This window comes from Amblyomma maculatum, chromosome 10 (genome assembly GCF_055883805.1).
Source record: "Amblyomma maculatum isolate TAMU_Amacu chromosome 10, ASM5588380v1, whole genome shotgun sequence".
Lineage (NCBI taxonomy): Eukaryota > Metazoa > Arthropoda > Arachnida > Ixodida > Ixodidae > Amblyomma > Amblyomma maculatum.
Window position 1 is genome coordinate 48,209,041 of NC_139353.1, and position 144,179 is coordinate 48,353,219.

Below are 144,179 nucleotides of genomic sequence, written 5' to 3' on the forward strand. Positions count from 1 at the left end.
CAGTTTCGTCTACAGCACAACACCTTGACTACATGCCAAGTTCACGCGTAGAAGGACTCGGCTTTTGCTATTCGTACCACGCATGGGGTGCTATTAGAGAGATTTAGCTTACCGTGATCAGCGATCCGCCACCGTGACCCTCTACCGCGCGTGGACAAGACGCACAAGCTGATTGGTCCCGACGGTCTATGTGCCGACATCGAGTATGTGGCGCCATCTATCGGCGTCAAGGAGGTCTGGGCATGCGCAGTGAAACGCGCGGTGGCGGATCACGGTAGCGGATCGCGGATCACGGTAAGCTAAAACTCTCTATTGCCATCTATCCGATTACGGTTGACCTTAAAAGTAGAATAAACCGCATTAATTAACACATCATTCACGCAAAACATCGTTCGCAGTATTACGCTTTGTTTCCCATCGCTTCGCAGTAGTTACAGAAGTTCCAGGTCTGAAACGATGTGGCGCCATCTATCGGCGTCAAGGAGGTCTGGGCATGCGCAGTGAAACGCGCGGTGGCGGATCACGGTAGCGGATCGCGGATCACGGTAAGCTAAAACTCTCTATTGCCATCTATCCGATTACGGTTGACCTTAAAAGTAGAATAAACCGCATTAATTAACACATCATTCACGCAAAACATCGTTCGCAGTATTACGCTTTGTTTCCCATCGCTTCGCAGTAGTTACAGAAGTTCCAGGTCTGAAACGATGTGGCGCCATCTATCGGCGTCAAGGAGGTCTGGGCATGCGCAGTGAAACGCGCGGTGGCGGATCACGGTAGCGGATCGCGGATCACGGTAAGCTAAAACTCTCTATTGCCATCTATCCGATTACGGTTGACCTTAAAAGTAGAATAAACCGCATTAATTAACACATCATTCACGCAAAACATCGTTCGCAGTATTACGCTTTGTTTCCCATCGCTCCGCAGTAGTTACAGAAGTTCCAGGTCTGAAACGACCCTAGGCATGAGGCAGAGTGTGAAGAATAACTTAATCTCAGATACACATTGCGAGGAGTGGCGGACTCGCAGAGGCAGGTAGTGCAACAAACGGTGAAGGTTGAATTGGGCACATCGATAAGTCGAGAGAAGGCAGGCAGAAAAAAACATGCGACCGATTAATAAGGAGTAAAAAAAAGTGATCCCTGATTATCTCTCAGCGCATAAAGCAGTGACCACCTGCTCTAAGTGGCACACGAAGCTTCCAGTAGCCTTCATTACCAGGCAGGATTTAAAAGCAGCCTGCAAGAACAAATGACCAAGGATTGTGCAGAATAAATATTGTTTACCTTCATCTATAGTTTCCTGCCGAGTAATAATTACTCGGCTTATTTGTATTTATTATTAGGTTAAAAATAGGTATATTAGTTAGCGCTTGTTAATAAGTAATGCGTACCATAATGCGTTAACAGCGTGCCCCTATAACATGCTTGGTACCGTTAGTGGCCAACGGCGGTGCGTTTCCGCTTGGCATGAAAAGATCCTGGATTTGAACACGAATGACCCCGAATGTATTCTAATTTATTACTTTGGTTTTTCGAAAAACCTCCACAAGGGGAACCTACACCAGAACTTATACTTAATTGGGGCTTTTCGATATTCGCTAGCTTTATTTGAATGAGGGACGTTTGAAATTCCCACAGACGTCATCACTCTGCTCATCGATCAGGGTGTTTCTCGTCCGCTGTTACTGTGACTTCGATGGCTTTTCAGCGGTATGAGCTACAGATACTCTCCCGCAAAACAAAACAAAACAAAAAAGGCGTAGGCATTGCTATGTAGTGTTTTTGTTTCCAAGAGACCTATGGGTGATGAGGGGCGCTGTACTGGAGCACTGCGGATTAATTTAAACTTGTGCTGACCAGGGGGGGGGGGGGGCAGAGCAGTCGGCCCCATTGTGCTTTCGCCTGCATTGAAACGCGAATAAGGAGCAAGTGAAATTGTACGAACACCAATGCAAAGCTCGCGAAGGCTTGGTGAACATCAAAATTGCAGGTTCATTCCAGGAGAACTACACCTACTGTGCACTACTTCAGAAAGGTTTTATTTTTATGCTATAGAAATAGCACTGTAAGCATACAGAGGTTATTAAGCGCCACTTGTATTGAATAATAAGAACACCAAGAACACACTTTTGGCAAAGGCATTAATAAAAATATATTAGCAAAATTTATCTACGTATTCTAAGCACCAAACGAATGAGTTACCAGTATAGTTTCCTAAGTGTTCTATTTAATGTGCCTTGAAAAAGTCATTGGAGATGTAGTCGCAACAAATTCAAGTCTATCCTCAAGTATTACAAAGCTCGAGGGACCAAAGTCGCTCGTAAAACAAGAAAGAACCAGCATTAAGGCATTCCTGGTCCCTTATCAGTGACTTAAGTGGCAATTGAAGCATCACTTCATCAGAACAAAGCATCCCTGAGGTGAGCGTAAATATTCCTTCGCAATGAATAAAACAGCAACCTGACGCCACTAAATGCAAAGAACGCCCCATTTATTGCGGTGTGGAAGAGGCATGAATGCATAATAAAGATGTTTGAATCCTCATTTATACATAATGTGTACATCGCGCTGTGATATACTGAGGTCGGTCAGCAGTTATTGTGATTAAGAGGCCTCATTAATCACGACGGAGAGAAAAAAAAGAATCAAGCCTCGACGAGTGCCGCTTCATTAACCACACTCTGACTTGATTTCCTTGTGTTCCGAGCTGATAAATCCTCATTCCCGTTTTTTGAACAATGTTTGGAGCGCGCGGTAGTGAAAGACATCTCAAACATCATGGTCTGATGACCCTTAACATGCAACTTGGAGGCAATATACAAAAAGAAGTCACTTGAACACTTACATACGTCGCGTGGAGCATAAAACATGTTGATGCTTTCACATTGAACTTCGTGCCACCTTGTTATGGTTGTAATTGTGGTACCTAAACGTCTACATGCATATAACCGGACATCTGTTGGGTCATCACGCAGGTAGTTAGGTATTTTTCCCCAAGTGTCTTGAGGTGCCAACACTAACGTACTGAGCACACATAAACACACATAGTTGTCACTTCCGCTCTCTGGCCTTGCGAATATTTAACGATGCCGCATTTCCCCTCCTCAGGCTCGTACTACCAACGCATTAATAATTTTCACGAGAAGGTGCAATAATATACATAAAACTCCGCCCTATGTGTTCTGCTAAGAAAACAAAATTTCGGAAACTTCCAATTAGTTGTCTTTGTTCCACAGCAGTGGACTGAGGTGTTAACTACAGGTCCAATCTGCTTGTTTCCTCTCATTAATATGACATGATGCCCACCGGCAGTGGGAGCCTCCTTTTACTGACAACTGCCTAAGTATGCTAATCGAGTATGCCACAAACAGTGGTTTTCGGAACTGCAGAACAATAAAGTAGTGCTAGAGCTATTTCTATATCTTCTAACAGTGGTATTACTTCAATTCCAAATAAATATTAGCTTCATATGTTCGCTTTACATACGCGGCACTACAAGGAACATTCGATTCAGAACTGCACAATTGTTGCTGTGCTCAGAGTTCAAGTGGGAAATTGGAACAGATTTGAAAATCCGAATTTTTTTGCATGCTATTTGTCAAGAATGCCTCGATTAATTACTAGCCGTCTGGAGCTCCAGCGGAACATAATATGAACTTCCTTCACGAGACGCCGGAGTACAATATTAAAATTTAATATTCTTGGAACAAAAAATGAAACGAGGGAAGATAGATAAATTTCCGCAGCCTTAATTCGATGCAAACGCCTCAAACCCCCTTGTTTAGGGCCATATGATTTCTTCTACTCCCATAGTGAATTCAAGCTTCCAGCACCAAACAATTTACTGCCAGCATCCTTAAAATATCGGATAACTTGCATTCGAGGGAATGGAAGCCGACACTTTCTTTACCTGAGTTTATTCGTAAGGACGGCTTGAGGTTCTTGGTGGCAGCTGAAGCATGCTTTAGTGTGAAAGCAATCTCGCGTTAATTCCAGCGACGCGCACTGTCACAAGCTGTGGTGGCGATTATCCCTTCTTTGAAAATAAAGACATTACACAGAGCCCGCTGATGACAAACTACCATTTCAGAATCACTCCTTGCAAAGCACAGCGTCGGGTTTACGCGTTCGCGTACGAATAAAAGGCCTTTGTTTAGTTCTTAGGGGCATGACAAGACACAAAGTAAAGCTAAGTGTTAGTTCTATACAAAACAGTCCAAGTTAGTTTCGCTAGTAATGGTTAAAACTGGGAATTTTTTCCATAAAATTATCTTTTTCAGGCATCCTAATAAAAGAGTTGGCCGACATCAGAAAGCCTGGGTGTCTTGTTACATCAAAACTTGTAATGAAATTTTTCGATAGGTCACATTTCACTATAAAAAAAGGGCACCTGGTCACACTTTTTGGCTTATAGCGTGACTGTAGCATCATCTATAAGTGTTTTAGTAATCATAGAATCTTGATTATACAAGCTCCTTCGCCTCAACACGTTTTGGTCGTATCACGCACGACTCCTAAATAACGCGCTCGTGGCTCACAATGAATCTACCTTATGCTTATCGATGCTTGTCACTGCTTGCTGCACAACCGGAGGAGGGGGGGGGGGGGGGAGAAACCGAGCAGGTTTCTTGGCGTGCAGACACCAAGTAACGCAGCTTGACAGCCGTGTTATCGAACCCTCATTACACAATTTCGGAAACGTGAATAACAACGCGTTATTGAGCAAATAATGATGCAGCTGTTAGTATAGTTTTCTGCTATATCCATCTCTAATTCACATACATCTGTATTGTACAGAATTCACACGTACAGTCTTTGTCAAAAGTATACGGCCCATGGGTTTCCTTCTAAGCCCCGTAACGAGGCTCGTATCCCAACACTGGCGTTCAAAATCTTATAGATGACAAAGCTCGTCCTCATTCTGCTCTTGCTTACATTCATATTCCAGTATTGCTACCAGGCGCTGCGTTACAGGGCTTGGAAGCGAATCCCGTGGGCCGTATATTTTTGACAAAGACTGTACATCTGCATTGTAGCTGCCGCAAGCATTTGTACTGCTACGGCCAAGAAGCAGGCTCCTTTGTTAAAAACACTATTTTAGAAAGAAACAATGGTGGCTTCCCTGAAACGCTTCGTATGCATGATCGTACGAAGAAAGATGCGCTGTCCTGATGTCTTCCTCTATGATGACCAGCACCATTGAAAATATCTTTCTGTATTGCCACTTGTTCCGCTTTATAGAACGATATTGTAACATCCCTTAATTCGCCACAATGACAGCAGGGAAGTGGAAAGTAAGCAAGGCAATGCGAAATAATTATGCGCTGAGCCCCATCGGGGCCCAAGAGAGTTATTAAGCTACACGGCTTCTTTTTGAATTTCAAGTTAATTCCCAGTTCGTTTCGCCTCATGAATCCAAGCGTAGGCAAAACATTAACCTTGTAGGGTAGGGCGTGACAAATTTATTGACGCAAAAAACTGTTCCCATTCAAGCGAATGTACGTTGTAAGTTGTCGCAAGGGGACCACCATGGTCGATAAGCACATAGACGCCGAAAACTGCAAACATTTATTGTCTATGGACCGCCCTGTGTCTAGGACATGTAGAGTTTTTTTCAAGCCTGTGTTTTCGAGTACCCTTTTACATCCAACGTTGCAGTTATGCCATTTAGAAGCATCGCGATTCCGCTTACCTATTGCATAGCTTGTACGTCAAGAGGCTAGGTATAAGGAAGACATAACCTTAGCTCCAAATGTCATCCTGACGCGGGTAAATGTTTTTTTGCATATTACACGCTGGGTTCAGCGGACCTCCTAATATAGAGACGGCGTCACTGTACCCAGTACAGGAAGGCCGAGCAATTGCGAAGTGTGCTGTGCATGCATGCGGGGGCTCTTGGATAGATCTCCTTCTGCATAAAGGAAGAGAACGAGAAGGCTGCATTGGTGGACGGTCGGTCTGTGCCGTAATGCAGAGAAATTGGCGCGCTTCTCGGAAGCGCGGCAATAATTCGCCTCGCCTGGAGCCTTATCGCGACGCCCGCACCTTGTTTGGCCTTTGGCACGCGCGCCTTAAAGGAAACAAAAAGTTTCCGGGCTCACGCTTTCTCGGGCGCACCGTCCGTAATAACCCCGCACACGCCTCCCTTACTTCCATTGCCGCCAGACAGCGCGGAGTACGGGCACGCGCCGTTGCATCCAAAGAGAACGGCGAAGGAGGCTACCCGCATGCGATGCATGTAAGCTTTCCGCAGCTCTGCGGCACAGTTCTTAGAATCCGCTGCTTCTACTGAATGTTGGAGATACAGGGTGCACGGTCAAATCTCGAGGAAACTGCGAGTTAGCCTGTAAGACTACGGTACGGTCTCATACCTTTTCTGCAGGATGTACAGAAAGAGCTAATGGCTCGGACCGGCATGCGCAAAGCACAAGGCGGCTGAAGACATAAAGCTTTCGAAACGTATTTTTCAAAGCACGATAGGAGACGCTCGTGCCGCCCTTTCTAGACGTACTTGTAAGGTGAAAGTACCCGAGCACGTTCACCGATATCTATCGCACACACGTGGCTGTCTTACGATCGTCTTGAGGGGAATCTGAACAGGCTAGGCAGAGACGGATAAGAAATAAACTTTATTGCAATAAAGCGGAAACTAACTGGTTGTTCCTAGGAAGGCCTTGCTCCCAATCCAGAGGTCACGTGACTGCTGCCTCCTTGACCCTTGTCCACTGCACTGAATGGCCATTCGCGCGGGTAGCCCGCAGAGTGGTCTCCTGGGGAGTGCGGCAAGGAAGGGTTGCAATGTGGTGTGAGCATGACCAAAGTAATGCGACAGGTCGGCATTGGACGATTGTCATGTATAGGATAGGTGGTTAGTGGATTGAGTTTTATGCGCAGTATATAAGGATGGAAATGAATGGTTTCGGTGTTATCCTCGGATAATGGTTTAGGTTTGTTAAGTGGGTGGTGTCTAGACGGGTATGTGAATCGACCGGCGCGGTATCATAATAAGTGGAGGCAGCCCACCTCGCGTGTCAAACAAAGAATAGTGCGCGGTCTAAAGGACACTTATACGACCCCCCTGTATGACAAAAGGGCTTTTCTTTCCTTTTCATGCCTCAATACAATATATGTATGACAAAGGGGGGGGGGGGGGGGGGGCTCAATCGCTGTTTGTAGAAATGAGGCGACAGATGGACAGTCAAGATATGGGCTCACATAGGGGATCAATCGCTTGATTAACGATGCTTTTCTTGTAATATTTGTCGAGATAAATGATGAAAAAAAAAAAAACAAAGCACAGTGTTGATTAAAATTATAAAACTTTACGCTACCTCGATGTAAGTGAATGCACGGAAAATAGAAAGTGGGATGGTTAAATATCTGGAGTCACAGTAGACTGTTGATAGTATTAGAATTGATGAAAACTGGTTGCTGCTCCTGAATCAACTTTTTGCCTGAATGTTTGTGAAGGAAGACTGGTCTTGTCGGCCGCTGTTTATTGCCGCATTGTACGCCGTGCGTCTAACTTCAACACAGCGCGGCACTATTTGCAAACGGGCCAGCTTCTACGGTATGATAGTGTTTGCATTGCGACGTGAATTTTCGCTTGAGATGCAACCAACGTTCGTAATAGAAACGAGTGCAAAGATAAGCGACTTTTTTTTTCCCTATTCGGGAATAATTAGGCCCATTGAACAAAGAGTTTCAGTGTTCTCGTAGCTGCAGCATTGTGAACATTTCCTGTAATGTTACATTTACGCACATGGGGTATCTAGATAAAAACAAATTTGCCCGAATAGCACTGCTCAAGTTTTTTGATCGTGGCGTAGAAAGCGGTTATTGTCCAACTCGAATCTAGGCAAGCCTAAATTCCAAGCCGACACGCAAAATTTGAAAGCCAGAAAAAAAAAAAAAGCTTTTCATGAATGAAAGCCCATTGAAAAATATTACAGGATTAAGAGCTCAATGGCGAAAGGTTTCATTCTGCATTTACCTTTTTCATGTTTTTAATTTTTAATTTTTCTATCTCTTTGTTTTACTTTTATTTCTTTAATTTTTAACTTCTTTCCCTATTTTTTCTTCTTTATTTTCTGCATTTCACTTGTAATTTTTTATTTATGTTTTTTCTTCATTTTTAACTTGTTTTATTTTTATTTAGTTTATTTTTTACCTTATTAATTTCTAAAAATTCCTTTCTTATCTTATTTTAGTTCTTTTTAAATGGCGCAATCTCACGAAATCTCACCAACAAATCTGGCTTTTGGCTATTGATTACGCAATGTTGCGATACTGTATCTAATTTAGCCGAGGTGGTCTTGTTATGTCGCTACTGCAGTAGATTATGGAATTCTGGATTGATTTACAACCTTTCTCTATCGGCTTATGGCTTTAGACGATTCATTACCCAATGTTTAGATATTTGAGATAAATATTAGACAATTTTGTCTTGTTATGTGGCTACTGTTCTATTGGCTGTCGATTTGTATCGTTTCAAACGTTGCGAATGCTACTCATGATACACGAAAGGCTTCCATCTTTTGGAAAGAAATTAAAAAAAAATTAATAAGGAAATTACAAAAGGCAAATGGTGCGAAATATAGAAGAAATTTGTTTGCCGCTAACTTGCCCCTTTTACTCGTCATTATCATTGTTGCTGGTCTGCTTGTCGCTCTCCATCTTCATACAGTGCAAGTCATCTGTTCTATCAAGTACTTTCAATATGCAACCATTGCTAAATGTGTGCGATAAAGTTTCAAGGCATCACAGCTGCTTTAATTCCAGTTCCGTCCTACGCCTAAGAACAAAAAAGCTACAATTATGTTTTCAGATGGAGTGTTCTAGGGACTTCACCTGAGTGTCATTTTCTCACTCTCAAGGAATTATTATAGGGTATTAAGGGTGTCACTATAGGGTATTAATATAGCCAAGTGTTCCAGCCAACTGTAAACAAAGCTTTAAAAAGTCGCTCCGTCCAGCGCAATGACCAGCAGAAAGCTGTTGGGAATCACCTCACCTGGTCAACAATATTCTTTTAATTCCCCAAGGTTAGTAATTAGTAAAGTCCAACTTTACGTTTTAATTTTTGAATTGAGAAATAAAGTACAACTGGAAACGTTTCAGATTATCTAGATGCAGGATTTTCTTTTGAGCAAGAAATCCGGCATTAAAACAAACGCAAGTTGTGTTCGTATGATCTGCGCTCTTCGCGGTTGCAAAAAGATTGTGGCGCCGCGTCTTGAGCAAACCCTAGTAAACCGGTATGAGCAGGGCAGATTCATATAGCTATTCGCCCACAATTCCTAGCACTCACACACCAAAAAAAAGCGTGAGTCCTTATATTCGTACTGCGTTTTTTGTACTTTTTTGTTACAGGCGAACGGCACATCACTACAAAAAGAAGTAAATTACGAAAACCCTAAAATCTGTACGAATTGGCAACTTTATTTGCCGGGCCTTCTTTAACTATGTGAGGTAACACCCGCCGTGCAGTCACGCGTATATGTGACCTCCATTAATTCTTCTTCCATCCCTTTGTGTATTGCAGGGCAGTAAGCCGCTCATCTCGCGTTCACAGTGAAACTTTAACAGCGCTACTACAGAATGAATCAGTTTCTTAAGAAAACAGCAGAAATAAAGACACGCGTGGCACTCTGGAAGCGTTCTTAATGTCTTTAAAGCATATGAAGCTAGCAGTCCTCGGGTACAAGGCAAGCAGAGGGAAGTTTTGTTTCTAATTTGTAGTGCTCATGGAAAATAATGTGTATTGTAGCGTCACACCAACGCTCGGTGACTGTCGACGGTGACAAAGATGACAAGCGTATGTCGAAAAGGCACGTGCTACGAAGAAGACGGCAGACAAAGAAGAAGACGCAACAGACTGACGCGCTAGTTTAACGTTCGACCAGAACACAGACTGAACGTACTGTTACATTATAATATTCACTAGTCGAAAAGTAATTTATTGGGCAGCATAAGCACAAAAATCACCCCAGGTGCTCTCCTTGATTCCAATTGCTCTTCGCTTCATTTCTGTCAAGAAGCCGTTCATTTTTTTTATTTCCGTGAGCTCAACGTTGAAAAGCAAGACTTTGCTTGCATATTGCATTTTTGTATATTTGTGTGTCTTTTACTTTCATTTTACTGCACTGAGTTGCTTATAGGTTATTGTTTTTGTAGCCGTTTTTTCTTCCTGGCTGCTTTATCCTTCTGCCTTCGTTTCCGCGTCGTTCGTAACAAACACATTAATTTCCTTAACATTGCTTTGCAAAGTGAGTGTAAAAGTCAAAAGGGAAAATGGAGTGCTAAATTAATATTTTCCTATCGGCACGCCTTAAACTAATCGCATTTGAAAACTACTTCAGACATTAGGAGGGCACGTACAGTGCTTCCAGTTAAAGCTAGAAATTTTTCGAGTGGCGTCATTCGCGCAGATATCACTACGTTCTGCGAAACTTTGAACATTGAGAGTTGGTGATGTAATTTTCAATGTCGGCGTAAACCATTCACACGTTTGAATGAAAATCGCTGGGAACGCAATAACCATATTGTAAACACAATTTCCAAACTTGCATCAATAATAGGCTTTCACTCGATCGCTAGGCCCCTAACCTCACTCGGTAGTTTTTTTTTTTTTGTCATAATTTTACAATAAGAAGTGAACGCGGCCCAGTGAACTGCTCATTTCTTTGATGCTGAAGTGGAAAGGTAGTGTGGCATGCGCTCAGAAGTTTGTACGCAAATACAATGTTCCATTGGTAGCAGCCTTATTAACGTTACAGAAAATCAATAAAAAATTACAATTATAATTACTTCATTCAAAATGTAACTGATTTAAAGCGCTAAATTACAGCTCCGGAAACGTAACTGATAATTATAGAACAGCTTACGATTACAATTGCGTTACTTTTCTTCGAACCCTATTTACTTAACACAAATTTTTTCAAGCTGTAATAATGTAGGGCGGTTTGATATAACTATACTTACACGCAGTTATTTCCAGCAGTAGTTGTATTTAAAAGCTATCGTCACTAATTTGGCAACCTTTCCTCGTGAAGACAACAGCCGCTACACTCTAAACATGTAAGCGCTAGAGGGTAAGCCAGTGTTTTACGTAAGAAATCATTTGCTCCTGTTACTACTTGCGAAAAGCTTCAATGCTAGTTTCTGTCTATAACTCGCCATGGTGGCTCAGTGTTTAGGGCACTCGACTGGTAAACCCAAGGATCAATCCCGAATCCCGGCCTTGATGGCCACTTTTCAATCAAGGTGAAAAGCGACCCACCAGTATACTGTGTGACATCAGTGCAAGTTAAATATTCCCACGGATCAATGTTTTCTGGAGTGCTCTACTACGGCATCTCTAGTAGCCTCAGTTGCTTTGGAACGTCAAACCTTACACAGCATGCCAATCATCCTCTGTGAAGCGCGGTGCTGCGTTGTTGGACATCGTCACAGACGTTTCACCTCTTTAGGCTTTTCTTACAAATGTAATTGATAAATGGTGATCAATTATCGACGACTCTGATAGGAAGCATGCTATAAACTTCGTCATTTTGTCGCACAGGCTAAGTTAATGACACAAAACAATTGCCCACGATTACGTTACTTCCTAATGCGAAATTTGAGCGCAGCTTATCAGATGTTTCACTTTTTCGGTAGATTGAGGCGAAGAGTTCGAGCAAGACACATGTGCACAATTACAGACTACTTGTTTAATTTTTCACAAGTATTCCTTCAAGAAACACTCCACTAATAGTTCTTGGATGCCATAAAAGAAGCTTTGTGGTCGGAGAAATGAAAAGAACGATTGAGTTATCGGGAGGTTGCGGGAGGCAGTGCGGGGGCCCATAAAAACGTTGCGCGACGAACAGATAGCAGCAACTGACTGATGCCGCTGACACCGCTAGCGAGTGAAGCGAGTGAGAACGGGATGCACGCACCGTGATCCGCTGATAGCGAGCCGGCGTTTCGGCAACCGGAGAGCACCCTCGCCGCCACGCAGGAAGAGAGGGGACCCCCTCCTCCTCTGTCTGCATGACGGCGACGGTGTTAGTGAAAGTGGAAAGAGAGAAAGAGGAACCACAGTGGAGGGCCAAGGTAGTCGAAATTACTGCGTAGCCCTCCACTATGGCTCCTATTTTTCTCTTTCCACTTTCACTCCCACCTTCCTCCCTTCCTTTACGGCGCGGTTAAGGTGTCCACAAAAAAACAAGTGAGACAGTTACCGCGCCTTTTCCTTCCCATAAATCAATCTACGCAGCCACGTTGTCTTGACTCGCTAGCGGCGTCAGCGGCATCAGTCAGTCGCTGCTAGTGCTGCCTCCGGTGACCCCCCCCCCTCCTTTCTTCGTGTTCTCCGGTTGCTGCGCGCGCTCCTGTCCCTATCATTCACCGCTGAGTGTACTCCCCCCCCCCCCCTCTTCCCGCGAGTCTCCAGTTGCCGAAGCGCCGGCTTGAGTTGGGCTGAAAGGGAGGCGGAACTGGTTACGAGGCCGACGCGGCGGACGCCGACGCGAAACCCAGGAACGGGAGCCAAAGATCTACGCTCTAAAACATATTTGTGAAAACCAGCAACCTCTGGTATTTTAAGTAAATGACCGTCCAGACCTTTTTTAGACACTGAAGCACTGTTGAAAAAAGAGGTAAGGAGCAAACACTATCTAAGGGACCGAAATAATTTCTGTGATAAAAATGGTGTCTTCTTTCAGTAGCGTGTCGCCGCTTTACTAAAGGATAGATGTTTCAAGGCATCCTTATTATTGGCCAAGCTGTGGTCGTATTTAGTAGGCGCTCTTTTTCTTTTCTTTCTTCCTATAATAGTAGGCAGCGGCCTTTTGTGCCGTGAAAATCAGTATCCCTCAAGCAATGTTGGTGGCTTGCTTCGTTAATAAAGCTGAACGCCCGCAAAAGCCCCCCAAAATACAAAAGAAATTGTAAATGTTTATACAAAGCAGTCAATAGAATTATATGATGATCTCTTTTGAGTCCCTGTGTTAGGAGTGGACAGATTTCCACGAGTCGCACCACAATAGAGCCCCAATTCCCAAAGCGGGCTGCTTTGCTTCCTGTAAAGCGTGCCGCCCGCAACACAGCCAAGCGCAGGGAGAGGCCGACACCAAAATAAGGTCGATAAAACAATTGGAAGCACCTGCGTAACATGAGACCACATGACATGACCGAGTTGGAATGTGTGCTGGCCACGTGATCTGGGTGTGATCGGTGTGAGTTGGTTACTGCATTTTGTTCTGTGCCAAACTGTCAACGCTGTTTCCTTTATCAGGTAGAAATGAAGGAAGAATCTACGCCGCGTCTGCCGTAGGTGAAAATCTCCGAAAGGGGAGACGGCGACTAGGAAAGCATGTTTCAGCACCGGGGTGGAGTACCAGTAGGAAGCAACTGTTATACACTTTTCTAAACAAAGCTAGAACAACAAAAAGGAAAAATGAGTGCTGTAGATAAGCACAATAGGAAAACAAACATGCCCCCTTGGGTGATACCGCTAAGCTGCTATTGATAATGTTTGAGTACCTTCTATTGTACGGGTATGTACATAAAAATGTTCTGCTAATCTGGACATGCTACCGCCAAGACCGAGCCAACCATTGGCAATTTTTGTACTGGTTTATTTGTTCAAATAAAAATTCTTTCCGCCACGAATTTGAACAGCTTCGTCCTCTTCAAGCACATTGCACTCACTAATACAGGTAATTTTTAACGCACACAATTGTGCAAGACGCGCCTTCTTCGAAAAAGGGAAGAAATACAGCTCCTTTTGCATCCTCAAGCGTAAGCATTTGTAGAGGACAGTCGCGGAACTAGCGAAGCGTAGTGGCAGCTGAAATAGCCATGTATGTGTATAAACTCTCACCGCCGCTAGGAGAGCAAGACATTCGTCGTTCTAGTGGGAAACCGGCCCAGACGGAAATCAAGAAGCAGGGCGTGGTCACCATGCAGCACAAGGTCATGAGCAAACACGAGTTACCTTGCACGACACCCTAGCAAGCTAAACGGTTAACAAGACTGATGAAGATTTTGCGCACATAAAACTAGGGAGGATATGACCAGCTGCAATAGAACGTGTATCACTAATCGTAGATAGCGGAGCTTGTTGGTTGTTATGCTCCTGAAACAAGAACAAATATACTGCAGATACCACGAAAACGGAAACTCAAATGAAAGAAATCCAACAAGGTGACTAAACCTTATACGGAATAAAAATCAGTCGATATATCACATCAAAGCCAGACTCAACTTGTAGCAAAATCCCTGTAAGAAGACAAAATCCGCAGCCAACAAGTTCCAACAGCAGCAAAACACACACACACACACACACACACACACACACACACACACACACACACACACACACACACACACACACACACACACACACACACACACACACACACACACACACACACACACACACACACACACACACACACACACACACACACACACACACACACACACACACACACACACACACACACACACACACACACACACACACACACACACACACACACACACACACACACACACACACACACACACACACACACACACACACACACACACACACACACACACACACACACACACACACACACACACACACACACACACACACACACACACACACACACACACACACACACACACACACACACACACACACACACACACACACACACACACACACACACACACACACACACACACACACACACACACACACACACACACACACACACACACACACACACACACACACACACACACACACACACACACACACACACACACACACACACACACACACACACACACACACACACACACACACACACACACACACACACACACACACACACACACACACACACACACACACACACACACACACACACACACACACACACACACACACACACACACACACACACACACACACACACACACACACACACACACACACACACACACACACACACACACACACACACACACACACACACACACACACACACACACACACACACACACACACACACACACACACACACACACACACACACACACACACACACACACACACACACACACACACACACACACACACACACACACACACACACACACACACACACACACACACACACACACACACACACACACACACACACACACACACACACACACACACACACACACACACACACACACACACACACACACACACACACACACACACACACACACACACACACACACACACACACACACACACACACACACACACACACACACACACACACACACACACACACACACACACACACACACACACACACACACACACACACACACACACACACACACACACACACACACACACACACACACACACACACACACACACACACACACACACACACACACACACACACACACACACACACACACACACACACACACACACACACACACACACACACACACACACACACACACACACACACACACACACACACACACACACACACACACACACACACACACACACACCGTTTCAGCGATAATGCTGGTGGCCATCTTACGTACCACTTGATGAAGTTCAAGAATTGTTACTGGGGCACGACTGTGAACCTGATTGCAGTTTCCAGTGTGAGCTTTTAGTCCATGAACTAGGAATTATGACCACAACTAAGGATTGCAGTTTCAAGTGTGAGCTTTTAGTCCATGAACTAGGAATTATGACCACAACTAAGGACAGTCGTCACGGAAAGCGATTGAAACATGGCTCATTTTCAGTGGCGATGACTGGAACGGTAGCAGCTCATCCAAGTTATATTATAAAAAAAACCTTTCCGGATGGAGGCATCAGCTATTCTCACCTCGATACTTGAGAACAAGCAATTACCTTGCGCAGATTTCCGCGGTTGTTTTGAATTCCTAAATTTCCCTGTTGTTTCGGACTTCCTAATTTTTGGGGGGTTTAATTGGGTTGTTCATTGTTTTGTTTTTCCCAACAATCATTTTGCTTCAACAAGCTGACTCTGTTATTCAGACGGCCTTATGACGAGAGTAAATTTTACTTCTTGGTATGTCGTTTCGTCCACATTTTGAAATGTCGTACTTGTCTACACTGCTGGACTTTTTTTTTTCTGGCAGAAAATTCAAACTGGTACTCATTAAATACTCAGTGATGCGTTGGTGTTAAGTCAGCAATCAGGTGTTATTCCTTTCACCTAGCTACGGGATGGCTTAGCGTGTAAAAATGTGCCCGTTATGAATAAAACATTGAGTTGATAGTTCAGCACCTGTTTTGTGGTTGTTGATGTTGGACTTTGGAGCCCTCATCTGTGTTTCTTCCTTGCCTTTCCCGTTCTTCTCGCGCTATATTTAAAAAAAAACATTATTTAACATTATCTCCCCTTCTAAACCGAATACTGAATCGCAGAGCTCCGGTTCCGCTCTGCCCAGCCTGCTAAATGAAATGTGCGGCGCGTCGAGATTTGTTCAGTCCACGTTTGTTCGAATCATAGCCGTGGCGGTCGCTTTTCGATGGAGTCAAAAAGATAGGCGCCCGTGTTCAGTGCGATGTCCGTGCACGCTTAAGAACCTCAGGTAGTCGAAACTTCCGGAGCCTTAACTACGGCGTCTCTCATAGCCAGAATCAGTTAGAGGCAATAAACCTCACAAACTATTTCAAACCAAAATGGGTCTATCAGCGCAATGAAAAGAACCCTAGACGGTCGCCATTAGAGAATTTTACTGCGGTTTCTCTCGAAATACACGTGCTCCTATGAGAGGCTCAACCCGAAATAAATTGTCCTCTACTCCAAATTACTGGTAATTACAGTGGGGGATGAAGAAAAGGAAGCAAAAGCACACAAAGAGTAGAGGGATGAAGGCGTACCAAAATCCAAACAGGGGAAATATTGATGACGCTGCTTTACATCAGCGCTATTTGTATTCATAATTCTTTTGACTTTTTTAACGCTCTGTACATTATTGCAGTGAAGCATCAATATGCCCCATTTTCTGTTAACCCAAATAAGATCGAATGCAAAACTACAGCTCTGAATAAAGGAGGGAAACTTACAGTGTAAGGCTTGTTCGGACGGAAAATAAAGTAGGCAATAACAATGTTAGCTAAAATAACCACTAAAATTACTACTTCCTCTAAACTACGCTTACAAGAGTAATTCCAATATTTCTCAATGTTTTCCTTTACTTCGAAAGCGTGTGTACGAATGCCTCATGATTTTAAGGAGGACGCTATTCTTTTTGTGTTTCCGGAATGCCCAGAACAAGTTTTCTAAATTCAGAGCGCGTGTCATACGCTGCGCTAATTTGCCATGCAGTCTGGGCAGCCTGACTGACGAAGGGTGGCATCATTTGTTCTCGTTCACTGCACCTGTTTTCTGTTTATTTTTTTTTGTTCCATTCCCTGTGATGTAAGAGGACCGTACATCGAATCCAGCGCATGTTTGGGAAACCACTGGACGCGTAGGGATGGGAAGTCAAGGGCGGAAGAGACTTCTCCGTGTGACGTTCCACATGCGAGATTATGATCGAGATCGTCCAGCTTCAGACAGAACGCATCACCGGAGCACCCCTGTCTTGTTAGCAGCCATTCATTGTCGAGGCAAAGATAATAAGCTGCCTTTATGCAAATGAGGCATTCATTTGGTATCCTTTTGCTTGGATGACGAATACCCCTTTAAGTGTCTAACAAATAATGATTATCTCTGTTCTCTCACGATTTCGTAGGCTACTAAATTATGTGAAAGAATATTCAGTATGCGGGGCTTAAAGTTCGGGGGTCTCGAGGGGTCTGAGACCTAAGAACGGTCTCAGACACACTCCACGCTCGAATATTGTATAGGGACTGCCCGAAAGCGATGCACTTGTCATCTTTTTTTCTTGTGTGTGGTATTTAGAGAATTCTTTCCCTGTTGTTCCGGCAATTTTTCAGTAACATTTATTAGGAAGCCAATAAGGCATTTTCTAAAACAGGATAAGGAGAAAAAGGGTATCTCCCCTAAATTTTTACAAATTTACTGCGAGGCAGGCCAACAGCCGCTCTCTCTTTCCCTCTTTATTTTCCTTTCCACTGCGAAATGGCGAGACTGTGGCTAATGTAGCTCTCGCTACAAAATAATATAAAAAATAAGAGAGAAGAAAAGATGGTGTTAAAGGCGCTATCGCATCTACTCTCACGGCCAACCGTAAGCGTACCGGTAATTTTGAATTGTTTTCTTGGGTCGCCAAGTTGATTTTTGCGAGGCAGGGCAGGGATGCTCTTTATATTCAACCCCTGCATAGCTGGAGCTTTTCCAGAACAGCGCTAGAGTTTTTCCAGCTTTTTCAGCCTACAGCAGCACTCCAGTCGCAATCTTAAATTGTAAAATTTCTATTTGACAGATTGTTTTCAAGCCATTATATGCCCATATTTCACCGCTTTCTTAAATAAAATCGAAACTCGATAGCAATCGTTCATGTTGTACGTCTTTTTCCTTCCCTCTTTAGCGCTGTTTAAATTTGAATTGACCTAAGGCTTGCTGTTTTCTCAGCCACAGCTTATGAATTCAGTGTCATTAAGATAAGAATATCAGTGGCAAGTATTTCGAAACTGAGATTAACTTGGACCAGTCTTTTTGTTCCAGGGAACTGTGCGGAGAGTAGCGAAAAGGCAATTCATCTGTGTAACCAGCGAGAGCCACGTGAAAATACAAGAAGCGTGTCGTGATGATTTTACAAGGTTCGTCCCGCGGCAGACGGACAGTGCTGTGGCTTTCATTCCAGTTAGCCGGTGCTACCTACTACGTACAGCGATCAGAAAGCAGTGAGCGCTAGGTGAAAGCAGTGAGATACGTTAAGTTTATGACTATTTCCCTACATAATAGCCCCTGGTGATTTCGTGAGTGGAAATATTAATACCGAATGTTTCTTGCTCGGTACTAATTGCATAATTGCAGCAGCTGCCCGTGTGAAGCAGGGATTCGCGAGAAAACATCGTCTCGAATGTAAACCTCTCAGAATATTTTTTTCAGCGCGATCAATTAAACAAGAGAAAACTAAGAGCAGAAAAACAAATAGTATGGATGTATGAGTGTCCTTAATTCATCGATGAGTACAGGATGATCAAGAGAACATACCCGCTTGTTGATTTGATCGACCATAGCGATTACCGAGGTGGCTTGTCACGCATTCATCAAAAAGATAAGAAATAAAATCGATCAGTGCTCTTAGCCTAGCGCTGAAGCCGGAATACGGCACCAAGAAAAAAAAAGACGAGGCATCTAAGTCCTAACTCTAAACAGGATAAGTTGTGTGATATAAAGTGCGCTGCAATACGTCTGAGCAAATTTAGGCTTCTCTAAAGCATGCCAAGAAGGTTTCTCGACTTTGTTTATTTGCTTTCAGTAAGAAGGAAATGAAATGTCCCATGCGGAAGCATGCTGCACAGCTCGTGGAGAACTCAGAAAAAAAAAATAAAGGCAATAACAGCTGAAGGGATATCAGATGGAATGCAATACACGAAAAGCTTAAGCACTGTAGAGAAAAGATGACCCGCAGTGGTGCAGCTCTTTGCCAGTTTCTTAAAACATCCAGGAAGGCAGCGAAGTACGTAAAAAAACAAAAAAAGGACATATCGACTAAAACTGCAGTGGAAGCCGAAGGCTTGCCAAACGAGTCGCTCTGCTCTTTGATGGGGCCATCCCTTGATGGGTCGACAGCGAAAACGTTAAATCCCGCTGGAGAGGCACGGCTCTTACGTCCCCGGGGCTTCGGTATTCCACGGGGACCTTGTTCCGGGATTCCAAGCAACACGACGTATTAGGTTTTTGGTTTTATATTTCGTCATCCATGTCTGACTCTACGTTGTCGCGTTCCTTTCCGTTCAGCCTATATATCTCTGTGTGTTTAACCTGCCCAGGTCAGAACGGGGCAAATAGGTACCTCACAGATCGAACTACTCATCCGGAAACTGCGGCTAAAATTGTTTTCTGGTGCGCATTTCTTTTCCCACCACAGCAATGGTCGCTGTTCTGCGACATTTCGCTGCGAGCACCGAACACTTGTTTTCCAGCAAGGCAGAGTTGGGGATGAAGAGAAGAATGGAGGTCGGATGTGCAGTGGGCCTCTCGGCGAGTTCAATCCTTCCTTATTGAACACAAAGCATTCCGCAATGGCTAACGGTCACGAGGGAGCGCAGACAAGGGAAGATGAAAAGGCCATCCGCCGTGAGTGGCGTTTCTTGCTTTGGGGCCGCGCTTTGTGTCGGCGCATACGCATGCACTGAGGGTACTGGATAAAATGAGTTTTTTCTGCTGGACCGAACATAAACGTTGCAACAACGGGAAGACAAGAAAATGCGCAAGAAATAAGGGAGGAGCCGAAAGGGAAAACCTCTGTCCGTTGCACTTGCGCGGCTACTGTGTACAGTAGACGAGGTAGCCGGAATAATAAATATCAGAGCAAGTCAGGGACGGGAGTTTATTTGTGTACTCCTTGTTTTGGCAGATATGGAGGCCATGGATTTTTTTTTTCAGGGGTGGAGGGGGGGCCGGCATAGGAGAGAGGGTTAATTATTAGTTTTTTTTTTGCAAGGAGGGCAGAGTTATCAATCTACGGTTCCTCAAAATTTTGGTCGAGGACTTGAAGGTGACTATTAGAATTCTGCACTCAAGGCGGCTTATCTCCAAGCTATAAGGCTTGGCAACAAAACTTGGAGATCTCTGCAAACCTGCATTGTGAGAAAGCAAAAGCGTTAGCATGCCTTCATTGAATGACTCAGATCTGTTTTTCTCATGGCCTGTGATTCGCATGACCAACCATATCGCGACCCATTATTTACGTCCTTCAACGCTTTCATGTCTCTTGACTATATAATGACGCATGACTCATTAATGATACAGCATTTCTTATACGTACCATGACTTGCAACTCTCATCCAGTCATTGAATAATGACGTCATTTTCTGATGACGTCACAAAAAGACAACCTTGCGGCGAGAAATTTGCTTACACTCTCTCCCAAATAAGCGCGCGATAGCCAAGAGGATTCTATATAACTGCCTCAGAGAACACCTTTCATCGTTGCCGTCTAGCTTTACTTCATGCAAAAAAGTAAAATAGCCTCGTTATGGAGAAGTAGAATGGGAGTTCATAGTCGCTTTGGGACGTTAAACCCCACAAAACAAACAACAACAATCTGAGTTAAGTGCTCACGATAAAGGCTTACAATCTAAAGTAAAATAAATAGTTATGACTAATGTACCAGTAAGGCAGTTTAATTTCGGTACAAAGAAAGTGATGATTGTATGGTCAGTGTGTTAGGTAGTAAAGAGAGGCGAGGACTTCTTCGAAACTGCCGCCAAGGAGCGTTTACAGATGTAATGGTTCATAAGGCATTTAATGTACGTAAGGCTTTAAGCGCCACGCTGTGAGCATCCTGCTATTTGAGACTGGTGAGATCGCGCGCCTGGTGTTTGTATTGGGCGAGCTAGAGAAGGCCCTATTAACCGTACAAGACAACCAGTTGTACGGTTAGCCGGACTGAAGACGATGGAGATAAACTGCCAGAATTAATAAATATGCTACAAACCATGCGCTAGAAAAAAAGAACAGAGATTTAGGAAGGCATAGCCACGAATGAAAAGTAACAGAACACGTACGGATATGTTCAGACCTGTATGCAATAACCACGAGAAAAGGTAAGAATGGGAAGGTTGCCAAAAGCAATGAAGTAGCGAGAAGAAGTCCTGGGATGGTAAATCGACTTGGCTAAGGTCGACAATATTTAAAAGTGCAGAACCTTCTGTTTTTCTTTTTTTCCACTGTTTTCCGATAAATGGAAAAGTTAGAGGGCTGGATGTAGGTACTTTCGTTCCGGTTACAAAGATTGCGGAGAAAATGTTTTTTCTCGACCGTGCCGAGACGATTACGGCTATAGAACGGCAGTACACAGCTAAGTCTCAAACAATCCGTTACGCTCGTCAAGGCCGGAACAACTAAGTTCTGAATGAAAAGAAACGGAAGGAAATAAAAGCAGATCGCACGTTAGCAAGGGAGAATATAGAATGCCGATGTGCCTTAAGACGTCCGGTCAAGAAGACTTAACTCATAAAGGAAAGCTTTCGAATTTGTTTGTAAATGAAGAACAATTCAAGGTTACAGAGTCTTCATCGATTGCCCTCCTCTCTTTCATGTACACCTTGAACGGCTTCGTTTGGTAGATACGGAGTTTCTCAAGCAAGATTCAAGTAGCTTTAAAACGGTCTCCTTACAAAGCAGTGTTTATATGCATGACTAATCTTCAAGTCTCGTTTTATAAAAATATATATATATATATATATATATATATATATATATATATATATATATATATATATATATAACTCATCTTGAGCTGAGGAAGAGCAACATAAACTAGAATCATAAGAATAGGATAAACATAGTAGCGAGTTTGAGACTTCAGAAAAAAAAAGAAGGATTATTAAGTTATCCAGGCTTGAACATCATTGAAAGCATAGTTTTGAATCATCAAAGTCGACAGTTGTTCGTATCTGCAAAAAAAAAAAATGATAAACATAGAGCGCAAAACTTAACTATTCAGTCGGGTAAATGGTGGCAGCTTAACTGGAGGGAGACATTGGGACGCAACAATTCGTGACATGTATTCCTAGGAGGGAAGAATGCGGAGAGTACATCAAAGAGAAGATGCAATCACTCTTTTCGTCAGTCATGAATAAACTTTACCAACAAAGCTGGAAATGTTCACAGTTGCGCTGCTTCATACGAAAGTATGCAGACGACAGACGTGCATAGAGGTGAGAGGGATGAAGACTTTTTGTTTTGGTTTGATTTCATTGACACAGTTTGGGATACTAACGCGAAATTGGGCATAGAGGACGCCGCAGTTGGGGGTCTTCAGAAATTTCAACCACTTGGGATTCTTCATCGGGCACAGACGCCACAAGATACAAAGGCACCGTGAGTTTTACGCGAAGTGTATACATCTCGTTCTGTAAAAAAATTAACCGCCGCCGTAAGCTAGAATTAAGGTAAACATTTTCGGGTAAATATGCACATAGTTTGGCATCAAAATTGGTACGCAAATATTATTGATGCAGCGCTTAGGGTAATGGCACACCATTTCACTTTCAATTTACCACCTATTGTTTAGTCACATCGGAGTTCAGTTAACAACTGATAGTTGAACCGACGGCTTACGTACCGCTGATAAGTGTAGTAACTAATTTAACCAGAAATGTATAATTTTATCCGCGGAACGAAAATTAGGTGTTAAAGCAGCAGTCGCATCTACTACTAAGGAGAAGCCTGAAAGTGCCTCTAATTAATTTACTCTATCGAAACGCGACTGCCACGGCTGGGATCGAAAGCCCATTCCTGTGGTATGCAGTTGAGTGGCCCATCCCCTAAGTCAATGCGGTGGAAAGAGAGGGGAGAGGAGCATGTTGAGTCGGAGATGAAAACAAACTCATATACGTGACACTATTAGACATGATGGCCGGAGAATTCAATCACATAATCGGCACGCCTAAAAAAGAGAAATTCACGAATGCTGAACTAAATCCCAAGGTTAGTCAGGGCAGCATCTAGCCGCCACTTCTGTCTGTTCATCTGAATATTGAAGATCAAGCGTTCATTGCTTCTTAGAAAATTTAACAGTGAACATTAAGGATAGAAGCATTCAGAGAAACAGAAGATGCACAAGAGAGTGCAATATGGAGGTACAAAATCTCGACTCATCAAATGCGATAAAAATAGGGAGTTGATGGATGCGTAATGGCAAAAACAGTTTCCTTCCCTCAGCTTATTCATATTCCTAAGTTGTTTTGCTTACTTCTTACTGTCCTGAGCTTCAACCGCTGACAAGTTCTCTTTCGAAGATTTACGTATCGCCATCAGTCCGCCCCATTTTTCTGGTCATTCCCACACCTTCTCCCTTTACAAACATTGTTGTAACGTCCATTACTCGATGTATTACTTAACCCTCCTTATCAGGTGACTAATCCAAGATTCCGGAACCCCTACGGCTTAAATCTATTTTGCGATCTTGACTCATAGAGGCTAAAGGAGCGTGCCTAGGAAGCAAAACGACTCGGTAACAACTCGTATATGTATTACTTAACCCTCCTTATCAGGCGACTAATCACATCACATCACATCACTTTATTTTCCTTAAAGACCCCTTGCGGGGTGTTACATAAGGGGTGGGTTTTTATGAAGTACAGGTGTTCAATGCAGTCATGAATGTTCCTGGGCAGGTGATGGCAGTGATATCGTGGGGAAGGCCGTTCCGGTCAGCTTCTACTCGGCAAAAAAATGAATTACAGAAAACAGCGGTACGGGCACGTGGGCGCAAAACTTGAAGAGGGTGACTGATGCGATGGGATCTGCGCGGCGGGTGTGCGCAGATGTAGGGTTCTTGCTTGAGTGGGAATAAAAAAACTTGTGAAATAAGAGGAGACTGGCAGTGCGACGGCGAGCAGAAAGATTAGATAGACCTGATTGTAATTTTAGAGATGATATGCTAACGCCGTATGAATACGACGTTAGCATTCCCAACCAAGATTCCGGAACCACTACGGCTTAAATTTCTTTTGCGATCTTGACTCATAGAGGTTAAAGGAGCGCGCCTAGGAAGCAAAACGACTCGGTAACAACTTGTATATGTATTACTTAACCATCCTTATCAGGTGACTAATCCAAGATTCCGGAACCCCTACCGCTTAAATTTCCTTTGCGATCTTGACTCATAGAGGCTAAAGGAGCGCGCCTAGGAAGCAAAACGACTCGGTAACAACTCGTATATGTATTACTTAACCATCCTTACCAGGTGACTAATCCAACATTCCGGAACCCCTACGGCTTGAATTTCTTTTGCGATCTTGACTCATAGAGGTTAAAGGAGCGCGCCTAGGAAGCAAAACGACTCGGTAACAACTCGTATATGTATTACTTAACCATCCTTATCAGGTGACTAATCCAACATTCCGGAACCCCTACGGCTTGAATTTCTTTTGCGATCTTGACTCATAGAGGTTAAAGGAGCGCGCCTAGGAAGCAAAACGACTCGGTAACAACTCGTATATGTATTACTTAACCATCCTTATCAGGTGACTAATCCAAGATTCCGGAAACCCTATGGCTTAAATTTCTTTTGCGATCTTGACTCATAGAGGCTAAAGAAGCGTGCCTAGGAAGCAAAACGACTCGGTAACAACTCGTATATGTATTATTTAACCCTCCTTATCAGGTGACTAATCCAAGATTCCGGAACCCCTACGGCTTAAATTTCTTTTGCGATCTTGACTCATAGAGGCTAAAGGAGCGCGCCTAGGAAGCAAAACGACTCGGTAACAACTCGTATATGTATTACTTAACCATCCTTATCAGGTGACTAATCCAAGATTCCGGAACCCCTACGGCTTAAATTTCTTTTGCGATGACTCATAGAGGGTAAAGAAGCGCGCCTAGGAAGCAAAACGACTCGGTAACAACTCGTATATGTATTACTTAACCCTCCTTATCAGGTGACTAATCCAAGATTCCGGAACCCCTACGGCTTAAATCTATTTTGCGATCTTGACTCATAGAGGCTAAAGGAGCGTGCCTAGGAAGCAAAACGACTCGGTAACAACTCGTATATGTATTACTTAACCCTCCTTATCAGGCGACTAATCACATCACATCACATCACTTTATTTTCCTTAAAGACCCCTTGCGGGGTGTTACATAAGGGGTGGGTTTTTATGAAGTACAGGTGTTCAATGCAGTCATGAATGTTCCTGGGCAGGTGATGGCAGTGATATCGTGGGGAAGGCCGTTCCGGTCAGCTTCTACTCGGCAAAAAAATGAATTACAGAAAACAGCGGTACGGGCACGTGGGCGCAAAACTTGAAGAGGGTGACTGATGCGATGGGATCTGCGCGGCGGGTGTGCGCAGATGTAGGGTTCTTGCTTGAGTGGGAATAAAAAAACTTGTGAAATAAGAGGAGACTGGCAGTGCGACGGCGAGCAGAAAGATTAGATAGACCTGATTGTAATTTTAGAGATGATATGCTAACGCCGTATGAATACGACGTTAGCATTCCCAACCAAGATTCTGGAACCACTACGGCTTAAATTTCTTTTGCGATCTTGACTCATAGAGGTTAAAGGAGCGCGCCTAGGAAGCAAAACGACTCGGTAACAACTTGTATATGTATTACTTAACCATCCTTATCAGGTGACTAATCCAAGATTCCGGAACCCCTACCGCTTAAATTTCCTTTGCGATCTTGACTCATAGAGGCTAAAGGAGCGCGCCTAGGAAGCAAAACGACTCGGTAACAACTCGTATATGTATTACTTAACCATCCTTACCAGGTGACTAATCCAACATTCCGGAACCCCTACGGCTTGAATTTCTTTTGCGATCTTGACTCATAGAGGTTAAAGGAGCGCGCCTAGGAAGCAAAACGACTCGGTAACAACTCGTATATGTATTACTTAACCATCCTTATCAGGTGACTAATCCAACATTCCGGAACCCCTACGGCTTGAATTTCTTTTGCGATCTTGACTCATAGAGGTTAAAGGAGCGCGCCTAGGAAGCAAAACGACTCGGTAACAACTCGTATATGTATTACTTAACCATCCTTATCAGGTGACTAATCCAAGATTCCGGAACCCCTATGGCTTAAATTTCTTTTGCGATCTTGACTCATAGAGGCTAAAGAAGCGTGCCTAGGAAGCAAAACGACTCGGTAACAACTCGTATATGTATTATTTAACCCTCCTTATCAGGTGACTAATCCAAGATTCCGGAACCCCTACGGCTTAAATTTCTTTTGCGATCTTGACTCATAGAGGCTAAAGGAGCGCGCCTAGGAAGCAAAACGACTCGGTAACAACTCGTATATGTATTACTTAACCATCCTTATCAGGTGACTAATCCAAGATTCCGGAACCCCTACGGCTTAAATTTCTTTTGCGATGACTCATAGAGGGTAAAGAAGCGCGCCTAGGAAGCAAAACGACTCGGTAACAACTCGTATATGTATTACTTAACCATCCTTATCAGGTGACTAATCCAAGATTCCGGAACCCCTACGGCTTAAATTTCTTTTGCGATCTTGACTCATAGAGGCTAAAGGAGCGCGCCTAGGAAGCAAAACGACTCGGTAACAACTCGTATATGTATTACTTAACCATCCTTATCAGGTGACTAATCCAAGATTCCGGAACCCCTAAGGCTTAAATTTCTTTTGCGATCTTGACTCATAGAGGCTAAAGGAGCGCGCCTAGGAAGCAAAACGACTCGGTAACAACTCGTATATGTATTACTTAACCATCCTTATCAGGTGACTAATCCAAGATTCCGGAACCCCTACGGCTTAAATTTCTTTTGCGATCTTGACTCATAGAGGCTAAAGGAGCGCGCCTAGGAAGCAAAACGACTCGGTAACAAATCGTATATGTATTACTTAACCCTCCTTATCAGGTGACTAATCCAAGATTCCGGAACCCCTACGGCTTAAATTTCTTTTGCGATCTTGACTCATAGAGGCTAAAGGAGCGCGCCTAGGAAGCAAAACGACTCGGTAACAACTCGTATATGTATTACTTAACCATCCTTATCAGGTGACTAATCCAAGATTCCGGAACCCCTAAGGCTTAAATTTCTTTTGCGATCTTGACTCATAGAGGCTAAAGGAGCGCGCCTAGGAAGCAAAACGACTCGGTAACAACTCGTATATGTATTACTTAACCATCTTTATCAGGTGACTAATCCAAGATTCCGGAACCCCTACGGCTTAAATTTCTTTTGCGATCTTGACTCATAGAGGCTAAAGAAGCGCGCCTAGGAAGCAAAACGACTCGGTAACAACTCGTATATGTATTTAAATCTATAAACACTATAAAACAGCCTCTCACTTGCCGCATCTATGAACTAGTGTGCTCGTTCAGACACTAATCGGTTGTGTTGTTCTTCCACTCTGCCTTCCTGAGGCGCGGAATATTTTGTTTCCATATCCCCACAGCATCACAGCTTCTTGCATGCTACATTAGGTAAGTATGCGTGAGCGGGGCTTCACAACAAACGGTCAAGAAAAAAGGGCGAATGGGCCTTTTTGCATGAGTTGAAAGCAAGTCTCCTGTGACGTCGCAAAATCCATCGATTAAGGAACAACAAACGCGCATGGTGTTCGCCCTTGGGGTCATAATAGAAGCACGGACTATAGCGGTGTACACATTATATGGGGACTGCGTTCGATTTTAGCCGTTCAGCCCTTTTTAGCGGGATAAACACGCAACCGCGTCAGAGCAGAACCGGCACTTCATTCATTATACTGATCGTCATTACAGTGAGACTACACTGAACCGTTTACAAAAGGCCTCTATTCACTTCATGTTCATGTCTGAAACAAAACGAAAATGCTTACTTGGACTTTCCTGCTTTGTAATTAGTTGATATTTCACGCAAAAACTTGTCTTCGAGTAGATCTCTAACGGACGTTGTCTGTAGGTCCTGGTCTAATTTACGAATGTTTTGTAAACACTAAAGGTGCCCTAAAGCATATATTGTTATGTCCGAAGTTTGCCCACGCCTCCCGACAATCTATTTACCTTTACAAATTAAGGGAGTTAGTTGCAGCATATATTGAGTTGAAAGACAGAGGAGGAAAGCTATTTATCAGCACTTATTATTAAGCAACAGCATCGCTTTGAACCTTCATGTCAAGTTTGGTGGTGCCAATTGCTGCCAAGTCGCGTAACTACACTGCTTATGTCTCATTCTTTCTTCTCGCCCTTCTCCTTCGTAATAAAATGGATTAACAAAGCGTGATGTGCCAACCAGTGGAAAGACGACGCGTGTCTCTTTTGTTGAATCCTGCTTCTCACACTTCTAATGAACTTTTACTTTCACCAGGAAGGGCTGGGGGATCAGCCGAAACCAGTTGTTGGGCCCGTGCACTTTCTTTTTTCCTTTTTCCTTCAGTCGCAATAAAAACAGGCACTGGTCGGCTTTTTTTACGGTTCCAGATATCACTGAGTAAAACGTTTCTGCTATCTTTGAGTCACGCTGAAAGCATTGCTGCAAGCATGACATAGAAAACATTGGCGCTTAAAAGTGCAGTTCAGAGAAGGAACTTTAGTTTTCAAAAAGAAAAAAGAGAGAGAACAAATCATGATGCGTATTAGGCAGCATAACGGAATCGGATATATGAAGTTGCATTCAGTTTAACGTATTAAAAGAACATTGGTTGAGTCTTGTATGGCTGTTGGTTTATTGTAAGTTATTCTGTGCACCTCTTTAATGACGACTGCTAATCCCCTAATAAAAATTCTATTGTTGCTGAATACCTATTTCAAGCGTATCAAAACTCTTCAAATGTGTTGTGCAGCGAGACTAATGATTAAGAAACTAGGATTCATCTGAAGAACAATCCACAGAGCGAACAACAATTACTCGGGAAAAGTTGTTTTTCGCCGCCGTGTAACATTGTACTTGAACAATAATGTGCAGGCGTCTATGAGAGCATGAACTCTGACACAGAGGTCAAAAACCATGTCCGCACCTTGTGCAACTGACTAATCTATAAGAGCGCACCAGAATAAGTGTAGGAAATATATCAAGTTATGTTTATTGGAAGCACGAGCTTTCTCCCACCGGGATTTTGACATCAACACACCGCCTAGAGGGAAAGCTGTGCTGCCATCTATGGGAGTTTACATGGAGTTTCCAGACGACCAGTTCAGCCACTATGGGCACTCAAAGCACCATGGGCCGGAGAGCTACCGAGTGCAGACCTACAACTTTTGGACAAAATTAATTCAAAGATAAACGTTGTTCAATCGTAAATAACATCCTAACATTCAATATTGTGACTATAAATTGCAAAAAGAGAGAGAAACAGCCTGTCAATGTGACATGTTTCCAATATAGGCGATGGCTCTGTCTCCTATTGGCTTAGTTTTGAGCAGAACAAATACCAATATTTTGCACTTAATAGACACACTTTGAAATGAAAGAAAAAAACGGTTTGGAAATATTTATGGTTGCGCAATTACTTAAGGAAGTTTTTAGCGGCATTTCGGGAAACAGAAACGTTTTATTGGCGACGTCTGCTTTTGCGCCTTCGCTACTATGGCTTTTGCGGTCTATGTACGAACCTCGAGATGATGATGATGATGATGATGATGATGATGATTAAAATGAAACCTCGTAGTAACGCCACTCCATGCACCCGAGAAAAGCCGACTGTCCCGCACCAAGTAGCACGCCGACCCATGATTCTTAGCGCGCCCATGGTGGCTGAAGTGCAGCGCCCTCAGCTTTCCCTCTAGTTAGTGTAAGAAACTCTATGTACCGAAGATAGCATTGTTCTGCTATTGTTCGTTCACTTGTTTTCTCTGTCATAAATGTGCTTCTTTCTTTCATTGTGCGCTATTCAATCCCTTGTGTTTTCACATTTGTATCTTTGTCTCAGCATGGACAACCGGGCATTCGAGCGCACGACTTCCGGGAATTGGGAAACACTTAAACTGCGATTAGCCTCTTCAAAAATGACTCATGCTCGGTCTTGGAAGCGGAGATGTCAACCGTCGCGTCCCATCTCCCTTGCCTGACGTACTGTGTCCAAAAAGAACCGCTTATTATAGTTCCATGGAAGCTGTATCAACCGACGATAACTTTTTTTAGGCAGGGAGGGGGCTTTATTTTTACTGATATTGATATTTCACTGTCTTATAGAAGTTCCAGATCTGCGTGGAGTGTGCGAAGTACAATTTATACGAAGCACATCTCAATTCCGGATTCGCTCTAGGGTGTATGCTTCACTTGAAACTTATGCCATTGCTTCTGTAGTCCCTCGCTCACTTTCTGAAAGGGAAGGGGGACGTGGTAGAAAAATGGAACAAGTTTTATATCGGTAGTGACTCAAATTTGAGGCAGTGATTTTGTTCAGTGTTTTTACCACAACGCTTTCGATAACAAGGAAGTCTGCAAAGCACTTTTATCTGCAACAAAAATTCCAAGGCGGCAGCGAGGCTTAACCTGGGAACCTCATTATGTACGCATTGTTGCGTTAGACCACTTGACTAGGACGCGAAACAGTTTTTCAACACCCGTCATGGTTAATCGTCTAATGTGACAAAGGTTGGGAAACCAATGGGACACCACTGCGTTTGTCGTGTGCAGCAGATAACCTAGAGCCTCATCTTATATATTTTGTGTCCTTGTAATAGGCAAAACAAATATTAATAAAAAACGTGAGGGTATTTCTTCGGGCCTAATTTAAAGGTAATAAACGAGCAGCGCTTTAAGATTGGTAATAAAAAATAAGAATTCGGATCAGATGTCAGTCCGAAGACAAAATATGCTAGATATGTCTTGAATAAGACCCACATAAAGCTTGTATCAATTCACTTTGCCCTCAGTTGCAGCTGTGCTTTCTGGAGTTCTGTTTTTATTGTCCTTCGTGAGGTGGCCAGTGACGAGTGAATACCATGTATATAGTGAACATTCCTTGAACAAAGCTTTTTAGTGCTTTATTACTAGAGTTAGTTACAAATTACAAGCCTTGTGAAATGAACGACCTCGAGCTTCTTGAAAAAACAAAATCACCCTTTCTTTGCGTTTGACATTTATATTACGCATGGACCGTACTGGTTTTTACGCGAGTAAACGCACTTGTATAAAAGTCCGAGCTTTGGGTCTGAGGGGCTTGGGCTCCCGAGTACTAAACAAGTGGACTCAGTTTCGGTGTCCGATGCTTAGGCAGTGTTGCCATAAAGGTAGGTGGTCCGTGTACTGTGCACTTTAAAATACACCATCCAGTCGAACTTGCCGGAACCCTTCACTACGGCTAATCATTTCTCATTTATATACCAATCCCCTTTTATTGCGAAATCAACACTACGCAAGCTCTAACCGCTCGTCGCTGTGTGCCGTGTCTGTGGTCCCCGAGCTTGCGGTGCAACGGTCAGGAGCTGCCAACTCGGGTCGCTGCTTCCATGCGAAAGGGTGATATAAGAATCAGCCTGCCAGAGCCAAATGCAATCCCGTTATCCTGGCAGGTCCATACTACAGAGCATGTGGAATATGCTGCTAGCCATGAACAAAAAACTGGAAGTGTTAATGCCACTGAAAGAAACTGTTGATGATGTGGAGAAAGCTGTGCAATTCATGTCTGATCAGTTGACTGGTTTGCTGGAACGAGTAGAAAAAAATGAGCAAGAAATAACAGAAATCAGGAAAAGAATTAGAAGGCTAGAGGAAAGTGAATGCACTGAATCACTCCTAACTCAGCTTAATGACTTGGAATGGCGGAATAGGCGCGCCAACCTGCAATTTCATGGGATTCCCCAAACTGAAAAAGAGGACCTTCTAGGAAAAATTAATGCCATTGCTGCTAAGATTCAGCTCCCGCCACTCTCCTGTGACGATGTGGATGCCATACATCGTATGCCTTCAAAAGCAGATACGATCCCTGCTATTATCTGCCGATTCGCAAAGCACAAAACCAGGGATTTGTGGTGGGCAAACAGGAAAAAACTAGAAGATGGTACAGTGCACGTGCTTGAAAACCTGACAAAAGGAACCGCGAACTGGTGAAACACGCAAAGGAATGGGCAAAGCAACATGATTTCAAATATGTCTGGCACCGAAATGGCAAAATATTGGTGAGGAAATCTGACGGCTTGTCAGCGATAGTCATCTCAAAGGAAAGTAAACTTGATGAACTACTTAGAGGCCAGAGCCAGGGGGAGTAAAGCACTTTGCGCACCCTAAATGGACCCGCCTCTTTCCCTTTTCAGCCAAACAAAGCCTCAGTTCTTCATGCCATCTATTCTAAACCCTCCGTGTACTCAGAAAAAGAAAAGCATGTCCTTCTTTGACGTTAATGCACAATCATTGCGCAACAAAGGTGACGAGTTTGAATCATTCCTTTCTGCACTTAATTTTCGTTTCAACATAGTGATGGTGACTGAAACATGGTATCAAAGCAGTGATGAAGCCTTAGAATTGCCAAACTATAACACGTATGTGCAAAATCGCGTTGATAGACGAGGTGGGGGCGTTATGATAGCGATAGACAGAAATATAAAATGCAGCGTTCTTACCGATTTCACTGCAACTAATGATGACTATGAAATACTCTCTTTGCAAAGTGGTAAAAACATCTTTTCTGTATTGTACCGCCCTCCAAAAAGCAACTTCTTGAATTTTGCCTGCTTCCTTGACGAATATCTCCAATGGATCACAGAGAGCAATCTTAACGCTTTCTTGGGGGGCGATATAAACATAGATTTTCTTTCACATTCAGCTAATAAAGTAGAGTTAGAGTCAATACTGCAGTGCAACGGCTTTAATAACGTCATAAATGTCCCTACGCGATTACAAGCAGCGACAGCAATCGATGTGTTTTTTGCTAACTCCTCAGCTGATGGTCTGACTTCTGGAGTAATAAATGGCCACATAAGTGACCATCTTCCAATATACATGCTTATTGAGAGTGTCTCCTGTCCTAAAAATCGTAAGTTCCCATTTACTACCTTTCGACGAATTAATCATGACACAATGGATCATTTTAGGGCAGTATTATTAAATGTTAACTGGAATATTGTGCGAAACAAAGAGGACCCAGAAGAGGCTTACAATACTTTTATTGCCATATTTAAATCTATTTACGAACAATGTTTTCCTCTTGCAACATCCAAAAAATCGCGCAGAGCTCGCAAACCATGGATAACCGCTGAATGCCTCAAGATGATAAAAACAAAAACAGACCTGTACAATCGCTTTATCCTAACCAGGTCATCGGATGATCTTGTACAATTCAAAGCATACCGGAACAAAGTTACGTCTTTTCTTCGTCAGGCGAAAAAAGAATACATGGAAAAACTATTCAACCAAGATTTATTAAAAAGGAGCGACCTCGTGTGGCAAAATATAAATCGAGTTTTAAATCGAGTTACAACTGCTACTAGTGCACTTGAAATGTTGGTGAACAATGAAAGAGTGAGTGGGAAACAACTAGCCGATGAGTTCAATAATTACTTTGTGTCTCAGGCAGTTTCCGGGAATAACAGTTCTAGTAACGTGAAGTGCATTGACTCGCGGGTTGTTTCCAGTGCATTCTTGTCTCCAACCAGTGCTAACGAAATCGAAAATTGTATCCTGGCTTTACGAAACAGTAAGTCTCCTGATATCGACGACCTCAAAACTTGCCCTGTCAAACATGTAGCTGATGTAATCAGTTCAGTGTTGGAATATATTTTTAACTGCTGTATTGAACATGCAGTATTCCCTAAGAGAATGCAGTTTGCCAGAGTCACAGTCATTCACAAAGGTGGAGACCGGAATAATCTTTCAAATTATCGTCCCATATGTATTTTACCTGTTTTCTCAAAGTGCTTTGAAAAGATCTTGTTCACACAAATATTACGTTTTTGTGACAAATACAACATAATAACGCCGAGTCAGCATGGTTTCAGAAAGAATTTTTCAACAGAAACTGCATTGCTAACACAAAAAGAGCTAATTTTAGAGTCTTTTGAGCACAAACTTCTAACTCTTGGCATATTCGTTGATTTTTCAAAAGCATTCGATCGCATCAATCACAAAATAATGTTGGCTAAACTCGAACACTACGGTTTCCGCGGACAGTTTTTTCATATATTACAGTCCTATTTAAGTTCTAGATCACAACAAGTAAAAATAAACAATCACTTATCAGATGTCAAGCACGTGGTTTCTGGTGTTCCGCAAGGTAGTATCTTGGGACCGTTGCTGTTTCTTCTTTACGTCAATGACGTTGTCCGTATCAGTAATCTACCAACTTTTGTGATTTATGCTGACGACACCAGTTTATTTTTCAAAGCTGCCCAATTGGTAGACCTTGAGAAACAAGCCTCAAAATGCCTACAGTCGCTTCTAGAATGGTCTCAAAATAATCTTTTAAACATAAACACTGAAAAAACCAAAGCTGTGCTGTTCAGGCCTCGAAACAAGTTGACAAATATGCCACCACTCTGTTTAAAGATCGGTGCTTCATGCATCCAAACGGTCTCGGCTGTAAAAAGCTTGGGCGTTATTTTCAACGAGAATTTGAGTTGGAATGATCATGTTGATATGGTGATGAACAAACTGTCAAAAGTTGTCGGTATCTTGTGTCGATTGAAATATTTTATGCCAAAGCGTATTAAGGAAATATTGTATAATGCTTTGTTTTCTTCTGTTGTTAAGTATTGCTTTTTGGTGTGGGGTACCACGACGTTTACTAATATTAACCGCTTATACCTCCTTCAAAAGAAAGCCGTTCGAAATGTTATGAATGTTCCCCGACTTGGACACACTGAACCAATTTTCAATGAACTTCAAATTATCCGCTTGCCACAATTATACGAAACATTACTCTTGCGGCGGTATGAAATCGGTGTTCACAATAACAATTGCCTGGTAATAAAACTGTCAGGATTGCAACGCAAAGAGTCCATATACACTACACGAACGACACCCAAATGGCTTGTACCTAAGATCCGAACAAATTATGGTTACCAAATGCTGAGCTACACTCTCCCGCATGAATTAAATAAACAGTATGAACGAATGTATAAATAATGAAAAATCGATTGTTTTATGTTTGTTCTTGTTTATAAAAATGATATTATGCTATGTACCACTGCAATGCCTCTGTAGGGTGCGTCGGCCTCGTCAAGCCTTTCTACTGGCTTTTTGTCGGCGCACCCAACATCCTCAAGATGTTAAATAAACATTATTCTTATTCTTATTCTTTCTTGGTTGAAGCTTGTCTTTATACGTGGGCTGGTAGCTTACGCTATCGCGTCATAGGCTTAAAGGATGAGCTTAAGTCTCCAGAATAATATAGCACCTTTCACTGATAGGGCTTGACAGGGGAATAATGTAGCAGGCAAAAGAAGCTTCCGCCGTTGCTTTCGCAATTCGACTAGGGTTAATAAGAGCTCAGCAATAACTAATATTTCTTCTCTTTTTTTTCTTAACGCCATTCACTTCTAGCGGCCATAAGAACGTTATACAAAACGAGTAATTAATTTTGGGGTGTTATACTCTGTAAATAAACCAACCCATTCTTAAGCATGGAAGTTAAAGCGCCATTGTATGATGCTGGCGTGAGCATGAAATTTTTCGATTATTTTTCCCGTTTTTTTTTTTTGGTTGCAGTGTATGAAAGGGCGTGTCGGCCGCACATCATTAGACATTTGCCTGTAGCACCGTACATAACTCAATCAATTAAAAACTGGGAGCCACTTCAAGTCGGCAACTGAAGCACTTCAATGCTAACACATCAAACGGTGACTGGTAATATTTTTTACGAGCAAAGCGCAGTATTTAATATTTTACATATTTGAAGCATTTTGCATAAAAATTGCAATTATATGGAGATCCTTGGCAGAACGAAGTAATCTACAGACTGAGAGACGCACAGCGAACAAGAAAAATCTCGTTGATTTTTCGTACTTATCTGTTATGAATGGCAGGCATCTGATCCTTCCAGTGTTTATGCCCACGTTCATGACAGAGTAAAAAGACTCATGGCAGGCAAATAACACTAATGGTTCGTGGGATAGAATGCAAAACAGCGATTCTGACAGAGACGGGTCTGTTTATGATAAAGAAGGTGCTTCAAGAAACTCGGCCAGTTCCGGGAAAAGCTGTTTGGTCTGCCGAGAATCGCATATGCCTAAACGACAGTGGCTACATATCACGCCCAACTCTGCCAAAATTAGAATAGCCTATGACGCACGATGAGACAGAGCCACCGACCTCCTTAACAACCGGAATATAATAATGAACGAGAGGGGACAGTGTGTTGGGAGACGGGGTGGCGCGTGCTGCGAAGCTTATTTCAGCTCAGGCTTTAGTTGTTGAACAATATGTGAGGAGCCTGAATGAAGCCAGACGTCTGTTCAAAAATGCCTGTAGCGATATTCCAGACAATTTGAAGTAAGTAAGTTCATTTTACCGCAATCGCTTTCGTGGTAACGATACGATTGTTGCAAAGTAGACTGAATGGTAATATTTAGACGGCAACGTGCATATCTTATCAGGAAAAAGGAGTAACTGTGTTCTGTGGATGCTCGCATCTCGTCGGGAAAATTCATAATTCTAATTGCTAACCAGCCGGTACCAGGAGAATAACGAGAAAACTGCAAGAATAATAAAATATAAACCTTTACCGTCTCAATAAAACTGCTATTGCTAGTAACCAAGTTACTTCAAGCTACCAATGTGATTACCAAGTATGTTATTACGGCTGCAAAAAAATAAAAGCTTTTGGAGGAACTTGACTTAACGGTAGTTTCGAATACACCAAAGGCTGATACCCATAAATCCTGTACGTAGAACGATAAAATAAGCATGAGATTGGAAATTCACTCCAGTATGTTCGATGATCAAAAATTTTATAAAGGTTAACAGGGATATTATTAATCCTTTAAATGAACAGTAAAGCAATGCTGAGTAAATTTTCTCACAATTATATGAGTCTAACAACGAAGAGTTCAATTTGATCTCGGTATCGAATTTGATCACCAGAGCAGGAAGCTTTTTCTTCAATGAAAGGTGTCTAAATTTGTTTTAAGGTCGCGCTTGGCGCCTCGTTAATGGCCGGGCAACTGCCTCCCAATGCTCACATTTGCAGTTATGAGTCTCCTCAACTGACGAGAAAAGTTTCATTCTAAGCTTTTAAATAGCAGATCAGGCTCCATACTCAGCCATATTTTTCTGCGTTTAACCAGTCGGTTCTGTCTTAGCAGACAGTAGCAATGTGCGTTCTATCGCAGCACAAAGCGGAACATTTGTTTCCTAACATATGTAACACTGTAGTACTGCCGTTATCTTTACACCCATTCATCAAAAAAGTCCAAAAGCACGTTTTGTTTTTTTTTCACATCAGGTTGTGTTCCAGAAATGTATGGTAGTGTACAATATGAAGGGCAAATAAGGTTTTGTTGCAGTGCCTGTACCATTGCACATTTTACGATTGTAGCCAAACTTATAGAAAGCGCTACATATTAAGCGGAGTTAGTTTTCGGTGCATGCTTCTGTGAGGGACATAGTTGCGTGGCCGTCTTACGCGTGCAGCCCTCCCAACGTTCCAATTTGATATGGTAGAGCTGACTTCATGAATACAGCGCTTCTGCAACGCATACGCAAATCTCTCTGAGGCTTCTCGTGATTTTATTTCGTACAGTACCCAAGCGCCATCTTCCCGTGACCTCTGATGCTGGTGCTGCCACTGCCGGTGGTCGTTGCGGGGTTGTGGTGGCCTCCGAAGGTATACGGTGAAGTGGCATTCCTCTGCGACGAAATTGCGTCCCTCGGCGACCATTGGTTCGGCCGCCACGGCCTTCCGATGGTAGCACTCATTAAGATCTCGATGAATAAAGGTCGTCGGTGCGAATCTCTCACACACGCTGGATCTTAATTCAACTAGTGATTCGGTTTTCTATATTGCATATGAGGAGTCTCCCGACTGAAACACTCAATATTTGCCCCATTTCCGCACGCCTTGAAATCGTGTAACGTCAAATCGCCAAGTTATCGGCCAACACAACCATCCACATGTGTCTACGACCAGTGGTTCCCAAGATACGTACCCCCCTCCCAACGCGAATCGTGACCACTTTAGACCCCCCAAGATCAAAGGTGCGACTACTATATCATAGCGAGAATAGATTTAGTTTAGTAATTTTAGGTGTACAAGCACAACTAATCATCAGACATAAGACGCATATGGCGGGATATTATGACATTATACCGGGTGTCTCCGAATGACATTAAAAACAGTGCCAGATGGGTTGTTTGTCGGAAGGGAGTATCCCCGCCATGGTGATGAAGTTGTTAGGGAGCTCGGCTACCTTGCCCAAAAATGCGGGATTGAATCCCGGCCATGGCGGCCGCTTTTTGATGGAGGCGGAAAGCAAGGCGCCCGTGTACTGTGCGATGTCAGAGTTCAGTTCAGTCGTTTAGTCGTGTCCGACTCTTCGTGACCCTATTGACCATGTCACGCCACGCTTTCCGGTCTCTCACCATGCTGTGCGATGTCACTGTGCACGTAAAAGAACCCCAGGTGGTCGAAATTTTCGGAGCTCTACTTTACGGCGTCGCTCATAGCCTGAGTCGCTTTGGGACGTTAAACCCCCAAAACGACAACGATAATAAGTATATTGCCATAGTAACGTACTATATTACGTCCCCCTTTTTTGGGGGGTATGGGTCTAGTGTGGGGTGGCATCACATGGCATAGGGTGTGCCTTAGGGTGGCCGCCATCTTGGGTGGCACCACGTGACCTAGGGTGGGCGTTATGTTGGCAGCCATCTTGGGTGGCATGACGTGACCTAGGGTGGACCTTAGGGCGGCCGTCATCATGGGTGGCTAGGGTGGCAGCCCAACAGGGTAAACACTGCTTCGGACTTGAAGAAATTCTTACTCAAGTCCTTGGTAGTCATGTGACAGACGTGGACAAAACGATAAAATTGCGTGCCTGCTCTTCTGGAATATGTGTTCGAGCTATTTTTTGTGCTTTCGAAAATTTACCTAAAGGGCTTAATCTAATTTATAACTAGACAAAAACATTAAGCAAATTGAGGTAAAAGATGGCGACCTCGCTGATGACATTGTGATTACCTGTCAACTGAAATAAGCTTCATCTCGTCACAACATTGCTGTCCGTACTAACTGCGACACAAATTTTGGAACACAATGAAAACGCTAATTGGCACAGTGTAGCAACACTCAAGTCTCTGCTCGCTTACAACAAAACCTCCGTATTGGAAGTGATCCCGTTTGAGAGTAAGTTGAATTCTAATCTGACAGAAACGTTCCACGAAGAAATTTAAAGCAGCGGATGAAACTGAGCTACAGTTTTTGTGGTTAGTATTAGAGGCAACAAATATTGCGGAGTTAACCCTTTAAACCTAGTTAGGCAAACAGAAAGCGTTATTTCGTTTAGACGAGGACAGACATGATCGCGAAGCGAATAAACGTCTGAGACTGCGGGGTAATAGACGCCGTACACTAGTAGGGGGAACACGTGATGTATCTTCAGTCAAAAGTCACATCTTCACTGGTGGTACGCAAAGGTTGCGCTATACTGTTGAAGGTCAATTGAGTAATAAATGGCCTAATGAAGTTTTCACTTCGAAAATCTAAGCTGAATTCGCCAAGCTAGAGAAAGAAAGAGAATACAGCCAATTCAACTTAGTTCGCCAAATACAGGGCATGTGTGTTAGCCCTTGACACGTTAATAAAGCACTTGTTTTCAAGCGCATAGCTCGTTGCACGGGAAGCTTGCAAACCCAATGAACTCTCGAGGCAGAGACCTCGGCTCAAACACGTCATTCCCCATACATTTACATAATCTGGGAACGCGCACCGCCTCTAGTGGCCACGCCTGTAATACGCGCCGCCCTTTGACCAGTTGCAATTGTACAGAACGTGAGAGAAGCCGTTCTACACTTGATGTTTTTATTTGCAGCGATGTCACACTTATTTCTTTCTTGCCTACTTTGACAGAAATAGTAAGCGAACCAAACAATAAGGCGGACGTGCGAGGCTTGAGTTCAAAAATGAAGCAAAACCTTTTTCAATATGACAAAATGTCGAATATAGGACAACATAATCAAGTGGGATCCCATAAAATGAATGTAGTTTGATTCCACTCGGTATTTTTGAAATGGCTTATTTTGGCGTAGAGAGGGCTCGAAGAAATGTCGTGATGTTAACAACTGTAAACATTAAAAAAATTAAACAAGGCCTTCCACCTAAAGAAGCAGGCTAGGAGTGTTCGTCCGTTGTGGTCGTAAAAATAAAAACAACAACCGCAATTATAATTGATTGTACAAAGAGCAGCCGAGATCCAACAAATATTTTTCGATTCCGTTTTGCGTTTGTACCTCCTGTGTTTACAGAAAATTTTGGCCCTGCTATGGTGACGCAATGGCTTTGGCGCTCGACAGCTGTTCCCAAGTACGCGGGATTGAATCACGGTCGCAGCAGCCGCTTTTCGATGGAGGCGGAAAGCAAGGCGCCCGTGTGCTGTGCGATGTCAGTGGACGTTAAAGAACCCCAGGTGGTGGAAATTTTCGAAGCCCTCTACTAAGGCGTCTTTCATTGCATGAGTCGATTTCAGACGTTTGAAACCAAACCAGACGTTTAAAGAATTTGCATAGTTATGTTAAGCGTAACCAAATAATCTTCTGTATGAAGAAAAGTTTGAGCATGACGCTATGTACTGAATACATGACATCGGGAACAAAATGCTAGTTCAATGCTACTGACTTCTATTAATAAAAACTATTATTCTGAACTTTCCTTCATTCCACTTGATTACCTCTGTTGGCAAACCGCCATGTTACGATAGAAAATGAATTATTATTACTTTTGGTCTGAATAATTAAAATGTAACAAGAACTAAAGGCTGCCTGTTTTCACCACGGCGGCTGTCACTTTTTTGCGGGCATATTTAAAAAAATTTTCAGAGTAGCCGTCTGTCGTGTTGAAACAAGTGCGATCCATTCACCCAGAAGGTGATGGTGACGCGTAACAAATCGTGCTCGGCTTGAGGGAAGCACTTTAGTCGGCCTCACCCAAGCTTCGGCAAATTTTACCAAACAAACATTCCGGCAATGCAGCATGATACGATTCGAAGCATTCCGTTATACTAATACAGACTGATACCGTCAGCCTCATTAATATAGGAAGACGAAGAAAACTGAAGTAAACAATTACTCTCACGTAAAACCTTCGCTCACGAGAACTCCGATGCTTTAAATAATAGAGACGAGGAAAAGGAGAAAGAAAGGCCGAAACGGTTAACGCTGAGCACAAGAAACTTTGCACTAAAAAAAAAAGACAGCGAGCTCTGGAAAGTATATATCCAATCAAGAAGCTACATAAGGAAGAAACCATTGCTCTGTCAAATCCGAACCGATTAAATAAAATGTCAGTGGCTGAACACAGCTGAGTTAAGGCAGTAGTCGTGGATCAACCCGAATCGTTTATGTGTGGTTCTTGTCAGCCCGTCCCCGCCGCCTTGCATCGTAACTTTCTTAGTCTCTCTTGTCTCTCTTTGGGAGTTTCCATCGCTCATTCATATCTCTCAGCTTCATTTTTCCTACGTGCCACTTTTTCACAGCGACCGACGTCGACAGGAATAATAGATCAGGCTTTTAAGCGAGCGTAGCGAACATTCGCACTGAGCGATGCTGCCTCATGCATGACAGAGCGCTACCGATTTGCCGCAATTATCAGCATATACATACGTCTTCGCAAGCTAGCGGCAGTTCATTGGCTTATATTCCCCGCTACGGGACAGAAGCTGAAGAGCACCGCGCGTGAGCACTGAGGAGCATAGCTAAGCGATTACGTCACGCGTGGCGCTCCATGGATAAATGCGATATCTAGCAGTACGAATGAAGTTTGCCAGGTGTACAATGAAGAAGAAGCAGGTGTACGTGCGATGCAGAAGAAGCGGAGCAGCAGCAGAAGAATGGAGTGCAGCCCGCTCTCTACACGAAAGTTTTAAGAAGTAGGTGGCGAGCATGCCGCGCGCCACTAGGCACTTGGCTGAAGGTCGGGTGTCGGTCAAACTGCTGTGTATGCGACACGCGCCGCAGCTAGCCCAGTGAAGCTTTCGCTTCAAATTTTATGAAATCACCCAACTCTTGGAAAGCGTCAACAAGGCTGCATTACAAAATCTTGCATTTCAAGCTTTCAGAAGACATGTAGCTTTCCTAAAATTCACCTTAATGTTGTTACTAGTTACAAAACAATTTCAGTAACCATATCATGAGCCCACGGGCTCCTGAACTGCGCTGAGAGAAGAAGTCAAAGTCGGGAGCCTGCCGCGTAATGAGTGCTCTTCTGCGTCTCGTTTTTGCACTTTATCCGATGTTGCAAATGTAGCTTCCTATGTAGCTGTCATTCGTAATTTCGTTTACAGACGAAGCTAGGACACTGAGCAGCCATGACGTAAACGCGTGTTTCTTCTTATCCTTCTCTGAGAGCAGACTCTTAGGTACTGCACTTCTAAGTTTGAAATAGAGTAGCAGAAATAGACAGAAAGAGAGAGAGAGAAATGGTAGAATAGAAAGGCAGGGAGTTTAACTAGGTGATGCCCAGTAGGCTACTCTACACGGGGGATTGGGAACAAAGGAAGAAAAAAGAAAGAAAGAGCGCCAGGGCACGGAGTCTCTCACATGTCCAGAGAGCTTTGGTAAAGCGGAGTGGAAAGCGTGCACTTAAACCTTAGGCTTAACCCTGAGTCCTTTAAAAACTTTAGGAACGCCTTCACTGCTTTCCGTTCTGATGAAAGTGTCGTCCAGAGGCCCCGAACCTTAGCTTCAGTAAGAACGCGATAGTCTAAGCAGCGGAGTGTAGCAGCCAATAACGCACCATCAGGCTCAATGAGGGCTGTAACAAAGTATATGCTCAAGCGTTTCAACACAGCCGCACTGCTCACATGTTGAAGAGTCTGCCATTCTGATGCGATGGGCATAGTCCCTTGTAAACGCTACTCCTAGCTCCAGGGGCCACAACATTGTAGCATCACAGCGGGGGAGGCCGAATGATATCTGCAATTGAAGTAATTAGCCAAAGTGTTGCGAGTGGGATGCCCAGCCTTCAGGCGTAGACCATGATCATCTAGTCGCGTTTCGGGCGAGCAGTCAAAGGTGCCTTGGTGCGTTGGCTCTTGTCAATGGTACAATAAGGGTAATAAAAACCAAGCATCTGACTCAGTACTTGACAAAGAAAAATGTCGCTCCTCTGAGCTCGTTCTAAACGTACTTATTTTGGGCAGACTAGGGGCTTCGCGCTTTTTTTTTTGTTCCTCATCGTCAGTAAAACTACTACAAGATATTTCTTTCTGGCGACAATTTTTTTCTTTAGCTGTTTTTCTTTATTTTACTTTCATTTTGGTGCAACAAATTTCTGGAAACTTTAAGGAAACGTTTTTTCAAAACATTGAAAACCAGAAATTAAAGAAATAATATATAATTACTCGTGAGCACTCGCAAAAGCTGCTATTTATTTCTGTCAGCACGACGTGGAAACAATAGCTGCATCTGGAAAAATAAACCCATCATATTACGATGCCAGCATGTCTTGAGACAATGTCCGCAGCGCCTGATATCATGCGCTCAGACACCAACGTAGAAGGAAGGTATCTGCTATGAATTATTCCTCCCGACATGGGAGGAATAATTGAGTATCCGTTGATTACGTTGAACTTGCTTAGTCCATTTTTGTTTTCGATGCTGTCTCAGCAGATTAAAAATTGGTTATATTTATATCTCCGGCCCTAATTATTCCACCAAGCAACTTCATAGGCGTCTCCATTTTATGACAAAATCTTTGGCAATTATCTCTTTGAAACTCAAAACTCGCTTCCTATCTTTATTCCAAACTCCTATAGTTTAGAATTGACCTACTGCTTCGCAATGTCATATTGTATATAACTATGCTTTTAAATTTTAGACGCTGCTGCACTAAATGTTTCCATTGCCATAATACACAAAGTACAAGAAAAGAACCACAAACGCATTATGCGCGCAGACTGGCAGCACATTTTCTGACTTGTCTGGCCCTGGTTCCCTAGGGTAATATTCCTCAAATGACACAGGGAAAAAGAGCAAAAAAAAAAGAGATTATCAATAACACTCGCATCCAGAGGTGACGCCATTTCTCTCAGCATAACTTCTATGGTTTCCGTGGACTGGAGCTCTTAATAGGCGCCAGTGGGCGTGTGAATAAAAGCAGCCTTGATTAGAGAAAATGTCGCGTGGTACTTTCATGCTTCTGCCTTCGAGATAATTATCGCTATTAAATGACCGTAAGTTCTCTATTAAATGATGTCTGTCCTTTCAAAATAAACCTCTTCCTAGTCAGCGCTTGTAATGTGTTGCTAATTCCTTTCTTTTACATAATTTCGCGTAGCGAAGTAAGTTTCAGGTTAAATAACTCAAAATAATGACAACCCAACAAATTCGCTTGTTGTATATATCCCAGTCGAAAAAAAAAAAAAAACTACAGAACTGTGTCAAAAATACGAAATATCCTGTAGTTCTGTGGTAAACGTCAGATTTTTCTGTAGTTCTGTCGTACTTTTCTGTAGTTCTGTAGTTTTTCTGTAGTATATTCCTGTTCTCTGTAGTCCTGTAGCACTTTTCTGTTGCAAATACAGGATGTTACTACAGAATGTTCGGTTGTCACAACAGGTTTCCCGTCAAAAACCGCCCAGAAATTCTGTCGTAACATCAGAAAATGTTCTGCAGTTTTTTCCGACTGGGATATATCATAATAGAGTATGGGAGTCAATTCTCCAAGGAATGAAATATAATACTTTTGTGTAGAAGCACTAGCTGGAAAGAAGGATAAAAGTTAGAAAAGGAACAAAATCTTTAGTAAAGAAAATGCCTGACATGAAACAAAAAGTACAATTAGGAAGAGCAAGAAGGAAATCCGAATACAAAGCGTGAAATTTGGCCGACCTAAAAGTATCAGTCCTGAGATTCGATTATCACTGATCCCCTCTCCTGTGTTTCAATGTCTGTTCTGCGCTTTCTAGAGTCAGTTTGTTTCTTACGATTGAGACTCGCTCGAATGTACATCGAGAATAAATATGCTTAATGAGAAGTAAAAACTCGAGATCTCTCAATTGCAAAGGATTGAACTGGATTCATATTATCTCCAATTCCAGAGCTCCGACAAAATCGGGAATTTCACGCTGATGTGCTTTTGTTGTCCCGGTCAATTGCCTTTTATTCCCAATGTTGTGTGTTTTTTTTTTTTTTTTTGCAAAAATAGTCTCATCCTGCACTCTGTTCTTTCACGTGCAAATGTGTTCATAGATTGAAAGCTCTGGTCACAAAAAAATCAAATCGATGCCCCTTCGGCTAAACTACTTTTTTTCTTGTCTCCTCGATTTATTCACGACTATCAAGCGGACCGGCTTATTCCAGTTGAGGGAGCACCCTTCCTCTAAATGTTAACTTAGATTGCAAATCCAGCTGCGAAGTTTTGAAAAGGATCTTTTTCTGCTTTATTACATTCGGTGCTTCCTCTGTTTTTTTACATTATGATTTCTGCTCACGCTACTGTTTGGCCACGAATCGCCAATGAGGAGCACTGCAACAATGACCTCTGTGTTCCCTAAGCTGTTTTAGGAATTGGCAGGTTCATGCTATAAATGAAAATATTTGTCAGAAGGAACTATATTGCGTCCATATTTTACAGCACACTTCTCGCTTGTCGTTCACATTGTTTTTTTTTTTTTCTTGTTTAGGCTTCTATATCGAACCACAATTCCAAGGGATTCCAAAAGCCGGAAAGCGTAGCGGAGGGGGGGGGGGGGGGGGGGGGGCAGAAAATTAGGTGAGCGGATGAGATAAAGAAGTTCGCAGGGGTCAAGTGCATGCAGCTGACACAGGACCGGGTTAATTGGAGGAAAATGGAAGACACGTTCACCTCGCAGTCGGCTAATGATGATGATGATTATTACAATTAGGGTCCTACCACAAGCCACATAAGAAGGAAATATATGGGAAACTCCTGAAGTATCAGCTCTCTTTGGACTAGTTGCGCGCCTTACCTGTCACAAAGTCACCCGGTTTACTATTCAATTCATTGCGGGGAAAACTTGATTACCTTTTTGTGTTATTGACTGGTATTATAATGAAACACGGTTACTTTCAGGTGCCCTTGAAACGTTTGGAATTTCGCTTCACCTCTTCTTCCCGTACGCAGATCCTTTGGGCATTTCAGGCAAAGAGTTTTGAAAGTGTTGCTTTCACGCATTGTTTAACATCACGATAGCCATTAATATACGCACATATCTTCACCCGTGAGACTTGCTGTTGTTTCTCTTAATTTTTAGAAACGCGCCTTGTTTTGTTTCAATTAGAGTCTTTCTTATTTTCTGCCAGCGCAAAATAAACCTAAATAGCAACATTTTGCTACGCATTGGAAGCTTAGACCTTTTATACAAATACAGCAATAAGAAATGCCTTGCGATAATGCGCAGTTCGCTGGCGATTATTTGCAAAAACAAAACCCGTTAGTTTTCCAAAGCTGACATTTATCTACTCGCTGCGAGCACAGAAAAAAAGCTTTATATAAATGCAAGGTTTTTCCACGTGTATGAAGCTAATACCATTTTCACAGAATGTGCACAGCAGTACCTTTACAGTGTGCGGCAGCTGTCTCACGATTTAGATAGGTTCTAGAACTCTGGATCTGGTTTCGTGGAAAACCTAGGCAATTCGCGAATCTGGTGCAAGTGCCCGTAAAAAAATTTAACGCTAGCACAAGTGCGTAGTTTCCGATAAGTCAATAGCGAATTTTAAGGTACCCTATATGAACCTACATATGACCAAACATTGGGCACAAGGGCTGGCAGAAGGAGGACAAAGAACGTGACCATGTCGCATGCAAAGTAATAGAAGTCAATTAAAAACGTCATATTGTGTAGTTTGCTATGCTGAGCCGTGTGCGATTGAACGCAGAGAGTTTAAAACATTAAATATTTGGTTAGAATATTGCGCCTTAAGCGCGGCGAGTCCTTACGCGTATGATCTCCGCATCAAAATTGTTGCTGTATTTTAATAGTTGCCCTCTCCTTTATTTTGAAAGTGACCCTGTGAAGAACTTTCATATAACTGCAAGAAGTAGCAGTACAAGAACGTGTTCTAGCGACTCTGGCACAGGAGACCGAGAGTTTACCCATAATACAGTTAAGATTTACGAGGGAGATATTGAGTGGTAGCTGCAGTGAAAAATGATGGTACCAAAAATAAAGCGCAGATAGTGTCAGAACAGCTTCGGAGGTCCAACGAATCCACTCTGTTTTTTAGATATTATATGTATGTAAACAACGACATTCGCATTGTTTAGCGTTTGTTATAGCAAAAACGATCGTCTTCTCCTGTGAGTAACGAAGCATTAGCCATATAAGCCAACTTCCATCATTCTGAAAACAACACGCAACACAGCGAAAGGACGCAGCAAAGTTTGCGTTTGTCGTCGACACAACACAGTTCGTTTCGGCGGTGATACATCATCAATAGTTCAAACTGAGGGCCAAATGGGGCGCTCAAAACAATACCACCGTTGTTTTACAAGGGACAAAGGCCTGTGTTTTGCATAAATTACTGGCGTTATTTGCGTGCTGATTATCTGAAAAGAAGAGCCAATGTTGAAGCGACCAGCTCCTATTCACAGTGCTGACCAGGTCAGACCAAGCCGCCACAATAACATCAATCATCCCGACCTGAGGGACTTCATAGAGATAATGGCCGCGATCTATATAGCTTTCCTGTCACACGCTACATCTTTGCCTATCTCAAAATACTCTTCTCATCAGTGCCACACAAGTGTGTAACTCAGCTCTTTTTATCTCCCACTTACAAAGTTCTGTGCGCGGTGCACTCCAGCACTCGGGCATATATCTGAAAGGGAAACCCGCCCTAATGCGTATGATCGAGTGAACGGGTCACGATTTGCGTCCAAGGCTGCGTATCACTCATGGGAAAAAACAGCCATCCAGGATGTTCCAGCTTGGGCTGAGGCAAAGTGATCGGCTCCTTCCGTCGCCACCTACGCTTTGCTCCGTCTGGAGAACTTGATGACGCATATAATGCCGTTGGCCGTGGAGACTGGAGGAATAAAATCTTCAGAAAAGGGATGGGTATCTTATCAGCAAGAGCACTAAAAGCCGCCTTCATACCCTTCTTGTGGAGCTAAGAGGATGTTCTTCGCACGTCGCTAGAATTTAGTAGCCACGCCTTCGCAGCCACGAGGTAACTGCTGTTGACGACAGGACCGAACCCCTCCCGCCAGCACTTCTTGCACTTTTAGGCCCGCACTACAACACAGCTATGTGATTTTGCGTATTATGCTCAAGAAATAGTGCATAAGTTAATTTTTAATTCTAAAATACTACGCGATTCTCCGAGAGACGTTTTGTTTTGTCGACCACCCTAAGGCTCTTCTGGCGGTGATATTCAGTTTCATTATTGCATTCCTCTGAAAAAAGTGTCTCAAAGTGTCTCGGAGGTAAGGATTGAGCCCGGTAACCAACTTGTTTGCATACACCTTTTCCGTTTTCTCTCTCCATTTCTTTTCCCGGCAGTAGAAACCTAGAAAGGAAAGGGCTGACTTTTAAATCCAGAAATCAAGAGTCGTAGACAGTGTACATTTCCCCCCCCCCCCCTTCTGCCAGTAGCGGAAGACTAAATGCCTCGCAAAATGCCGCCTAATAGAAGTACTCTAAGTTTATTACACAATCGACATCTTCATTATTCTCATTTCTTGACGTTTTGTCTGTCATTGGTGCTCTTTTTACGTTTAGTCACCCTACAATTTTATTCGTGTATTATCGAAGAGCCTCCAGCTTTCATTAGATTGTCAAGGCTGCTTGTACGGGTAGATTTAAGGAGGTTATAATACGGTCGCCTGCGCAGCTCGGTATTGCGCATTTTAGAAGCCCGTTGAGCCACATCCAATCTAAGATAATTTGCGCATTTTATAGACGCACGTGAGACAGCCCTGAAAGAGGACTTTGGAATAAGGGAGAAATCAACGGAAGGGTGATAGGGAGAAGTCATAGCGAACGAAATCTCTGGCCTGTTTGCTGCGAGGAGCAAATGGTTTTAAAGTCGTAACGTGTGCTCTCCTGGTATGTTTTATAGTGATCGCTTACACAGAGACAAGCGTGAGCGGGCGTTTCTAGTTCAATACCTAATAGGAGTCAACCAACTTAATGATTCATTACTGAGTAGTTAAGTGGCTTACGCAATGATTGACAATCTTACAGCAGAATAATTTTTTTTAATTATTTAAACTTCCGCCAATGCTCTCCACTGATCACATTACTTTGTCAGCTGAAACTCCTAATCCCTCGAAGCTAATTTCGTCCGCCCCCAGCGTTCCGCCATCTACTGCTACATTTGCCTTCTTTTAATGACGACCTTTTGTTAATAATACGTTATGTTGCGCTAATTCGTGTGTCTTGCCCATGCTTATGTCTTCTTGACTTCAGCTAAAATAGCATTAGCTGATTTTTATTTTTTTTCTTGAGCTAACTCAGAACTCGTCCTGTCTTTAAGCGTTCACCTTTTCATTCCCTTTGCATAACGTGCTGCCTTCTCTTAAGTTTAATATGAACATTTTTTCGCTAGCCTCCGCGTTCGGGCTTCATACACGAGTACTTTCAAGATACAGCGGGCAGCTGTCATATGCCTTTCTCCAGAGGGAAACCGACAAAATGCCATTCACAATTAATAAACTACCTAAATCAGTAACCAGCTTGAAACTCTTGGGGCCTTCAAAACACTTTCCTCCAGGAGAAAATTCATTTGCGCTATCGCGGAACTTTAAAAAGCACCTTCCACTGTTTTGAATGAAAGCCAGTAGAGTTACCTAAAACTTTCGTGCGAATAAAGAAGCTGAATGCCCTAAGAACATTATTTCGCGAACAGAAGTGTGTTCTCCATAACGCAGTGCAATCTCCCTTTGAGGCATCCTTCTTTCTTGTTGCTAAGAACCATGCAACTCGAGCAAAACATACCAATCAGCTATTTAGAAGCACGAGCTGGGCAACAGAAAATGAGGATTCACGAACGAATGAGGCTCTTTCTTTTCCAGCAATAATTGTTACTAAGCCAGTTTAAACCAGGGCGAAGCTCGCCGACAGGAAGGTGAAGGTTTACATCGAAAGAAGACTGGGAAGGAAGAGATAATCTTTCTTGATGATTGATGTACTTGCATAATTAACAACGAATTCAATTCGGGAGTGCCGTAATCCACACACAGCAGAGGAGCGTCTATTCCTTCATTATATTCATTTTTCATTACCGACAAGGAAATTCATCCCATAACCCTTAAGATTTTTTTTGTGAGCTAACCGCCTCTCAAATGATTTGTTGAGAGCTTTTATGCCATAGAGCATCAAGTTTCTTGGGCTAAAAAAAACAAAAACACCGCCGCCACATTGCTCCAGAATCAAGAAAAACGAGTCGGAAAAAAACTACGCATGTTCATTGGCATCAGAGTTCTGACGCAACCGTTATTTGTGCAGCCTCCGGTGTGGTGTCATACGCCACTCTACTTGTAAAATGGGAGGGTAGCTTACGACAGAGATTTAAACTCAGGACTTGTGAACTAATGTGCCGCTAATTGTACGACGTCCATTATAAGTGTAGCTGGCCATCGAGAAGCGAGATGGTTAGCACAGCATCATTTGCTCAAAACCCAAACCAACTAAAGACCTTTAGCACTTTGCCAAAGTCTCTTATTGCCAAAATGTAGCGGAATGAAAAAGCTGTGTTTAAAAGTGCTATCGAGTCTGCTCCCAAGGTGATTCCTAAGCGTCCTCCTTGTTCTACTGCGGACGTTTTTGCCTATGACGGCAAGCAGTTTTTTTACAAAAGCATTCCCTACGTCCACTCATTTCTTTATCTCAGAAGACGCGTGTTTGATCCGGACAGCCAAGGCAGCGTTTTTACGAAGGCGAAACACACAGCGCCCATGTACTGTGCAGTATCAGTGCATGTAATAAACCTTAGTGTTCGAGATTTCCGGAGTTCCTCATCGCGATGTCCTTCATGACTGATGCAACCTTGAGATCATATTTTAAATATCAAACAAAACAATTTCAAACCCAAATTTAAATCTAGCAGCAAAATTGGTAAAGGTGTTTAAGAATGCTAAGGCACACTTTTTCGAAAGAATGAAAAATACGCAAAGTCCACAGAAGCCTCTTCACATTGCACTTAATAGTGCCGGCATGGCCGCCACCCCCATGCTTTTGCAAATATTGAAACAGTGAAATCTATAGGAAGGCACGTATTTTCTCAAAACATCACATATGTCGATACGTCGTTGCGATTGTAGGAGACTCGCTGCCGTACACGGTAGAAGTGCCACGTCCTGTCATTTGGATTTTCCCAGCTGCCCGTCATTTGCTTGTCGGATACAAGAGACTCCAAATGCCACAGCATCCATGGTTCGAAGGACCGTATCTCTGTTTTCACATGCACCCTCTCTTCCTGTACTGCTGCCGACGGACCTTGAATACTGCCTGCCGCCAACGGGTCTCCGTATTAGTAGGGCTGGTAAATCTTTCTAATTAAAAATTGAGAGGAGTTTTTCTCCGGCAGCGTGATTCTTCAAGGAGCTCTCATTATTAACACAGTAGAGTGTCTTGCGCCTCTAAAAAAGGGCCCGCTCAGGTGTCTCATTTGTTCTTATCACCGCCTGTATGCTAACGTATTCTAGAATAAAATTATGAGAGCAACCCTATCGATACGTTATTGTTATCGACAAAATTGGCGCTAATTATCTGTAGGTGTTTTGAGCAAATCTTTACGAACAAGAAAATATTTTACATTTGCCCTTATTATTCTCGCTTTTCTCCTTTTTTCATTTTCCCTCGTGTAGTTTTTTGGGCTTGAACTGAACCCGCTTCAGGCCACGTTGGAAAATCAGGGCCGGCGAATAGAAACGGTAGGTTGGGCTTCTTAGCGTGTTTGCTTGTCAAGCGTGATGCACGCTTTACAGGACTATAAAGATCGTTTTTTCTTTTTTTATAAAGCCCAATATTTACCAAAAAAGGCAACTGAATTTCAATTTATTTTAGTACTGGGACAACAGAGGGTGCTATTGTAGCCGCCAGGTAAGAAGTATAATGCTTGAAGATGTCGGTATATAACTGAGAACATTTATTTTGTTTTTTTTGTTTGTTTTAATTTCTAGAGGGTGTATTGTATTTGCAAAATTGAAGGTCGTCTTCTGAATAGAATAACCAAGAAGAAATTCTTTACAACAATATTAGCCTGCATTGCAAGGTCCACGGATGTCAGCCTGAGAGGCGGCTTCAGACTATAACATGGTGCCAGCGAGAAAGTTCGGCGTAGATCGCTCCAGCGATGCGCGTTTTGATGCCGGAATGGAAGCGACGTGACTACGCGCATTAAATACTGATGCATATGCTATCAGCGAGAACGCAGTCGAAGCAACATTACCAACGAACAGCCGCGCGCCAGTATCGCACTCAGGCGATGCCAGCAGAGAGGCGATATTGGTTGGTGAAGCAATCTACGTCACACGGGCTATGTTACGCTCAGAATTCGGCTTTCAAGGTAATATTTGTGAGGTTGTAACGTGTTCTACAATTATTCAAAGAAAATTTGTTTCTCAACGATGGTATTTGCAGGACGAGCTGTAAAGTTTTAAATACAATAAACTACCTAGGATGAACAAGCAAAAAGTAGTCAGCGTCTTTATTTCATTAGCTAACTATATTAAGCTGTCCGCCATAGCACCCGATGTGTCCCCAGGCTTAGAATGAACCTGAAGTCTGGTACCTCTTGCTAAAATCTCGGACCTTCTAGAAAAACACTCGGTATATGCCTTTTATTGCGTCGGCCTGTTGCCGAAGTGGAGAAGGCATCAATTATCATGCTCAGATCTATGCGTCGCTACCAGTCATCGCAAGCTCTATCTTCTTTATTCTCGTGTACCCCAAGGCGATCCAGGGCATTCACTTGTGTTCGCATCGCTGTGGCTTATTTTATAAGCACTGAACTTTTGACGACAATCTATACAATGTCTATGGACAAAACGACAATTGCTAATTCTATAAACTCATTTATAGACGCTACATATAGACCGACTTCGAACAAAAAATGGTCCTTGTCAATCAGCATGGCTAATAAAAAACATTTGGCGTAGCTAATAAAAAGCAGCGAAAGATAAAAGAGAGAAAGGAGTACAAAAACGAAGAAGATGGCATTTATTAAGCATTTGTGTCCAATCCACATCGTGCGTATGTGCCGTTTTGCAGGCGTATAGCAACAACGAAAACAATATATGGGCCGTTGAAGACGAATATCGGAGCCAGTTGCACTGATTTTAGGACAAGTTTGTCTGAATTGTTTGTTTAAATGAAACATCAAAACAATGCAGAGAAACAATAGACGTGCATGCCAGAGCAAAAGTTTGTTCTTGAGTCCTTGTCTTCTGTTGCGCTGCACTGCATGTTTTGAAGTTATGAGCCAACAATCCGACCCACGCTACTGAATGGCGCAGCGAAGTGCACTCTTCTGGAGGTTTAGCAAGAACACGCAGAAAAACAGGTACTGTAGCACAGAACCAAAACACGCAAGTTGCCAGATTTTTTTGTGCACCAGTCATTATCCTTCTGCAATTAGCGAAGACCATCTCTCTGGCTCTAAGAAGGCAATCCTTTTTCCTCTCCGACTTCTCGGTTGGGGCGCTCGGCTAATTCGCAGCCTACTTTGCGTGCCCCACTCATTATCTATCCTTAGAATAGAGGTGAGCAATAAGGATTGCCAGCGCCATCATTAAAGAAACCCAGCCCCATCTTCAACCCTCCTCACAATACTTACGATTGAAACGGAATTGTATATGCGCACCTTTGTGCATATTTGAGCGTGCTTGCACATATTTGCGCATAATTTTACCAATGTGCGAGCGCGTGTGCGCGTGCTGGGGATAGGCCACCCATAGGCACCAACCGAATCCACTCGTCTGTGACTCAATAACCTACGAGGTTCACATAACTCTAACCATCTCACAGTCAGCCTTCACAAGCCCTCCCCTCGTCCAACCCCAACAGCACCGCAACGCAAAGGCGACACCCCCAAAATAAAGCCGACTCGCTACAATATTCACTATCTACAAGAAACAAATTTAATTCGAGTATATATGCACTGTTCGGAGTTCGAAACGAGACGCGGTGCGGTTTAAGCACACTGCTGTAATCTGGTCGCACCTTCTTGAGTAAATAAACTTGAGAATTCGACTTCACAAACTAACGTCGCTTGTTGACAAACATTGTGAGAAGCTTGCATTTGCTGGTCACATATTTCTCTCGCCACCGCAAATAGTTTAAGCCTCCAAAACAACTCTCAAATGAGGTCGGATCTTCTGTATTAACGATCAGCTTTTGTAACTTATTTCTGAAGTCCACACATAATCGTAACAAGACGACAATTGGTGATGTGTAAAACGGCATCTACACTGCTTATGATGCTTTCTCTACGTTTAATTTGAAAGTCTCCGCTCTTGGCTGTCGAAAAGCAGCAATACGTCTTATCTAAACAAATGCGAATCTCGAATTGACAAACGCCAAAAAAAAAACGAGCTTAAGATTCGCGGACTGCGGACAGAACCAGAAAGATAAGTTCATATACACTTTTAGAGAATTGCCGTTTTCACTGTTGTCCCTCAGTTTAAACTCGTCTATCCTCACATCACTCCATTGACTCTGAAAATCAGTGACTCTTGCTGTGCAATGTTATTCACTGTTTATAATGTCCGTCAGATACAGAAGCACAAGATAAGACATCTTCCTGGCAGCCAGCGACAAACGCTAGGAGCTGAATGCAAGAAGGTCGACAAAATTAAAATTTTTACGTCAATAATAGATATGAATAGAACAAAAAAAAAAACGATGAAAAGAAAAAGCTGGAGTAGTAGAGGCAACATTTTTCCATCATTGAGCATTAACGACATGAAAAAAAGCTGTTTTTGTATTTTTGGCGTGACGCCAGTTTTCTCCCGTGTATGTCTACGGAATCTTACTTTGGTTGCAGTCCATGCAGTGAAAATAGAGTGGTCCAGTGTCACGGCATGTATTAATTGTAATGTCAGTCTCGCCAATGTAATGGCCACAAGATTCGTATTCGTATTTATGTTGTATTCATTTCAATGAAAGGCTAAAACTTACGCCAGACACAGTCCAAAGGGCACCAGTCACGTCAATGTCCGTAGTAAAACGTAAGAAAAGCAGCCAAGAATGGGTAGTCTAAACAGTCGAAGCTAAAAGGGAGTAATAACAGAAATAGAAGGAGAAGGTCCAGCGGCGTGGAAATTATAGACGCGAAAGAAGAGTTAGTGCATGACAGTAGGACGGTGAAATATGACAGCGGCCGTTACGGTGACCAATGTAAACTGAACAGAAAATGCGTAGAGGTTTAAGTAAAAACCGGAATAAAATCCAGAAATCAAGGCTTGTTTAGCATGTCCGATACAAGTTTGTATTTTTTTCATAAAAGGGCAAGAATGAATTTTTCCTGTTGCATGAAAATTGATGCAGCTTGACCTCTCAACTCGTGTGACATTAAACCAAGGTGAATGAAAAAAAAAAGCAAGAAAAAAAAAAACGTGCGTCGTCTTATTCCTCAGTTGCAGCCCAAGACAGCAGACTCAGGAGCGCAAGTTGATCCGCCACTATTCCACTTACCACCCGAACCTCAGGTTGCTTTTTGGTCCCTCGAGTCATGTTGTTGCGCTCCAGACGCCATCTGCTTGTCTTAATCCGAGTGACATTCGGTAGCACGAAGTTCGAGTTCTCTTATCTGCAATCTCCAAAGCTGGTTGGCAGCCTTCCAGGAGCTTATTTTTGACGAAAAAAGTAAGGTTATCAGTGGGCACTCGGCACGCGAAGATTGGCTCCATTGGACGGGGCTTCCGTCAAAGTACATACAAAAATTTAGTGTGCTTATAATAAGGTGTGATGATTGAATATCTAAAAAGCCGATCATTCGGGTGATGTGGACAGGAAACGGCAAACATTGCCTTCTTCAGGGCAGCCTGAAAAAAAAACGAATAAAATATATAGTCAGAAAAAGCAGTTTTTAATTCTCTCAAGGAGAAGCAAGTTTTAAGAGCGGGTCCTCAGCGATGCGTCTACTAATTTTTTTCGCATGTCTCACTTTTTATTCCAAAACGCTGAGCATGAAAGTGTTACGTACGATGCCCCTCTCAACCTAATAGTCTATTGTCTGCATTCTGCCCTTTCTTTGCCAATATACGAAATTAAACTGTGAGAGTATTACTCACGCTGATAAAAAACGTTTTCTCTAAATGAAACCTTTATTCACAGCGGCTTGAAAGCCAAGACGTTGCATAAGTGGCAGGGCTAATAATTGAAGCTTACAATAATTTAACAACTTAAAAATTCACACAAAACTGAACTGCCTGAAACCAGACTTCGTTGCTTGAGTCGCTTTGGGACGTTAAACCACATAAACCAACCAAACCAGATTGCGTCCGATGCTGACGATACACGTTACAAAGTGCTTCCTTATTTTTTCTGAGATTCCATAGAAGCAATTGTGAACATTTACAATACAATATGAATGATGAGAAAACTACGCGCGACTTCCAGAAAGAAAGCGTTATTAGAGTTTTTGAATAGGGGGCCCCAAGCTTTGCCCCCCCCCCCCCCCCCCCCTCCCAAAGTGCTTGGGGCGTTGAAATGCGCATGCGCAGAACGTAAGGCGCGCTTGGGGTCTTGGGTTAACGCTAGCGGCGGCCCCTATTTTCCAAAAAGAGTTCGCCTCAAGCTGCCGTTGGGTCGCTTGGGTTTCGGCAACATGGCGGCGTCCGGCCAAGCGGCGGCCGCTCGCCTCGGCACACATTGATCGCTACCGCTCCATGGTGTCACGCGTTCATGGCGAACGAACGGCCATTGAAGCTTATGCTATGTCTTATGATGCCTGCACCACCAATTTTTTAGCGATTAAACGCACTATATTTTCTGATTGCTTCCGGATTTACCGAGCAGCTAGGCTTAGCGAGTTTGCCTCGTTTGGTTGCTATGGGGACCTGACGGCGGAGAGCGCGGAAGGTGCAAGTGAGGTTTCCCCGGCCTCGGCCTGGATTGAAAATTGCCCGATTTCGTCTTGTTGTTGTTGTTGTTGGTTGGTTCACAGGAAGGGAAAGGCGCAGTATCTGTCACACTTGCTCTGTGGACACCGCTACCGCACCGTAAGGGAAGGGAGGAAGGTGGGAGTGAAAGTGGATAGAGAGAAAGGGGAGCCGTAGTGAAGGGCTACGGAGTAATTTCGACCGCCTGGGGATCTTTAACGTGCGCTGACATCGCACAGCACACGGACGCCACTTCGTTTCGACGAAAACGACTTATAAAACTGGTAGTTTTAATATAGTTCTGTGCAATAATAGTACTTTTTGATGAATAAGATAGCGTTGTTGGCTTTTATATATTTAAATGTTTTTCCTCGTCGTGGCGTTGCAATCGACGAACGCAAGCCCGGCTCCGCTGCGTCGGGAAAACCCCTATTCTAAAACTCGCCGCTCGGCTTGCACGTTGCGCTGCCGCGCGCTATTTCCTTGGGGGCCCCAAGCCTTGGGTCCTCCCATTCTAAAACTCCCTATTGTTTCATTTGCCAGAACTCTAAAATTCGCGAATTCCTTGGGAGCTTATCGACCTAAGGGTCTCACAGATTATGTCGCCAAATATTTCAAATACTTAGTGAATAACGGATTAAGGTTCTTGGTGAATATCGCGCACTTCTCCATGTTGCTCAATGGGATAGCATATCGCCATTCTCGACGATGAACCATTTAGATCGCTACGAAATTACTGTCCAATACAAATGCCCTCTTTCAGTCTTCCTCGACCTAAAAAAGACATAAGACAAAAGGAGGAAGTTTGAGATCGTTATCGACCCAGCACACGTCGATCTTCATGACAGGGTCGCGAACTTCTTTAATAACCCCTTGCTCATGTCAAGTACCTCAGTGGTTTCTAAACTGAGCGAGTATTGGTTTGCTGTGAAAAAGTTTTATTGTCAAACAATCGAGAATTTATAGTAATTTCGCAGATGCCTAATAAGCAGCCTCTTGAGACAGAGGAATCATGGTGAAAGTTTCCTACCGAAACATCTCTGCTGCAGCAAAACGACAAAATACATTTCAAAAATAGTAATACATACAAATCTCTCGTTGCTCCCTTGTCGACTACGTATATCAAGAATTTGCAAAGCTAGATGCACCTTCCAATATTGCTTTCAGACACAAAGCGTTGTCACTCGGGTACAGCCCGCTCACTGTACTCTCAGCAGGAGAAGTTTGCCGGATCTCGTGCGCGTGGTGGAGCGAGGGAAATCTGCATTGATGCGTCATCTGAAACAGTTGCGCCCGATGACGAGACTAACGTAAATTGGGTCTAGAGCACATTTTGCGCACTCCTGTCCCATCTTCGTTATCAAGCCAGCCTCATCGCTTGCCTATTGAAGATACTCTTATCAGACTCAAGGAAGCCGCTGAGTCGCTGCGTGATATTCGCCGTCATAACTTAGAGCGCCGCAGAAATTAGGCTACGGAGCACAGCACCGCTCACCGTCGCAGCCACAGAAGCAGACGAGCAACTATAGGGACAGAGAGATTCGGAGGCAGCAACGAGCATGAAAAGCGCATCCAGGGCAAGCAAGCAACGAGGCATGCTTGATAGCGAAGGAAGGACACCAATGCGCAAAGCATGCTTCAAACGGAATTTCCTCTAGCCTCATAATCAAGTGCAGTTGCGGCAGATCGCGAATCCATGCAGTGTTGCATTGCTCTGCGAAGCGCTAGGGATCTCGCCGCCAACCTTTGCTACTGACAGTACATAATTTCAAGTTAACGCAAATTCATGTACAGCAAATGCTACAAGAATACATATTTCAAGAACACGTGACATCAGATCAAAAAGATGTGACCGAATTTTATGCACATGGCTCGAAAACAATAAATGACTCCATATATGCAGTAGTGCAAAATACAGAGAAAAAATAGCAAAGCTGCTATACCGTGCATTCTTCTTTGCCGACTTATGTTACGCTGCGTGTGTAGTTGTCGCCAAAACACCAAACAATATTATCGAAAGCACAACAAATGATGCACATTCGCTGGACCTACTTATAGTTTGAAATTTAGAAATGCTGTTGAACCTTTAGTAGCTAACATCACTGGCGACGTAGAGAAAGTCGCGTCATAAGGACGTACGATAAGAAATAGATTGGTCCGAAGTCAAATAGCTGTAACCGGTAACCAGAAAACCGACGTCTGCGCTGTTCAAGTTCAGTGAAGAATAATTAACTAGTTGTATAATATAAAATTTACTCGTCTCTTTAAGTGAGTGCTAATAAGTAGCCAACTGCTACTATGAGGCACCAATCTCTCCTTATATGCCCGTGCGAAGAAAATAAAATGCCCATCCTATAAAAGCCCTAAAAACACTGACCTAAGCCAACAAAGTGGCAGCCAACAGATCATTGAGATGCTAAATAAAGTAACGGAGAAAATAATAGGCAACATCTGCTAACTCCAACTTAGAAGAATGAGAGCTAAGCACTACCAGGAGCATTTTGACGTAAGTTTGTGCTGTCTTAGCCTTATAACACAACTTCAAATTGTCAGTTTGTCACAAAATAGGAGAACTATCTGTGTGCGAATTGTGATTAGTTCAGAATAAAGTACAACTTACTGTCGTGCACAGAACCCAACCGCTAAGGACTATATAGATTTCTGTGCTATGCAAACACTCCTGTTCACAATTTGCACCCCAGCTTGGTGATGGAATGCATTGATGTATTCAGATTTCATTTCGCCTCTTTCTTTGTTTTTCGTTGGAAAAGAAAGGTTCCTAGAAAGAAAGAATATGTTACGAAGTCTTTGCTCCTTACCCGCTAAACAAACTCATTATACCTTCCGCGTAATGCATGACGCCTTTTACGTGCGCATAAGGCAACATGTCAGAAACTATCTATTTACATTCCGGCGAGACGCTCAGCAAACATTTGTCGCATGAAAGGCCCAAAATTTTAACGTCTCGTCTGCTACAAATATTTGCGAAGTGTCTCTAGAGCACGCAAGAATTGCAAGGCGCAATAATCTGGTGGTTTAAAGGCCAAAGCTCTACAGTGATAACAGATAACGCAATTTGCATCTATTCAGACCAATAAAAGCAAATTCATAAGCAGAAATGATACCTCTTAAGACTGTAGTACGCATCAGAAGATAAAAATAAATTTTGGTGGACAAATGTTCCTCATATAAATATATAATAAACATTACTCTGTGCTAGGTTGCTAACGTATGGTGCCGGTTTAGTCTTGCTTTGTGCATTGAAGCATGGATGGAGCAACGAACTATGTCCAGAGGTGTATTTTCGGTCCAGCATTACTGCCAGCTGCTATTCATCACCAGGCACTGCAAAAAAAAAAAAAAAAAAAAATTATGTGCTTGCTCAAGTGTCAAGCCAGACTCATGTCAATTGGGCTCCGACGAAGGAGCTTTTTAGTCATGTTCAGCTGATGTGAAACCCAGCTAGTTCTTGCTAGGCAGCCCAAGGTTCACGCCTTAAAATTTTTTAATCTGTAAAGCTGTTGCGAAAGGCATCCCTCTCTTCGCTGCCAAAGCAAAAAACCAATCTTAAAACCTCCCGGCTCTTCCATATTGGAGAATCTATGCTATCGTTAGCGTTTTGTGCAGCAGCCTATTTATAGGAATTATATGCTTTTAAAGAGCTTAAGATATTGCTGAAGCACCGGATGTAGGCACAGCGGAAAGTAAATTTAGGGGGAGTAAAAGCTCTACCTCTAATGACAAGGCATGAAAGCGGTATTGTTTACTGTCTTTGAATCCTAAGGCGAATCCTCATTCACTACATGCCGTTTGCTACTTGGCTATAATCATTCCCTAACTAACGCTTCTATTACCTAACGCATGCTCATTAGCGTACAGGTGTCACCTACTGTACGTAGCGAAGCCCGTCGTCAGCACCGGCATAGCCCTAAAGCTAGGAATCCATGCCTCGAATTTTGCTTCTATAATTTTTTATCTGCAGTGTTATTAAACAACGACATTCCAGCACGACGGGTCCCTGCCATAAAGTTCCTTTTTCTTTTTATCGCGGACGTATAAACATAGATAAAACGAAGTACATCATGCCAACCTTCCAGCGTTCTTACGGAATTAATTATCACAGATACATCACATCCTTTTCGTCGCGTAGTGACACATTTGAATACTTATTCTTTCCCTGTGCTATAGAAGCATGAAACCGCCTCAGAGAAAATTGTGGGTGTTGATTCTGTTGATTTCTTGAAACTAAAATCAGAGCACTTCTGTGGGAATATGACTCACTGTTAATATCCTTCTGTTCATTGCAACTTTGGTTTGCGTGTTTCGCTATCTTTTGTCTTACTTGTACTGTGGATTGCTTCCTGTGCTGTTTAACTTCCATTTTGTTCTTTGTTCTGTATTTTGCTGCTCTTTCATTCTTGATTGTTTGCCTTGTTACCCACTGCTGTATGAGCCTGTAAAGGCATAAAGTATCTGTAAAAATAAATAAATAAAATTTGAGCTCAGCTGTTTAGCTTGTGCAGTGCGAAAGGCAGTTCTCTCTAGGCAGCTAGAAATGTAATTGGTTACTGCAGTTGGTTACGCAACTGGTTACTACAAGGAATAGATTATGAAGGGCCCTCTCGGCAACAGCGGTGATCTTCTATATATCTTTTCGTAATATCTTTTCAGCGGCGGGGCTTAGCTGATGCTTCTGTGGCGCTCACATCTGGATTCTAGCGTCATCAGCGCTAAGGCTCTGCTTGGGCCGCTCGTTCAGCAGCAGCGACAGAAGAAGCATTTTCATCCGTTACGTAGCTTATACTGCTTGGAAGGCATTTATGAGTGGCGTGGCCAGCGCGGACAAGAAATTCTCTGTCTCGTAACTCTCTCTCGGTTACGCTGGCGCCGACGGTTACGTGGCTCAAGCGACGCTAAAGACGTCAATACTTAAAATATCTTCTAGCTCCAGGCGGCAAGTTGCTTGAATAAGCTGACACAGGGAGACGAAAAAATTGGTTGAAAATTCCTTGTGGTGATTAAAATCGCAGACTTACGTTGACAGTGGTCATTTTGTCACTGATTGTATAGTATTTAGAAAAAAAGTCCAATCTTATGCATTAAAATAAGAAGGGGCATGCAGAATTTGGCTTCGCTTTCCGTGTTTTCTTGTTGCTCTCCTTTCTGATCCCGTTGTCTGTTTTCTGAAACAGACCGTCACAAAATAAACAAAATATGAGAGCACCAAAAGCAGGCTCTTAAATAAAAAAAAAATGACGACTGGAGTATATTTCACGTTTTTTCGAAGAAATAAAAGAAAAAGAGTGCACATCGCCTGGAGGGTCGGCGTGAGCAGACAAACGATAAAATATTATGGGCTTGTCACCGTAGCGAGAAGAGGTAGAAAACTAGTGTTATTGCTTTGTGAAAACATGGAGTAAGTTTGTGCGACAGCAATTCTTTGTTTGGAATTGTTAGTGGTGATAAAGTAGGCGCGTGTTAGAACATGTGTGTTCCCAGTTAGCGTGGTGAGTATTACGTTAGCTACTTTCACAAGTGTACTTTGATTTGCAAAAAATGAGATGTATTGCATAAATCTGAACAATATATGTGTGAAAATCGCTTTTTACGTTTTTGGACGTCGGGTTTTTCTTTGCTTCTCTGCATGATGTAGTGAATGGAAAAATTTTAAACGTGAAATACGATTATGTAACCTAAATATAAAAAAAAGGAGATAGCAATCCGCTCCTCATCTTTAATTTCTTTGCGTGTTTGGGACAGTTCAGGTGCCGTAACTTGAGCGCATGAGTCAGCATGCCCATCGGTGGTGGATTTCGAATCCAATATTTTCGAATGTATCAAAAAGTCGTTTATAAACTTGACTTCTGTTGAGGTTACTCTGTGATTAGTCCTTCATGAAACCTTACCTCTACGATGTCATCGATGGCTCACTGTACCAACAAAAAATGTTTGTTCTCTCTTTTTGCGGAGGTGTTTCCTTGTGACGGAAGAGTAGCACCACAAACCTTTTTTTTTTTTTTAAGTCAGGATGCACTATTGAATTTTATTCAAGAGGGCGGTAATATGCGATTGGTTCCTTTGCGGTCGAGTAACCGGTACGGATTGGCACTGTTTAGACCATTCACGAAACTTCGTCTCTCGCAGCGGCAAAGGTTTAGAAACTTCAAAAGTATTTCCCTAGATGCACTAAATATACCTTTTGTTTATAGATATTAGGATGTTTACAAACACTCATTCACCGTTGACGAAAGAATCCCATTTACCGATCAGTGATTTTGACTCTCCCTGCAACGAAGTTTCCTGTGACGGGAGGGTAGGACAACTAGCTTTTGAATAGGCCAGTATGCCGTTTTGAATTTTGCGCTTTCGCGTGAGATATGCGACTGATCGTTTGCGGTCAAATGACCGGTATGCAATGTCACTGTCTTGACCAATCACAAAGCTCTGCCGCTCAATGCTGCAGAAGTTTATATGCCGGGAAATCAAGTGTTTTTTGCTATTGCAATAAAACGAATTCAATATTCTCCCTTTAAAGGATTTTAGATTGTTTACAAAACATTGATTTACTGTAACTGAACAAATTCTACTATTCAAGACTATAACAATGCGATCGTATCGTATATAATAAAACGAGTATACTAATTACATCTTGGGTCACCACATGTGAGTATCTCCCTCGAAGTAATCTTCTTCAGGATACAGTCAGCCTCTATAAATCAGAGGCATTTTTTGCACATAAACCAAAATTATCAAATGGTTAAAATTCAAAATTAAATTCCTTTATCCAACACCGTGTGCGTGATGCTTGGACTGCAATAAAAAAGCCAGCATAACCTCTGGCATGTAAAGTACCGCACCCCTGCTTACAATGACGGCAGCAACGGTGTCATTCCAGAAAAATATTAAATGCCAAAAATAATGTTTTAAGAACGTAAAAGAAGTGAAAGTAAAAGACTGCATTATCTGTATTAAGTTTATCGAATAAAATAAATAAAAAGTCAAAAGTTATGAGGCAGTGACAATAAGGGTATAAATGATCAGTCTGCGCCAAACTTCAAAACTAACATATGTAGAACATTGAAGATGGAAAGATGGAGAAAAAAATGAGGAAAGAGGATACAGTCAATATAAGTACGGTACTGGTACCTCTAAAACTATTAGTTAACATCCCATCGATACAGCAGTACACGAAAAGAGCAACACACGTAGTAGCTCAAAATGAACTCTAAAATGTAAGGCAGCGAATTTTCGATGAGCGAGGTGAAAGTGTTGATAATGCTGATGCTGATGCGCCATTCCCCATTGTAGCGGGGACCACAGATTTGTAGATAAGGCGAAGTGATATTTTTATATCAGAATAGTAAGTATGAAGGAGTAAAAAGAGAACAAAACCTTTAGCAAATGTGGTACATTGGTCAAATTGTCAAGACAAAAAGGATACAAGAGTTCATTCATTCATTGATTCATAAGGCTAACCTGAGGATTAGGGAGCCTTTCAGCAAGCTTTTCTGTTACGCCATCGGTCTTCAAGGCGGCACTTTGTGACCTCTACTGGCCTACGTATACGGTAGCCTCTTCTGGTGGTGACGTCGACCGCAGACAGAGTGCCATCTAAACAGTCTCTATCAGTGCCGCTGTCGCTGTTGTGAAGCAGCATGACAATGCCAATATCTTCATGATAGCCGTAATTTCAAGCAACTACAAAAAACAAAAACTAATAACCATCGCAGTTGATATCGCATGGTTATATGAACACCCAAAACAAAGGTACTGAATTTTTCGTCGTCGTTTTAATGCTTATCGATCTCAAATAGAGTTTGAAATTGAAAAAAAAAAAAAGGCAAAATGTATCTGAGAGTAAGTTTTAGACTCATTAATTTTTGATGATCAGGTTGCGAGCTACAGTGCTATAGCACGCATTTTTCGGCAGTGAGATGATGAAAAGCGCGCTAAACAAACGCACATAAAAACGGTATTAACGCTTTACTAATTAGATGAAGAAAGAAAGGACTTATTGTAAGAACCAAGAAAAAAGAAAGCAACTCACCGCTCATTGCTGAAGGAATCAAATCTACCATTCGTTTCAGTACCCTGTTTTTTCTTCAGCTCCGATGTCGGGCTGTGGGAAACTAGACTACAGCGTTCAAATAGGTATTGCTCTGACAAGTGCGCCAGATTTATCCAATTTGCTAAATGCTATCAAGTTAGCATCAGAGACAAAACTTGGTAACTTCGAATGCACGCCATGACCTGTAAAGGACGTCCCATAAGAGTTCCTCGGTTTACACTATTGGGATGTTAGGTGAAAAGACAGGAGAAATAAAATAAATATGAATAATGAGCGTATAAAAAAAAAAGAAAAGGTGTGTGACAGCTGAAGGTGGCTCTCAGAAAACCATCATTATGTTATCTGCCTCTCAGTAGTGAGCGGATTTTATGAGGGGATGCTGCGATCGACAGTCAGAAGGTGTCTGGAGTGCGAGATTGTCCCAAGCATTTTCTTGCTGAAACTCTTAAAGTGAGCGCCCCTGGTCATAAAGATGATTTGGTTGGTTTGGTTTGTGGGGTTTAACGTCTCAAAGCAACTTAGCCTATGAGAGACACCGTAGTGGAGGACTCCGGAAATTTCGACCCCCTGGGGTTCTTTAACGTGCACTGACATCGCACAGCACACGGGCGCCTTGCTTTTCGCCTTCATCGAAAAGCTGCCGGCGAGGCCGGGATTCGGTCCCGCGCCCTTGGGAACAGTAGTCGGGCGCTGTAACCGCTGTGCCACCCCGGCGGGGTTGGTCATAAAGAGGTATCGGTCGCATCCTGTCTCACGTATCATCAGCCCATGGTCGCATGTGCCAACGGGGACGACGGGAAATTAAGTACGCAAATTAAGTACGCAATGGGGAAAGGAGTTCTGGACATTTTTTCGGGGAGGGCGTACACGTACACGTCCCGTATCTTGCGGCTACAATTGAAGGTATTTCACAAGCCGCGGAGCGCTAGTGTTCGAAAGTTAGCAGCGAGGTTAGCCGGTTCCCCTTTTCAGCTAATAAGTAACAGATAACAATCCCGCTATAAATGTGCATAAGAGGAGGTGGAAAAAGGGGAAGATTTATTTTATGCACGACGCCCATTCCATGTGCATACGACAACAGTTCGGAATGGAAGGACATTCCAGTAAAATAAACCGTGGTCACATCTGCTACTCACGAACACAAATTACATTAAGACCGAGCTACTCAATAAAATATAGCACGATGGGGAAACACGAGTACGAGCTCAGCAGTGCCGTAAAATTGTAAACAACGTGAGCACTCCCTTCAGCTTTGCGCATAGTGTTGTTGTTCTTGATTAGCAGTATTATTGGGAAGAGATGCTGGAAGATACATATGTCGATAAATTCTTTAAAAATGAAATATTTCGAGAAATGCGTATGCACTTGTTCCACGTCAGCTTCTTTTCAGGTTAATGAAAAAGTGCCACATTTCCGTCGCGGGCATTATCCACCAAAATCTCAAGTTCAATCGGTGTTTACATTGACAAAAAGTGATTTACTAACCTATTACGACCATAGCGCGGTCACTGCAAGTGAGCAAACGATTTAATGACCTAGGGCGATAAGTTGGCCTGGTCGCGCCGGAATTATTCCAAGTAAACGGGCAATATATATATCATGGGACAGAAAAATCAGAAAATATTGACAGTTTTCTTCGTCTGCGCCCATATTTCCTTCTGCCCCTTGCCTAGTCGATAGCCAAAATATCTATCGCGTCTATAATGCAGGTATGTAAAAGTGAAATGAATCTTATTTCAGAGTGACCTGGATTACAGAGGGGCGCACGCGCATACAACCAGGGAATGCGGATGAGGGACTCAACAACCTGTCGGACTTAGGGGATAAGACTCGACATCAAACGCAATTATCAGTACCAAAAGCGTCTTTTATTGAAGCGCGAACATCAATAGGGGAACAAAATAGCCGGATAACATATTTTATTACAAACAAAAATAGATAACTTTGATCACAGCCTGTCGTAAAGACACATGGTCCCCGCATTTCAGCAGGATGAAAAGTACTAACGTTCTCTTAATCTATCTTGCGCCTGCTCGAAACTTGGAGGTGAGAACGACGGGAAGGATTGTAGAAATTTTCAGGATTTTGTTCTGTGTTGTCGCAAAAAGCTGACCAGACCTAGTGATGACACTTCAGAAAGCAGTAGGAACCCTGGGTAGCTAGTATAGAATTTGGGCGCCAGAAACACGGCTGTGCATAACTATTACTAAATAGCTATAACATCTGAGGACCCGTTATTCACGAGGCAATCGTTATTCAGCCACATGCTTTTGTTTCGAAGATTATTCTACATGACATACATAAAAAAAGAGCCAATAAACAGCCACTGTTGAGTGGCTTTGGCTCCATTCATAGGTCCGGTATAACGACGCCCCTAACATTGCCTGAATTGTTTTACTTAATAAGCCATATTTGAAAGCGCATTCCTTTTTTAACGTAAAATCCAGGGTCAAAAACACAGCCCGCCAAACATTGTCCATCATTTTCAAAAGCATGTGTAAAAAAAATTAGTTTTAGTGCATAATCAGTGTGTGCTTTTTATTGCTTATTTATCTTTACACCCTTTCGATGGTGTTGGAGGGGGGCAAAGAAATTTCCTGAGAGTTTACGGCCGTTTGTAAAAGGCTAGGGGCTGCAAAAAATGGCGTGCATTGAGACATGAACCCCACAGGCTGCAACAACGTGCCTTTACAAGGCCTTGTGCATACAGTCGTGCACAGGGCGAAGTTGTATTTGCCCTACACAATGTGCGCTTTGGTGCAGTGAGAATACGTACATGAAGGAGCCCTAACAAAGAAGCTTTTGTTATTCTACAGCTGTCACGGAGAAGCTTTCACATATCGTTTGTAGTGTTCCTTTCAGGCGATCTTCACCTCTCGGACGCCTGCCACAAAAGATACCGCCCGTCTGTTACCAGAAAAAGGTGCTGGGTCATCTCAAAATAAATATTTCGATAGATAGAAGGATACAAAACGCAATTCTTCAAACTCCCGAAAACCCGCGTTTTTGTGAAAATTGTTGCGGAGAATAAAATGCCATAGCTTGCAGTTTGAAAGTAAAAATAAGGGCAAAAAAAAATCCAAAACACCTACGCACTACTCATGAGGCTAACTCCTCTGGGCCCACCCAAATATGCCTTCATGGGAGGTACAAAGTACAAAGAAAGCGCACGTATTCACGTGCCAATAATGTTAGATTAAGGGCAGATTTAAAGCTTCGGTTAGCGGATGTAACGGGTGATGCGAGCGAAAAAAAAAGCTTCAGTTTTGAACTGTTCGGCCAGAATGTCGCTCGAAGGACCATCACGAAGACGCATAATATCAGGAATAAAATAAACCACGAAAAGAGTATTTCTCGCAATTTGTTATTAATTTCTATAAGTGGGATGTTAGCACTGTGTATGCACTGTTTTCAAGCCATGCTATTTTCGGCATTTGTACTGTGAATTTCATTTCAGTTTTTGGAAAGTCTCTGATACAATATTCGCAGAAAAAGACGCATTCACATCTCGCTTCAGCTGTCAAATGCCTGTCGGTAGACGACCAAGAGGAACGGGTCTAAAACCCAGGCCTAAGTAATGCATGCACGCATGAGTTCCGTGTTCACATGGTGCCATGAATAGTCCAATGCCGACGCCACTCACCAATATAGGTTTGTACGATTTCTGCCAACTTTTAGGAAAAACAGTTTAAACAGAACAAAAGAAACAGTCTGGAAAAGCTACTACAAGCGCTTTGAGGCACAAATGTAGTGCAATAATATTTGCTATACCAGTGAAAAATGGTTTCCTAAGCAGCACTGGGTGCATGCTATGGAGCTCAACTTAATACTCTTGTAAAAGGAGCACTGTATACTCTGAAGCGATCGCCTAAGTCGGGCATGTATAGGCTTGAATGTTTTGAGTGTTGTGTAGCACAATGAATAACCATATCTTAACATTGGATCCGAAGGACGCGAGATCGAATCCCGGCCTTGGCGGCCCTTTTCGATAGAAACGAAAAGCAAGTCACCTGTGGGCTGTGCGATGTCAGTGCACAATAAAGACCCCCAGGTGGTCGAAATTTACCGGAGTCCTCCACTACCGCGTCTCTCATAGCCTCAGTCACTTTGGGACGTTAAACCCCACAAACCAAAAACCAACAAAAACTTAACATTGGTGCCTCCGTATAGCTTTTTATTGTGACGAAAGCATAGTACTCAGTTTATAGCATAGTTTCTAATGTATTCTATAAAAAAATGCACGATAATCGTTTGAATTTGCAAAAAGAAAATATATTAGCTAGAAAATTTGGCAAGGAAAAAAATGATCGGAAAATCTCCAGTCGAGTCTCATTTTGTCCGCTACTTTGAAGGTTTTCCGACAATATTTGCGTCTACTACGGATTATTGTGAACACGTTTCTTTTTTCTTTTTTTCATGCATATGCATATTGTGATTTAGCCGTCACAGCAGCCAGCCTTCGTGCGCCCTCTTGCCTGGACCACTGGCACCAACTGATTGGAATCTTCTTTGGAATCTTCTTCTGTTTAGACATATGTTTAAGCAGCTGCTAGAGCAACTACGTCTTTTCGACGCGAACTGCCTAAAATTTGCGAAGCAATTAGGTCTAGGCCATCCTTATACCCTACATATAAATCGCCCGCTGTTACACTCTGCTGTATTTTTTCTGAACAATACTCATATGTCGTTAAGCAATCTAAACTAGCGGAGTTAGCCTATAAGAAATAGGGATTGCCCACCTTATGACAGCGATAGAACTTGAAGACATCGGGTGAAATAAAAATTGCCCGAGTCGCAGTCAAAACAAGTTGTCAAGAAACATTGATATCTGCTCCATCTTCCTTACCGTCTTTCCGTCACGTGTCGCGCATGGAGGAGAAAGTGCGAAGGTGCGAATAAATGGAAAGTAAAGATCCAAAGCCTGTCGTAAAGCGAGTGAAACTCCAATACTGGCTGGAGCGGCTACCTCAAGGATCGTGCTCTCTGTCAGACATCGAGTGGCGAATGTCGACAACACCGTACTCTAAAGAGTCCTTCTGGCGGAGTCTCCTAAAGCCGTCCTTCTGTCAATTTCTTTTTTTGTTAGGCTGTGATAATATTCACCTTTTCTTTCGCGCGAAGCCAGAGTTTCGTTATAAGTTTCTAAAACATCTCCTCACGTCTTTATTTAACGAGGTCAGACGCCAAGTCCCGGATGAGAAAAAACAGCACTAACTGCCGTGTTCGAAACAAGAGTGAACTAAGGAAAGGAAAGTGCTGCTGCTTCTTTTCGCGCCTGTTGTCCAATCGAGTGCACGCTTCAAGCAGCAAGCAGTGACTGCGTTCATTGAGCGAATGTCATGGGCACGTCAAGATAGGCGGCGCGGAAAGAAAAAACAAGAAATGTGACAGACGGACATTTCTTGAAATTTGATTAGTTTTACCCAAACAAACTTTCAATCGCAGGCTTTACGATAGCCACCAAATAAACGTTCAGTGTAAACACTGCAGAGAAATGTTGTTGATTCGGTATACACAAATAAACAGCCTTAAAGGGATTAAAAAAGAAGTGACATACTTGTAGCTCCAACCTGTAAATGTCTTCTGCGATTGATCGTCACGTCATATGTATGTTGTTTAAGACGGGAATTTGCCTCCATTTGCCTCAACAGTGCGGCATTAACGTGCGAAGATATGCTCCAGTGCTGAAAGAGTGGACTCTACTCGTATAGGAGGGGCACTGGATGACACGCAACCTCAACTTTGCTCAGTTGTACTGTACTTTTAATATAAATCTACCCAAGCGTGACTTCCTTTCCCCCATACATTTGATCTAATGGCGTCTCACCAAAGCTGCAAACGAAAGTGCACCGAGATCGGTAACGCAAGGCATGGTTATGCTAGAAAAATAAGTTCTGTTTTGGTCAGCCTGTCGAATGAATCGTAAAATAATTACAAGGGTTCAACGCTGCTGAACCAAATATTGAGCGAAAGCATTACCTGCGAGTGACCGAGCGTTCTTCTTCTTGTCTTTTTCTTCTTCCCTAGCCCACATATAAAGCCCCGCTATAACCAAGCCGTATGAACGTGCCTTAGTGGCCTATAGGGGTAACGTGAATGCCAGGGTCCAAGCAGGCTTATTCTGACATAACCGTCCCATGTGAAACGAGAGACCCAAGTTGGCAGCTCATGCCTACCGTTTAGGTTGGTAGCCCAGCTCTCACCGTAGTGTCACGTAGGGTGTGACGTCACAGCGTCACGTGGGTAAGACGTGGCTACCGTCCGCGCTACGCTGAGGCCTCGAAACCTACAGTAGTATTGCTTTCGCAATAAAAGGCAGTACTCTGTTTCGATGTTCATACCATTCCTCCTCAAAGCCATTTTGTTGCGAAAGCAACACTCCGACAGCCAAACTGAGACCTCGGGTGGCCGCAGATGTGCTGTGAAGAGGCGTAGCTACGGTCATCTCATAAAAAATTGGCCTGCCATGACATTTGAATTCACGCTGCCCCTATGCCATGGGCAGGAGCTCGCCACTCGGGTCGCTTCTTTCATATGGGAGGGTGACATCAGAATCAGCCTGCCATAACCGTTTTATTCTTGGTACTCCTACGACACGCAGGCACGCCCGTGCGGCATGGTTGAAGCGTGACTTTATATGTGGGCTAGTAGCTTATGCTCTCGCGTCATGTCATTTAAGAATGAGCTTAAGTGTCCCCAATAATGTAACACCTTACACTGATAGGGCGTGACAGGGGAATAATGTAGCAGACAAAAGAATATTCCGCTGTTGTTTTCGCAACTCAACTAGGTTTAACCAGAGCTAACCAAAAGTAACTTTAATTCCTGTTGCAGATAACCATTTAACCTCTGGTCCACCACGAATGCTAAACTAGAAAGAAAGGACTAACCCAGGTAAAGATAGAAACAAAATTGCTAGCAGGCCCATTCAACGGAGTTGGGATAGACGCAGAAAATCGAAAAGATGACCTTGACGAATGACACAATGAAGACATTTTGACACACCTATTGTTTGGTTTACCTATAATATACTCATCAATCATCTCATATGGAAGCTAATCTCTATTACTCCTTCTGGGCTTAAGTCTCAGACATGCTGTAGAACAAAAGCTTCATGCCAAATAGAAGTCATTGTTTGCATCCTCCCGTAGGAGCCAACTTTATTTAGCCCATTTAAGTTGAAAACACGCTTACACAAAGTACCGAAACGCTTCCTGACATTATGGTAACTATAAAAAGGAGCACATTGGCATGCTTTGCAGCGGGATTTCCACTCCAAGTGTTTGCAAGGAATAATACCAAATTTGAACTTAATCCTTATTTACAGAGGTTTGAAGCCATAAAACAATTCACAAGAAAATAAATAGAAATAAAAGTTCACTTCAGAGTCTAGAATGTTTTCATTGAGAGATGAAGTTTTCAGCATACAGTATATACATGCTGTGAAAAGGCCTTTTTATATTGGTGCGGTGACGTGCATAGCAATTAAAAACTGATATGAACCATGAGCTAGAAGCTGTAAACGTCTTGACCGCTCTTACTTAGCGCATCTCAAAAATACCTCAATTATGAGGACAGGCTGCATTCTAGTTCAAAAACACAGCATAAAGTGATGTTTTCCATCGTATATTTTGTTGTCTACGCAGTTCTTTACCAGCCGTTCCCGGTTAAGAAAGATGGCATTCAGTTTTAACTATTTCATTTAAATTCACATCAATCACTTATGTGAAAATCACCACGTCCTTATCTTACATAAACTGCGTGACCCGCGAAGTGGGGAACAATCTACGATTCTTGTGAAGGAAGCTATTCCCGGACACCTATTGGCTAAGTTGTAGCATCCATTTACAAGTATCTAACTTGGAAATATTTTGTCAGAGCTGAAGCTTGAAAAGTGTATGCAGGCGACGGTTTCCCAAATTTACTAAAAAAAGTATTATTTACAAATTGCCTAGATGATCAATGTGCTTACAGTGCCGTAATTATTACGTGAAGGGCATGACCTCTGTTACACCTGCACTAAAACATCTGTTCGACTCCTGTGCTGAATTTTTGTTTTTCAGTTTCACCGTAAATAATTTCTGCCTTGAGTGAGTGTATGTTAACTTTAGGTGGCGTTCACTGACACATTTCAGTAACAATCGGTATTACAATAGTTAAACTAAGCAATTACCTTCACCGTAATTATTTCCTGCCTTGAGTGCATGCTATCTTTAGGTTACATTTACAGACATCTTTCAGCAACAATCGCCTTTTACAATGAGTGTATGTTACATTTAGGTTGAGTTAAGAGAGACCTTTCACCAACAATCCCTGTTTAGTTCGCTGAGAGCGTAGTCAGCTCCAGTGCGCCTACGGGATATGGTTTGGCAATACGTGACCGGGCAGCCAAAGAAAAACGATACAGGAAGGAATAAACGACTGGGCGCTCGAAGCAAAGGACTGGAAGAATGGATACGAGGGAAGCGCTAGAGAACCCTTGTGCCTGCCTCTGATCTTGCAGTAACCGCTTCTAACGGCAACCGGAAACGCATTGCGGAAACGGAAATAACGCGGTGTTATCTGTACGTGAAAGAACCTCTAGGGCAGTTGAACCAGCGCCGCTTCTTCTTTGCCAGCGACTCCTGTCACACTCCTTGCTCTCTTCCGAGTGGTTTTGTTAACTTGCGCTAACCTACGCTTTGTTTTAGTTCCGAGGAGGAGAAGGTTATTGCGCCACTACTGAAAGCTTGCGTCCTCTCAACTAGTTGCTTTACATTTGTTGAAGAGCTCTGCGTCCGCATGCATCTACTAAATATTCTTGTTTTGGTTATGAAGCTGCCTCGCGATTAGTTATAACGGACAAGCATCTAAATCATGCTTTTAAATCCTGTTTCTTATCCTTCCACCTCCGTTCTTCCTTCCCATTTGACGCGTTCGCTACTTAGCATCTAGTACATGTAGCATTCGCCTTAAGTCCTCACCGTAAGGTTTCATTAATTTTGTTGATAAATTTCCTTGGTCTTAATATTTTCGCAATAGAAATGTCATCCCGACATAAAACCCGTCTTTATGTTTCTAATTTTAGGATTTATTGCCTTGTTTTCTTCTTTTTTCTTCGTTACTTTCTTTTATGTACCCGGCAATCTTCCTACTGAGCCTACTGCTGCGAATGCCGCACACCCTTAAATGCGTTATTATTCGTTTAGACAATATATCCACAAATTCTCGCCAGGTGGCGTTGCTCAGAAGAATCACGCACGAAGAATCAAGAATCACGGGATCTAGAAGATCCGCCGTTTATAGAAGGCTACGTCTGGGAAGGGTGCAACAGAACGAGAACGAAAAAAAAGTGTGGAGGGGTAAGTATGTTGATACACCAGGGAACACATTGGCAAAGAATAAAATCATCTTGTAAAGAAAATATCTGGATATCAGGAACAATTGCCGGCATTAGGACGTGGCTAGGGGCAGTTTATTTAGGAACAGGACATCAATGCAGGCAAGAAAACAGGGATCTTGTTGAATGTCTCAGTGACGATATAAGCCAGTTTGGAAACGGGGCCAATATTATTCTACTGGGGGACATGAACGGCCACATCGACGATCTGGATGGATACATGGATTGTAACGGCAAGCTAATGCTAGATTTCTGTGAGCGACACGACAGAGAAACAAAATGTGAAGGCAAAATAACGTGGGAATTCCTCAACAGGCAGACGACCATTGACTATTGTCTAATGTCGCAGGAAATTTATAGCAAGGTCACAAAAATGGAAATAGACGAAGAAGGGAAGTGTAGTCTGGGAAGTGATCATAAACGTATTAGTCTGCAGCTGGGGCCCTTGATGAAAAGAGAAATGGAACTTAGACAAAACGTAAACGCAAAATTAAACGACGATCAAATAGCGCAGATAGCAGCAGACATAGAGGAAGCAATAGAGAAAAGACCCATGGGAGACTGGGATTATGAACAGGTAGAACTAGTCATAAGGAGGAAAATGCAGGAGGTTAAAGTAGCAAACCGCTGGAATGGAAAGAGGAAGCCACGGAGCTGGTGGAATAAGGAAATCAGGAAAGCTATTGAACAACGACGGGCTGCTTCAAGGGAACACCGAATGGCAAAGAAAGCACAGGTATCTCAGGAGGAAATCGACCAAGAATGGGAATCATATCGACAAAAGAAACAAATCAGAGATCCGTTGGAGGATTAGCACTAGGTGCCCACGACAAAACTACAAATGAGGCGGTACAGGTAGATATGGGCTGGGCATCTTTCGAAGTACGGGAAGCACAGAGTAAAATATTATATGAGGAATGCCTGAGGAAATGGGACGGTAACAGATGCGCAGCTAAAGTATTTAAATACCTGTACCTAAAAAGCGTTGACTCACAATGGAGGAAAAGAACTAGGAAACTAACTAGTAAGTATGCTAGTAACAAGGACGGAGAAATAAAGAGCATTAAGCAACAAGTGTAAAACACAAAAAGTAAACATTGAATAAATTCGATGGAAAAGAAACAGAGAGTGGAATTATACCGAAAGTGTAAAATGCAGATCGGGAAGGAAGATTTATTTGATAACTCAAGAGGCAGTGCCCTACTTTTTGAAGCTAGATCAGGGTGCCTTAGAACACGCAGCCACAAAAAGAAATTTAACAATGGAGATGACGTATGTGCTGTATGTGGAAACTCCAGTGAAACAATTGACCATACTATACTCGAATGTAATGGTATCCATCCGGAAGTTGGTGCAGGCGCAATCACTGTTCCTGAAGCGTGGGGTTTAGAGATAACAGTGGCCGGGTGAATAAAACGGCGGTGGAAACTAGCAAAAAACGACTGGAAGATTGGTGGCTTAAAAGCAGAGAAGTGACATAATGTTAGTAATGTAGGAACAAAATTTAATAAATAGAATGATGGTTTAGTTAACTATTCTAAATCAATAATTAAGATATAGGGAGAAAAATGAGCATGATAGCTACTGCTACCACCCCGTTTCAAAGGGGACGCTCCTATATTCCATCCATCCATCCATCCATCCATCCATCCATCCATCCATCCATCCATCCATCCATCCATCCATCCATCCATCCATCCATCCATCCATCCATCCATCCATCCATCATCCATCATCCATCCATCCATCCATCCACCCATCCATCCATCCATCCATCCATCCATCCACCCACCCACCCACCCACCCATCCATCCATCCATCCATCCATCCATCCATCCATCCATCCATCCATCCATCCATCCATCCATCCATCCATCCATCCATCCATCCATCCATCCATCCATCCATCCATCCATCCATCCATCCATCCATCCATCCATCCATCCATCCATGCACCAGAGAGTCGTCTGATCGAGTGCTCCTACGGGATATGATTTGGTAATAAGCTGCCCGGTCCGCCTTAAAAATTGTCCTCCACTGGAGAATCCATCGAAGCTACATTCATTCGGGGGAAACTCCTTTTGTGGCAGCAAGGCAACTGCCCGGTCGTGCAATAAGAAGACGTTAAAAAGATTTGAATAATCATCTTTCTGCATGCTGTGCTAAACCCACCAACACAGACTCCCAGCCAAAATACGAGAATGGGCTACAGAAGCTGGGGATCTCATCAGCATGAAAAGTATTTGCGATCATAAAAAATGCAACGGAATCATTTCAAATCTCACTGCACAGCAAGCAATTTCGCAAAAGCGTTGTTGCCCGATTCAGTACATTCGGAAGAACGCTATGATGCCCGCGGTTGGTATGGGATATTGAATCGGCTGAAGAGGAACCAAGTCACTGGTCTACTCCATCAGATGCAAGTTGACTGTGTTTTTCGGAACTAGAAAGGCTAAGTAACTTTGCAATGTATTCGGGATAGCATTCGAGGCAGAGCGTCGCTGTGAACACGCCTAGGTTTTTCGCCTCTCAGATGTATGCCTCAGCTGCGGCATACATCTGAGAGGCGGAAAACCTGCGCGTCATTTCTTTTAAAAATAAAAGATTATTCCTCCTCCTTCTGACTTCAAAGTTCTGACCTCAGCCATTCCATCGGGGCAATGAACGAAAGAAAGAATAAAAGAAGGAAAAAAGAAAGAGGCACTGTAAATAGAGTTCTCCGGAGTAATAGGGACGTGTAAGTATCTAAGGTGTTCTTAACTTTGTCAGTATTTAGCCCCTTTTGTCCATATTGTCTTCATTGGTCGCGCACTCTAGCCCTTGGGTAAACATGACTGTCCTCCGCAGTGATCGCCCAAATGCGACACTAGCATCTTCGGCATAGTAGCTTATACAGAAACGCCAACGTTATGGATATGCATGATCAATGACCCTAATGGAGGGCTCGTATTCCCCTTATTTTGGAGGAGGGCATAAAGTTGCTATGTCACCCTCACCTGTTTCTGCTACTACACCCTCTTACCTACAACAGCATCTCCAAAATGTATTCCAAAGAAAGCGAGGCAGAGGTATAAAATAATTCGGCAGACACACTTCAGTGCTTACGTGTGATAAATGTAAAGGTTTGCGCTATAATAAATTACGCTACTTTCGAAAGTGCTAATTAATCCTACGCTACATTATGACTAATCCCGTGAATGAATCATGATTACGAGTCATGAGTGATGATTGTGACTAAGTCATGACTATACTTAACATCTGTTCAGTATCCACGCCCAGGACAGTCACTCTGTAAAGCGCAGAATCCTGCTACATCGTGTTGTGATTAGTTGTTGTGAGTTAAGGTATGACTATGAGGGATGTCGTCAAAGTAGGAGAACGTTTTCCTCTCATCATTCGCTATACATATCCTGTTACGTATTTTATGATAACCGTACTAGGTATCCTTTCATCATTCACTTTACATATCCTCTTACGTATTCTATGATAACCGTACTAGGAAGTCATTCGAATTTTGGACCAGGGGCAGTCAATACTACCGGCCTTTGTGGTAATCAGGCATAAAATGATTTTGCAATACAAATGAATATAAAAGTAGTGCAAGCTAGTGAAATACAAACATGAAGCTTAGACTTGTTTAACAAGACAAACTTTAGCAACAAAAAAAAGAATAAAAAGGCGAAAAAAAAGCACCTTTAATAGATGCCTTCGGAATGACGGGAAAGCTGACAAGGCAGTCACTTCTGAGTGCCTCCGGAGGCGTCAGGAAGCAAATCTGTACCACCATAATCCTTGTGCCTTCGCCTTTAAGGTGCTCGGTTACGGACACCGTAACGCAAAACTTCAACATTACAAGAAAAGGACGCCAAGGAGGGTGAAACAGAAATTTTCAGACGAAATATATAAGATACACCTCAATAATGTAAGAATAAATACCGGAAGCAACCACGCGGAATTACTCACTTGTGTTCTCTTTTTCCCGTGTGCACGCCTACTTGTACCAGAATTTGACTCCTACAAGCCGGAAGTCAGAAGTGAAAAGCGAAATGACGTGGCCGCATCAGTAGACTGCGCAGTTATAAGGTCGAAGGTAGTATAGGTCAGCATGTTCTGGAAGGCGGTGTTGACGATTCAGAGCCGTTTAAGAAAGATCAGCCGTAAATACTTTAATAGGACGGACGACTCCAACAGGTCTCCAACCAAACCACAATAGAAGGTGATAGAAGTCCTTCTTACCCAAAAACAAAGATTACACGTGACGCGTCAGTGCATCGAAGCTCTATATAATAATTGAAAAAAACATGCGCCCTCTTGACAACCAGGAATCGATAGTGAAGGAAGTACGCTCAGAAGCTGAGACGTATAGCCCCTATCCGCTAATTTGAAAGCTGCTCGGCCGCTGCTAGCCACAAAATATGGCTCCCGGTGCTCGTCGTGGCTTACAGCTAACAAATTGCGAATGATCTGACCCCTTAAACCTTAAAATGTCGATGGGAGATACTGGTAGCAGTCGTAATCGTTTGCCTCAACTGCTGAAACACTCTACCGTGTCACGGCTATTGATGATGTCCATGGGCTGAATTAAATAACCACAAGAGGCGTCTTTCGCTTCGTTGATCCTAGGCAATGGTGAAGCGTTTCGTAAGCCTTCATCATCGTTGATCGCGCTCAGCGCCGCGTCAGTTCTGAGAACAGGCCTATTGTCGGTACTCGGAAACGTTCCGAAAAGCATTTACGTGTCTGTGGGCGCGATTACGAACTCAGATCAGGTATGAGCTTTATAATTACTGGCTCGCGATACAAAGTAGCACAATTTTGATATCCGGTTTTAAAATCCACGGCAGTCCGCGGTGAAGCTACCGGATAGTCAACTCCTTGCAGCCTTTGCAGGGCAAAGGAAGTAAGAAGCCTAAACAGTCAGCTTGAACTGCAATGTTTTTGTTTGTTTCTTCACTGGTGTGAACAAGCGGTTCAATTAACCCGCACTGAAAAGGCGCTTGCGGTGTTCACTTCGATTTTCACTGCGATGTTCAAAGAAGTGCCTACAAGGGTACCATTATTACGTTCATTGCGTTCCATGGCACGGAAAACAGCTAGAAGTTTTTGTAAACGTTCGTATTCCTTGTTTATGTCTTCCTTAGAATTTTCGACTTTGCACCAGAGACAATATTTTTCTTGCGGGCTGCAATAACCTAGGATTGGTTTTGAATGCCCCGTAATTTCACGTAAATTTTAAAACTTCTCTAGTTTGACACTCTTATTTCGCAATGAGCCCCGTTTGCGACATTTTCTTCGCGCTGCTTACATTCCACGAGAATTAGGCACACTCAGGAACACACACCTGATGGTTAATGTTACGCCAAACAAATATAAAGCTGAGTCAACAATGTTTACCAACGATACTGAAGTCCTGCCTTGCGTTGCTCAAAATTAGCTGTAACTTAAGGCGAACGCCTTTTATGGCTCATGATTCGCCGGCGTGTCCGAGCGCGCGTCAGCGGTAGCTGTTTATAGCAACCTAGGAAGGATTAGAAGAGTTTCAGTACTTATAGTTAATCAGTCAATGATGTAGTAGTAGGTGTATAAACATTAGTTAACAATAATAAATTAATTAGCCAATAACCCTTATTTATTCGGGAATAATATTTGAATAATTAGTAAATAATAAATATTTATTGACAAATAATAATTAGTTAGCTAATTAGTAACCAATGTAACATCGTAAACGCACGCACTACGCATTCGCAGTGGAGTACATCTCCAACCACATCTCGGACCAGAAAGGAATGGTTGCCGGTGTCGGCCCCAAACGTCGTCTTCCAATAGACACTTGTCAATAAAGCTTTCTCTAAACAGGTCTGGTTAATGCATTCCAGCGCAGCGACAAAAGACGTTAGGCCTTTTGTCGCACCTAGAATGCACCTATAAGAGTCAGCAGCGAGTCACCAAACGAAACCAAGCAATGGCCAAACAAAGGGCAGGGAACGTATAGTGGTAAATGCTTTCGCCTCTGCGCACATTAGATCATCAAAGTGGTGTCTGAATTTTTTGACAATGGCGCTTAACTTGCAAGTGGTCAAAGCATTGGTTTGGATAAAAAAAAAAGCAAACTTTAAAAAATGTGAGCTGCCTTTTTAATTAGAGATGTTCTGTATAACTACTTAGTGTTTCCAGCACGTAAGGTGCGTAAAATTGCGGCTTAGACCAAATGCTTGTGAAGTATGAGATGCAGTGGTATATCGTAACTCCACGATGATACCGAGCACTTCTACATCTTTTCGATGAACTGTGTTGGCACGCCTGTAAACCCACATATTTATTTAACTTCGATGCAGTGATGGTGCAAGCAACTTTCAGGGGCAATTGCTAGAGCTACCAAAATACTTTCAGCGAAGAGCAGCAGAAAAAAAATGTTTCAAGTTTAAACCCGCTAAACGTAGTCAGGCGAAGCGGAAGTGTCGTTTTGTTTTGGTAGGTTTTGCTTTGGTTAGGTTTAGGTTTAGACATGGGCAGACATGGTTTTGCAGATAATAAATTGCTGAGACTATGGAGTCGAGGACGGCATCAAAAACAAAAAGAACCGTACGATGCTGTATCTGCCATCAAAGGTCAAAGGTGGTGTTGTGGTACGCCATAGGTTGTACTATGGTTAAGACGCATAAACCACACTCTGGCTCCTTAACGGTCTAGCGACCTCACAGGTTGACCTTGGCTGACACATGACTTTGGAAAGTTTCGCTTCAAAAGCTTGCCGGACGATAAAGTGGGGACCGTTTTCTAGCGTGTTCAATTTGTTACCCGGGATAAATCGGCAAAAGATAGAACTACAAAATAAAATCAATAAAGCAACAAACTTCACAGCACGCAAGGAGTAACAATGGCTGGAAAAGACACGCGGCAAAGCGGAGAGCAGCGACGCAGCGAAACAAATGGAGATATGTCGCAAGCGCTTCAACTCATCGATCTCCTGTCTAGAAGTTTCGCCCATGTACTTATTTTGATTATTTGATCTGCTTATTTTGCGTAAAGCTTCCCGAATTCTTTCTGTTGTGCAACCTTAAGATTTACTCTGCAACCCTTCAGTCCTGTTGTTTCTCCAGCAAGCTCTGGAGCGAACTCTTGGTTAGGATATGTGTCGTTCATCTCCTGCTCGCAATACCCTTTATTGCGACACCTCGAGTGCGATACTACTGGATACTTCGCGTCTCTATTAAGGGCCAAATTCTTCCATCTCGTTCTGGGCAGCGCAAGAAATCAAATTCGGAATGGTTCTACTCGCTTCCGTGGAGTGTTTGCGACGAAGTAAAATAGGAAGCGTATATTGACAGCACGACAACCACGCTTTCCACTGTGACGACGGCCATAAATCAAAGTCGGCAGCCTTCGCGCAGCTTTCGCAATAGTTTTCCTGAAACTTGAGCCCAAGCTTTCCCCAACCCGCCACTCAAACCGCGAATATAGTTTTTTTTTTTTTTTGCTGACTCATGTCCTTATACGAAGCTTCCCCTTTTTAGTGCCAAATAACCGATTCAAGGCTGCTGTTGTTTCAATTGAACTCAGTGGCTTGTGGTTATTGAAAGTGGGCGCAAAAGGTGTGCAATAAAGTCTAGAAACTCGTTAGTGACGCTGCCATAATCTAAACAGCCAAGCAGCGAAGGAAGTAAGATAAAGAAACAGTTGGTACCTGTCTATACTAAGCGAAGGCAGTCACGCCTTTGGTTAAATCGAAATTGCGCCACCGCTGTGTTATCCTTGTCTTGCTCTGGGTTAGAGTTTGAGGCTGGGAGACATGAACAGATTGTAATTCTATCAGCCGCTAAGCTAGTGCAACGTGGTAGCATCAGTTTAGGAATGAAATCGCTTTTCCCTCTTTTGTTTTTCCAGTGTTGAATCAATAATTTGCCCCAGTTTGTTATTCATCTTTCTGTGTTAAGAATAACAAAAAAATTATCGACGAGCGCGTCCTCCTAAAGTAAACGAGGCAGTGCAAAATGTTGTTGTTGTGGCAGTAGGAAGAAGGAAAAGAAAATGCACGCGCCTGCTACAGGCTCTGTAGCTGAGCCACCTCCGCTGCCTCGTGTAGGTGCCAACCTGGGAAGGATGGCACCTGGTAAGGGGCTCGGACGGTAGGTCAACGCCGCTTGCGGAGTGGGCTGGCCAGCAACCGAATTTTTATTTGTTGTAGGCCGTCATTGCACCCGCCACCGCTTAGGTGGTGGACGACGGCTGTTGCGGCGTTGGAGCACGCACCTTTCTCTCCGTCTTCTTTTTCTTTCTTTACATTCTTCTGTTCGCACGAGGCAGCGGAGGTGGCTCAGCTACAGGCTGGGACACTTTCCTGATGGGGCTGGGACAGGTGGGTCACCGCCGCTTGCGGTGGGGCTAGCCTGCCACAGAATTTTTACCTGTTGTAGGCCGTCATTGCAACCGCCACCGTTTCGGTGGTGGACGAAGGCTGTTGTTGCGGCACGCGTCTTTCTCTCCCTCTTCCTGTTCTTTCTTCTTCATTTTCTCTTCTGTCTGCACGAGGCAGCGGAGGTGGCTCAGCTACAGAGCCCGTGCATTTTCTTTTCCTTCTTCCTACAGCCACAACAACAACAGCTCAGCTACAGAGCCAGTAGCAGGCCCATGCATTTTATTTTCCTTCTTCCTACAGCCACAACTGATTTATTTATTTATAGGAAGGGAAAGGCGCGGTAACTGTCTCATTTGTTTTCTGTGGACAACTCAACCGCGCCATAAGGGAAGGGAGGAAGGTGGTAGTGAAAGTGGAAAGAGAGAAAGAGGAGCCGTAGTGGAGGGCTTCGGAGTAATTTCGACCACCTAGGGATCTTTAACGTGCGCGGACATCGCGCAGCATACGGACGCCTCTTCATTTCGCCTCCATCGAAACGCAGCCGCCGAGGTCGGGTTCGAGCCAGAGTACTCCGGCACAGAGCCACAGCCACAGCAACAACGGACAGAAGAGAAATAGAGAACAAAGAAAAGGAAGAGGTAGAGAAAGGCGCGCGCTGCAAAAACAGCCGTCGTCCGCCAACGAAGCTGTGGCGGGTTCTGTGACAGCCTACAACAGATAAAATTCGGTGGCAGGCTAGCCCCCGCCGCAAGCGACGGTAACCTACCTGTCCCAGCCCCATTAAAGGAAAGATCAGCCACCCTTCACCCCTCCCCAGTGCGAAATGTTGCTCACTGAAGTGAGGTGCCTTTTCCGACATCTTTCCACGAGTGCGATTTTAGACTAAACGGGAGTGAGTGTGAATCAGGGCCGAATGTAAAGAATTCGGACCTAATGTTGCAGGAGAGTTAGACCGCATAAACGTTCATTTCGAAAACCACAAGGAGACGCTCCATAGCATTGTAGAATGCGACTTCAGATGAGTAAAGCTACGGAAAAGCGCAACAGTGAGTTTAATGTTTTAAGCGCATGATTATGCACCAACTCTACAAAACATGCTTTGTTGAATGCCGCCCCCCCCTCCTCCCGCCCCTCTCGCCACACCAACTGTGCCGTAATAACGCATGTACGAGTCTACTGATCGCCCCGTGACCAACTTGCATCCCAAAAAGCTGGATGTCATGGGATAGTGCGCGTGAAAGGACCCCAGGTGGTCGAAATGTCTAGAGTCCTCCAACTTTGGCAACTCTCGTAGCCCGAGTCGCGTTGGGGCAATAAAACCCTAAAACACAAACCAAACTAAAGGCATAATAATAATAATAATAAGAAGAAGAAGAATAAAGAGGGCACTTTGGACAACTAAAGTGCGATGAGGCGAAAGCCATTATAGCGCCTCTATCTCCCTCTCTTCTTTCACTCCCATCTTCCTCCCTTCCTTTACGTCGCGGTACATGTCTCCGTGGAGAATTGTGACAGCTACTGTGCCTTTTCTTTCCTGTAAATCAATTTGAAGCGCCGCTGATGCCTGGTGTACTAATGCCTCCTAGACAACGTTGTTGTTGTTGTGGCTGTAGGAAGAAGGAAAAAAAAATTCACGGGCCTGCTACTTGGCTCTGTAGCTGAGCCACCTCCGCTACCTCGTGCAGACAGAAGAGAAAATAAAGAAAGAAAAGGAAGAGGGGAGAGAAAGACGCGCGCCGCAACAACAGCCGTCGTCCACCACCGAAACGGTGGCGGATGCAATGACGGCCTACAACAGATAAAAGTTCTGACAGGATAGCCCCCGCCGCAAGCGGCGGCGACCTACCTGTCCCAGCCCCAGACGTTGCCTTAGACATCTGGGTCTGCTTCTTTTTGCTATTTGGTGCAGCGTTTGAGGAAGCGACAAATAAAAGCGCCGCACGGACGCCTGGATCGGACGCTCAGCTGGTTCAGCTTTGTATATGCATGAATTGCCTGTTGACGTGATGACCAGTCGTAATGGTACGTCGCGCGCCCATTGTGGAACACACTCAGCATTCCATTGAACGCATCAAAGTTCACCGGCGTTCTATAATTTGTTTCCAGGAAAAGAAAGGCGCAGTATCTGTGTCACGCAGAATTCCGCTATCATCCTCACGTAAAGAAGGGGAATTCGTAGGGGTGGCAGTTCTTGGTCCTACGAGGCTGGGACGGTAGGTCAACGCCGCTTGCGGCGGGGGCTAGCCAGCCACCGATTTTTATCTGTTGTAGGCCGTCATTGCACCCGCCACTGCTTCGGTGGTGGACGACGGCTGTAGTTGCGGCGCGCGTCTTTTTCTCCCTTTTCTTTTTCTTTCTCTATTTTTCTCTTCTGTATGCATGAGGCAGCGGAGATGGCTCAGCTACAGAACCAGTAGCAGGCTCGTGCATTTTCTTTCCCTTCTTCCTACAGCCACAACAACAAAGAAGAGGAATTATGAGGAGCGTTTCAGATCCGGGCGTGAAGCAGTTGGTTAAAACATGCGGCTGGGGATTCAAAGGATGGAGGTTCGATTCGGTAAGGACAAGATTTATTTGTTTATTTTTAATTTCTTGTCCGGTCATGGTCGATGAAGTTAAATCAGTTAATCTCGCGAACGAACGACAGTGTGAGCCAATGAATGCCATCGCCCTAATAATATTAATTGTTTCATAGGAAAGGAAAGGTGCGGAATCTTGTGGGATTCTCTACGGGGCTGCGGCTTCGCTCTCAGAGCAAACAGCGCTCCGCTAGCTCAGACCACAGTGGTGGCCCCAAAGAACAACACGAACACCGAGGACGAAAGGGTAAACCGGTTTAATGGTTTTACTCAGCCGCGCACGCGCGATCAACCAATTCAGTTCACCTGGTTCCAGTCCCTCTTTTCCGGACGCGTCCGCACTGCTGGCCCGTCCGGTCCGCTCTGTCAGAGGTTGCACACCACCACACACACCACACACGCACTCCCTCTCCCCGAAAACCACACCCAGCCGACACATCGCGCTCTTCCCCTGCCACAGCAGTCAAAGGAGAGAGGAGTAAGGAGGCTGTCACGTGATGTAAGGAGGAGAGGCCACACCTCACCCTCGCCGCCGCGTCGTAGCCACGAGGGGAAGGTAGCGGCGATATGTTCCCAGAATCTGTCACACTTGCTCTGTGGACACATGACACGCCACTAGGCTAGAAGGGAAAATAATGCCAGTGAAAGCGGAATGAAAGCGGAAAAAGAGAAAGCGGTGCCCTTGTGGCACCTGGGGATTCTAACGTGCGCTGTCATCGCAAAGCACACGGACGCTACTGGCTCTTTTGCCGAGCCACGTCCACTGCCTCTGTCCGCACCAGGCAGCGGATGTGGCTCGGCAAAAGAGCCAGTAGCAGGCCCGTGCAAATTGTCTTTTCATTCTTCATACAGTTGCAACAGCAAATGGACGCCTCTACATTTCGCCTCCATCGAAACTTAGCCGTGTGCAGGAAATGGTTCACTTAGTGTTCAAGAAGTGGTTGACACATTCTGAATGTTTGAGAACTCTATAAAAAAGATTACCTCATGATGTCGTTAAAAATGCTGATTACACAATAATAAACGTCCTGCAGTAATTTGTTTCAGTGAAACTCACTGATTTAAGATTATTGGTTTTTAATATTTTAATGTGGTTTATATTCTCATTGAATTGGCTGAAGTATTCTGTTTATAATTGTCAGAAATAAAAGAAAGCGGGGCTTGCATTGGTTCAAATCACTCGATAACTCCAGTTCGCATCAAGTATACTATGCTGACGCAAAATCAGTCTTCATTAACAATACGATGTCTAAAATGACTGGTTCAGTGAGGCGGTGGTTGATACTTACCTTTTGAACATTTCTTCGCACTCCATAATTACGGCGCGTCGTGTGTTTACACCCTAGCAATACCTCCGTCCACAGACCTCTGCCTTTTTACAGCGAGGTTGCCGAGTTTAAGTCGACTCTCGATGCAGGCCTGTCAGATGTTAATGTAGGCGACCTACCAGCCATACGCATCAGCAAATTAGTAGCCGTTCGCAGGCTTTAAGCTGATGAGCACCGAGAGACTGCTGTACCCAAATGGCGAGCGTGGGCAGCTTGTCGGCTGCCAAATGAAGTGCGAGAGTTTGACTGGCTTAGGCGCTGGGGCGTCCTCCCCACGAGACAGCGCCCTGCCAGATGGGGTATTGTACCCAATGACCAGTGTGCCAACTTCGGTGCTCCCGAGAGCCTCGCGCATGTTTTGTTCTAATGTGTAGTTGCGAGAACAATGTGGCGGCTCGCATATAGGATGTTTAACATCCGCATGAACCCCGGCGTCAGGCGCCGGCACAACCCTTTTGAACACCTTGTGTTCAGTGTGGTTCTGTTTGTGTTGGGTGGCGTCGCAGGTGCCTCGCTGAGGCGCGCCGAACTCCCGCCCGAGCAATGTACCCAGCCTTGCCGAGGCTGCGCCTCGTCATCTGGAAGTAACCGTCTGGACAGTTAGGAACGGACGGCGAGAAGCGGTTTCTGCGGCGCTGGCACGCGCGCTTCTATGTTGCACGAGGCAGCAGAATTGAGATGCCTGTCGTCCTTTATTAGAATCCTCCTCGTTTATACTGTTTTCCGCTCTCTGGGGAATCATGTTATTTTAGTTTATTATGCATATGTAACCTATAGTGTTTTGTATAGTGCTGTGTTTTGCGAGTAATGTGCGTTTTTGTATGTATGTATGTACCCAATAAATTCTCTTTATGTGCAAACCTATCAAAAATGTGCCTGTCGTTTGCTGAGGAGGCTGCTGCGCACCGAAGTGCTCCTGCACTCCCCCCGGAGGATCCGCCTGTCTGGCGCCGCGTTCCTGTCGCGGCTGCCCGGGCCCTGGATCGGGTCATGAAACGACCTACCCCGGAACTGCAGGGTAGGTCGTTCCATGACAATGTGAAGTGCTGCGGGTCGGCGGACAGCCTCATCGACACTATCGAGGAGGTTGTCGGAGTAGGGGGCTGCATTACCTGCAGCACCTTGGAGGTCTTCGTTTTCTGGCCGCCCTGTCCTCCATGGCGCAAGAAACCAAAATGGTGGTGAGGTGTCCTGCGTCTCGTCGGAAAAGAAGTGCCGCTGGAGCAGATGGGAGCTCTGGTAGTTTATGTGACGATTTACCGCCTTCACCCGTGCGTCAGCGTCGCTGCGGTGCTTTCCCTGCACGGAAAAGTCCGAGCCGTCTCAAAACTAGCGTTCCAGTCTAGGAGCCACGTCCGGAACGGGATGCGGCTGGTCTAGTTGGAAATGACGCGATCACCCCCCAACTTCCTGATAGTGACTGAGACCCGCGTGATGCTGGAATATCGAGGAATGAAACGCGTGTGTTCCAGGTGCGGCGTTGAGGGCCACATTGGCGCTACTTGTTCGGCGGTGCGCTGTGGTCGTTGCAGCGCTTACGGCCATGATAGTGCGAGTTGCCGCTCCGCGTGCAAGCGCTGTGGCGGGGAACATCCAACCGAATTTGTATCTGTTGTTGGCCGTCATTGCAGCCGCCGCCGCTTGAGTGGTGGACGACGGCTGTTGTTGCGGCGCGCGTCTTTCTCTCCCTCTTCTTTTCCTTTCTTCTCCATTTTCTCTCCTTTCCTAAGACGCCCGACTACTGTGCCGGAGTACCCGGGTTCGAACCGGACCTCGGCGGCTGCGTTTTGATGGAGGCGAAACGAAGAGGCGTCCGTGTGCTGTGCGATGTCAGCGCACGTTAATGATCTTCAGGTGAAGAAATTACTCCGTAGTCCTCCACTACGGTTCCCCTTTCTCTGTTTTCCCTTTCACTCCGTCTCCCTCCCTTCCCTTACGGCGCGGTACAAGGTGTCCACAGAAGCCAGCGTGACAGATACTGTGCCTTCCCCTTCCTTTGAACCAATTATTATTATTATTAGCACCGGAAGTCCACTAGAAACCTTTAGTTCTCAATCATTCGGCTTCGTGCAAAAAGATTTAGGAAGCCGCTTGACACCAAGAAACAGCGGATAATGTCATAGTTACCATAATAGAGCCTCATACACTTCTTAGATAATTCGAGATACTAAACACGCCCCAACACGGGGCCGCCTGCAGTACTAAACACGCGCCAACATGGGGCCGCCTGCAGCCCAATGAGAAATACCTGGTGCATAAAAAAAGGTCCCAAGTTTAATCAAGGCAAGTAACGCACTCGTAAGAAAAGACTTCCTTTGCGAATTAAGAACGTTGAGAATAGAAAATATCTGCATGTCGCATGCCATCACATTGAGGTTCCGTTACAAAAACATCAAAGCTATTCTTTTTTCACTGATGCGTACTCTGCGGCCGATATCACCCCCCTCCACGCACGCAACACGCACGTACACACACACACACACACACACACACACACACACACACACACACACACACACACACACACACACACACACACACACACACACACACACACACACACGCGCGCGCGCGGCAAGCAAGACGCCTGTGTGCTGTGCGATGTCAGCGCACGTTAAAGAACCCCAGGCGGTCGAAATTTTCGGAGCCCTCCACTACGGCGTCTCTCGTAGCCTGAGTTGCTTTGTGACGTTAAACCCCACAAACCAAACATAACCTAACCAAACACAGACACACACAAAGTCGTGATAATCGGCTTCAAAAAGAGGGCCGTCGTCCTTCAAGCCGATGATCGCGACAGTTCATCATTGTAAAAAGCTTTCGTGACGAACGAAATACCATTCCCGTAAATGCGAGCGAAATTAACTTTGAAAACGTACAGTCTCGTTTGTCGCAATGTTCTAATTTTTATGTATATACAGTAGTATTTGAAGTAAAAGCTAAGAAAAGACAAAGAGCTGGTAATTCTAAGGTAATCCTTGTTCCTAATTGTCTCCTTATGATGCTAGCAGTTTTTTTTTTTTGCTAATTGGAATGAGTAGCTTGATTTCCTGCTCTAATCAAGGTTGAGGTTGAGGCTGCTGCTGGCTACCTGTGGAGTTAGCCTTCTGGGTTTTGACGTCAGTTGTTCAACCGTAGCGCCAAATAAATCCTAGATATTGTCCACAAGTTATCCGCATAAACACAATCACAGGTGTTTTAGACCTTCTTTTTCTGGTGATATTCTTTAAGCAGAGGTGCTGGTGCCCTGTTCTAAACCGCAAAACAATGGGGCTTCTTTTATAACCTTTCTGACGATGTAAACGATCTATGGTGGAAATGTGCTAAATGCATGTCTTAAATTCTTCTTTGTCATGGTGTTCGCGAATGTCACATCAGCTTGTAGCCGAAATCAGGTCATGACTTGAAGGAGGAGGAATCGATGGAATAGGGGAATACCAGCAGTGCGTGCAGTAGAGTGCGCGGCGTCGTGCACGATAAATGCATGGTTGATAAAGCGGCATTATATACGATTAAGCATTATTATATGATGATGCACACAGGTAACAAGGGAGCGCTTCGCGAAAAGCTATTTAGCTTTCTTATTCTTAGCGTGTGCTACACTTCACATCAAGGGAAAGGCCAAAATACTAGCAAAGGAACAAAGGCGACTAGCGTGGAGGTAATTCGTAATACACAAAATTTTTAGAAGTCACCACCGCCGCAGCCTATGAGAAGGCTCGGGTGAGTTTTAATAACGCTGTTGATTTTCTGATAATTTTTTTTCTAAACGTCCCACTTCGAGTGGCACTTTCACCATTGCGAAAAATTGCCGTTTATTTTGCTTTTTTGAAACACTCTATCACGAAGGCCAAGCAGCCAATAGAGTCTTCTATAAGCAAACCGGAAAGCCAACATAGACGACAGCTTTCCCTGAAAGTAGATAAAAAAAATCGGGCGCACTCAGTTTTTCAACAATAATTACTCTCGAGCACATGGCTTTAGGTAGACGCAGGGGAGTTTTCTTCACAAAGTAGACAATTGTCACTGGAACGAATGGGCCTCAAAAGAAAAGAAGTTACACAGCATCTGCTCCTTCTAAGTGTTCCCAAGAGTGCACTGACTGATTGCGACCAACCGCGTAATAATGACAAAGTGCATGTCGAAGTAAATTGGGATGTATGCGCAGGAGACCAAAAAGACATTCTGGTGCGTGCGTAAGGCTCGGGAAAAAAAGAAGGAGACTGAAAGAAGTGTGCGTCTGGTAGTTTACATGCTGACTACGGCACGGACCACGAAAAGGTGAAGCCGGCCCGCCGTCAGCAAAAATTGAACCATAAACTATGCGACGCTGGCTTGGACCTGAATGCGAGCTTTAAAAGCGTCAGCGCTGTGGGGTAGGACGGTTTAAATGCAATGCAGGTGTCGAGCTCGACCAAGTCGGCCATGCCTATTCTTGAAGTGACCTCCTTTTCGTATTTTCCGTTTTTTTTAGCTCCTCGATTTTTGATGTTGGCCGTGGTTACTCGGCTGTCGAAAAAAAAAAAAAATAATAATAATAATAATAATAATAATAATAATAATAATAATAATAATTGTTTTATTTAACAGCCGAGTGACCACAGCCAACATCAAAAATCGAGGAGCCACAGAAAATTCAAAATGGCTGTAATTACTGCCCGCTTTTCTCTCTAGTGCATAGCGCAAGCTGCTCTCGGACTCGAGAAAGAAACCCATTGAGCGCAATGCAACGTGATTGGTTTATTGGTAAGGGAAGGTGCAGTATTCGTCGTTCTTGTTTATGGACACCTGGCCTGCACCATAAGGGAAGGAAGTTGCTAATGAAAGTGGAATGAGAGCAAGGTGTGCCGTGTGGAAAGCTACGTAGTAATTTCGACCACCTGGGGACCTTTAACGTGCATTGATATCGGAAGGTGGCAGTTCCTAGCCCTACGGGGCTGGGACTGCAGGTCAACGCCGCTTGCGGAGGGGGAGGTCAGCCACCGAGTTTTCATCTGTTGTAGGCCGTCATTGCACCCGCCACCGCTTAGGTAGTGGACGACGGCTGTTGTTGCGGCGCGCGTCTTTTCTCCCTCTTCTTTTTCTTTCCAGTCTATTTTCTCTTCTGTCCTGCAGTGGTAAGACGCCCGACTACTGTGCCGGAGTACCCGGGTTCGAACCCGACCTCGGCGGCTGCGTTTCGATGGAGACGAAACGAAGAGGCGTCCGTGTACTGTGTGATGTCAGCGCACGTTAAATATCCCCAGGTGGTCGAAATTAGTCCGCAGCCCTCCACTACGGCTCCTCTTCCTCTCTTTCTCGACTACTGTTCCCAAGGATGCGGGATCGAATCCCAGTCTCGGCGGCCGCTTTTCGATGGAGGCGAAATGCAAGGCGCCCGTGTGCTGTGCGATGTCAGTGCACGTTAAAGAACCCCAGGTGGTCGAAATTGCCGGAGTCCTCCACTACAGCGTCTCTCATAGCCTGAGTTGCTTTGGGACGTTAAATCCATAAACCAACCAACCAACCATCTTTCACTCCCACCTGCCTCCCTGCCTCCCTTCCCTTACGGCGCGATTAAGATGTCCACAGGTGGCGAAACGAAGAGGCGTCGTGTGCTGTCCGATGTCAACGCACGTTAAAGATCCCCAGGTGGTCGAAATTACTCCGTAGTCCTCCACTACGGCTCCTCTTTCTCTCTTTCCACTTTCACTCCCATCTTCCTCCCTTCCCTTACGGCGCGGTTGTGGTGTCCACAGAAAAACAAGTGAGACAGTTACCGCGCCTTTCCCTTCCTATAAATAAATCAGTTTTTTTAAGATGTCCACAGAAAACAAGTGAGACAGTTACCACGCCTTTCTCTTCCTATAAATTGGTTGGTTGGTTGGTGGGGTTTAACGTCCCAAAGCGACTCAGGCTATGAGAGACGCCGTAGTGGAGGACTCCGGAAATTTCGACCACCTCCGGATATTTAACGTGCACTGACATCGCACAGCACACAGGCGCCTTGCTTTTCGCCTCCATCGAAAAGCGGCCGCCGAGGCCGGGATTAATCAGTTTTTTTTTAATCCGAGTACTCCATCTCAGTAGTCGGGTGTCTTGCCCACTGAGCCACCGTAGCAGGGTCAATTATTATTTCCAATGAGGCGTAGACTTGCAGGTTCCTTATATGCCCGCAAGGTGAATCGCACTCTCCAATATTTAATTTCCACTATGGAACGACCACCACCAACCTGTGCTTGGCTGATTTCTCTATGAGTTGCCATGGTGTGGGCAACAGCGAGCTATAGCTATTAACCGACTAACAGTATCACCTTACGCTTCGTAAGCAGGAGCTCAACCGGTTGAACACTGTTGTCAGAAAAGCGGCCAAGAGCCCTGGGGCTTCCCCAATGCACGTCTACCGACCGCTTAATTAAAGTTAAATTGGTTCACAGGAAGGGAAAGGCGCAGTAACTGTCACACTTGCTCTGTGGACACCCGAACCGCGCCGTAGGGGAAGGGAGGAGGGTGGGAATGAAAGTGGAAAGAGAGAAAGAGGAGCCGTAGTGGAGGGCTACGGAGTAATTTCGACCACCTGGGGATCTTTAACGTGCGCTGACATCGCACAGCACACGACGCCTCTTCGTTTCGCCTCCATCGAAACGCAGCCGCCGCGGTCGGGTTCGAACCCGGGAACTCCGGCACAGTAGTCGGACGACCGCTTACGCCAACTTGGCTTTCATAACACCATTGAAGAGTTGCATAAAGCTCATCGCCACACCGCCGGGGTGGTGCAGTGGTAAGACGCCCGACTACTGTGCCGGAGTTCCCGGGTTCGAACCCGACCTCGGCGGCTGCGTTTCGATGGTGGCGAAACGAAGTGGTGTCCGTGTGCTGTGCGATGTCAGCGCACGTTAAAGATCCCCAGGTGGTCTAAATTACTCCGTAGCCCTCCACTATGGCTCCTCTTTCTCTCTTTCCGCTTTCAATCCAACCTTCTTCCCTTCCCTTTCGCCGCGGTTGAGGTGTCCACAGAAAACAATTGAGACAGTTACCACGCCTTTCCCTTCCTATAAATCAATCAATCATGAAGCGCATCGCCTGGCGCAATTGTCCGCTTAGCAGCCTCGTCCACTAGAAGGCATGTCCTTCAAACTCCCAATATTGCTCCGACCCTATACCACCCAAAACCGGGAAGATCCACCACAGCATATCCGCCGAGCAATTACTGTCAAACCTCTCCCCAAGTATATGCATGCAGAATATCACCAACACCGCCGAAAGGCAAGAGCCGCCCACCTCTCTCAAATATGGGACAGCCAAACGAATACTCTCTATGTAGACGCTGATGGCCCTGTTAATAGACACATGGCCATTACCATGACATCTGCAGCGGGCACTCGCCTCAACTATGCCTCTTTTCGCAAAACTGAACCGAGTATTGCCGAAGCAGCAGCCATCGCTCTGCCGCCGCTAGTAATGCACAAGCTGCCATCATGTCAGATTCCTGCACGGCCTGCCGTAACTATCTTCGCGCACGTATCGGTGCCGCCAGCCGCCGAATCCTCGTCGCTAACCCTCCGAAAGTGTGTGATCTGGATTCCGGGAAACCAGTCGATGCTTGGCAATGAAGCTACCCATCGACACGCTCGCGTGTTCCTTCCCCGAGCCTCCCCTCTCCCGGATCACACGTATGCGTCCCCGGTCCTTACATACACAGAACTGCTTGCACACTACAGGCTGTCTCGTCTTACATTACCACACCCTTCTCCCCCCCTGTCTACTCAAGAAGCAGCAACTCACCGCCGCCTGCAAACTAATACCTTTGTTACACCATTTCTCCTAAACCTTTCGTACCCCTCCCTTTATTTCCGTGACTGCTCACTGAGCGGGCAACGCTCTACCACAAGGTTTGGACGTACCAAGTTACCTCTTCGCTAAGTCACTCCCCCACCCCTGCATGGAAAGAAGGAAGGAAAACCTTTATTTAGCCCTATATTATTTTGGCGTTTTTTGGGGCGTCTTAAGAGGTGTCGCCTTGTTTATTCCACAGGAGTCTTTTTTGTCGACCTCGTCAACTTCTACCCAATGGCCGGTTGCCCTCACTCCAAGGCTCCGCTGGCCACTGTCGCCCGTTGAGCTCGCTGTACCAGACCTTGCTGGTCTTCGCAGCGGTCGCTGGACAGCAGAGTCTCCCATTGCTCCGCACTCGGGTTTCGAATTTTGGCGACACGTCTATGTTTTGACAGGCCCATGTGATGTGATATAGTGTGGGGATTTCGTAGCACCACGGATATCTGTCGGCGTATATGGTAGGGTGCATTTTATTTAGCATGTGTAGGTTTGGGTATGAACCTCTTTGTAATTGTCTCCAAATGACAGCTTCCACTCTCTTCAGAGAACTGTGCGGTGTGGGATATTGCATTCTTCTGCGTCTATAGTTTTCTAGTATGGCTGAGTATACCTTGGGTGTTGGTAAAAGTTCCGTGGACTCGTCAAATGCTCGGAAAGTAGTGTGTGCTCGAGCTATACGGTCAGCCTCTTGGTTCTCTCTCATAATGTACCCCTGCATGGAAGATTGGAAGGCCGCCCTGAAGGACCCCTGCCCGGAGCGCCAGCAATGGCTAGCTCACCGCGCTGTTACTGCAGCCAAGACCAACGGGACCCTGGACTGAGGGTCCCCCCTCGCTGACTAAATAAATAAAGATGTTTTGTCCTTCTCCACGTGAACGAGCAGCCGGTGTCCCGACGACCGGGGGTAGCTGGTTGCGAGATTAGCTTAGGAATTATGGAATTATGGTGCCCGGGATTACTTTCTGAAATGCGGTTTTGTGCCTAAAATCAGAGGTACAGTCGGCATTAGTAATACATCAGACTGGCGTCGGACGATTAGCACTGGGTGCCCGCGGCAAAACCACAAATGGGGCGGTACAGGGAGATATGGGCTGGACATGAAGTAGGGAAGCTCAGAGTAAAATATTATATGAGGAACACCTGAAGAAATTGGACAGTAACAGGTGGGCAGCTAAAGTATTTAAATGCATATACTTAAAAAGCGTTGACTCACAATGTAGGAAAAAAACTAGGAAACTAACCAGTAAGTATGCTAGTCACAAGGACGAAGAAATAAAGAGCGTTAGCAACAAGTGAAAAACACTGAAGGTAAAAATTGGATAAATTCGATGGAAAAGAAACAGAGTGTGGAACTATACTGAAAGTGGAAAAGGCAAATCAGGAAGAAAGCTTTCTTTGATAACTCTAGAGGCAGCGCCCTACGTTTTGAAGCTAGATCAAGGTCTCTTAGAACACGCTGCTACAAAAAGAAATTTAACAAGGACGATGACACATGTGCAGTAAGTGGTAAATCCACAGAAACAATTATTCATATTATACTCGAATGTAATGGTATCCATCCGGAAGTCGATGCAGGCTCAATCACTGTTCCTGAAGCTCTGGGGTTTAGAGATACCAGTGGCCGGATGAATGAACCGGTGGTGGAAGCTAGCAAAAAAATCGATTGGATTTTTGATGGCTGAAAAGCAGAAACGTGACATAATGAATGTAGAAAGAAAAATTCAATAAATAGAATGATGGTAAAGTTAACCAATCATAAATAATAATTAAGATTTAGAGGGAAAAAATAAGCATGATAGCAACTGCTACCACCCCGTTTCAAAGGGGACGCTCCTATATTCCATCCATCCATCCATCCATCCATCCATCCATCCATCCATCCATCCATCCATCCATTATATTATGGCAAGTTATTTCGTGATGCATACGAACTTGCAGCGGCAGCGCAGCATGTAGGTATGTATTAAGGTACCAAGACAGGTATGTAATTTCGAAAGTGCGTTTAGATTATACTTCTTGCTCTCTTCTCTTCTAGTGTCAAGGACCTGAGCGAAACAACGACAATGGGAGATAAAAGCATTTCATGTTTACATATTTGTAGTGAGCCAGCCCATCCTCAGTGTTTTCAACACGTATCGGCATGTTGCACTGTTGGTCGGTACATAACCTGGGGAACAAGTTCTAATCAGGCCACATGCAATTCATCGGAGTGGCAGGCACGACCATGATTTCATCACCAGCATATGCATTGTTGAATGGTCGGCATTTTTAGATGCTGCTGTACGGTGGTTATCATCAAATAATGTATTCGTCATTTCCATCGAAATAATCAAGAGATCAAAAGAACTCATTTCCAAAACTTTTGAATGTGTTCGACCTCTATTTATAGCACGCATTCCGGGAGAAAAAAAAATTGCCTTCGGAAAATTGAAGCAAATAAAGAGGAAGAATGCATTATACGTGTTATCATTTCTGACAACCGCTGTAAATAAATAGAAATAACTGAAAGAAAAGTTTTGACAAAGCATGCAAGCTGTAATCCACATAAGCGACTGTAGGCGCACGCGGCATCCGGCTTAATTACTGGCTACTGCAGGTAGCTCTTTTATATTAGGCTGGGGTGTATCCCTCAGCCAGGCGCAACACCGTGTTACAACTTAAAGGGAAACGAGAAAATGACAGGGAGAGTCCTACGAAGTTAACAGGGAATTTACGAGCGTACGCGCTTCTAGTAATGAAGACACACTGTCAGACCGAGAGCCGGTAAATTAAATAAAATAGAATATATTAAGGAAAGAAAAGAACTCAAAAGACACGTAGCATGTGGGCTTCTCAGGTTTCACACATTGCTCTTAACACAGAAAATAAAACGACAGATTGCCAAGTTACAGCAGAATACGACAGAAAGGTTCTAGCCGCCCTGAGTAATTAAACAATGCTTTTTGTTACTTCCCTCGGTTCTTCTTGGTTTTCGGCATGCCTGTTCATGACATGCCGTGCAGCGTTCGTTACAAGCAAGAAATAATTGTAATGAAGCTTTAAAACGCACAAAAAACAAAGTGGGGAGTCGAACCAAATTTTTTTAATCAGGAGCATCGCGCGAACACGTAGAAAGCGGAAAAATGGGAGTTCGTGAGATGCTTAGGAGGGACCGGTGTGCGCACCACAATATTATCTCATTGTATAAGACACAGGAGCAAGTGAGCGTCTTGCGTTTGTTAGAATTTTACAACGGCAAGCTTATGGTCATAACTGGATTTGCGTGTCTTTCTCCGATCAGTTGCGTTCAGTATAAAAGAAAATGAAAAATGCCGCTGCGACCGCGCTTCTCATCAACCGCGCAATGCTGGTTAAGCAGCAGCAAAGCACAAGTACGGGGTCGTCGATTCTTAAGGGGAACACATCGAGCCCGCAGCCGTTCTCTTCGGAGCCCCAGAGCGTCAAACGCATTTGCATACGAATGAGGATGCACATTGGGAGCCATATAAGAGAAGCCCTGTCGCTTCGTACTCTTAAAGGCTGAAGTTGAGCGTTCCCCGAGCAGGTGTAACTATCTGTTTTCTTTTTTTTTTTTTTTAAATTCCGATCGCATTGCAAATTCAATGTTCATCAACCCTAAAGGGTGCAACAAGGAACTTGGGTTTAGTCTTACTAACTGCGGAAGCTGGCAGGTGGTAGATAGCAAGGATAAAATCCCTCTTTTCGTTTGCAGCTGAGAAGAGAGAGAGGTCGCTTTCAGATTTGTTTGACAAAAGTGAAATTAGGCAAATGACTCCACAAATTCGAAAAAGAAAAAAAATTAGTTGTGGTTTAATTCTGATTACCCCTAGTTGAGTTGCGATAGCAACGGCGGAAGCTTCTTTTGCCTACTACATTATTCCCCTATCACGCCCTATCAGTGTAAGGTGCTACATGGCCGCACACTGATTACACGTAGAATTGTCTGACGTTACGTTTGGCAGCAACCAACTTGAGCATCCTCTTTCGCATTGTAGGGAGACATCAGAATCAGCCTGTCAGGTTCCTTGAATTCACGTTACCCCTATGCCACACAGGCAGTTCATACGGATACGTGAAAACGGGGTTTTATTTATGGGGTGGTAGTGCTACGCTATCGCGTCATGCTCATAAATGCGGAGTTGAAGTGTTCTCCAACAGCTTTTTTTTCTTATCTTATGTAATCGTTGTTCTTGCGAAGCCTGTTTAGTGTACGTCGTTTGCATAGCTCCGCGGTCAGCCCAAATGAAAACGAAAATGCAATTCTCCTTCAGTCACCGGAAGCTGCGAACGTTTGTGAATGTGCTCCAGATTTGTTTTATGGGCCAATATAATCAAGATCGGTATCACAACTGAACTCCGAATCCCCCGTTCAATGGCTGGCGACTTTGTTTCCTATGAATATGCGAAAACAGAATTCTCGTTTCTCATGCGCGCATAAAAAAGGAACAATACAAAAAAAACTTCGTCCACAGCGCCACCTGCAAATACAGCTCTAAAGAATCTCCGATAGCATATGTTATGTATCTTTTATTTATCGCAGTACCTGAGCACTTGACGAAAATTCTCTCCTTCTCCTCGTAGTCCGAGGTGGAACGACACACTGCAACCAGCACACAGCAGTTGCTCAGCCAACCGATTTAGCCCGGTGGGAAGGCAAGCAGATAGTAGGGCGAGATTTAATTGATGCACAGCTGCAATATTAATCACCAATGACTCAATATGACACTGGCATATGTAACATCCGGCGACACAATTTGTTGACAAATTTTAAGGACACAACGGAGTCTAATAAAATATCTTGCCCTAAAATAGAATCTAGGCGGAGTTTAAAAGTCTAAATCGACGGTTATATGAGCCCGGCTCATCGCATATTTCCACAGATTCACTATTGTTGTGACCGTGCATGGTCCGCGCTTGCCCGCGCTATTGTGCGCCTGTGGGCATGGTATTGATATGTGCTGTTTGTGCAAGGGCTCTAAGTGAGCGTGTTCATATGAGACTTTTTGTGTGAGCATGCTTTGCTTTGTCGTGACCCTACAACTGCCAAGTTGGCCCTGTCAAGCGAAGGTCAAGAAAAATAGAAAGAAACGTCGCCCTGTGAGAAATAGCCGGAAGTGCTTTTGTTCAACTGTTCACCCTTCCCGTCGAGAGGCGCTATTGTCAAGTGAGGAATGCTTATTGTCCAAAGGAGACGATCGGAGTGACACGTCCGCTGACGTACAGGAGAAGGAAGGAGCATGAGGATTACGGCCATTAGAGGATTTCCCGTGAATGCAGGAAAGAGTTGCAATCGCCGGAAAGGGACAATGCTGGGAGCAGTATTCGTGGCGCGCACGTACACTTGGGTTTCTGGGAAGGAAATCCACTTGCCGGAACCAACATAGCGGATCTTTGCAGAAGAATCGAAATTTACCTCCTCGCCGTTCCCAAGCTCTACTCGACAACAAGTGACCACGCCCGAAGTAACAATACTGGGCCAGTCAGTGGATCAGACCATCAGTGCAGTGATGTGTTCGATTGGTTGCCGATATCTGAGGGGTGGGCCCTGGAACTGATTGGTCAGCATCTTCAGAGAGGGGCTGGACATAGGGGATTTAAGGACGTTGCAGAGTACGAGATGACGCTCTGAGCCCTGGCTAAACGGCTCATCCAGACGCTTCTCGCTATGAACTCTTAACGCTTGCCATTTTGCAGATATACCCTTCTTTTTCATGTACAAAAATTTTCTCAAAGTGCCATTAAACCTGCTTGTATATATTTTACCAACTTCGAAGATTCAAACCCGGAGTCTCCGCACGCTACCAAGTGAAGGCCGGGTCGACTTAGTCCCAGCGTCACGACAACAGGTGACCAGTGGTGGGATCAGAATCTACAAGCCACAACATCTGGTGATTGGAGGTGGATCTGAATCTACAAGCCACAACATCTGGTGATCGGAGGTGGCATCTGAAGCTATAAGCCACAACATCTGGGGATCGGAGGTGGCATCTCAAGCAACAAGCAGGAGCAACAATCGGCCAACAAGAGAGCCACTCGGAACATCGGTCGCATGTGTGGATGAGTGCTTGGCTTTTCTCCTGATGTGTACCAGGTTCTAGAACAGGGTTAGATTTTAGAACTGGTAAAGAATGTTGAAGCGCCTTTAGGTTTGGTAGTTTGCACAGTTGTTTTGGAAGTAGCCGACACTCGGAGCGATCATGGACCTACAAAAGCTGCAGAAACCGGAAATGTTGCTATTGTGTGAGGAATTGGGAATTGATACAAGTGGTTTGGCACGAAAACCCTTGATTTTAAAGGAAATCACTCATTTGGGAACTGATGATGAGGAGCTCAGTGAAGCATGGAACCTCATCGGACAAAAAAAGGAGGAGCAGCTCAGACAGCAGAAAGAGCGGGAAAAAGAGGAAAAGAGGCGTGAGCGTGAAATTGAGAGAGAAGCAAAAAGGCTGGAGCAAGTAATTGAGCTTTGGAAATTAGAAGTAGAGTTGAGCAGGAGGTCGGGCAATTGTCCGCAACTAGCGGTACCTCTTCTCAACAAGGAGGCAGATTTCAAGATGTCAAAGTGCATGCAGCCATATGTGATATCAGGGGATATCGGTCTGTATCTGGCTAACTTTGAGCGAACATGCGAAAAACTGTCCTTCCAGCGAGACACTTGGTCTCAGAGGTTATTGACGGTTCTGCCCTGCGAGGCAGCGGAAGTTGTCGCGCGGCTAAGCAAGGAGGACGCTGACAACTACGAGAAGGCCAAGGCTTGCCTTCTGAGAGAGTATAGGCTTAGCGCCGAGGCGTTCAGACAACGTTTTCGGAACGCTACTAAGTCCAGGGACGAGAGTTACCCTGAATTCCTGTACAATTTAAGAGTCAATTTGGGCGAGTGGCTAAAGAGCACTGATTCCTACAGTGATAGGGACGCTGTAGTCGAGCGAATTCTTTTAGAGCAGTTTTATAACTGCCTCCCAGAAAGAGTAAGAAATTGGTTACAGGACCGAGGCGACATTAAGTCGGCAACTGAAGCTCCCCATACCTCCCCACCCTCTCCATACCTCCACAGTAGACAAATTAATCAAAAAATCAAGAAACTATGATGAAGTCAGAAGTCAGGGTTGTGGAAGGAGTGAACATAATGTCTGCAACAAAGAAGGAAGTTTGTAATACCTTCAATGACATTAAAATAAAAATATAACTTATTGTCAGGTAACTGCGGCTTTATCAAAGGACGCTGGGGACATCCTGCCTCTAGAGAACAGATGTATCTTGGACGGAGGCAAAAATGATTTTTACGAATAAAAGGTGGATGTCTAGGTCATGCAAATTTGCAGACTAGTTAGTTTGCTGAGTGTAGTGTACAACTTGTTTACTAAGGTTATTCTTAATAAAAAAATTTCAACATTACACTTCAATGAACCAGAGCACCAGGCTAACGTTCGCAAAACGCAACTAGAAAATAAACCCTATTGCAACGATGATTCAGGGCATAAAGAACAGCTCAAAGCCTAATCACCTTGTGTATATGAACTTATAGGTTACAGGTAGGCATTTGATTTAGTCTAAACTTCAGCAATTAAATAGACTATGAATAGCAATGGTGATGAACAGGCTACATAATGAATATGGAATATATTCTGCAGTGGTTGCATCGCAGCTGTAGTCCTGACAGGGAAGGTGATAAAATAGTGATCAGGAAGGATGTCGGGTAAGGATGACTAGTTGTATACAATTCATCGCTGCTTACACCACCTATTCAGAGATCTCGGATTGAAATAGGTACAAGAAAAAGGCAATACGCGATGTGGTAGCGATCTGCGGTTCACTAAAGAGATAGCCTTTGTTGATCATATAAAGGACAAGTTACAAGCTTAGATCGAGGATCTAGAATAAGAAAGCTGAACGGTCAATATCGGAGGTAATATGAAGCTATCTTAAGTAATAATCGACTGCATGTGAAGGAACCAACAGTTTACGATAAGATAGCGAGAAACTCTAAGTAGCAGGATAATAATCAAGAGGAACCATGTCAAATGTGAACATTATCAACGCTTGTAATAATTTGCTCTTCAATATATAGTTGTCTCTGTGCGCTCTAAGATTTCTTAAAGCGTGACTAGTGACTGCATATTCCTTGAGCGTTCTTAGCAATTTTCTTCGAAAGATTTCAGTACTGGTTCTTAACAGTTTTCTTAACTGGTTCTTAACAAAGTATACAAGTATACCACGTGAAACCTTTTGCTCTCGTATTGTGACAAAAAATTCTTTTATGCATTCTCGCAGATTACTCGAGACGGCATAACTTCTTAACAACTTGAGGCAAGTTCGTTTTAGTAAAGTGTTGGTTCAAATAGGTGAGGTAAAAAAGAAATTCTAAAGGTTAAGCTCAGCTACTTTGGTCATCTAATGAGAAGAAGGAGTCGCTGGAGAAGGATTTGATGTAAGGGAAAGGTTGAGGGTCACTGGAGAAGGGGTAGGCAGCGAACGCGGCATCCTCGAGGCGCTGCAGATGAAGTTACGTGATATTAGGAAGATAGTGAGAGACCGGAAAGCGTGGCGTGACATGGTCCATAGGGTCACGAAGAGTCGGACACGACTGAACGACTGAACTGAACTGAACTGAAAACAGAAATTCCGCGACGTTTTCGTATCTCCTCCGCATGGCCGACATTATACAGGACGGTTCGTAACGAAAACAACTTTGGCACCTAAAAAATATTAAAAACATTGCGACCTCCTTTTCGCACTGGCACAAATTGGTAGCCACAACTTTATTTTTCGAAAAGTCTCCCTTGAAAGAAAGACAGCATAGAAGTCATAAATAACGGAAATAAATGCTTCTCCTGCCAAACCAAAAACCATTGCAAATTTTACTCCAAGCGTTTGGTATTGCGGAACTTGAATGATAAGTTAACACAACTGCATTTTAGTTATATTGTTTGTCGCCAAGGAAGAAGAAAGGTTTTCTACAGACTACAAGCAGTCTTTTTTTCTAAGTGTTCGGATGGAGCACTTTTTTGTTGGCAAGCTGACCGGTTCTGCCACTCGAGTGCAGAGCGGACGGACACTCAGAGTGACCTCTTCAGCAGTGCGCTACTCGTTCTTCGGGGTGCCTGTTGGTTGACCTTCTCTGAGTGGCTGCCTCGGTGCTCCGGAGCTTAGAGCCCTCTTCAGGCTATTTTTTTTTTTTTCACTGCTGGGCTGGCGCGAATCACACTAAGCAAACATCCCAGGCCAGAAGAGCAAAATGAAGGAAGGCCCAAAAAAAGCAATAGCTCTCGTGCTGATGAAAAGAGCCGCAATACGATAGTGCCCGAAGTGCGTCAAGTATCGAGTCATTACCTGATTAATGAGTCGTTGCCCAGACGCCCTCGTTAGAGTCCATCTGCTGGGTGGCTGGCGGGGGTAACTGGTTGGTTAGAGAAAGATGCTTTCATAGAGAGCGGTGAAATGGGAAGTGTGATGAGTAGAGGTCGGCTTGTTGTCACTGAGGAAAGAAACGCAAGAATATTTAAAGATATTGGCCACTCATTATAGGAGCTTCGACTTGGGAACGACGTAAAAAAATCAGCATAGAAAGACAGTAGTACCTTATTGTAGAAGAAAACAGAAGCCAAAAGGAAGAAAATAAAAATAGGCAATAGAGCAGGACCTGGGCCTACAAAAGATGTGATATAAAGAAGTTGTTTCAGTCGATCCAAGACCGGAGCTTTGGCTAAGAGTAATATTTGTATTTTGGTCTGGCAATGGTCTAGAAGTCGGTCAGCGCTCGCCGTGACCTTCTCTAATATTTGTTTTTTCTTGTGCCGATTCGCGCTTCCTTCACATGTCGATGGCGGCTACTAGTCGTTGGCTTGGTCTCTGGCTGTATGTTATTTTCCTCAGATCAGCTGTTGGTGAAGAAGCATGCTATTTGTCTAGCGAGGGTCGCTGGTCAGAAACAAAAGAAAACAAAATGGCGAATGGTGAGCAAGAGAGGAGACTTGTCCTTCATCTAACATCCAAAAGAGGAATCAAGTGGCTCCAGAAGAGGCAGAAGCGGCCATTTCGAAGACGGACGGTTGGGGAATGGTTAGAGGAGAGAGTGACTAAGGTTAGTGTTTTGCGTTAGTCGGCTGATCAATGGCGCAAAGATATTCCGCTTGCTTTTCACCGCAGAAGCGTCCACTAGAGCAAGGGAGAAGAATCGTGCCCTCGGGCAATGAAGCGCGCCCTCAGGCGTCGCACATCGCAATTAACGTGCAAGAAGAGGCGGGTCTCTTTCCCACTACCACTCCCAACGTGCTTCTCCCTCAGATTCATTTCCTTTTACTTAGGTGCCCACGTAAGCCGAAGATGCCCTTTACAGAGGCATCGGCTACTGGTTTTCGCACTGAAGAAATGTTGACATAGAACGAGGAAGACAAAGTTAGAGGAGGTAAGGTATTATATCCAGCCCAAACTTTACTGTGAATACCAAAGTGGTATATAAACAAAACAAGCTGGTTTGCTATCCGCTAAGCGAAATAATAAACACCACAGATATTAAAAATTGACATCAAGGCACGATAGTAATGCGATATCGGAATGTCCAACGTTACCACAAAGCAATGAACATCATAAGGAAGCACAGCAATGCAGTAACTGTATCAGCAGCTGCAGTAGTAAGGTGGGCTAGGAGTTTAGAAGCAATAATAAACATTTCTTACTAATCACAGTCATCTCAATAAAACTTAGCACATATAACGCATAAAACGTAGCGGCAAGCAAACAAAAGGAAGAAAATTTCACGAAACTGAGTTTCTAAACGTTTCCCTAAAAATGGCATAAGACACTGTGCCTAAATTAGCAATGTAAAAATATATATCATAGTTCAAAAACCTAGAATAATCGCTACATTTTTAAATCTTCATTTTCCTTTTTGTACGGGAGAGGTAGAAAGTATAAATTCAAACTTGGGTATGACTCAAGGCTAAGACATCAGACAGGACTTGGTTGGAATAAAAAGCTTGAATTTAACTTGGAGCTGATATATTCAATAAAATATTTAAAGTGTTCTTCACTAGCCTACAAGCGAACTCCTAAACATGCACATTTAAGAATTTTCTCCACACCTATACAAAACGCATCGCCAAAATGTTTCATATTAATTAGCCAAGCCTACAGTCTGACTCGATTTTTTTCTGGCAATGTGTCGAGATGGTACGTTTTGGGTCAGCTTCTATAATTCGTTAACTTTGTAATAAACATTTCTTTTTTCATTACCATGGAACTGTGAGTAAATGAAATCGCTCTCTCAATGTTTTCTGATGCACGTAGTAAAATAAACCATTATTTCGACTGCTTTTCTGGAACAAAATAAAAACATATGATGAGTCTATCCCTCACCCTAACCATACGCATACATCCCTATCAAGGGGGTGACTTTTTGTTCCCGCTCGAAATTCCCCTCGTGAAAGGTTTAATGTTAATCAATAAAAGACCCATTAAGAAAACAGTGGCATTAATAAAGCATTTCGGGATGAGTGATGCCACCTGAACGAAAGTGAAAACTATGCGTTTAACTGTTCCTGCACTGCGTCCTTACCACCACCTTTACCAGCCTGATCACCCGAAGATTTCTGGATGGCTAGATGTCTGATTACTACGCCGATGGACATGTAGGAGTACGCATACATAACATTCTCAGACTTCATAAGATAAACTGCTTCTAATTCCATTTAATAGTAACACTTCTTGTAATTAGGTCACCTGTGAACTCTTTTTCTACAGCTCCTTTACAAATCTGTGGTCGCATAACCTCTCGCTCAGCACTGACGTGTCTCATAAACTACACCGCCTGATGTATGATGCCTGTGTGTATGATGTCCACGCCTTACCATATGAGGCACACTCATTTACGCTGCGTTTATGATTTTGACAGTTGTTCCACTTAATATTCTTTACTTCTCATCACCAAATGCCAAAACGAAAAAAAAAAACGGGGTAGCATCAAGTAGAAAAATGCAAATAAAGCTATCACTTTTCTAAGTGTTCAGCAAGAGAACATGTCAACACAATAAACGCACTTTAAACATTTAAATGCCTTGCTCTCCCCTTGATGAAGTTTAGATGGCATGATATATGGATACAAAGATGGCCTCTCTAGCCTGTTTGACTAAATAATTTGCTCAGTTGTTATGGCCTCTCAAATTGGACACCCGCGTGAGATCCAATGCAGTGCACCCATTTCAATCCCCTTTGTTTATGCTGGCACTGCTTGTCTCGAAAGTATCACCTTTGCCAAATGAAGACGAATAAGGCAAGGAACAGTGATTCTCTTAGTGTTGATGAACATGTGTTCTCTTTCGTAGGAGAAGGGTTACATGAAGGAATATCTGGATGAAAAAAGAAAAAAGGCGTTATCCGTTGCTTGCAAACAATTTCTGGTCTAGAGAGCATGATGGCGAAACTGACAATAGGCCCCGGATTTTAATACATCGGCTGTGGACACAACAGACCCTCCACAGAATGCCTCTAGACATTTTATGGTCTTCCAGGACTGGGTTGCCAACACTTCCCATAGTGATGACCCTCATATAGAAGTAGGGCTCACTTTTTTGAACACTTCTGACAGGTCCTAGAGGTATCAGGAAGTGAATCGGTGTCTGGCCACGTCACACAGCGCAAGCCGCCTGCCAGGAAGTGAACAGCCTCCATATGTTCGACCAAGACGCATGAGTGGAGAATGGGAGGAAACTGCAGGAGGGGAATAAACAGCGTTTACCGGAAAAAGCACGCTGAGAATGCGGACATGTATGAGGCAATATGAACAACGGGTCTCCTGCGTTTGCAGCATACTAGAGCGCGACACGCACTATTTAAAGGCTACACATAAACATACACTTGCACCAAGTTCCCAATCCCAATATACTCTTCCCGCCCGCGCCAGCGCCGGCTACGTTTTTCACTAACAGGAGCCGTAAAACTATTGTGTTTAAAAGGAGGACGCTCAAATACCACAGTGAAGGTCAGCCATAGAATATTCTGTGCCAGGCAAAGTAAAAACAAAAAGAACTGTCCCCCTATTCGGGAAATAAAAAGTTCCGAGAGCACTGCAGAATCTGCAGTGCTGCTGTTTTTGTTGTGGCTGTAGGAAGACGGAAGGCTGTAGGAAGGCTGTAGGAAGAAAATGCACGGACCTGCTACTGGCTCTGTCGCTGAGCCACCTCCGCTGCCTCGTGCGAACAGAAGAGAAAACAGAAAAGAAAGAAAACGAAGAGGGAGAGAAAGACGCGCGCCGCAACAACTGTCGTCCACCACCGAAGCGGTGGCGGGTGCAATGACGGCCTACAACAGATGAACATTTGGTGGCAGGCTAGCCTATACCGCAAGCGGCGGTGACCTACCTGTCCCAGAACAAAATTGCAGTGGCCACGGTGGTCAATTCGTCTCTACGCGAAGTGACCAGCGCCTCTATCCGACACTGCACAGCAGCAGAGGCCGAGGAAGTAGCCATTTCTCTAGCGGTGGCGGAGGGCTATAGAGCTGGGCGGTCGCTAACGATACTCACGGATTCTCAAACAGCCTGTCGAAATTTCATGAATGGTAGGATTGGTCGTCACGCGCGCTTCGTATACTCCTCGAAGCGAGCGACAGATTTAAAAACCACGAAGAAAACAAGACCAGACACAAAATTATATGGGTACCGGGGCACATGGGGGTGGCAGGGAACCAAGAGGCTGACAGGATAGCTCGAGCATACACTACTTTCCGAGCATCCGACGTGTCCGCGGAACTTTTGCCAGCACCCAAGGCATACTCGGCCATACTAGAAAATTATAGAGGAAGAAGAATGCGATATCCCCCACCGCACAGTTCTCTCACCAGAGAGGAAGCTGTCATATGGAGACAATTACAGACGGGTTCATACAGAAACCTACACATACTAAACAAAATGCACCCTACCATATACGCTGACAGATGTCCGTGGTGCTATGAAAAACCAACACTATATCACATCACATGGGCATGTCAAAACATAGATGTGGTCCCCAAAATTCGAAACCCGAGTGCGGAGCAATGGGAGACTCTGCTGTCCAGCGACCGCTGCGAAGACCAGCAAGGTCTGGTACAGCGAGCCCAACGGGCGGCAGCAGCCAGCGGAGCCCTGGACTGAGGGCAACCGACCATTGTAAAAGAGTGGACGAAGTCGACGGAGAAGACTCTTGTGGATACAACAAGCAGACATCTCTGAAGACGTCCAAAAACCGCCAAATAATATAGGACTAAATAAAGTTTTTCCTCCTCCTCCTCCTCCCAGCCCCATCAGGGCCAGGATCAGCCATCCTCCTTGTCACCTCCTATCTGCAGTGGATATAGGGGGTGACCGAAGATGAACCGTAGTGGAGGGCTTCGGAGTAATTTCGACGACCTGGGAATCTTTAACATGTGCTGACATCGCGCCCCGCCGGGGTGGTGCAGTGGTAAGACGCGCCCGACTACTGTGCCGGAGTTCCCGGGTTCGAACCCAACCTCGGCGGCTGCGTTTCGATGGAGGCGAAACGAAGAGTCGTTCGTGTGCTGTGCGATGTCAGCGCACGTTAAAGATCACCAGGTGGTCGAAATTACTCCGTAGCCCTCCACTACGGCTCCCCTTTCTCTTTTTCCACTTTCACTCCCACCTTCCTCCCTTCCCTCGCAGCGCGGTTCAGGTGTCCACAGAAACAAGTGTGATAGATACTGCGCCTTTCCCTTTCTGCGAACCAATTATTTATTATTATGCACTGACATCGCACTTTAAAGATTCCCAGGTAGTCAAAATTACTCCGTAGCCCTCCACTACCGCTCCTCTTTCTCTCTATCCACCTTTACTCCCGCCTTCTTCCCTTCCATTACGGCGAGGTCCAGGTGTCCACAGAAACAAGTGTGACAGATATTGCGTCTTTCCCTTCCTGTGAACCAATTATTATTGGTTGGTTGGTTGGTTTGTGGGGTTTAACGTCCCAAAGCGACTCAGGCTATGAGAGACGCCGTAGTGGAGGACTCCGGAAATTTCGACCACCTGATTAATATTCATATTATTATTATAAAAGTTAGGCGTACGTGTTTGTATGTTGTCAGGGCACGCTAAAGAACCCAAAGCGGTTCAAACTTTTGGAGCCCTTAACTACGGTATCTCTCATTGCAAGATTCACTTTGAGACGTTAACCTCATAAACCAAACCAAACCATAAACCGCTGCACTGTCTAGAAACATCTCTAAAAAAGGCGACGTTTTCGAGTTATTTCGAGGAAGCGCCCGTGCAACTGAAGCAGACCCTGCTCTTGTCTCGGCGCAGGCATGCGCACTATATTTTACCACAGGAAGAACATTGTTACCAAACTGCAATGACGAAGATACATATAGCGGTAAGGCTATAAATCTGGCGCGAGGGCAGTTGCACGCTCACGCCCGTAATTAACTCGACCGACCGAGCAGAAATTATAAAATTCGTTCATATTGCTGCGTGCTCCCAACCGCCCGCACCATGATTGCGAATGCGAGTCACACAACGCGGGGCGTGAGGATGTGATTTGAGATTGGAGCGTAGAAACCGCAGCAATCGCGCGGAGTTGACATGCGTAAAAAATGCGTTTTCCGTGCGTGAGCTGGGTTGCTCGTATGGGTCTGTAGGTAATGAGATTGCGACCGCGGTTAGGCCAACGTAATTCGACCAAAATGTGCTGCGCGCCGCTCGAGATTGAGGCCACCCACATTCGCCGCTTAGGTTGCCAGCAACGGCTGGTGCGTCCAAGCGCGCGCCCCTGGAGGTGCGCGTAAGCAATTACGCTTGCGGACGCTTGCGCACCAGGTAACGGAAATTCCTTAGTGGTTCGGTTGAACAAAGCGGATTCAGTACGTGGTTCTGGCGTCCCTTCGTAACCACGCAAGAGTAGCTTTAACCATCCGACCACCGCCCCAATCACTTTCGCATCCCTACAACACTGGCGACGCAATTAGTAAACCACGCAGGACAATCCCCGCGTATGCGAGGTTAATCACCGTGAAACTCAACCAACCGCGTACAGCCCGCAAACAGTGTCGCAATCGTGTAACGGAGCATTAGGCGTGCTCCCCTGAAATATCTAATAATACGGCTTTTCTCTTGCAAAACAGTTGTATCATGCAGAACAGTTGGTTCATAGCGCATACGCTATAATGCAATGCTTTTGTAAGGGGGGCTAGTAAATATTTGCAGCTGCGGTTAAACTCGGGTACAGGTCTGTTTGCATTCTTGAATACAGTCGAACAGATTCAAGTTGGTAGTTCAAAGCGATCCTTCAATAGCCTCAAAATGTTACTTCAATAGCCTCAAAATGTTACTTCGATGGAGAGGGATGCCCAGTACCGCTTGGTCTGTACCGCTTTTTTAATGGTTACAAAATCAGCCCTCTACTTTGCGCTCTGTTCTTCTGGAGTAAAATACTGAAGGAAAATGTATTCGAAGGATGACAGTTAAAAATTCAGAGCTCTGAGATAGATCAGCCAAAATCCCTGTCACACTTTGGCATATTGCTGTAGTTTGGAGGAGAGGTTGAGGTGAGCTAACTGCTGGTTAGTTAACCAACACGGAGAGATCAGCCTATTTGGAAAGTTCTGAATATTTGAATACACCAGTTCAGCAGGAATATTTCTCTCGAGTGTTTGTATTTTCTCGCAATTACAAAATCTACAAATCTGCAGATCTACAAACGCCACCGCCACTATTATCTTTATCTTTATGACACTTCCATTTATTTAGGGAGCCGAATAAAGCATTCTTGGTGTTACATGCTGCCCGCCGTACACCTCTACAGCATCTGAGCTAAAATAAAAATGAAGGAAGCTCATATTTAATAAAAACTTGTCTATCCTCTAAAAAATTGACACTATATTTATATCTAATTCGCACAAACAGTCTGTTATGTGCATCGAGGCTGGACATTGCAAATTTTACCCACCGTCCATATCTTAGCGCTGACCGTATGGTCAATTTGTTTAAAATTAATTTTTTTCCCTCTCAGAAGTACTGCTTACAAATACTAGCGTTTAAATAGTCGCACCTTCTGGATTCAGTTATAAGGATTTCATAGAAATTCGCAATTTAGCTGTAGTATTGGTAAATAAATAAAACTTCTACGTGGTGATGCTCCATCATGGTGCACGGCTCAAAAGGGCCACCGCTCCGATGAGCAGAATTTCCCTTTTGGTCGCGTTTCTCGACTAGCTCAAACTGCATTAACGTTCCTTCTGTTGTGAGAGATTCAATTCTGTCTAAGAAGATGCCTCTTGTTTTGGTCGTTTTTTTTTTGTGTTTGTGTAGACGCGTCAGAGAGTTAGCTTGCTTGAAAGAGAACATGCATTGTATATAAGTGCTGTAAGCTAGCATTTCCCATTTCTGGATGTGCTGTCTCCTTCTAGAGTGTTGCTTCGTCATCCCTTTTACTGGTTCTCTCACAATATGAGTGCTTGCGGTTTGGCACGACGACTGGCACCATGGCGTCCTGCTGACGACAGCATTTGGTGTGAGTGAAAGGTGCCTTGGTGCTTCTTTCAGCGGCGATCATGGCGGCGATGAGCGCTCGCAGTCGCTCTTCTACTCTTCCCCTTCCTCATTCACGCCATCCTCGTCTCTTCTCATTGCTGATGCCGCGAGTTCTTACAGAAAGAGCACTCCGACGTCAAAGCAAGTGCGGTTGACGCATTCAAAGGGAACGGATGCTTGCTCGTCAGGGAGAATAGTCTTTAACGAGGCTGCTTTTTCTGTTACTTCTAATATTGACTATAATTACTCACTGAAGTACGACAATATACAAAAATGTTTTGTAGAATAAAGAATAATAGTCTCATTAATTGAAATAATATACTTCAAAGTCAGCCAAGGTGTCATTTAGCGCTACTTTTATTTTGATGGCATCAAAAGCCACCCTGATAGAAAATTTCGTGTTTTCGGAGTTTTGTACAATAAATTAAGGCATAGCCCAGGCGGGTGTAACTGGCAGGCGAGAGGTCTGAGCACTGATTCTTCGTTCGGTTGTGAGACGTAGATCACTTGATAGCATTCATTTAGAAGGAGCTCCTAACTCGTTTGGCGCTTATGAGGTGAGGAAGTTGAGATAAGAATCAACCTTCCAGGGTTCTTGGATGCCGAGTAAGGCACGGTACTCCTATGCTACGCAGGTACACACAGTCTTAGTCAAAAGTCCTGAAGCCAAACAATTTTCGCATGCGCAGAAAAATGGAGCTTTCGATCACGCCATCATTAAATGTCAAATGGCACTTAAAATGCGAGATGTTTTCTTATTGCAAGAAACAGTCTTATAGCATTTCATGGTCCTATAGTCTTTATTAGTGCCATGACTGCTTCATTTCGCGGCTGAAATAAAAATTCTTCGGCTTTAGGATTTTAACCTAGACTGAAAGTTCACAGGGCTTAGTTTAAACGAGGGTTTATATGAGTATCGGTTGGTCACTGACGACCCACAACCGAGGATGGTGGTAGCTTAGGACTGCATGCTAATAAAAATGTGGGAGCTTTTAAAGGAACGAATTAAGGAATTGGTAATTAGGTGCGCACAGACTACACGTACCTAAGATGTGCACCCACAATGCCAGCCTCAGACAGAAGCTATTACAAATAGGGTGTCGTACCCTCCTAGGTGGAGCTTAAGTATCCTTCGTGTTGCAGTTCATTTTTTTACCACCTATTTCAGTTGTACTGAGGGCGACCGAGGTGTGGAGTGAATTTGGCTCAGTTGTCCTGCTTCATTTTGCTTTTTTTAATGCCACTTGCTTGATGCTGCTTTCATTGGTTATAAAATTATTAGTGCCATCTTAGCTGCACGTGAGATTGATAAGCACGTGACGTGCACCTTCTATAATCACGTGCGCTTGCTTCTTCTGCTGCTTCGTATGCCTGCCCCATCTTCTTCACATACTTCGCAAACTGTATTCGTTTTGGTACATAGTCCCACAAATTACAACAATGACACATAGCCTTCCGGAAGAGCTAGAAGGTCGCTTAGTAAAATATATCCGCGTATAGCCTTAACAGTTCGATTTGTCTACTGAGGTTTAGCCGTGTGAAACATTTTTGTAATCTTTGTGCATGTTTTGTTACGTTTTTATGACCTGACCCTACGCCCCCCTTTCTCAGTTGTAATGCCATATATGGTGCTGTGAGCAACGTAATAAATAAATAATTCACTAATAAATCTGAGCTTTCATGTTTGCCTGACTATTTCTTATCAGCATGCTGCGGCGTACATTATTGATGGTACTGAAAATTTGTCCTGGTGTATCAATATGGTTTGTTTATCAAAGAAGCAGTCAATAGTGTGGTATGCCAACTCGACTCAGTTCCTATGCCTCCGCACTGAAGTTATTAGCTTGCGCAATCTTTTCAGCATTCTCCTCGCTGCACGGTCAGCCTACCTGTTTTATCCTATGATATGGTTACACGCCAGCGACCTTTTCTGGATGCAGCAATATGAATGGCGGAGCCTAGGACAACTTTCGAAGAAAGCCTAATTTATGCGCCACGTGGCGAGCGCTTGAGTCGCTTTCGCCTTCATGAGCACTGCAAACTAAAGGCGCGAGCAGCAGCTTCTACCTGGGCATGCAGACCAGAAGTGAGCGTTTATATACCTAAGAGCAAGTGATTGCCGCCGACTCGTAGGTGGGAACAGGAAGAGGAACAAGGCTAAGCGGTGGCGAAGAATCCATCCGTATGGTGCCGCCGCCTACTCGACGCAAGCCGACGGTACGTTTTTGTAGCGCGTGTCTACTCGCTGCATAGCCATGCTTTCGTTGCATCTTGAAGCAGTGTCTGATTCTGCATTGCAAGCAAGCGGAGCGTATGCCACAACAGTGATGTCTGCCAGCTGCTGCATATTGCAGCAACTGGGAATGGGCGGCGAGGAATAAACCTTCCCATCAATACGGTGCACTGTGTTTCCCTCCGCGTGCTAATATCTAACATAAACTCCCGACCAGGCTTTAGCCCCGTTCATCGTCGTTATCATGGTATATATACCTTCGTTGTCCGTAAGGAAGCTGCTTGCTGAATGCAACCTGGGGCGATGACAAAACATGCCGAATAACTGAATCACATAATGACGCTGGGCAAACAGTACAGGTGGGTGCAATTTCAGCCGATAGGATCGATGAAACAAGGAAGTGCGGGCAGCTAAAGCATATGGCCAGTGGTGTAGGAACAGTGCTTCTGCTATAAACATAAAAGGAATCGAATATAATATGGCCCCAAGAAGGTGTACAGGCGAAATTTCGCTACTCTATTAGAAGATGAGAGCCGAAATAAAGCCGGACAGTATTTGCAATGTCCAACTTCAATGACTAATCTGTTGAATCAAGGCTACTTACATCACGGCATAGGTTTCAGGAAAGGTGAGGTAACTATTGACAATCATGCATGTGACAGATATTGTGTACAGTTATTTACCGAACACACGTGTAACTGTGAACATCATAATCATTTAGCTGAAAAAGGAGAAACAGCCAAAAGCGCTATAATATCTCAAAGGAGTACCACATGGATATTTATTGACAACGCTACATAAACGCTGAACGAATAATCATCGCGTTTTTCAGGCGTCTCATTCAAAAGCAGCGACGAAGTCCCCATTGCGCCTTATAGATTACATTGCCGGCAGCTCTCTTGAAGCACTGTTCGTCGAGCTGAAGATGCGTTCACTCGAGCCAAGTGCCAAACGCCGGATTTATTTTCCTAGCTGATTTGTACAATAGCGCATGCTTACAACAGATCCGAAAACATAACAAATTACTGCCTGTTTTTTATTAGAGAGTTATTAGAAATGCGGACGTGTAAACCTTGTCGTTTCAGTAACAGGACACGAGCCAACGCCGGTGCACAGAAAAAAGCTTCGGCGGCGGACGCCTATAACATTTCAAAAAGACAAAAGCCTGTTTATACTCTTGAGCTGCATAAATCTAAGCAGAAAATGTAAAAAAAAAAAAATGTACGAAAGTTTTTGTTGTTTTTTTTTGAAAAGCTGGCTCCACTGAGAATTGAACCACTACTCCTCTGATTCCCAACCGAGCGTGCAAACCATTAGGTCATACCTGGCATTTATTCGATGCATGGAAAATATATCAACACCAGGTCGCAGCCCTCAACCCAGACTCCTTAAGAAACCCATCGTAATTCTTCTTGTCTACCGTGAGGATGCTAGTAGCGATGACAATAACGGTGCATTTTTTGATAATGATGCTGTACGAGAGTGACGATGATGATAGTAGAGATGACAATGACGGTGCTAATTTGTGAACGTCACCTGAGGCGGGATTTGGCGTCGGTTCGGTACGAGGACCCGACGCCATATGCTTTTTCTTCGCGTATGCGAAATATATATATATATATATATATATATATATATATATATATATATATATATATATATATATATATCCAACCCACTTGTAACAATATTGAAGAATTATTGCTATATCCAATATTTGTTATAACTGGGCTAAGCCAAAACAACAAAGAAAACATGAGAAACTTGAGAAATTATATTCAAGAAGTAGCTTATACATTTAACTTATTTGCAGGCAAAATACATAACCGATATGCTTAGATTTAATTTCACTGTTTCAAGCCAGCATTGTTTACCTATTTCTGCAGGGCGTACAACTGCTGCATAAAACTAAGTGAAGAATTTTCAGCACTAATGATGTCCTGAAGGGACTTGATCGTTCTTAGGACTCCGTGACGCGGTTAGTCTGGCATGGCTGCAGTATTAGTGAGTTTCCTGCTAGGGTGTGCACTCAATGACCAAATGTAATTGCTACAACCAATAATCTATTATTAGAGCCTTGTCATATGCGGGGTATTTTAGCACAGAACACATGGTAAAGTTGATTGTGCTGCTGCTGTCCACTGCCGTATCCAATATTCTTCAAAGCGCTATGGTTATAGCTGGGTTTGACTGCAGATATGTATGTATGCATGTACACACACACACACACACGCACACACACACACACACACACACACACACACACACACACACACACACACACACACACACACACACACACACACACACACACACACACACACACACACACACACACACACACACACACACACACACACACACACACACACACACACACACACACACACACACACACACACACACACACACACACACACACACACACACACACACACACACACACACACACACACACACACACACACATATATATATATATATATATATCTATTGTAAGTCAGGTATTCGGCTCTGATATGTTCAGCGCCTGATGCTGAAGAAAAAACACGACAACCATGTTCAACGCCTGACGGTCAGGAAAGACAATGACGACAACGTTCGCTTCGAGGGTCGCGTGTGTGCCGACACAAGCTCTACGACTGATTGCGGAAAGTTCCCTTCACTGTTCACGGCGTAAGCGGCCTGTGCAAGGTCTTCTATTACAAGTGGTGAAGGTGACAGCAATCCCCTCAACCTGGATCTCCGCAGCATGGACGCGCAGCAGAGCGTCAGGCGTAGCGAATCACCAAGACAGCGACCAACTTCGTCCTCGAGTGCGTCGGCACGCGATGCATGCCAGTGGCTATGATGACGGAGCTTACCAAACGGCAGTTCATATATATATAACGAAGAAAATACCTGACCTTGCATCAAAACCGGTGCTATGGAAAGGAAAACGGCATTTTATTTTGTACGAATCGCATCGCATCCCTACTAATTTCAAGCCGTTCGAGAGATATATGGTAAATTTATTTCTTTGAGTGATTTGTCCCTTCACTACATCATGCTTTTCATCGTGAAGTGGAGGAATGGTTTCAAAGAAGGAAATAAAATTTCAGCCGCCTTTACGACCCGCAATATCCTAAAAACAAGTTTCATATACGGACAAAGGCACCATCACGAGTACCGGGTCCACCGCGGATTCTACAACCTCGGTATTTATTTCCCAACATTTCTATGTCAAATGCAGTTTGCCTTTCATCCCTTGGGACCCGAAGGAATAGCTGCTCTTCTAGAGACCAGTATCTGCACCTTATCAAAGCACCCTTTTAATAATCGGGTGAAAACTTTGAAGCGGAAGCTTTGCATTATTCCTTCCACCTATGCACATAGGCTGATTCACTCACTCACTCACTCACTCACTCACTCACTCACTCACTCACTCACTCACTCACTCACTCACTCACTCACTCACTCACTAACTCATTTACTCACTCACCCATTCACTCACACACTCACTCACTAATTCACTCATTCACTCACTCACTCACTCACTCATTCACTCGCTCGCTCACTCAATCAGTCATTGCCTCACTCACTCACTCACTCACTCTCTTACTCACTCACGCGAAGTACATGACTAAAAAGCATTTCAAACGTTCTATCTCTCCACTCTCTGTCGTGACAAAACGAATGATGGCACAAAACAGCTTAACGCTGTATTTTGCATTCTTGTGTATCTCCCAGACGGTAAACCGATGCAGAAACTTGGCGTGGAGTAGCTGGAAGAGCAATCGAAGAAACGTACGACACCAGCCCCAGCTGCGAGTTTCGTGCCGCTCTTATACCTGTTCTGGCCGCTTAGTACGCGAATGTTTCAAAGAGTGCGCAATTACCCAGAAAGACGTGCCACACTCAATTTAAATTAAATCGATATATATCGAACCAAAATTTGCTGGACAAAATTAATTAATTTGTTAATTGTTTACGTCAATCGAGAATTCGTTTGGAGCGCTGATATGATGAAATGTTTCTATCAATATTGGCACATTTCTGTGTTTGCCATGAAAGCATATTTCGCGCACTTAGCTTTCCTTCGCAATGCACGTCACTACTCCACCCCAAAAAATATCTACATTTGACGATATATGAAGGTAGGGGCATGCCGCCTGGTATTTATCATTACGTAAGTCTGCATCATATCCCCTTATTTCTTAACTTCTGTACAAGTTGATGATATTAAGCTTAAACAAAGCCTAAATATACACCAATAAATATTATTTGCAACATTTTAGTACTGGTGCATTCAAACAGCAACGAAGAAAAAATAATTAGGCTATTGAATAGATATTCGATTTTTCTCCGTACACAATATTGTGATTTTTTATAAGCCACAAGTATTGCGCAAGAAATACGTTCACGCATCGAATACACACACACAAAAGAGTAAAGGGCTTAGGCTTAGTTGTGAGTCAGCGCTTGTACTGTGGCTTTCTTGTATCTTGTCCTTTGTCTTCGTATTCGCGCTGTTTATATTAATAATGAATAAGTACCAACTCGCCCAACAAAGTATCTTGGTAAAGAAAAGATAAACCACCACTGAAAAATAATGCTGGGCAGCGAATTTATTTCAGGCTTTTAAGCTTCAAGGATGACGTCGCTGTTTTCCTTAGTACGCTCGGGGTGTATTGAAGGAATTCGAAATGACGGGACCAAGCACGAAAGAATTGGGAGACCACTCGATGTTATCGTCTTTCTAGAAAAGTCAGAAAAAAAAAAGCTGAATAATAATATCCTTCTGAATGATTCATAGCAGAAAATGCCCGTCTTCCATCGTTCGAACACTGTGCCTAGAATGATATATAACTGTTCTTTCTGAAAGGTACAAGGTTGCAAAACATTTACTGAACTACTACCAGATTAATAGCCCTTCAAAATTTATCTAAGAACCCTTCGAATGACCTTTCACTTTGTATGAGTGTTACTGGTGAAGTAATCGCGTACGTTATAACCCCCTTGCAGAGATGGCGTGCGTAGATAAGTCGCGACTTCTGCCGCAACGTAAAAACGACATGCGGGTCAAAGCCACCAGCAGACTTATCGATTTCCGTGCGCACCCGAATTGACGCAGGACAAAACGACGCACTTAACCACTGTTTTTTTCATCCTTTCCATGTGCTACATCATAATCTGCTCGCTTATTAGTTTTTACTTTCTAGAAAGCAACAATACATAAAATCTCATTGGCAAGGCGTATGCGCGCATCATTACTGCCTAGCAGCAGAACCGTATCTGGCACTGATTCATCGAAGAGTATACAGCCAACCACTTCCCGACTGTACAAGCAAGCACTTCACGGGGGTTATTCAGGGAGAAATGCAAAACAAAAGAGCCCAATTTCTAAACTTTTCTTCGCGTTATTTCACCGAAGCTTCGTACAGAACTACGAGCTGAATTTCGCGATGGGATCTAGTACATAATTGCGGGAGTCGTAATGGTTTTTGACAGCTGATGTACACAAAGTGATAAGCAGTTTTACGGGCTTCATATGCTATTTTGAGGCTCGGTAGAAAGCCTCTGCTTAATCTTATAATTCTTGTTCTATAGATTTTGAGTCGCTGACGATCGCTAGCGTGGTTCTTTGGGACGCAGTAAACATGAGGTTAAAATAGTCCTTATAAATAACCTACCTGAAGAAAGTTTTGCAGTTGCTTTTACTCGATGCTGAAGATTCTTCCATGCAGTTTGCCCAAAAGTTTACTATTTAAACGCGCACAAACAAGTGAGCTTCTTTCACATTCAAAATCAATCCTGGAAATACTTGCATACCAAAGCCTGAATTATAGCTATGGGTATGATCACATCAACATGAGTATCGGGTGCCATTGACGCCTACAGAAGCTGAATATATCCATGCTGAGCGTGGCTTGGACTTAAGCATAGGGATAATAATTCGTATAGGTACAGTCTATCTCTTCCTACTACAGATCGGCTTGCTTTATTTCTGAACTTTAGAAGTCTTCAAAGAAATTTAATTTGCTTCTCCATGAGAGTGCCCTAACAGCACCTGCTGGCTATTTTTCTTCTAACAGCGCAGTAAAATCAGCATCTACTATTGCTGCTAGTATGAAACGCACTGAATAGAGTCGTTTCTTTCGTTGAATTTACTGAGCAAATTCCTATATGCTGTGGACATGACCTATTGTGAATGCGTGGCAAATACAGTGGCTTCCGCATGGTGCCGCCCAATGCAATGCCGAATATACAATACGGGTCATACTTAATAGGAACACGCGAGCTCGTGGTTGCTGTTCTCTATCAGCACCCGATTGGAAAACGTACCGGATGAGGCGCTTCCGCCCAAGGACGCCCACAATGTCCTGCCTGCTGCTGAACGGAGCTTAAGACAATGATAAACTTGTGGCCGGTAAGGGAGCCTAGCTCACGATTGTGTTCGTGTAAATTCCGAAATTTATAATTACTGCAAAGTATTGTTTTTATTACATACTACTCGTCACTAGGGAACAACAGCTCTGTAGAGGTGTGTAAGCTGGCGACTATTGGACGCGGATTTCTTCGTTGTTATTTCCTGGGTGCCCTAGCTCTGAATATTTTTGTGCAGTGCACATTTCGTGTGTCAATTCATCTAGCGCAGGCTTATCTAAGTGAAATTCGCTTCACTCTATAAGACTGATCTGCCGGCAATATATTAAATATGCACAAGATGAGAAATATGTACTTGCTACTTCTGGATAGAGAACATGTCCGCCAGTTTATTAAAAGCCGAAATTTTGCATGACAACTAACAAAACCAGAGAATATTTTAAGGTATTACTTACATTCAGGCTGCAAACCGGGTGTGCTGAAAACGAAGCATAACCGTCAGCACTTCATCTTAAAACAGCAAGGCTGGATGGCGAGTAGCACCATTTTTAGCCAGCTTTTCTAACCGATGACGAAGCACACACAGTAATTGTAAATTACTTTGCTAGTAAGCAATATTGACAAGAAACTTTTGTCTTCCCAAAGGGCTTGCATAGAATTCGGATTGGTCCGTATTGATATTCACTAGTTTTAATGCAGAACTGCTCCACTATTAAGGTGGTACAAATACAGAGAAAGCAAGACGCACAGCATTTGTTTGTATGTTGCTTTAGGAAAAGCTGCGCAAAGGGCGTTTCAAGAAGGTAAAGAAAAAAAACCTACTCATTGCAAGGTCGTTCATTTACTTCTGAGAAAGAACTCCCCACACATGCACATCAACAGTTAGGAGCCTCTTCTTGATTCTTTCTTTTAATGTGACATCATTAGAGTAGTGGTTATTCCAGAAAGCCAGAAACCTTATGTTCTTTTTAACGTAACACCACTAATTTTCAAGTACATTCAGGACGCAACACATGAACAAGCCAAGCAGAGGACCATAGCTATTTCTATGGCATGCACAGGTCTCATTTACATCATTATTGTTTAAAACGACCGTCATAATAAATTACGCCGGTTCAAGTTTTATCACCATGCGCAATGTCCCTCGCCAGTGCCAACCCGCTACGTTCTCGGAAGCACTCAGCACTGAGCGCCTGCGCATTGAGTAAATCCTGTCAACGAGGCTCCCCAATCCTTACCCCGATGACAAAGAAAGAGGGTACAGGTGGACGAGGTGAGGGATTTTTCGAAGAAGGTATGCACATGTTTGCTGAATTCCTGTAAACTGCTGCGTTGTGTGCTTGATCTAACTGCTACTTCATCAATCATTCACGGTCAGAGAACAGACAATCTTGAGTTATCTGCATGCACATTGCACTCCAAATTCAAAGCCCTCAAAGTCTATATACCATACCCTTTCCGCCCCCTCACGGGACGTGTCTCTTCGAACGCGAGACTGAGAGAGCCCACTGTGGCCAGCCGACCTGGCCAGGTAGAACATCGCCGTCCGCCGGGCCGCATACGTCATGTAGCGCGTGAAGTTTTACGCAGTGGTTTCGGTCGTACAAAGACTCTGGAAATGTTTGTGCCTTTTATTTCCCACTCCTTTTTCTTCACATTCCCAAACAACCATTAGAGTATGTGGTGAAGCCCATTTTGTAAGTGTATCCTTCTCCCATACTCGTTCTTACAGCTGGCATTCAGTACTGCGGAACCTAAATCTCTCTCCTCTCTTTAAGACTTCAGGAGTGCATAAAATAGTCCCTCAACTAATGGGCAGAGTTCGCCAAAATTTAATAACAATAGCTGTAAATGGAAATATTGTTTTTCAATTTTATTTACAATATACAGTGAAGGTGGCATTGCATTCTGGTGAAAGTACCAGAGATGCCCAGGCCTGTTGGGAAATTGGCGCCGCCATACGCAAATATGGCATCTGCCAAGTCAGTTAAGGTCTCCTACGTGCAAAGGCCACAAATTAATTCATTTTATTTCCCAGTCCTTGAGCCACCAGTCGCGAAATGCAGGCGCACGCAGAGTATCAGGCACCGCCTGTGCTGTTCCAAAGGCCACAAATTAATTCATTTTATTTCCCAGTCCTTGAGCCACCAGTCGCGGAATGCAGGCGCACGCAGAGTATCAGGCACCGCCTGTGCTGTTCTGATTGGCACAGGCCCTGGTAAGTTTTCCAGTGGTGCAATTAAAACACTCATGAGATGAAATATAATGACATTGGGGAAAGCTGTAAAGTCGCTGTAGCAAGGAACGCGAGAAACTGAGATATGAAATCCGCACACACTAGCTTTGCATTACGCATGTGTGCTTGCATTCCCGTAACGTGACTGATAGTGAAGGGGGACTTAGACATAAGGCCCGCTCCAGTCCTACTGCTCTAACGCGGGAGTCAATAGCGTGACTATAGCCACCTTGTTCGCAACGCTTTCGTTTCATTACAACCAACGGCAGTGTTCCAGCAGAAAAGACAGTGAGTACAGTAACATCACTGCAAGAAGACAAAAGAAAAACAAACTCCACAGTGACAAAGGAAGCGCTGAAATCAGAGAAGCAGACGGCAGATGCTTTGATCTCCAAAGGTGCACCGTCAAGGAGAAACATCAAAGGAGCGCTCTCTGTTCGCAGACTAGCAAAAAAGGCGCGAACTCATTAGTGCCGGAGACAGGGCGTTCCCGTGCGAAGCTCTGCAGGTGGTATTCGAGAAGCAATCGCGTGATAAAGAGATCATTTTCATGTTTAATGCATTGTATCGGGAAAATATGCAGCGGCAGGTCACTGCTTATATCACAGCCTCTCATGCTGTCGACTCGCCATGCAGATTCTGCAGTCTGTCGAATTAACCCCCCCCCCCCCCCATCTTCGCGCCTTCCGAGTGATCTTGCGAATAGAGCTATATAACACTGAGAAAATGTTGTCATCTTTGTGTAGTCCCCGCCATGTACACAGGACGTGGCCAAGGAAATATGACGTTCTGTTGCTGAACACAAGTTCGCAGCTACGACCAATGCACAGCGGTTCTAATCAGCACCAATATTATCTGCGAACATACAGAGATGCTGCCAGAAAATTATCTGCAGCTCAAATTCACTTGAATCTCACCGCTACAAAAGTACATAGTTTTGTTGTCGAATGTGAACTTTACTAAACAGCTGTGCTCCGCTGTGTAATGCGTTAAATCGAAAGTAGCCGCGTTTCAGCTGCTGTCTTGCACTACTTGGGAAACTTTTTGTGGCTAAACCTGTGGAGCTAAAAGCACAAATTAACATGCGAAACAGAATATAGTCGCTCCAGAAAGTTTGTAGATCCTGCTCTGAAATATTCTACTATAGATACAATATTACTATTCTTATTGCATAAAAATATACCGCAGTACAAATCAGTACAACGATAGTATAGAGCTCTATATTGTCCTCATTATACATCGCCTTCATGCCAGTAGCTGTGCCACGTGTGGCAAATCTTACATAGTGTACGTGGGCAGCGCATGCTGCGTCTCCCCTTTGGCCCCTGTACCTTTGCCAATGCGCTTGTTTGTAGAAAGCACGTATACGTAGTTTGGGCTACAAATAAGTAGCATATTAGCGTTGGCATAGTCTTTCGCGGACATAAGGAAACACATTTTTGCGAAGTTCGCTGCTCGAAAACTAGTATTTCAACATAAAGCCTGACCTGAAAACTAGACATTAACGAGGCCAGGTATGCCTTAACTGGTCGGTGTAGGATAACAGTGAGAAATCCACTCATTTCCTTTAGCATCAACAGCATAGGAAGAAAGCTACTTTTCTGCTAAAAAACCAAAAACATCAACAAAAGCAAGCTGAGTGGAGGTGTCAACGTTGAGAGAAGTGGTGCATTTGAACTATTGGCGTCGTTCAGCCTGTTCTGCAGAGCTGCGGCGCTGTCTATCCTGGTGAAATGCATCTGTAGTGGATACCGTCAACGCACTCGCCGCTGCTTCGGTAACCTACGACGGCTTTGCGAAGGGCGTCTTTCTTTCTTTCTTTCTTTCCTTATTTCTTTCTTTCTTTCTTTCTTTCTTTCACTCACTCACTCACTCACTTACTCACTTACTCGCTTACTAGCTCGCTCACTCACTCACTCACTCACTCACTCACTCACTCACTCACTCACTCACTCACTCACTCACTCACTCACTTACTAATGCACTCAATTACACACTCACTCACTCACTCACTCACTAACTCACTTACTCACTACTAACTCACTAACTCACTCATTCAATTACTCGCACGCTCACTCACTCACTCATCACTCACTCACGCGAAGTGCGTGGCTCAAAAGCATTTCAAACATTCCTACCTCTTCACCCTCTGTTTGACAAAACGAATGACACAAAACAGCTTAACGCTTCCTTCCTTCCTTCCTTCCTTCCTTCCTTCCTTCCTTCCTTCCTTCCTTCCTTCCTTCCTTCCTTCCTTCCTTCCTTCCTTCCTTCCTTCCTTCCTTCCTTCCTTCCTTCCTTCCTTCCTTCCTTCCTTCCTTCCTTCCTTCCTTCCTTCCTTCCTTCCTTCCTTCCTTCCTTCCTTCCTTCCTTCCTTCCTTCCTTCCTTCCTTCCTTCCTTCCTTCCTTCCTTCCTTCCTTCCTTCCTTCCTTCCTTCCTTCCTTCCTTCCTTCCTTCCTTCCTTCCTTCCTTCCTTCCTTCCTTCCTTTCTTTCTTTCTTTCTTTCTCTCAATTTTACCCTCTCCGCACTAGGCAGCAGTGGTGGCCTAACTGCAGCCAGTTGGTAGGCATGCAATTTCGACTCTTCTTTCCTGCAGTAGCAACTACACCGCCTCACTTTAAAATGTACGCGCAACATAACTGCCGCTTGGTAAAATACGCTGTGCTTTTAAAGAAACGTTTTTCATACATCATGAACGACTATGGCAACCAATGAAGCCTAAAACTCTTTCTGACTTAACCTAAAATGAAACCTGCTGGTAGTATAAAAATATTAAACGAGGACTTCCGCTTAAAATCCTCCTGTCCATCTTAACCTCAACTGAGATATTTCCGACAGAGATCTCGAAGAGAAACTTATATATGCCCTCTTCGTGGAACCGGTATAACAGTGCATGATACAATCGAAACCGCTTTTTCGCCTGAGTCTGATTAGTGATGCCGCTCGATGCGCTCGAAAAATCTGTGTCCCGCACTATATCATGCTTAGAGCGTCCAGGACTTTCCCTCTAAGTAGCATCAACAAACTGCATGCAACATCTATTGCTTTCACAAAACAAAAATTTATGTATTAAAATTGTAAGCCTTTTGTAACTCTTAAACAATTTTCGGACCAGTGCAGGTACTCTTTTGAAATACATATACCATTCTAAATTATGTATTTTTGCAATAGCGTATATCAATTCATGAATATCATCTTTCTGCTGCTTCACATAGTTGCAGAGGTTTCATCCACTATCCTTGAGATAGCTTTCACATTACGTTCACTGTCACTGAACAGCTGGGTATCAGTGCCTGCAAGTTATTCTTAATGGACCAGGGTGCATTCTTACAAATAATGCTGCTTCTCAGTCTTCCCCTAGACTCCACAGGAATCCTCCCTGATCTCCACTTTGGATGCGATTCCATGAAGCTGAAGCTTTGTTTGTCTTTACATTTTTCATGTTCTGATCACCTCACTTCCCACACGTGATGTGAGCCGATTGTGCTGCTATGTTTAAGGTTGCTATCGTAGGTGCTCGCTCTGAGTGAGAATTTTGCATCGTTTCAAATAGTAGAGGCTGTTCTCGCTTCATCATTTTCCTTCTATAAACTCTGCGCATTACGTTTTTTTTTCCTTCACAGGCTATTTAGGTACGAATTCTTAGCAGCTGCCTTAGCGCTCTGCCGGCTCGTCGATTTGCGAACAGTACACTCATCCTAGCTTCAGAGCTATGCGGGTATTAATACTGCTTAATCACCGTTTTCCCGCTTGCATATATCGGCACGAACGGTGAACCGCCTATCCCACCTCTCTAGAGTGCGCAGTAATGCTGCGCTCGCGAAGTGAAAGAACCACCAAGCATGTTGAGGTCCTTGCTGATAATATCTGAGTCCTAGCGCGCCCTCATGATTATGTGAACCAGGCAGGAGTAAGCACATTTCTCCTATCAAAGACACAGCGTTGAATGAGGCATAGTTCGCTCCGAAATAAACCGCTAGAGCGTTTTATAGACAAGTGTGATATACTCTCTGCAGAGGCACCAGGCGTTTTTCAAACATCGAAATACCGCCACGACCACCCGGATTGAATCCGCGTTCCTGTGGTCAGCAGTCGAGATATGTAATGACGAAGGCACTGCAACCGGGTACAGCTATAAATAAGCACTTGAAATAACACGTACCCGCCTTTGACCAGCTGGAGTTGAGGAGTAATTTCGAGCTAGGGGTCTGGAACTTAAGCATGGCACAATTCACCACCTGCCACTGTAAGTTCCCAGCATACTTGACAGCAAGTGTTCACACAGAAATGGAACAAGAAATAAGCAGATGGTAAGCCGAACAAAATACGGGACATTTAGGTTCTGCCTTTAAGGGCATGACGTGATAACATAAATGCTTCCTGTCTTCATCTCCCTTTGCTGGTTCTTGTTTCGCGTGCATGCATGGTGCTACTGACCGTATTCCTAATCTCTCAATCTGTGAATCTAATGTACACATATTCATCCTCATACAGTAATAAGCTGCCACATTATTTGCAGCACCACTTGACATCGATAATAATTCCCGCTTTGACCAAGCCACACTCACGTGCCTCGTAGACTGGAAGCAGCCGGTCTCAGTCATAATCCAGTGGTTTCTGGTTCGAGCTTTGTAGTGAGAGCTACATTGGCCACTGTCTCGCCATTTCGTCTTGTCCGTCCGTGCCTGTCCAGTCTCGCCATTTCCCAGTGCCTGTCCGTGCCTGTCCGAAGAGAAAAGAAAGAAAGAAGAAGAAAAACAATAAAAAAAAGATGAATAAGAAGGAAAAGAAGAAGAAGAAGAAGAATACAGATAACTTTGTAGTTGGTAGAGGCGAAGAACAGCGAGCTGCTAGGACAGAAGATTCGTTCGAACGTTGTGACTTCGGTGTGCCCTAGAGTGCGACGTAAAGACGATTTCATATTGCTAGAAGTCTTCTACACCCGAATAAGAATGGTCGGCGACGAGAGGCAAGAGGTGCTCATACGTGAAGTGATTCCCCAATGGCATAAATAAAGCTGATACCGTAGAGTAAACTACTATGTTTAAAAGCCATGTATTTACTTTCAAGCAGAACCTAAGCGTACCCATGCAGATTGCTCTCGCGTAACTCCACGTTTAACCACAAGCTAAACCACTGCTAATTCTATTTTTTTTTACCTCAGTCTCCTAGCTCACAGGAGCTACCAGAACTGGCAGCTATTGGCAATTAAGCCATGTATTATGTCCCGTGACGTATCCAGCGTGCCGAGTGATCAGCGCATGACCATGTCACCTGCCATATATATTATCTGCCTGAGGAATATGCTTGCTTTTAACACGATGTAGTACTGAAGGTCCCGTTTACCAAACAATCAGGCGTAGGCGTTTAAGCGAAAAATTACCAGCGTAGTGCTGGGGGGTGGTAGATACCAGCCGACATAACCCTGCACTGATTTTACGTTATGCTAGCAAGCGCTACCAACTCGAGTCTTTCCTTTCATATGGGAGGGTGATATCTGAATCAGCCTGCCAGGACCTTTGCATTCACGTCGCCCGTAAGCCACGCAGGCACGTTCATACGGCGCGGTTAAAACGGGGCTTTATCCCTATGACCGCCGGAGGACTGGTAGGTTTACAAGGTAGTAGATTAAAATTGTACATTAATTATATTGCATGCGATATGTGGGGCGCAAATTAAGGAACTGGTAATTAAGAAATTCAATGGAGCAGATCTCTCTTGAGTGCGCTTAGGCGAAAGCCTTTCCTGCCACTTCCACTTTTTCATTCATTTGCTTCTTTTTAGCTCTTTTTTCCCTTTTTTTTTGGTTCCTTTAGGTTTTTTTCCTGCTTCTACTTTTTACAACCATTTTTCCTTTTACTTTTGACTGAACGTTTTCGTTATTTTAACGCAATGACGAGGCCTGATATTAAGGCATTGCAACATTTTTGCACGTTTTTCTGCCCAATTTCATGTCTGTGGCTCCTTTCGCGTCTGCATATTATATCGACGTTCTTGGCTATTTTGACGTCGAATTGAAATTTTGGGTCTTTAACAATTCCACATCAACGAAATTTGGCATATATATAGATATTTGGCCCTCTTCTACCGTTGACAACAATTCTGCTACTCACCAATCAATTCATTTGCCGAGAATGACGCTGTGACACCTGCAGTGGACGCACAGATTCTCTACAAGCTAATGAGCCTATGAAGGCATTCGCCTTAATGAACAGCTAGATCACCTTTACGCGGAGGACGAAACACAAGTGGAGCTGCAGACGGAAGCAATAGACTCTATCGTGGCACGTCTTTAAAGACGGAGCTTAACAGTCCACAGTATTTTTTTTTTTCAGAAATACGGCTTCTTGAAAGCTGCCTAAAAACTGCGACTTTTCCTCAACTAAATGTGAGGTTCTTTTACAAAGCCTTTTTTTTTTTTACATTGTCGCCACAAGTTCAGTCATCCGCATTTCAGAAGCATAAGCTGCAACTTCTAAGCCCCACCACTCCAAGGAACAGCAGCGACTTCCTATGCACTGCCTGCTCTACAAGAACACGCTTTTTATCTCCAATAGCTATTCTCTTGTCGTGTTAGGGTGCGTGGTAATATAATGAAAAATGCGCATTTAGCTCACCCTTCAAATTCTTTGTTTCGGCCCAAGAACACACCAGGTAAAAAAGGCAAACATTTATAAACGCAAACTAATTAACGCAAACGCATTTTCACGCAGGGTGGGATGGCTAGAAACCGAGTAATAATTTATCACCATGGCATGCTTCATTATGTAGCCGCTCTATCGAATCACTCTTCTGCGTTGCGCGATGGACGCCAGTTGCATTAAAGCGGTTCTTCTACCCTTACGAATCGCCATTTATTTTTTTTAGCAACGAACTAAGAATGAAATCATGAGCGATATAGGCTTTGGGGAGAACGGTCTAATGAGTACATGTGAAGCAATATCCAACAATTATATAACTAATGGTGTTAAGGGTACACTACTGATGCAAGCTTAACTGCAAATTTATAGAATAAAAAACTTGACAAGAAACACGGAGCTCAACTAATTCACCAGGGTCCAACTCGTCTCCACTAATATTGCACACATCGACATCATTATTATCGCATTAACTTCGCTGGGGACAAGGTCCAATTTTCACAATTTATTTTCATCTAGTGTTGGTTCGCCGATATTGCATGGTGATAAAACACTAAACTTTCTGACTGAATAAGAAATTAGACATCTAAAAAAATACAATTTGATAACAATAAATCTAAACTAATTCCCTTACAGGGGCTTAATATTCCTCAGATTTGACCGTCAGTTTTGATTTTGGTGAAAACGCGAGACGAAGGTGACAAAATAAATTCTGTTGTGTATTTACTGCTACATAACTTGTTTGTCTACATTGTAAATTAAAACCACTTTCCGTGAAGTTATATGTAGTGTGCCACTTGCAAAAGTTTGAGCTAACTGGGCTTTACTCACTGTTGAAATACGCATGTTGTGATGTGCTTTTGTTGCTCGATGGCTTTCGGACATCAGGGCTACACATTTCTAGGCACAGTGAATCTAACTAGCACTGCTCTCAACTTGATTCGTGCATGTGTCTCCTCGGTAGTCTATCTTTTGTGGTTGTGTGGTAGCGCTGCTTCAAATTTTTTTAAATAGATAATACTTTCATATATGGTCTCACTTGCTTCGTTGCGTCACTAACTCCGCGTGGCACTCGCGGACTTCACAAAACTCTTACGTCATGAAAACACGAATGAGCGCTTGCGTAAATTCCCCATGCTCTCGAAGGGTTCGTTTCTTTTAGCACGGGCACATTCAAGTTCATACGATTTCTGTCTATCTCTGGCTTCCTCATTGTTATGCAAGCCGGGTCGGTCCCACTCTAATCAGCTCAAACGGATTATCGGATCTCTTTTAAATGCTTGTATTGTATCTCGGGTCTGTTGCAACCAAGGATGCAAAAAAAGATACTCAGCTTAGCAATATAGGTGCCAAATTCTCAGAATGTTTTGCTTTTTTTTTTATTCTAAAGCAACTTCTGGAACATTCTGAAATAATTGAAACGACAAACATTGTTAATCTTTTGCGTCTCAATCGATATTTATACGCATGCGAGCATATATATATAGGTTTGCATTTGTTCGTTTTTGGAAGAGCAATACTTTCTTCTAAAAAAGGAACAAAGAGCGAGGCACAGGCATAATTTGTACGATAAAGGCAATTTGCATATCAATGCGTGCAAAAGAATTCTAATTCAGGTCAAGCGTGCCAAATGGAGCAGTGTATGGGCAGGCTGTTTTCTAGGAAAGGATTACTCGGAAGAAATTCGCTCCCTTTGTGTCTTCTGGTATTGCGTGTAGCCTAGGAGCACCGCTGCCGTTGTTCTCTCTAGGGATCAGAGTTTCCGAAAGCTGACAGGGGAGCAAGGAGGGAATTAAACTTAAAACTGACGTACTTAAGCAACCAGGGACGACGACAAAGCCCTCAACTTTATCACCGACCTGTCGTTGCTGGCTCCCACTCAGCAGGAAACGGCTAACCCGCTGAACCTGTTTCTGTAGTAGAGCAAAAGAGTCGCAAGGCGTCGAAGGTGCCCTGCCAGCACTTTTGTTTGTTTTGTTTTGTTTAGTTTTTTGAGAACTTTTGATTGGCGACTTTTTCCTTGCATTTCCGAACTGATGTTAATGTACTTGTTATCTGATTTAGGTAGATAGCTAGGCAAATTTACAAAGGATATATGTTTATGGCGCAGCGCGAAAACAAAACGCATATAAAGAATACAATAAACACGTGGAGGTCGATGAAGAGGTTTCGTTTCCAGATAATTGACAACTATTACTTATCGTCAAAAAATCAAAAAGCTTAATGAGGAGGTGAGAGAATTAGTTGAGTATAAAAAAAAAAGTCTTTGAATGTGCTCTTCTAAGCTCTTGTATTACATGCATTTCACGCATGAAATCTATGTTACAAATAGAAAAGTTGGTAGCGAGTCAGTGTTCGTCTGTGTTGTCTTTTTCCTCTTTATTCCATTAAGATAATAATGGAGGAAACATAATGATAAATATTTTTTTTTCTGTACTCTTTTTGGTTCCGGTCCATATCAAGTGTACTATTTATTATTATTATTATTCATTTATTTCTGAGTGCCGAAAGTAAAGTGCGCACTGGGTCTATACTTCTCGTTTCGGTCTCACTACTTTCTTTCACTTATTGTTTTGTTTGCCCAGACTGACAAAGCAGTGCACCCCTCCTGGTGGCTGTAGCAGGCTCTACATATAGCTCTAGGCTTCACCAGGGGCTAGTCTTTAATCTGTGCAAAATTACAGCGTTTGCAATTCAATGTATAAAAAAGCAGACACTTCAATGAAACCAGTTTCCTAAATTACTAATCTTCAGTTTCGCTGATTCTCTCTATTTCAAGATGCCTCGTCTTTGCATCTTTTTGGCGTCTGCCCTGCAGTGCATCCCGTCCATATTTTCGCCACACTGCACCAAACTCTGCAGAAGTCTTCTAGTGTATAGATTTTTCATCCCAAACCGACTTAGATGTAGATTTATAGCCTTGATGTATTCCTAAAACAAACCATTTTCTTGCTAGTTTCAGCTTAATGAGGAATTGTAGCAAGCCAGGGTTTACTGTTTTTTGACGTATACGCCTACAAAAGTTGCTGCAACTTTTTTGTCATTTTAAAGTAGTTTCATACTGTTGTAATGTGCCCCACAACACCCATGCCTACCAATATAACGAAATAAACGATGATGGTTCTTTAGGCGTATTTAAAAAAAAAAAAAAAGAAACATGAAATGAACAATATGCAATTCACAAGAACAGAGCGGTCACTGAATCTGGCAGGGGTAACCGTCATGTGCGTCTTTGCTCGTTTTTACCAGCGATTTAAGTATCAGCTGCCAACTTGCATTAGAGCTTCGACTACTTGTACTGACGGTCTCAAACCATTATATAGAGATAAACGATCTGCAAATGATAAGGAAAATAGTACAAGGCAAATAACGCGTCCTGTGCCGCCGGTCATACACCTAAGCCGGTTATTGTTCTACTAAAGGCGACCCTTATAGAGAGGAAAGCTCTACGATTCCATCTCTTGTGAAGTCAAGTTCGGCAAGCGTTTGATCATGACCGCTGGTGAGGCGCGCGGAGCTGGAGGTGCTCACTTCTTCTGCGTACACCTGGTAAACTCGCTACGGAGAAGCGCCACGCAAGCCCAACTCCGCCATTGTGATACCATGTGACTAAGAGAGGACACAATAGCAGTTGCTTCCCCCACAGTTTCTCTTCCAGTTTCACCTTGTATGAGCAGCGCCGGATCTTGAGAGCGTCAACCATTCGACGGCGTCGTTAGGTCGCTTCCAATCACCCTACAAAGCTTTGGGCACTGTGTATATAGGTTAGGAACAGGTAAATACCGCCAGTGTTACTTCAACAAGGCTAGAGCGGGGGCTAGTTGGTGTTTCATAGCGAAGTAGTCGCGCTAAGTTTATTTCGAAGGACGCTGTGTTTTTATACTGGAATGGATGATACAAAAAGTGAAGCAAGAGACGGATTAAATAAATGACTTGCTCCATAAATCAACCTTCAGCTACCTATTTATAATCTGGCCAAATACCCAAAGCATTCTACTTCGAGCAAGCATAGAAGGCTACTGACGGTGCGCTGATCCAATTTTCTTTCCACCAGTCCATGATCTTGACGCTTCCATAATTTCTGGTGCTTTCTTGGACATCGTTTTTAATTGTGAAGCAGCAGTAGAATGCCGCAAAATACTGCAATATATACACTAATGGAAATGGTATAACCTTCAGACACGCAGTAAAATAAGGTTTTAAATTTTTTGCTGCGTCCGCATCAAGCCATAAAAATATAATCGACTGCAGATATGTTAAGTGATATGGTGTAATATTGCAACATGAGTAAAAAATGCTCTCGTAAGCGAGCTTTGCTTGAGCAAAATAACGGCTTGAGGGGCTAGTTGGTGCATCATCGTAGTGTAGAAGAGGAAGTGTTTCCGGTTCTTTTTACAGTTGGTAGTGTGCGCGTGTGGTGTGTATCCTCTCCTGTGTTTGTGTTTGTTTGCGCCACATATCTGAATACGATTTGCTTGAGCAAATGCATGTGCTTTGTGCTGAAAATTCCGGAGTATGCTTGGAAAATATCTTTTTTTTTTTTTCAGCCAGAATGCTTTAGTGCAAACAGCGGCCACCTAATGCTCACCCACTTTTAGTACGTGTATACGAAGGAGATTATTTAGACTTGCATGAACATGTTTGCCACAGTGCACGTGAACGGCTTTGATAAAAGATGTGTTTCAGTAAATCAACTAGTCAATGAAACATTTATAGTAATTAGGTGGAAGTATTTCGGAGATTTTTCGGAAGGCAACCTTGACAGCCCTATTTCTTTTTCGGTCATCTTAATTCTGGCCAGTGCTTCATCAAAGCTTCTGCAGTGCTGAATCACAAAACTTGTGGTCTTCAGCCGATGTGAGACGCAGGGCAGGCAACAAGCTATAGACCGAGGTAAAACTAATAAGAAGCTGATAACTGCCTCTACCTTGTTAGTACTTTTTCGTGTCCATTAGTACTTTAAAACTTGTAAAAATAAATAACATCCTTTATTATTTTAAGCGAAAGCGTGCGATACCAGGAAATTTATGACTGCTAGATGCCGTCAACATTGCTGCCGCATGTGACATATCCCTTTCTAATGATCATTATCGGTTGAAACTAGCCATGACAAATCAGGCTATCCTAGGAGTAAACAAAGCGAAGCAAAACATTGATTTTGTCATAACCTAGCGCTTCTCATATTTCTTAAATTGTATATTTTAAGTAATCATATGAGAAATAATTTCCTGTTAGAAAGTAATATCTATTAAGTGCACCCGTTTCGCCACTTTTCATGAGGGTACAAACGTCCTTTAAATTTTTGCGCATATGCTTTACGGCTTGTTGCAGCCTGGTGCAAAAAGACGGAGCAACAAGACCACCATGCACTGGCATACACAATATTAATTTAGTTTATCGGGTTTAAAGTCCAAAAGCGCAGTATAAGATTTATTAATAATAGAAAAATGTAGGGAGTATATACGAACACAGCCTGTGTTTAGTATAAAGGTCACCTTTTTTAGACTGCGCAATCTCTAACGCCAGCCTAGTCCGGTGCGTTTTCTCACTCCTAAGTTGGGACTAAGTCATGGTAGTTCAATTGCTATATATATTTATTCTTTTTGTCTGCTCTCTATGATCCGTGATCTAAGACACTGCATTACAAAAATTTACCCTTGAAATGTCGCTTACTGTCATTTTTTTTTATTGGCTGATTTGACAGGTTTTATTGTTTCTTGCCTTTCCAATGGACCGAATAGTAAAACACTTTGCACCGAGTCCCGAAAGACGGGAGTGTTTGTGGTGGCACACATCTATTACAAACGATTAGTTGTTGTGCATAGAAAGTGTACCACTTGTCATTACCTTGTACGCGTAAATATAGGAAAATGTTGTTTTTTCACCTTGTACAGAAATAAACTTTACTACCTAGCATTCCTAAATTTTAGTTATTGATACATGGCAAATAACTCATAAACCATAAAAAGCCGCAAAAGTAATAGTGAGTATATTTTTTAATTATGAGAAGACCACAAGTGTCCGTTTCTTCTATCAGGTGGTTTACCCTTGCGCCCAGCAGCCTGTTCCTTATGTTTGAGAATGAGCTCCGCTACCTAGAAAAACCGGCATCTTGCGATATTCACCACCATATATAGTCGGGAGAAAGCTACGAACTGTAGAACCATTATTCAAAATGAAAGATGTTTTCCCTGCTGTGCAGCCTTTTGTCGGTGTCCATAAGAATTTACATTCTTTTGCTCTTTTAGAAGCAAGACTTTCTTATTGCCAATATATCTCTCAACGCGACCTTGAGGGATATACAATATTCTCTAACGCGCTCGGCACACCAGTGCTGGAAGATGGAGTTTCAGCGCTGGCACTGGCCATATGACGGAAACATAAAGAGAATAATTGTAAGAAGACGGGATAAGGAAGCAACACGTTTAAAATGTTGAAGCGAAGCGTTGCCCTTCAGCTCAATCTAGAGCCTAGAAGAAGAGCTTTTTTGCATGGTGGCGCCGTTGTGTGAAGCAGCGCGGAATATAAAAACCTTGCTGCATGCCTTCACGGGGTCACTACTCACTGCAGGAAGTATATATCATCTTGGCTGCGCAGCAGCCGGCTAAAAGTAATATATTCGTCTATATGCAGGCCCACATAGCCTCTTTACCGGAAGCTGTCACCGCCAAAGACGCACTGTTGAAAGGTAATTAAACTTCTAAGTCGGCCTGCGTCACTGGTCGATGCGGAACTGAGAGGTCGTACGTCGCCTCCTTACCCAGTGTTAAGAAATTCAAATGGCAGAAAGCAGCGTGCTGCACTCATCCGCTGTTACACTTTCTTGTGACTGGAAGCAAATTACAGTAGAAGGTTATTATAAAACAATTGTTATTACTGGAATTTGCCTTCGCAACTGCTGATCCTTCTTTCTGCGGGCGAAAAGCAGTACTCCGACAGCCAAGGCGACACCTCGAGTGGTCGCAGCTACGCAGTGAAGTATATGTTGACTTTATATGTTGAAGTATATGTTGACTTTATATGTTGACTACTAGTAGCTTCGTAATACCCTTAAAGAATGAACTTAAGTGCGGCCAATAATATAGCCCTTTACACTGATAGGGCGTGATAAGAGAATAATATAGCAAGCAAAAGAAGCTTCCGCCGTTGATTTCACAATTCAACTATGGTCAACCAGAAATCACAAGTAATGTTTGTTAAGCTACTTGGGGAAAGTGCTCAGAAATCACGGGGAGAAATCACAGATTGACAAGGGGGGGGGGGGGGGGGGGGGGAGTGAAAGGGAATAAACGCCTTTACGAGGCATCTCCTATCGAGCTTTAAAAACTCGGTATTAGCGGTTAATACGAGTGGACTTTCGATATCGCCATGTGCGTCAAGATCAGCTCAAGGTATGAATTGTCACTGCTCGCAGCGTGCACAGAAAATGTTGATTGAAGTGGTTAACAAAAAGCTACTGGCATCACTCGCGCATCTGGGTCCAGCTGGACACGCAGCGGCGGTAGTTTATTTCTCAGTTGCACCACTCGCGACGTCCCTTCGACCAATAGGCCCCACATGATACACCGAATTGCTTTTCGAGATTAATATTACCCATTGCGAGGGATGGGCACAGGTGACCTTTGGTGCTAGAAATCGTGATGGGGTGTCACCTTCGGGGGGCTTTGGCGGGTGAACCAGTAGTCGGAGAGAGGCGCGGGTAATACCAAAGGAATCGTTGTCTGTAAACATTAGTACCGGAATTGAAGACGTAGAAGAAACGAACTAGGACAACGTAAAACTCGAGCTAACCTCTTACTCTACGCTTGCGGCGGTCGAGGTCTTTTTTTTTTTTCTACGCAGTAGCGTTAAATTTCTGGTTATCCAAGAAATGCGGCAGGACATTGTATACGAAGCATTACGGGCGTCGCTCTAGAGGGTGGTAGTTGGAAAGTGATATGGCCGTGCGCTTACTCATCATCAAGTTTATAACGTCACGAGACGAGATGACAAGACCGAGCTGGCAGGCGCTGCCAACTTGGACTTCGCCTTTTAGATGAGATGATGAGATAAGAATCCAAGCTTAAAAGTTAGACAAGCTGCGTCTAGTTCACGTAGGCACGTTCATACGGCTATATAAAAACAGGTCTTTATGTCCATGTCGAGTGACCTTTCATATCTTATGATAGCCTACGAGATCATACTGTAGCGGTTTTGCAGTAGCGATATGACGAAGATATTTTTCTGGCTCGGTGCTGTGAACAACAACGTTGAAGTTAGACTGGGTAAAATATTACCAATAAATTAACTGAAAAGTGAACACACGCGAATGAGGATGTGCGATGGGGGCTGGCAAGCGGAAACCTTCAATGCTTTCGTGTCGTACCCTTAAAAACTGCACTTAAAAAAAACGATGTTTTTTATTTGGGCCTTCCTGCAGCAAGTTTGAACTGGTGAAATCAGAGTATCTTGCTGCTTACCTCGCTTTGACGATATAAGCCAATGCCCAGTGAGAGAGCCATGATGTAGTTTGCAAAAATACAAGCACGCGAAACCGGTGACTGAGCAAGCGTTTTCAGATTCGCCAGCTGCTACCTTTCAACAAAAAAGCAGGAATTTACTCCACTAAAAAGCTAACTGATGCTGCAATGTAGTAACCCGGCATAGTCCGCAACAATGCACAACGTCTCGCATAAATCAAAGTTCTGAACGCAGCACAAGGCTACCATAGCATCGCCTAAAGCACCTGAAGTATCGATACGTTACGAAGCATTGAGAATAGTAAAGGTGTCATTTTGCACAGACTATACTCTGCTGGAAAACGTCTATTGCGGCATTCTTTGCATAGTAAGCTCGTCGTCTTCGTAAAATAGTATGATGTTTTATGAAAGGAACCGCTAACTAGGAAGGCAGTGCAGCCTTCTGCACTGGAGAAATGCTATAGTTTGAACATTGCTGCTGCTGTTGCTACACTAGACGCGTCGGCGCTCGCGGACTATGCCCGCACCCGTTCAGGCATTGTATGTGTAAGACGTATTTACCTAGGTTAAATGAGGGAGTGGTGCAGATTGAAGTTCGTTTAGAAGAAGATGTGCACTGTACAGCGCGAAAATGTGTTGCAGGTGGAACTTGATGGAACCGATGATGCCTACGCTAGGTTGCAGTTTTAAACGAGGCGCAATCGGCTGTGGCGATACTATTGTGCTGTCTGCCCGGGCCACGGAAGCTGAGGTGTTTATTGTGGCCCGAATTGGTTACATAGTAGCGGCAGTGTCTTTTTTTTTTAAAGACGTATGAAAAACTATTTACAATAACTAGAAAACGCGCGCAAGTAATAGGTATCCCATCAATCTTCACCACACAGCACTTTTTTTTTAAGCTAGCTTTATTAGCTTTGAATATACTGGTAGATCGAAGATAATGCTTCTCCTCTCCCCCCTTAACTCAACCCTCGCCGGGGTGCAAGAAAAATAAAGAATTAACAACTCAGGACGGCGCCCCGTTCCCCCGTTCCGCCCTCCCCCGCGTGATTTGGAAGCGTCCAATGAGCGGGCGCGGTCAGGAATCCCATGCGACGTCATATGGAAGGTTTGAGCACGATGCGCGTGGTGATGTGTTTCCCCAATCGATTGTGGGCAGTCGCCAGTTTTCCAAAATTATTTGTAAATTATACGCTCCCCGCAAAAATTTCAAATTTGATTCGAATACTTATAAGGACCACCTTTCAGGATTTCTTGCATTGGAATATTATCGCAAGTAATATTTCATGGGTGGTTTGACTGTCACTTCCTGCGGACAGCTTTGATGACAAGCTTGGGGGGCACGCTCTGCGGATGCGACTCATGAGACAAGAAAGGCTCTCGTCTTAATAACGCGCCTTCATACAGCCCGTTTGTTCCTTCGATGGTAAAAATCGTTGCTATAGCACAGAGCAGAGATGAAGATAAGCAATTCACGATTTAAAAGTGTCGAAAGGAAAATTGTTTTCAGACGTTTAGTGATACTGCACAAATCGGTTCACGATGACAAAAATAAAATGCAGCGCAATATAAAATTACTACGTGCGAACCACGTGATTTGACCAGCAAAAGCTCACACCAGTTTTGAGCCATCCTTGCTGGTTACGCACAAATGCTGATTGCATTGCGCAACAACAAAGAAGTACACGTTTCAGGTGGCGTGCACCAGCCTAATAACACTGACAAAACTTTATTTAGGTAAAACGTTGACATAGACATAAAAGGTAATTTATGACCACGGAGGATACGATTCTTTTTCAAAGTCTCGTTGTCCTCAAAGCGCTTCGCCACGGGAAACAGTCACAATGCATGTGGACCTGAGCTGAAAATAATTTCGTTTGGGAAGGTGTCAAAAGCCGATATTTTTGCAACGCTTAGAGTATCAAGTAGTTTTCAGCCTAGAGGCAATAGCTAAATCAACTCCCCCCTCCCCGCCCTTCGATTTCCCCAGACGTTTAGACAGATTCCGTAACCGCGCAATACGTCAGTCACCTCCTAATATGCTAGGCAACCAATGAAGGCGTGTTCTGGAAGCACCGAATATGCTAACAAGCCTAATCATAGTAACACAAATACCTACTCTTAAAGATAATAATTACCCCGCCGGGGTGGCGCAGTGGTTACGGCGCTCAACTACTGTTCCCAAGGACGCGGGATCGAATCCCGGCCTCGGCGGTCGCTTGTCGATGGAGGCGAAAAGCAAGGCGCCCGTGTGCTGAGCGATGTCAGTGCACGTTAAAGAACCCCAGGTGGTCGAAATTTCCGGAGTCCTCCACTACGGCGTCTCTCATAGCCTGAGTTGCTTTGGGACGTTAAACTCCACAAACCGAACCAAACCAAACCAAACCATCTTAAAGATAATTACATCACAGTAATCTGTTGCTGGGTGCACTTAACTCAGATTTGAGGCAACATGGGCCAGTCTCTAAATGTACTTTCGGCTAGCAAGATTTCGCAGCAAAAATACTTACAAAACATGTCTCTGAATTGCTATTGCAAGTCTCTGGAGTGAGTAAGTTTTCAGTGCCGTGTCACGTTTGCCAGTAACTCGGATAACGTCTCATGCACAAAAGCGACTAAGTATGACGTCGGAGAGAATTGAACGAAAGTGACGCGTGAATATGCTCTCATGCCTTTCGTTTGTGTTATCTACCCTGAAAATCTTGAGTAATGCCGATAGCTATTGAAAATAAATATGTCGCCGAATAAATATTAGGAGACATGAAGCCACTTCTTCAAGTTGGCTGATTTTATCTTATCTTCTTCCTTAGTCTCACTTTTGAGTACGCCTCTGCACGTGTTGTATTTTTTTTAAATATTGTTGAGCCTTTGTATGCAAAACAGTGTTCCCATTTTCCTCTTCTTCATATAGCGCGATGGCCTCAAATTATCTATGATTGTTTGCTCTTTGTTTTATAATGATCTTTTAACAATTATGTTTGCCATCTTCACTGCTATATTCCAAATGTTCCCTTTGTGATTTCGTTTATTTTTGCTCCCCCTTTATGTAATGCCCCACCTAGGGCTCCTTAAGGGGAAATAAGTGATGATGATGATGATGCATTTCACGGGTGAGCACGAGCTTTATTGGGGGCTTAATCTTATAGCTTCGTGGGTCAGGTTTTACTCAAGCGCAATAGAGCACAAAAATAAGTAGAGGCTGCAGACTAAGTATAGAGTTCTAGCTACGGCGAAGGAAGTGCGTGATGTTTAGTGCGTGCCTAGCCGCCACGTGATCCTTCAGGAGTGTGCGCCGCGAGCCGTGTTGTTTACACCAAGTGCCCGGCCTGGTGCCGACGGTTATGTGACTGCCACGCGCTCGGGCATGCTATCATCTTGTATACGTGTCCTTGAGTTGTAGTGCCTTGGCCGGGAATAAACACGTAGTCTTCCGGCAGCTGTCGTCTCATCTCGTATTTTATCGTTGAGAAACGACAAAACATGCTTTATGTCTGGTTTGCCCTGAAGCATACCCCTTAGTAAAGGCGCAAGGCTTCGCCTTTGTTATGCAAAGTCTTGTTTACGGAAGGCGAACTAGGCTCTGCCGTTTTTCAGCCGCCGAGGACTAACTTCGTTTCGTGTCATAGGGCCTTTTGTTGCATCCTTTTATATCGTTCAATGAAATTCTTAAACGGAATGAGAACTAGATCAGCAGTGTTGGACTGACAATAGCCTTCCCTGAGGCGGCAATATAGGTGCCTGTATTCATCTCTTGGTGCTTTCCTGTCCATATTGTTATGCAGGGGAATTCTGAGAATGCCGAATTCAGGTTTGTAGCGCATTGATGTCAACGATGCTTGCATAATGAATCTCTTTCTGACAATGCTAGTAGGGTTTCACAACAAAACTACACCGACCAAACCAGAGAATGCGCAAAGCCTATTCACTCGGTTACCCATCTTAGCTGCATTTCTTTCCTCCAGCGCATACAAAAACCCGGCGATCGCTTCGTTCATTTAACCGATGCTAGCAGCGCTATATGCCAGTAGTGAGCTGAAAGGACGCTTGCGTGGTATTGCATGCTTTGTACGCTGATGGTTTTACTTCTGAAAGCTAACCCTTGTCTCAGATAGGAAAGAGCTGTAAGTGAGCACGGTGCCCAGTATCAATAGTAACGCCTGCTAGGGCTGTTCTTCCATTAAGTAAGCCTTCCATATTGCACATACAGGTCAAAAACACGCTTAGTAATGCGTCTGAAGTTACTTGGTCAAGATGTGCTGAAAATGTAGCAATGGCAAAAAAAACAAAAATGAGTACGCCATTGCCGTTTATTCTGTATGCTCCTTTGCTCTGCGGCTGTGTTTCCTATGAACGTCTCTTGTGGAGGCTGAGTAAAAGGGAACGCCAGAGAGTCTGTGAACCTAAAGGAATTGGTTTCAGTTTTGACCGCCACTCTAGGAAGTGTGCATTCAATACGCGGCAGAATGAGCGGCTTGTTGAGAGATGAGTTATGTTTCAAAGCTCTTTTTGTCAGCGCCGCTGCTACTCTAAATAATATAAGTCACTGATATTGCAAAGAAGGTGAACCAATAAAGTGTTTTTCATCCTTTAGTTCCAACCTTCAATCAAGGCCTAAGTGTATATACGTTTTGCCACAACCCTTAAGCACTCCTTGTTTGTGAAGCAATGCTGGTACACCCCTTCCAAATCGGATTTCGTAGAGTTTCATTCAAAATATCAACAAAACTTTCCTTGAAGTATAGGCCGCGATTTTATGTCCTCTTAGGTCCCCTCGACTTACGTTTCTGCGTAGCTATCCCACTCTGCAAAAGAGGTCTTAGTACATGTAAAGGCAAACATTGCACCCTACACACACACAAAAAAAAAAAAATTATTCAAGCAAAATACACTTACATATCTCAGCAGCTGCTGCCAATTGGTTTGTTGAAGGGCGATTTTATAAGCTGAATGGCCAAGGTTCGACACCCAGTGTCGCGGCGTACAAAGGGTTAATGCAATGACTAACGACTCTGTTCAGGTGTTTTACTTCTGGAAGCTAAAATACTGAGATAAAGGGGTCTGTGACCTCCACCGAGTTCACAAAAACGCCCTGTGTTCATGGCACCCTTTCGTTAATTTAAACACCGCTTTGCATTATTATTAAAAATTATGGGGCATGATTAGGACTTTCTATTGATGTGAAGGTTAAAGTCTAGTTGGAGGTTTTATTGGTGTGCTGGAAGCTGCAATTCATAATACGGGCCTGCTCCCCCGCATATTGCTATGGTCGGTTCGCGCTGCAGCAGCTTCATTCGTAGCCGCTTCGTCCAAAGGGCGCAGCGGAAGTTCGCATTGATCTAGCCTTTCCAGTCATCAGTGGGGTGCCTTCCTGAGCAGCGGGGTGAAAAAATCGCTGGCGACACTAGCGGCTGCTGATGATTTGGCGGTAAACACTCAGATCGCTAAAATG